General features: G+C 39.5%; 2 protein-coding genes across 4 annotated transcripts; one reads left to right on the top strand and one right to left on the bottom strand.

Annotated features, from left to right (window-relative positions):
* Positions 1–33364: 33364 nt before the first annotated feature.
* CISD1 (CDGSH iron sulfur domain 1) lies at positions 33365–54777 on the bottom strand. The gene is made up of 3 exons (XM_036336788.1): positions 54560–54777; positions 46174–46379; positions 33365–33767 (listed from the first exon to the last, which is right to left on the bottom strand). The coding sequence occupies exons 1-3, from the start codon at positions 54582–54584 to the stop codon at positions 33678–33680; spliced, it is 321 nt and encodes a 106-aa protein (XP_036192681.1). The 5' UTR covers positions 54585–54777; the 3' UTR covers positions 33365–33677.
* Positions 54778–56077: 1300 nt separating this feature from the next.
* IPMK (inositol polyphosphate multikinase) lies at positions 56078–84603 on the top strand. 3 transcript variants are annotated; one of them, XM_036336785.1, is made up of 6 exons: positions 56078–56599; positions 69167–69261; positions 74632–74728; positions 77095–77267; positions 81721–81802; positions 83756–84603. In XM_036336785.1, exons 1-6 carry the CDS (start codon positions 56410–56412, stop codon positions 84376–84378), a joined length of 1260 nt encoding a protein of 419 aa, XP_036192678.1. In that variant the 5' UTR covers positions 56078–56409; the 3' UTR covers positions 84379–84603. The 3 variants fall into 3 exon arrangements, with proteins under 3 accessions (XP_036192678.1, XP_036192679.1, XP_036192680.1); XM_036336786.1 differs by having other exon boundaries at positions 56080–56599; positions 69167–69252; XM_036336787.1 differs by lacking the exon at positions 69167–69261 and having other exon boundaries at positions 56327–56599.
* The last annotated feature ends 30819 nt before the right edge of the window (positions 84604–115422 follow it).

The following is a 115422-nucleotide window of genomic DNA, read 5'->3' as shown; positions in this document are numbered from 1 at the left end:
CCAATGTCACGCTTGAGCTTTCCTGATTACCAAACCCAATCCGCTCCTTATCCTCCGTGAGGTTTTTAGAGCCCTTTGATTGTGGGCCTTGTGCTTTTCACGAACACGCGCCGCCTCTGGCTTCCATGGCCCCCTGGTAGTTGGGTCTTCCCCATCACCAGCTTCTCTTCTCAAGAGTTGGAGTGCCCCAGAATTCCAAGCCTGGGTCCCTCATCGCCAGTGTCTTCCTGCAGATAATAGAAATTGAATGGAGGGAAGCATTCCCATTAGAACAGGAATAGAAGAATTTTCTAACTGAAGGAAATGGAAATCAGCATGAAATCTTCCACAGGAGGCTAAGTTTCCTATTGGAAACTAACAAGGAATACAGCTAGTATTGGGATCAAATAAAGACATTGACTGCTAGGTCTAGAAATATGAAGTTAGGCCTAAATGCAATTAGAGGAGGTTTTCATCATGAAAGTAGTAGCGTGACAATGATATATTGATTAACAAATTAGTCTAATAGAGGGACATAGGATGGTAGATGAAGAGAAAATAGAGAAAGGGAAACAAGTTTTTAGGGCCAAGATTACAAGGGCCTGTACAAGGATGACAGGACTAGAAACACAAAGAAAAATCTTTTGAAAAAAGAAGCAAGGGAACTCAACTACAATTAGATAAAGAAATTGAAAAAAGAGGAGTAAGTTTGAACTGAAATTTATGAGAGAGAGTGACTGGGATAAAGGCTAATATTGATGATCTTTTGGAGAGGAGATGATGAGTTGAGGACATATACAGTTTGAGGTTATCAAACATATAAGGTTTCAAAATTAACTCAAAATGGATTAAAGACCTACTGGTAGAGACATGGGCATCGAAATACAGATTTGAGAGCAAGTATATGAGAAGATGAACTTGAAACTATAAAATACAAATAACTCCCCAAAGGACTAGGGGGAAAACAGAAATGAAACACACTAGAAATTGAATTCTGGGAAATAGCTATAGTAAATGAGTAAGAGGAAAAAGAAGGGTTAGTGGTGGAAAAGTAGGTAGAAAACCAAGAAAGTATTGTGTGGTGGGAGCCAAGGGAAGCAAACAAGAAGTCAGGTGACTGCTTCAGAAAGGCTCAGGAAATGAAGCTCTGGTTCCTCGGAAGAAGACAGTGGGAACTGAGAAGAAGAAGATAAAAGTGTGTATAAAAGCCCGTATAAAAAGGGTCTATATAACCCTGGCCAGTGTAGCCCTGCCCGGTGTTGCTCAGTGATTAGAGCATTAGCTCACACCAAAGGGTCACAGGTTCGATTCCTGGTCAAGGGCATGTACCTGGGTTGCAGGTTCATTCCCCAGCCCTGGTTGGGGCAAGTGTAGGAGGCAATCAATTGATGTGTCTCTCACATGCATATCTCTAAAGAAGATATACTGATGGTCAACAAACATGAAAAGATTATTAACATCACTAATCACCAGGGAAATGCAAATCAAAACCAAATGAGATATTGCCTCATCTATGAGGATGGTCTCTATAAACAAACAAACAAACAAACAAACAGAAAATAACAAGTGTTGGTAAGCATGTGCAGAAAAGGGAACCCTTTGCACTGTTGGTGGGAATGTAAATTGGCATGGCCACTATAGAAAACAGAATGGAAATTCTTCAAAAAACGGAGGAAAAAAGAACTACCATATTATCAAGCAAACTCACTTCTGGTTACATAGCCAAAGGAAATGAAAACAGGATATTGAATACATATCTTCACTCCCATGTCCATTGCAGCACTATTTACAATAGCCAATATATGGAAACAATCTAAGTAGTCATCAATGAATAAATGTATAAAGAAGATATGGTTATATATCATATATGGAATATTACAATGAAATTTATATATTACAATGGAATATTATTTGGCCATGAGAAAGAAGAAAATCCTGCCATTTGTGACAACATGGATGGAATTTGAGGCATTTTGCTAAGTGAAATAAGCCAGACAGAAAAAGGCAAAAACTGTATAATCTCACTTATATGTGGAATCTAAAAAAATAGAAACAAAGAGTAGAAAGGTGGTTGCTAGGGGCTATGGGTGGGGGAAATAGGGAGAGGTTGTTAACAGGGTACAAACTTTCAAGTATAATTTGAATAACTTCAAAGGATCTAAATCAGGGGTGGGCAAACGTTTTGATTCGAGGGCCACAATGGGTTCTTAAACTGGACCGGAGGGCCGGAACAAAAGCATGGATGGAGTGTTTGTGTGAACTAATATAAATTCAAAGTAAACATCATTACATAAAAGTGTACAGTCTTTTTTCTTTTTTTTTTTTTTTAGTTTTATTCATTTCAAAAGGGCCGGATCCGGCCCACGGGCCGTAGTTTGCCCACGGCTGATCTAAATGAACAGCACAGTGACTATTGTTGATAATTCTGTGTTGTATAACTGAAATTTGCTAAGAGAGTAGACTTAAATATTCTCACATAAATCTATATATATAAAAGGCTAATACACAAAGTGTGCCCACGGGAGTTCAACTGGGAGACGGGGAGTCCGATCACTCATTATGACATGTGCTGACCACCAGGGGGCGGCAAGGAACAAAGGGAGGCCCTGGCTGGCAGCCAGAAGGCCCCGATCGCCAGCCAGGCCTAGGGACCCTACCCATGCACGAATTTCATGCACCGGGCCTCTAGTAAATAAATATAAATAAATAAAAGGGAGATAGTGGATTAACTAGATGGGAGAATCCTATCACAGTGTATACATACATCAAATCATCACAATGTATACTTTAAATATTTTAGAATTTTATTTGTCAATTATACCTCAATAAAGCTGGGGGGAGGAAAGGCATAAATCAAATGGAGTTAACCATTTTGGAAAAGTTTGCTAGTGAGAGAGAAAGGGGCATGAAATAGGAACCAGAAGAAGCCTGGTGTTTTTTCCAAACAAGATCTCTTTATGTTTGAAGGTAGACATGAAAAAAATTAGGTCTCTTGTTTATTGCAAAAAAATAATAATTTAAAATAATACTACTAATAATAATTTAACACAGCTGCTTAGGTCAGCAATCATTTATTATCTTGTAGTTTCTGTGCGTCAGGAATTTGGGAGCCTCTTAGCTGAGTGGTTCTAACGTAAGGTCTCTCATAAGATTGTTGTCAAAATGTCAGCTAGGGTTTCAGTCATCTGAAGGCTCTACTAGAGGTAGAGGATGGTTCATCCATAATGGCTCACTCACATGGAATGCAGCATTATCTTTGTTTTTTTGGCCTAAGAAAGGGTTTGGTGAAAAGATTCAGGCATTCCTGGCTGAGTGTGATATGGTAGAGCACAGCGTACGTCAGGAGTCCTGCGTTTGCAGTCCATGAACTTGGCCCTGGCCCAGTGAAGGCAGCTGAAGGTGGCTGCCCTGCCGGAACACCACCAGCTCTGCTCTCTCTGGAATGGATGTTACCTAATTTCTTAGGTACTGCTGGGGACAGGCTGCTGATTGCCATTTCGCTTCTCTTCCACCTATTCTCCACATGAATACGTTTGTCTTTGCAAATGTAAGAAGAGATGCTTTTGTTTTTTTCTTTGTGCATTTATGTGTCTGTGCTCTCCACAGTCCTTGTCTGCCCCTCAATAGTCCTTGTCTGCATAGGGCCTCCCTACCCAAGAACGCCCAGGTCTTTTGAACTGTGAGTGCTTTTTTGGGGGGGACGGATGAGAACTCTCACGTGTCCTGGGAAAATTCTGGGCATGGTGGCCATACAATCTTCAGATACAACAGGCTGCTTCCAACCCCTGTGACTATATTGCCCCATAACTATAAACCCAGAATGGCCAAGAGATGGAGCTCAGTCAAGAGTGTTGGGATGGCACAGAACAGGTATTTGGCACACATATGTAGTTCAAGATTTCTTCATTGTGTAGTATTTCCAGAATAGCTGTCTGGGCTGTTGGCTTGTAGATTGTCCTTATCCCCACCCCTACTAACCTTGTCCAGCTACAGGCCATAAGACTTCAGGAGGGCCATTCCCCGGCCGGGGCCTGTGGTTAATGCAGGAACTTCCTTATCCCCAAGTAAATATCCATAGGGGTAGGACCCAGTGTTGAGTGAGTTTTTGCTTGAAACTGGGCTAGCCCCATGGTTTGAGAAGGGCACACTGGAGAGAGCCTCAATGGTTGTGAAGGCAACCATAAACTTTTCAGAAGCAACAGACAGGTGCTTCCTTCAAGGGTGTTTCTATTATGTGTAACCTTCTATGACATACATTTCCTTCCAGGCTGTTTCTGTTCATATAATAGCCTATTTGTTGTCATTGTTAATAAAAACCAGTTTTGAGCATTGAACAGCTAGCAGAAGAATGCTTAAACAGTTTTTGTTTGTTTATTTGACAAGTTATGTGAAGAAAAAGCCTTCTGTGGTTCTACTCATAATCTATTTGAATAAAGTTCTGAGTAGCCCTGGTGTGTATTAGTGAGGGTTCTCCAGAGAAACAGACCAACAGGATATACACAGATATGTAAAAGGAGATTTATTATGGGAATTGCCTCATGTGATTATGGTCAAGGGCACATACTTGGATTGTAGGATTGCTCCCTGCCCCTGCTCAGGGTGCATGTGGGAGGCAACCAATCAATGTCTCTCCTCTCTCTCTCTCTCTCTCCTTCCTTCCCTCCCTCCCGTTCACTCTCCCTCTGAAAAGCAATGGGAAAAATATCCTTGGGTGAGGATTAACAACAACAAAAGAGATAAAAATGTTCTGGAGATTGGTTGCACAATGTGAATGTACTTAATGCTAGTGAACTGTACACTTAGAAATGAATAAGATGGTAAGTTTTCCATGGTTTTTTTTACATCACAATTTTTAAAAATAAATGTCTTATTAAGGACAAACAAGTGCAGGAGAGGATGTGGACAAACCAGAAGTCTTATACACTGCTGGTGAGAATATAAAATAGTATAGCCACTTTGGAAAAATATTTTGGTGGTTTCTTAACAAAAACATAAACTTTACCATATGACCCAGCAATTTCATACGTATAAATCTACCCAGGAAAAACAAAACATATGTTTGCAAAAAGGTATGTACATATATGTTCAGCGCAGCATTATTCATAATGGCCAAAAATTGGACACAACCTAAACGTCCATCAACTGGTGATAAACTGAGTGTGGTATGTCCATACAATAAAATATTAAAGCAATAAAAAGGAACAAAGTATTGGCACATGCTACAACATGGTTGAACATCAAAAACATTAGGTTAATGAAAAAAGCTAGATTCAAAAGACCTGCATATCATATGATTCCATTTATATAAAATGTCAAGCAAAGCTAAATTTATAAAGACCAAAATAAAGCAGATCAGCGGTTGCTTAGGCTTGGGAATGCAATTAAAGATTAACTGTAAGCAAGCACAAATGAACTTTTTGGGGGTGATGAAAATGTTCTAAAACTTTATGGTGGTGATGATTGTACTCTATAAATTCACTAAAAACCTTTGATATGTACATTTTAAGTTGGTGAATTTTATAGTGTGTAAGTTTTACCTCAGTAAAATAAATATTGCCCAGCTGGTGTAGCTCAGTGGTTGAGCATCGGCCTATGAACCAGGAGACCACAGTTTGATTCTCGGTCAGGACACATGCCCAGGTTGCAGACTTGATCCCCCGTGGGCAACGTGCAGGAGGCAGCCCATCACTGATTCTCTCTCATCACTGATGTTTCTGTCTCTCTCTCGCTCTCTCCTCTCTGAAATCATTAAAAAATATTTTTTAAAAAAATAATAAATAAATAAATATTAAAAACAATGCCATGCCCCACATATGGGAGACATCTAGGAAGCAGATCCCCCAGCCCTATTCAAGCTGCTATCTTAGCTGAGCTCTGCCCAACACGAAGATTTTTGAGTAAAATAAAACCACACATATAAAAATAAAACCACGCATATACACAAACCCACATCCCCAAAAAGTAGCAATAAAATCTCATGTTGCCACAGATTCTAACATGCCTCCTCTGCCTTCTTGAAGAGACAGTGTCTATCATGAAAGAATTCCCGCCAGTGAAGTGCACTTTACACACACAATCACCTTTCATCCCCATGGCAACCCTAGGAGGTACGTACCAGTGTACATGTAATATAAAACAGCACAAATGGTCAGCTATCCCAACTTCATAAACACTGAAATACAAAAACATCAGCCTTTCATTAAGGAAACACAGTTGACCCTTGAACAACACGGGTTTGAACAGTGCAGGTCCACGTCTACGCAGATTTTATTTTTTCAATAAATACACATAATATTGTAAATGTACTTCCCCTTCCTTGTGATTTTCTTAATAACATTTTCTTTTCTCTAGCTTACTTTATTGTAAGAATACAGTACATAATACTTATAATATACAAAATATGTGTTCATCGACTTATTGGCAAGGCCCATAGGTTATTAGTAATTAAGTTTCTGGAGAATCAAAGTTATATGGGATTGATTTTCAACTGCCCGGCAGGTGGTACCCCTAACCCCCATGTTGTTTAAGGGTCAACTCTACTTATTATCCCCATTTTACATATATAGAAACTGAGATTTAAAGAGAAAAAAACAATTCCACGAGGTCATATGGCCTGTATATGACCGAGTTAATAGCCATGCTATTAGCTATGGTACTTTACCGGCTTCTACCACACTATCATATGCTTTTCCTAAATATATATATATATACATATACATACAGATATAGATATATAGATATGTAGATATGTAGATATATAGATATATATACACACTCCCCCAACAAATAACCCCCTCTCTTAAGAATACTCGATCTCTAAGAGGGTAGGATTTGACAATCGCTCTGCCAACCCTGATGGGCCCTGGACTGTCAGGCCAAAAACGCTTGCTTAGCCCTTCTATTACAGAGAGTGCAGATGGGTGACTCTCAACTCTGAGCCAGTCCCTTTGAACACCTGTCTCTCTGGCTTTTACTTGTCAAAGAACTCCATTCATTGCTGTCCTGGGGGAAAGGGACACACTTTTAGATGATCAGGAAATAGAAGGGATGAGAAGAGATGGAAAATGAGGGGGACAATCCACTTGTAAAACTTGAAAGTGAAAAGAGTACAGCTGCCTGGGAATCGTGAAGAGAAAGTACATTTGACAGGGAGAAAAAGCAGGAGACTTTGGGCATAAGCCCTTTGCAAGGGGCTAACTGTGCTGTTTTGATGCTTGCCTGTTGGGAAATGGAGAGAGGGCAAGTGAATAGAAAAGGTAAAGAAAGTCACAGTTTCTAAGTTTTGACAAAAACATCCCATAAACGGTGCACTTACATAAGTGACTGCCATGTTGTTAATTTCTTAAGTCTCTCCAGCCCACCACCCTGGTGGGGAAGGGAAACAACTGAGTCACACCTTAACATTAACATCCCACCCACCTTAAAACAAAGCCAACCTGGGTGTCTGGACTGAAGTTTCTCTTGCCTTTGCAGGAAAAGACGGTAGAATTAGTGTGAATGTAGATGTTATAGCTACACAGTTGCTGTAGACTTCATACCTTAAAAAAGAAAAATCACCTTATTCTGTTGGTGTTAAAAAGTCTCAGGCAACTGACAAGTTTAAGAACATAAAGCTTCTTGGAATAATTTGCAGATATTTCTAACACAGAATGTTGGGAAGGGGAAAGGGAGAGAGGGAGAAAGAGCGAGAGAGAACAGACAGAGGAAATGCAACAAAGACAATTCAGTATCAGAGGCAGGGGAACTGTGAAGTCATCTCTGAGTAGATCATTTAATGCTGGATTCCACCGACCTCTGGATGACTGTGTGGTTTAGCATCTAGGCACCATAACATAGCTGCCCCTGCGTTTAGAGCAGGGGTGGGCAAACTTTTTGACGCGAGGGCCACAATGGGTTCTTAAACTGGACCGGAGGGCCGGAACAAAAGCATGGATGGAGTGTTTGTGTGAACTAATATAAATTCAAAGTAAACATCATTACATAAAAGGGTACGGTCTTTTTTTCAATAGTTTTATTCATTTCAAACTGGCCGGATCCGGCCCGCGGGCCGTAGTTTGCCTATGGCTGGTTTAGAGCCTGAACGAATAAAATGTAATAACAATAGAATTATAGACACACAGATGGAGCCAGTGGTGAGCTAAGGGTGCTGTTTGCCCTGGGTACAAACTATATGGGGATCATTGGAGAGAACTGAAGAATGATATAAAACCGCCAGTAATTCTAAACAATGTTTGTGATAAAACACTCCTACCCCCAAATCTTTCATTGACTTAAGTTCTAAACCATTCCTGCAGTTCCTCTTAAGTTTTTTTTTACACCTTTATTGTGATATAATTCACCTACCATAAAATTCACCTATTTAAAGTATATGATTCTTTGGCTTTTAGTATATTCACAGAATTGCACAGCCAACACCACAACCTAAATTTAGAACATTTCCATCACCTGTCGGGTTTTAGTATACACATATAAACTTCTAATTAGCACATTTTCATTACTAATCCTTTAATAGCTTTGCATGCTACATGGAAGTTAATTTGGAGAATTTCCACTTATACTGTTGGCCTCTGACCCAACAGAATTAAACTACATGCCATTTGTTTTGAAAATAAGTTCATAATGATCTAGAATTATTTTAGGACATTGGGAAGTTTTTGCCTCCAAGCGCTGTAATTTACATATTTCTATCTTTAACCAATAGATTCAAAATAAACAATGATAGATGTAAGCACCTTTCTTTTTAGTTACCTTTTTTTCCATGTATGAAATTTTTATATGAGGTTAATTAAATACAAAAATATTTACAAAGAGCTAGAATCAGACTTGACTAATGTCTGGTGGAACACCAAACTTTAAAATTGTTCCCTGAAGATCTGTACATAGAAATTGAGGAGAAGGTTATACAACAACAAAAAATGCAAGGAAATGGGACTTTTACATTACAAAGGAACAATAAAAGTTCAAAGAACAATGCCAAGAGAAAAAAATGAAAGGTGCAGACCTTACCTTGCTAGAAGAAATCAAAAGTCAATGTCTGAACTTCAAACAATGGACACCTATTTTATTTATTTAATTTTAATATTTACTTTTAGGGAGAGAGGAAGGGAGAGGGATAGAGAGATAGAAACATCGATGAGAGAGGAACATCATTGATTGGCTGCCTTCTGTAAGGCTCCTACTGGGGATTGAGCCTGCAACCGAGGTACATGCCCTTGACCAGAATCAAACCTGGGACCCTTCAGAATGAACACCTATTTTAAAGCAAGAATCAAAATATGCCAATATTTATTATTGTTCAGTCATCTTCTCAGATTTTTTTAATAAAATGAAAAGCTAAGGAAGTTTTTATTAAATTACAGAAAAAGTTATTTCTGTTAAAATTAACATCTTTTTAAAAAAATATATTTTATTGATTTTTTACAGAGAAGAAGGGAGAGGGATAGAGAGTTAGAAACATCAATGAGAGAGATCGATCAGCTGCCTCCTATACGCCCCCCAGTGGGGATGTGCCCGCAACCAAGGTACATGCCCTTGACCGGAATCGAACCTGGGACCCTTCAGTCCGCAGGCCGACGCTCTATCCACTGAGCCAAACTGCTTCGGCTAAAATTAACATCTTAATGGAATTTTTTTTTATTGTGAAGACATTTGAAAGTCTAAAGTCAATCATGACGATAGACATGAAAAGTATTGCAATTTCTGGAATTCTTGTTAAATCCAATTTTTATCACTGCCAAATTTATCTTCATGTTTAAGACTTTCCATAACTCTTTATTGTCTATTGCTTTTGTGTGAAAGGAACCTTTCCAAGTTAAAATTATTAAAACATGTTGCTTGCTCTGAAGATATAGTGATAAATCTGGCTACACAATCTATCGAATATGAAGATATGAACAAGGTCAAATTTGATTGTCATTGACAAATTTTTCAAAATAACACTCAAAAACGGAAAACATAATGTTATTCATTTCTGTCACAAACTAATATGTAGGTATTTTCCCCTTCTTTCAAAAAATACATAAAAAAGCATTGGTGCTTTCATTTATCCTTTATTTTATTGAAATATTTAACTTTTACTTTTATCAGCATGCTTATATATATATAAAGTTAAATAAAAGAAGATTTTCTCCATCTGCATTTTCATACTGGCCATAATTATTATTTATTCACTTTTCTGATATTACTGAAATGAATTTTGTCTTATAGAATGGGGTTAGGGTGGCTTTTAAAAACAACAAAATAATCTGCTCTATGTGTCAGATATGCAAGATATCTGACCACTACATTGGTCATCTTTGAAAATTACTTTTATGTTTGATTTCTTTTTTTCCAATTTTTAAATCATTTTTTATTTTCAATTACAGTTGACATACATTATTAAATTAGTTTCAGGTGTATACCCCAGTGTTTAGAGATTTCATAACTTATTAAGTGATCATCCTGATAAATCTTGCACACATCCCTGACACCATACATAGCTCTTAGAATATTATTAACTATATTCCCTATGCCCTACTTTTATATCCCCATGACTATTCTGTAACAACCAATTTGTGCTTCTTAATCCCTTCACATTTTTAACCCATCCCGCCAACCCCCACCCCATCAAGCAACTGTCAAAACATTCTCTGTATGTATGAGTCTCTGTTCTACTTGTTTATTTATTTTGTTTTTTAGATTCAATTGTTGATAGATATGTATTTATTGCCATTTTGTTGTTCATATTTTAAATCTGTTTTTCTTCTTATTTCACGTAATACTGATTTGGTGGTGATGAACTACTTCTTGTCTGGCAAGCTCTTTACATGTCCTTTGATTCTAAATTATAGCTTTGCTGGGTAGAGTTATCTTGGTTGCCTTGTCATCATTTTGAGTGTTTCTTGCCAATCCCTTCTGTACTGCAAAGTTTCTGTTGACAAATCAGCTGATGTTCTTATGGGAGCTCCCTTGTAGGTAATGAATTGCTTTTCTCTTGCTGCTTTTAAGATTCTTTCTTTGTCTTTAACCTTTTGAATTTTAATTATGATGTAACTTGGTGTGGACCTCTTTGGGGTCATCTTGTTTAGGACTATCTGCACGTTCTGGATTTGTATGTCTATTTCCTACACCATCCATGTTAAGAAAATTTTCCATCACTTAAAAAAAATATTTTTTTTAATGATTTCAGGGAGGAAGGGAGAGGGAAAGAGAGATAGAAACATCAATAATAAGACAGAATCATTGATCAGCTGTCTCCTGCACACCCACTATGGGGATTGAGCCCTGACTGGGAATCAAACCATGACCTCCTGGCTCATAGGTACATACTCAACCACTGTGCCACACTAGCCAGGCCGTCAGTTTTTTACACAGGTTTTCAATTCCTTGCTCTCCTCTTCTTCTTCTGGCACCCCCATGATGCAAATGTTTGTATGCTTTAAAATGTCCCAGAAGCTCCTTACACTACCCTTATTTTGGGGGGTTCTTTTTCTTTTTGCTGCTTTGATTGGGTGTTTTTTGCTTCCTTATACTCCAAACTAGAGGCCTGGTGCACATTTGTGCACTTGCGGGGGGGGGGGGGGGGGGCGTCCTTCAGCCTGGCCAGCACCTTCTCGTAGTCGGGAAGCCCTTGGGGGATGTCCAACTGAGAGCTTAGGCCCGCTCCCTGGCCTAAGACCCCCTTAGTGCTGCTGCAAAGGTGGGAGAGCCTCCCGCCACTGCCACTGCACTCGCCAGCCGTGAGCCCGGCTTCTGGCTGAGTAGCGCTCCCTCCTGCTCCCTGGTGGTCAGTGCACATCATAGCGACTGGTTGTTCCGCTGTTCAGTTGATTTGCATATTAGCCTTTTATTAGGATTACTGATTTGAATTTTGGTTTCATCTAGTCTACTGTTGATTCCCTGTTAACTATTCTTCATTTCATTTAGTGTAGCCTTTATTTCTGCCTGATCCTTTTTGTATGGCTTCCATGTCCTTTTTTTTATGCTGTTGGAGTTCTCACTATGTTCATTGAACATCCTTATAATCAGTGTTTTGAATTCTGCTTCTAGTAGATTGCTTGTTTCCATTTAGTTCTTTTCCTGGAATTTTGTTCTGTTCTTTCATGTGGTACATGTTTGTTTGTCTCCTCATTTTGGCAGCCTTTCTGTGTTTGTTTCAATGTATAGAGTAGAGCTGCTACTTCTCCCAGGTTTGGTAGAGTGGCCTAATGTAGTAGATGCTCTGTAGGGTCCAGTGGCACAGCCTCCCTGGTTACTCAGGCTGGGTGCTCGAGGTGTGCCTCCCATGTGGGCATTTTACAGATGAGGTTTAGCAAAGTGTCAGGGCTAGGGAAACTTTCTCCTTACCCTTTTAGTTCTTCTGGTTTGTCGAACAAGTCAAATGACATACAGCGGATTAACAGCAAACCAAATTCTAACATGTGCACATGGGGAAATCACCTAAGCATGGAAATTCCAAAAACAGAGAGGCAAACCAAGGTATATATGTCATTTTGGACTAAGGAGAGGGAGATAGGCAATTCACAGATAGATGAGAAAGAGCAAACATTTGGTAAACAAAATCTTGCAGGCCCACCCAGAAACAATGGGATACAAAGAGAAATCTAGTGAACAGATTTTTTACTTGGATTCTTTCTGTCTGCCAGTTAATTCATGTATACTAGGAAGCAGGTTTTTCTATCTAAATCTCTTTGGTCAGGAAAAAGGGGAGGAAAAAAACCACACACCTCTTCCTTTGTTTTCAACTCGAAATAATCTGCATGCTAGGGTAGCACATTCTGGAGAGACTCTCCTGACCCCCCACAGTTCCCTCCTCTGAAAGTTCCCTGGAAGTTTCCCATATCAAAATCTGAGCTGGTGGCTGTGGAGAGAAGAAATGAGTTGGTAGCTGAGTGGTAAGAGATTGTAAAGAGAGAGAAGAACATAGGTTAGCATGAGGATAGACAAACCTAAAAGAACCAATCAGAGCATATCCCCACATTCCATTTAAACCAGTTTCCCATTCTTGGGAATAAGTCAGTCTGATAAAATGCCTTTCCTTCATTTATCAGATGGAAAATAGTAGTCCTTGCTTTTAACAGAATTAAGTTAGATACTACTTATCCTGTTTGGTTTATATAGAGACAACACTTCACCAATGATTGCGCAAGTTTCTCCTTGTTGGGCAGTCTGTGTTGCTAGGACACAATGATTCTGGAGAACCACAGAGGCTAAGCTGTTAACTTCTGAATAGAGTATCTTCAAAGTTTACATAGTGGTATTGAACTCTTGTTCCTTTACCATAGAGACATTTAAGATTGCTTTTTCCAATTTGTAGTCTTCAAAGCTTGGGACTAAGATCCCTAATGCTGAAAAACACACAAAACACAACCCTTGGATTTGTGATACACAGCGGATTCTTTTTTAAAAATATATATTTTTATTGAAATTTAGAGAAGAAGGGAGAGGGAGAGAGAGAGATAGAAACATCAATAATGAGAGAGAATCATTGATTGGCTGCCTCCTGCACATCCCCTACTGGGGATCGAGCCTGCAACCCAGGCATGTGCCCTTGATTGGAATCGAACCTGGAACCCTTCAGTCCACAAGCCGAGGCTCTATATACCCTAAGCCAAACCAGCTAGGGCCACAAGCGGGTTCTTTACAGTTTCTCGCCTGGAACATTTATGTGGCACAACTTGATGAACAAAGAAGTTTGTTATTGGCTGCCATTTAGGATGGAGTGTTTGGTGACAGGAGTGAGGTATCCAAATCCACATCGTCCTGACTATTTAGGTGAGAACCTTTGTACACCATGTCTCCACATAAGATGAAAAGGCCAGTGTGGTTTACCCACAGGGTGAAAGTAGAATCTGCAATTCCTAGGCTCTGAAGTATTCCCTGGCCTTTGCCACTGGTACTGTTAGCATTCACACACCTCTGTTTTCCATGTGCTCCTGTCAATCTGTGAGTGCAAAACAGATTGTGAAATAGCTGGTACAGGAGGCCTGTAGTCTGGTTTTGGCAGTTGTAAAGCTTGGTTCTGTCACTTAGCCAAGTAAGTCCAGGTTTTTGGTCCACCCATATATAGTTTGTGGTATTGGACAACTTAACCAGGGGACAGCTGCAATACCCTAAGTTGTACAAGGGTGGCTTGTGAGCCATCCAGGACATTTTTTTGGCAGGTATTTGTGCCAAAAAAAGTAGTGCTGGAGTCACTTATAATTTCCTTGAGAGGTTTAAAAATACCTTCTGTGGAGTCTCACTGCAGAGTTTGATTGCAATATTGCCCTGATATGTCACCCACGAAGGTCCAATGTCGTGTCTGTTTTCAATTTAAAGGACTATCGCTTGTCTTTATGAGCTTTTTTTTAAAATATATTTTTATTGATTTCTGAGAGGAAGGGAGAAGGAGTGAGAGATAGAAATCATTGACGATGAGAGAGAATCGTTAATCAGCTGCCTCCTGTATGCCCCCTTCTAGGAATTGAGCCCACAATCTTGGCATGTGCCTGACCAGGAATTGAGCTGTGACCTCTTGGTTCATAGGTTGATGCTCAACCACTGAGCCACACCGCTGGAGCTTCGATAGATTTTTTCTGGGGCCCAGATGACTCACCAGAAGAAGTGGACTGACGTTTGTCTTCTCATGGATACATGGATACCATACTCTTTTGTTCATTCATCTTCCATACTCTGTTCACTAGGTGTTCACATTGACCCGAATAAAGACTACTTCAGGCTCTTTTGCACTATCTAGATGTTGTCATAACCAATAGTTAGATTGATCAGTTAACATAACCAGGGTTTGGTAAACTGGCATAAGGGGGTGTTTGGTCTGTGCCATACCTATTGAAAAAGAGAGAATTAGTAAGAGCAAGATACAGGTTGACATGGAATCCATAGTGGAAGCCGAGAGACAGTGAGAGAGAGAGAGAGAGAGAGAGAGAGAGAGAGAGAGAGAGAGAAGATAGAGACGACCACTGTCCAGTCAGCTTTCTAAAAAATTGTTCCTTAATAAGAGGAGGTGTGTGGGTGTTTTTTTTAATGTCTGTATTTAGGGAGTTTTAAAAGCAGGGGCTGGGTTGGGGAGAGGTAAGTGATCATGATCTTGGAAAAAAGCTGTCTACTTTGCAGTGCTGTCTGCTTCTGGGGCCTGAGAATTAACTCTGGAAATCCTTAGTTTAAGGTCACCTATAGGGACTACCTTCCAGTTGTCTTGAGAGCTATGATATGGGTCTACTCTGACATAGCTTGCATGGATCCAAGAGGATTTTTTAAAAATTTTTTGATGGCAAGGTAGGTGGTTAGCAGTGCCTCATAAGGTCCTTCCCATCAAGGGGACAGCACATGTTCTCTTCTGAAGACCTTAATGTATACTTGGTCTCCTGGTCAAAAGGGACGACAAGACTTGGCAGTTGATGGAGGCCATGCCTTTTTTACCTGTTGGTGATATGTTTCAAACATACTAGTTAGTTCCTGTATATAGCCAGTCATAGTATCAAGTTGTTTATTGAAATTGTCATAATGCTTGCTTAATCCAGTAATGGAAGGTTTAGAGAAGCTAGGAGGCATTGGGTGTTCAAAAACTATTTCAAAAGGAGTTAACCCAATGCCTCCTATCTGGAGTATTCTGGATCTTTATAAGGGCCAAGGACAAAGCTTCTGGTATTTAAAGTCCAGTTCTTGACATCTTTTCTAAAGTCCTTCTTATGTCTAGATTTTTACATTCCACCTTTCCTAATGATTGAGTATGATATGGGGTATGAAATTTTAAGGAGTACCCCAGAATTTTTGAAAGCAGGTTATCTATCTCTGTTATAAAATGATGGCCTCAGTCTGATTCAATCCATAAAGGAATGGCAAAATGAGGAGTATCTCAATCATTGGTTTCTTTATACCATAGCTGTGGCATCATGATGTCTAACTGGATGGCATTACCCCACCCATTAAACATGCAGACAATACCAGTGAGAATAGCCTAGCTGGAGGTAACTGTGTAAAATCCATTTGGGGTGATAGGACAGTATTGGCTTAGGAGAATTTCCTGAGCTACATTTATTTCTTCCAGAAAGTGCCATTCTCCTTTCCCCATGTTCAGTTACCCCAATTCCTGACTATCTGTAGAAGTTTATTTTTTGTTTTAATATTTATATTGAGATTTTAAAACAATTTTTATTAATATAGAAAAGTTAACAAATAACATCATCTATGTCTGTAATACTTGCAAATATACTCCCATCCCCAGGTTCTTGTTAGTCTTTTGATATTATTTATTGGTATTGGTCATGCAGAGTTTTTTGATTTTTTAAAAAGAAGTCAAAAGTGGCTTCTGTTTTTTGAGTTATAAAAGTCTTTCTTACTTCAAGAGTTAAAAGATATTGTCCTGCCCAGCTGGTGTGACTCAGTGGATTGAGTGTCATCCCATGCTCCAAGAGGTCATGGGTTTAATTCCCAGTCAGAGCACATGCCCGAGTTACAGGCTCCATCCCCAATAGGGGGTGTACAGGAGGCAGCCAATCAACATTTCTCTCTCATCGATGTTTCTATCTTTCCCTTCCTCTTTCTTTAAAAAATCAGTAAAAAAAATAAAATTAAAAAAATATATCCTATCTAATAATAGACAAACAGGGTAATTGACCGTACCTTTGCTACGCCTCCCATTGGTTAATCAGCACAACATGCAAATTAACCACCAACAAAGATGGCAGTTAATTTGCATATGTAGGCTCCAAGCCGCCAAGCGAAGACTGAAGGTGAGCCAGAGCCGCGAAGACAGAAGACGGCTCCGGCCAGAGCAAAGGCCTGGGTCCTGGGTGCCGGAGAAAAACTGGTGCCGGCAGCCAGGAGAAGGGAAGGCCTATTGCACGAATCTCTTCATGCAACAGGCCTCTAGTATATATATATATATAAATCTCCTATCTAATAAAAGAGAAACATGGTAATTAGCATACGACCGCTACCCTTCCCATTGGCTAATCAACGAGATATGCAAATTAACTGCCAGCCAAGATGGCGGCCGGCAGCCAGGCAGCTTGAAACTAACATGAGGCTTGCTTGCTTCAGTGACGGAGGACCTCAATGTTCCCCGCCTGCCTTGCCAGCCTCTGAGCTTGCAGTTTAAGAAACATTGTAACGAATATAGAAGCTAAACAAAACCCCAGAAACCAGCTTTCAGTGAGCTGGGATCTCAGAGCTGGAGTTATACATTGTTTTGATTATAGAACCGAAACAAACCAGATACCTGCTTTCAGGAGCGGAGGCCTAAGAGCTGGAGCCTGAGAGCTAAAGCTGGCCCAGAATAAAAAAGAAAAAAGAAAAAAAGGAGCGGTTGGAAGCTTCCATCACCCGCCAGCCTGAAAACAGCCCTCAGCCCCTCACCCAGACTGGCCAGGCACCCCAGTGGGGACCCCCACCCTGAAGGGTGTGTGACCAGCTGCAAACAGTCATCATCCCCTCACCTAGGCTGGCCAGGCACCCCAGTGGGGACCCCCACTCTGATCCAGGACACCTTCAGGGCAAACCAGCCAGCCCCACCCATGCACCAGGCCTCTATCCTATATAGTAAAAGGGTAATATGCCTCCCAGCACTGGGATCAGTGGAGCCGAGAGGCCTCCCAGAACCAGGATCAGCATGACAGGGGGGAGCTCCCCAACCCCCTGATCGGCCCTGCTCTGTGTGTGACAGGGTAGAGCCATAACCTCCCCATCGGCCCTGCCCTGAGTGTGAGAGTGGTGGCGTCCCAACCCCCTGATCAGCCCTGCTCTGTGGGTGATAGAGGGTGGCGCCCCAAGCCCCACCCCCCCATGGGCCCTGCTCTGTGTGTGATGGGGTAGAGCCATAACCTCCCCATTGGCCCTGCCCTGAGTGTGAGAGTGGTGGCGCCCCAACCCCCTGATCAGCCCTGCTCTGTGGGTGATAGAGGGCGGCGCCCCAAGCCCCACCCCCCCATGGGCCCTGCTCTGTGTGTGATGGGGTAGAGCCATAACCTCCCCATCTGTGGGGAGCCATAACCTCCTCATCTGTGGGTGATAGAGGGCGGCGCCCCAACCCCCGATGGGCTCTGCTCTGTGCGTGACAGGGGTGAGCTCCCCAACCCCCTGATGGGCCCTGCTCTGTGCATGACAGGGGGCAACGCCCCAACCCCCTGATTGGCCCTGCTCTGTGCGTGACGGGGTGGCGCCGCAACCTCCCCATCGGCCCTGCCTTGAGTGTGACAGGGGGCGGTGCCCCAACCCCCCAATCGGCCCTACCCTGAGCGTGACTGAGGGTGGCATCACAACCTCCCAATCCGCCCTGCTCTGTGCATGACAGGGGCGGCGCCCCAACTCCCCAATCAGCTCTGCTCTGAGCCCGACCAGGGGCTGCACCTAGGGATTGGGCCTACCCTCTGCCACCCGGGAGCAGGCCTAAGCCAGCAGGGCGTTATCTCCCGAGGGGTCCCAGACTGCGAGAGGGCACAGGCCGGGCTGAGGGACCCCCCTTCCCCCCGAGTGCACAAATGTTTGTGCACCGGGCCTCTAGTATATATATATACATATATATATATATACACTAGATTTGTGTCCTTGACCAGAATGAAACCTGGGACTCTTTGGTCTGCCGGCCGATTCTCTATCCACTGAGCCAAACTGGATAGTGCAAAAGATATTTTTTAAAAAATATATTGTCCTGCCTTTTCTTCCAGAAATTTAGTCTCTCACTGTCTTTATACTTTTGGGGAGGATTACCAATTATCCGGTAGTAATAGGTATTTGACGTTGTTCTTTCTTTCCAGTTGGCTAGTTGTTTCAGCACAATACTTTGAATTATTTATCCTTTTTTAAAAAATATATATATTTTATTGATTTCTTACAGAGAGGAAGGCAGAGGGATAGAGAGTTAGAAACATCGATGAGAGAGAAACATCGATCAGCTGCCTCCTACACACTCCCTACTGGGGATGTGCCTGCAACCAAGGTACATGCCCTTGACCAGAATCGAACCTGGGACCCTTGAGTCCACAGGCCAATGCTCTATCCACTGAGCCAAACCGGTTAGGGCTATTTATCCTTTTTTATGATTAGAAATGCCACTTTTATTTTTCATTCTTATTTGTTTTAAGGCCCTTTCTAAGCTTCAATTCTTTTTCAAGGTTTTTTTTTGTGTGTGCAAATTCATGCTCCATTATCACATCATTTCAATTATTGTAGTTTAATAATAGGTTTAACTCTCTGAGGCTGCTAATTTGGGGTTTAATAACAGGTTTTGCTATCCTCCTACAGCAATCTGGAGAACATCTCAGTAAATGCTCAGGTCAAAAGCCTTGCAGTAATTCTCTTTATCTCACATACTACATCCAATCCATCAGCAAATGCTACCCCTTCTACTTTCAAAACATATTCTGGCCCTGGCCAGGTGGCTCAGTTGGTTGGAACATGGTCCCACACACCAAAATGTGGTGGGTTGGATTCCCATCAGGGCACATACCCAGGTTGCAAGTTCCATCCCCATTCAGGGCACGTACAGGTGGCAACCAACTGATGTTTCTCTCTCACACTGATCTCTCTCTCTCTTCCTCCTTCTCCTCGTCCTCCTCTTCTCCTTCCTCCTTCTCCTCTCTAAAAATCAATAAACATATCCTCAGGTGAGGATTTAAAAAATTTTAAACAAAACAAAAATACCCATATTCTGAATCTGAACAATTTCTCTCACTCCATCCTAGATAAAGCTGCCATCATTATGCATTATTGCAATAGCCTCCCATGGTTTTCTTGCTTCTGTGCTTGGTGTCCCTACGTTTAGTCTTTGTACAGAAGCCTATGTTATGTGTAAGTTAGATGCCAGCCTCCTGTTCAAAGACCCTCCAGTAGCACTAGATCTTAAAGTAAAAAGCAACCTCTAGCCAGTTTTGCTCAGTGGATAGAGCATGAGCCTGTGGTTTAATTCCAGTCAAGAGCATATACCTGGGTTGCAGGCTCCTCGCCAGCCCAGGCCCTGGTCAGGGCTTGTGCAGGAGGCAACCAATTGATGTGTTACTTTGACATGGATGTTTCTGTCTGTCTTTCTCTCTCTCTCTCTAAAAATCAATGGAAAAATATCCTCAAGTGAAGATTAAAAAAAAAAAAGCTAATACACAGCCCCAATGACTTCTCTGACCTTCACCTTCCACTTCCTCCTCCAGCCCCAGGGGCTTCCTTGCTAATATATTAATTGATTTCCGAGAGAAAGGAAGAGGGATCTAGAAACATCAATGATGAGAGAGAATCATTGATCAACTGCCTCCTGCATGCCATCCCTGGGGATCGAGCCCACAGCCCAGGCATGTGCCCTGACAGGGAATCAAACTGTTGATTCCTGGTTAACAGGTTGATACTCAACCACTGAGCCGCGTCGGCCAGGCCTCTTTGCTTTTCTTGAAACAAACACATAAACAACAACAACAACTTACCATAATTTACCCCACGTCTTACAGTTGCTGTTCTGCCACCTATCACTTGCTTCCCTCTGATAACTATTTAGGTTGGTGGCAGAAAGGGCAGAAAGGAAGAAAGAAGTGCAAATACACTGTTATAATTTCTGAATAGATGTAATTAGACACTATCTAAACAAATAGAAAATAGAGCATATTTCATAATAAAGATAAAACAAAAACAAAAATGCAGCCCTAGCTGGTTTGGCTCAGCAGACAGAGCATTAGCCTGAGGACTGAAGGGTCCTGGGTTCAATTCCGGTCAAGGGCACATGCCTGGGTTAAAAAAAAAAAAAAAAAAAAAGCAAGCTTCCCAAATTGTCAGCAGAAACACATATACTGACACAAAACAAGCATAAAAGGCATAGTGAAAATTTATTTTTAAAAATCTAAAAATAAGAAATCATTTAAAATTAATAGAATCAAAACATCTAACTATGATATCCACAAATGTAAATATACTAAAACCTACAAATGTAAATATACTAAAACCTATCTATTAAAAAAAGGATTCTGCACAGAGAAAAGACAGATGGTTGCCAGAGGGGAGGATGGTTGGGGGATGGAAGAAGAGATTAACAAGCACAAATTGGTAGTTACAGAATAGTCATAGGGATATAAAGTTCAGCATAGGGAATATAGTCAATAATCCTTTTAATAAAGAGCTAATATGCTAATCAGACCAAACAGCAGAATGACCATCCGGATGACCATCCAGACGATCTTCCGGACGAAGCCAGGGCTGCGAGGGGCTGCAAGGGGCTGCGAGGGCCGAGTCCCTTGCATGGATTTCATGCATCGGGCCTGTAGTATTGTAATAACTATGTACAGTGCCAGGTGGGTACTGGAAATATTGGGAGGCTATTGGAGTCAAACCACTATGCTGTACACCTGAAACTAATACAAAATAATATTTAATGGGAGCTATAATTAAAAAATAAAAATTTAAAAAGAAATAAACAAGAGCCCTAACCGATTTGGCTCAGTGGATAGAGCGTCGGCCTGCGGACTGAAAGGTTCCAGGTTCGATTCCAGTCAAGGGCATGTAGCTTGGTTGCAGGCACATCCCCAGTAGGGAGTGTGTAGGAGGCAGCTGACCGATGTTTCTCTCTCATCGATGTTTCTAACTCTCTATCCCTCTCCTTTCCTCTCTGTAAAAAAAATCAATAAAATATATTTTTTTAAAAAGAAAGAAACAAGAAATAAATACATAAAGGATTCTGGTTGAATTATAAAACAAAGAACATTCTACACTGTATATTGCATACATTAAAAAGAGCACTAAATTGAAATTACTTAATTTTTGAAAATAGAAGGATAAATAAATATATTCTGGGAAAACACAAATAAAAGAAAGTAGAGGTTGTGATATTAATATCAGATGAGATTAAATTCTGGAAAATAATTACCAAGATAATATTTTATAAAGGATACAGTATCACATGAAAGTCTTACAGATATGCCTAACTTATATGTACAATTTGATCAGAACTGTTGGAAGTCACAGCTGAGGATGGAGGTGGGCAGTGGTAGAGAATCTGGAGGTCCTTGTGTTGTTTTCTGTGGCCTTGAACCATCATTAAGTACCACCTTCAGTTTTTAGGCCATATCCAAGTACTGCCTGTGCAGTTATTTACCTGATGTTTTCCTTTAAAGTGATTTATTTTTTAACTGAAATATGTTTATTTAATATAAAACTTGGTAAATGCAAAAAAAGTTAATGCCTTAAAAGACAGCTGTTCCTCAGTTCTGAGAATGCAATTCTTTTTTTAAAATATATTTGTATTGATTTTAGAGAGGAAGGGAGGGGGAGAGAGAGAAACATCAATGATGAGAGAGAATCTCTGATCAGCTGCCTCCTGCATGCCTCCCCACTGGGGATCCAGCCGGCCATGTGTCCTCACTGGGAATTGAACCCTGACCTCCTGGTTCATAGATCGATGCTCAACTATTGAGCCATATCAGCTGGGCAGAATGCAATTCTATGTTACCAAATTACTCAAATGAAGCCAGAAATCCATCTTATTATATAAAATCTTCTGATTTTTCAATGTTAGCTGAAAAGGACAAACAAACCTGCCTGTGGCTTTTTTGGCCATGATCTACTAATTTTCAGTCTTTGTGTCAGTAGGTGCTGAGGACACATAAAAGGAATCTGGTTCCTTGTCAACTCCCTCCAGTCCAGACAATGGCTCCTACAACTCAATGTCCTCTTCTTCTCCCTCTGTTATCAGGATATACCACTTATGTCTGAGCTGGAATGTAAACTCCTTAAGAGCAAAGATTATGTTTTACTATGCCCCTCCTCCCCCGTAGCCTATCAAAGGTTCTGGTACCTAATATTCATTAATTCACTCAACAAATGTTAGATAGCAGGGAAACAGAAAAGACTTCATAGCTTAAGTGAAAAGACTTAAAATAAGGGTAATAAAGACTCAGACAAAAATAAGCAGAGTTCTGTGGGCTGCAAAGAAGGGTCACCTAATTCTAACTAAGGGAGTAAGAACAGCTCCCTGTAGGAGGAATTATTGAATTGATTCAGTGATTCTTGAAGAATTTGAATTTATTCACATACACAGACACACAAAGTTTGGGGAAGCATTTTAACACGAGAGAGTGGCTTGGTATGGATCTAAGTTAGGTTGGAGTAGCTGATTTCTAGACTATAGGTTGGGAATGATGAATGATGGTGACTGTGGGAAGTCAGGCTTGGTCATGAAGAATTGCATCGAATAACTTCATGCAACACTAGCAGGCAACCTAATGCCTCTTCACTTTTTTTTTCTCAGTGGGGTTCTCCCCTCCCACCCACCTCCCCAGTCTATACTTTTTTTCTTATTATTTTTTGATTAAGAAAATCTCATTCATCCTTATGTACCAGTTCAAAGCCACCTTCTCTGGAAAGATGGTCTCCCTAGAACCTCCAAGAACAGATTTTGAATTGATGGAACCACTGTACTTTGTACGTACTTTTACTTTAGCTCTAATAGTTTGTTTTATAGTTATCACTAGAGGCCCAATGCATGAAATTCATCTAGCTATGGCAGGGAAACAAATAGCCCCACCCCCGATGGCTGTCTTGGCCCTCGCAGCCCCGGCTTCATCCAGAAGGTCTTTTGGAAGGACATCCGGAAGGTTGTTCAGCTGTCTGGTCTAATTAGCATATTATGCTTTTATTATTATAGATTATTAGTTTTCCAGCTAAGCTGGATTGTTTTAGAGTCAAGGAGTGTTTTAAAGTTCATCTTTATATCAAGAGCATCTGTAAGATATCTCATACTTGTTCCTTGAATGAAGAAAAATATCTGCATATTAGTGCTTTGGGAATGCAAAAGGAACAAGAAATGTCACTGACTTCTCAGAGGAAATAGCATTTGAGATGGATGTTGAGAATTACAAAGCAGGGACAATGCGCGTGAGGGAGAGTATATCATGCAAACAAAATAGGAGGAGCAGAGATACCATTTCTTATGAAATCATTGGGTTAAAATGATTGCCCAAGTGTTAGTGGGGATAAAGGAAATTTGATGGCATTGGCATGGGAGGAAGGTCGTCAAGAAATCCCACTTTACACTGGGCTCTTTTTCCACTGCTGTGACCTGTGTTCAAACCTGTTTGAGGGGGTGGGGCTATTTGTTTCCCTGCCATAGCTAGTGCAGTTGAACAGGCAACTGTGACAAGTCTGTCTTTCCCTACTGTGTGTATTTTAAGACCCAGGCCATAAAGTCTTTCCCAACTATTAAAACCCAAAGGTCTCCTTCCTTTTTTCTGAATCCCTCTGGATTTTTTTTTTGCTAATACATCTTCCAATACAAATTATAATCTCCAAGGACGTGTTTACTCCTTTTGTAATTGAATTCTTTATACTTTGATTTGTTTGTAAAGTGACTACTTGGCTTGCTGTTGTTATGTATATATCTTCATTTTATCCTCCCAAAGAAATAGAAATAGAAGGGATTCTTATTACCAAGAAAATTAAAACCAACCTCATTACTCTTCAGAAAAGTAGATTAAGACTAGAGAAATGTGCTTCACTCAGGAGGTGTATTATTTTAAATATTTCTTATCATTTAAGATGTAATATTTGAAGGCAATGAGAGATCAAAAATTTTATTTAAATTGAGTTTCTTAGAGTTCTTACCCTGCAACTGTGCATTTTTCTGTGTGTACTGATAAAAGAACAGTCTGAGGTTCGCTTGCTTTGAACTGTTTCCTGCGTGGAGTTTGATGCTGCCCTTAGGGTTTACATTCTCTTCTCTCTACCTCCCACCCCCGCCCCCTCCAACACAAATAAAAACAGCTGGTTAAAACTGCTTCTTTGAAGTCAAGTGGTACACTCCCATCAGTCAACAGTACTGCAGTTTTTCTAATCTGAAATGTTAATGAAAAACTACAAAAAAAGGGACTTTACCTATTACCTTGCCATAGAAAGGCGTGGCCAGGGCTCCCCCTAGTGGGCATGGTAACAAGTACTTGGGAATCTCCAGAACTTTGTTTTTCTCACTAGGCTTTCATCCTAAGGAGCAGATATTAATAGAAGAAGCCAAAGGAAAAAAGGGGAGAAGAAAAATGTAGGAAAGGCTGGGTTACTTCTCTCAGTTTAAACGTCCAATCTCACCACTTTGTGTGGTGTATTTATTGCTTCTGTTCTTTACCAGTTTCTTCTTCTGGGTCTTTAGACAATGTTGATAAATAAAGTATATAACAATCAAAGCAACCTTACACTCAAACCAACTACAATTGATTGATTATAGTTCTGATCCAACTATAGTTTCTGATCAAGAAAAGGGTTTCTTTGAATTGCGATGGTCAGGGCTAGGCAGCAGTGAGGGTTCCTGTAGCATTCCAGTATGCTGTTTAACAGCTGAACAATGACAGACAAGAATGACTAACTGAGCATACTTCCCAGGTGTCGGCACAGTGTAAAGTGCTTCATATGCATTTCTTCTTCCACGAAGTCCTGTGAGACAGCCAGTCCTATCATCCCTGTTTTATAGGGATCACATAGGTTAAGTGATCTGACCGAGGTCACACTGTGGAAAAGGCAGAGTCCTTAGCTCGTGTTTGTTGGGCATCCTCCAGGGTGCTCACTGATGATCAGTGAATACTGAGAATGGTTTTTGTATGGATACTCACTTAACCCCTTTCAAAATTACGTTATAGGTTAGCTTAAATGAAAACATGACTACGTGCTCTGGCCAGTGTGGCTAAGTTGGTTGACCATCGTCCCATACACTGAGAGGTTGCTGGTTCGATTCCTGGTCAGAGCACATGCCCAGGTTGCCAGCTGGATCTCCAGTAGGGGGCGTGCAGGAGGCAGCAGATCAATGTTTTTCTTTCCTCCCTTCCTCTCTCTCTAAAAATCAATTAAAACATATTAAAAAGCAAAAAACATCACTACTTGAACTGAGATCATAAGACATTTCCATCCAGATCCGGTATTTCTTCATTAGGCAATGACAATACATGACACCATCGATTTAACTTCTTAGCCTCTCTGGTGACTTGATGAAGGCTGAATACAAGATCTTTTAAGTTTTGGCTGAAGCAGTAAGGTCAATCCTCTTCTTCTGGGGTTCAATCCTGACTTCTTCTTGCTTTCACCTGATAGGTAACAGATGATGACTGAATTTCATCTTGCACATTAAAAATCAGGGGAAAGCCCTGGCCAGGGTGGTTCAGTGGCTAGAGCATCGGCCCATGTACCAAAGGGTCTCAGGTTCGATTTTGGCCCCTGTCGAGGCACACGAGGGAAGCAACCCATCAATGTGTCTCTCTCACAATAATGTTTCTCTTTCTCCTCTCTCTCTCTTTCACTCCCTCCCCCCCTCCTTTCTACTCTCTAAAAATCAATGGAAAAAATATCCTTAAGTGAGGATTAAAAAAAAAAAAGTTGGGAAAAATGCTATTAATGAGACCATTCCACAGGAAGGAGCACTGCAGACCTAAGTGGAAAGACCAATCAGGGCCATTTCAGAGGAGGGGCAAGGTGGGCTGAATTCGTCTCTCAGTTCAGAAACTTGGAACTTGCTTGTCCTCCTTCCCCTTCAAACATTTACTCACACTGCAGCTCTTACTGCTCTGACCTCTGGCTCTGGATTTGGGTCCCTTGTGTTCTTCTGCTTATGTATTTATCTCCCTCACCTGATATGTCTAAGCATATTAATAATAGCCTTACTTGTGCCTAACACTAACCTCCCGCACCCCCCTACGAAATTCCCTAAGGGCAGGGTTGTTTCAGTCTCGCCTGGCAAACAGTAAGTGCTCAATAATTTTTTTTAGAAATTGCTGTAGAAAGACCCTGTGATTTTAAAAACTGGTTCTTCCCCTCCCCCCGCACGTCCCCCTCTCCCCCCGCCATGCAGAAAAATAAGAGCTATTTCAAGAAAATTGTCTTGGGAATGTTAACAAAATTAATTTGCTAATGTCTGATAATTTGTCTATTATTATTTATGTACAAAACAACTCTGAATCTCTTTCTGTACTGCTTTTAGCAGGGGACATAATATTAGGGTCAGGAACCCAAGATAGTTTGTTCTCCCAAAGCCATGTCCACAGATTTTAAACATCCCAAATGCCACAGTTCCCCTCCCACCCCAGGTATAACACATCATGTGCATACTGCCCTAAAACAAGCTGGTCTGGATAGTATTACTATTAGTTTGCTGGCTTTTACACTGTAAGTTTAGGCACAGAAGCATCAGACTAAATTACAGCCACTCTTATCAAGATAAGATAGCTATTGAGTAAATTTTCCTAATAGGCATGTTCAAAATCTATAATACTGGATGCAGAGGAACAAACTTGAGAAAAAATGATAATCAGGGTTTGGTGTAGAACAAGACAGAAATACTTTTTGGGAATTACTTTTGTATTCTCTAAAACTTACATTCAAATCTCGTATGAATTAAAATGAGTACTTATTGAGCATCTGCTGTGTACTTGTAACTGTTCTGGGTACTGAGTATATTGTAATGATCAAAACTGGCAACATTTTCTTCCTTAGGGTTTAAAAAGAAGTGAGTCCTGTGGCATTGCAATGACTTGGCAAACCAGACGCTAAAGGCATGAGGGAGTCACAGAAACTGTAAGCTGTGAGCTGCTGTAAGTGACCAGACTGCTGGGGGTACAAAGGTACTTCAGGATCAGGGCCTTAACTTGAGTGCATACTAGTAACTGTAATTTAGAACTTAATACTTTCATTATCAGAGACTGTACACTAGGTGGCGCCCAGGGTCAGGATGGAAGTAGTAACCAGCCAATGTTATTTTAGCTTTGTGCTAGAAGCCGCTTCCTGGGGGATCCTAAGAGAGAAAGGATGCAGCTGCTTGAAGTGATGACCAAAATGCTCTTTGTTGGAATGAATGTGGAGGTGAAGAGATAAGAAAAAGGTCCAACTTACAGGGCAGACTGCAAGTTGGAAAGATGAAGGCTAAGAAATTGTAAGTAAAAAATCTTAAATGGGCCCTAGCTGGTTTTGCTCAGTGGATAAAGCGCCAGCCTGCGGACTGAAGGGTCCCAGGTTCGATTCCGGCCAAGGGCACATGCCTGGGTTGCGGGCTCGATCCCCAGTGCGGAGTGTGCAGGAGGCAGCCGATCAAGGATTCTCTCTCATCATTGATGTTTCTCTCTCTCTATCCTTCTCCCTTCCTCTCTAAAATCAATAAAAGTATATTTAAAAAAATCATAATGGCATTGAGGTGAACATAACCTCATTGTGTGGAATGATGGGGTGTAGGGGGAGAGGGTAGTGGAAGAAGCCTGTGTCATGAAAGTCTGTGGTAAAGAGGATTGCTCTGTGGATGGAGGACATAAGTTGAAACTACCTTTCATAGTTGGGAGATTTGAAATAAGTTTAACAGATTTAACTAAGTTTAATGGATGACAGAGCCATAAGAGACATCATCTCTCATATCTATCCTGTAAATGGAGTTAGATGAGCCACTGCTTAAGCCAACAATGAAAGTGTTGGTGGTAGTATTACTAGAAAAAACAAACAAACAATTTACCTTGCCATAATGAGCATGCGGGCAATGTTCAAAATTATTTTAAACATAAAATAAAGCTGGGAATCTAGAAAACTCTGTATACTTACAAATGAAAACAACTTCTGAAATAACACTTGAGGATCCAGATCTTGACAGAAACTGACTTCTGCTTATCTGTGACAGGTTGGAAGAACTAGAAAGAAATAGACTATCCTGAGATATACAGGTCGTTACTGAAAGTGAAGAACATCTAGTTTGCACAATGCCCACTTGACAACATTCTCAGCTTGGCACTTCTGTTCCACGTTTGTGATTGAACTGTTCCCCCCCCTTCCGCCCCCTTTTTTTTCATTCACAGACCTAAGGAGTGACACCCTATCAATACTCCTAATTTATTTATTTATTAAAAAAATTTTTTTGGTTAATCCTCAACAGAGGATATTTTTTCCACTTATTTTTAGAGAGAGTGGAAAGGAAGGGCGAGGAGGTAAGAGAAACATTGAAGTGAGAGAGACATCAACTGGTTGCCTCCCACCTGAGCCCCTACTGGGGCAGGGGAATCAAACCTGCAACCCAGGTACATACCCTTGACAGGGAATCAAACTGGAGACCCCTTGGTGTGTGGGCCTATGCTCTAACCACTGAACCACTGACCAGGGCTTAATACTCCTAATTTATAATCTTAATCATATTCTCTCATTTACTGATTACAATCTTATTGCCAGTCTTTACTCTTTGGCAGGATTTCTGGAAACTTCAGTTAACACATGCAATTTTTAAATGAAATACTTCTTTAAAATACAGAAAAAATACACTTTTTTTTTTATAGAGAGAGGAAGGGAGAGGGACAGAAAGCCAGAAACATCGATGAGAGAGAAACACCGGTCAGCTGCCTCCTGCACACTCCCTACTGGGGATGTGCCTGTAATCAAGGTACATACCCTTGACCGGAATCAAACCTGGAACCCTTCAGTCCGCAGGCCGACACTCCATCCAGTGAGCCAAACCGGTTAGGGCGAAAATCAGACTTTTCATAGGAAAGGCAGATGTGCAGCTAACAATCATCCTTTGCAAATTTCTATGTTAAAGTTATAGGTTGTGAAAGGATTAGGACAGATTGGCACTATATTAGTGTGGATCCATGATTGGAAAGTGAATTAAAAACCATTTTTTAACATTAATAATTTTGCATGAAGTCTCAATCCATTGTGCTAATAATCTATATAAAAGCTTCTATATATAAAAATGAAGTATCAAAATCAAACTATGTTGTTTTAATATCTTAAAAAATAAGTCTGAAAACTTGGCTTACTTGTTCCCACACTTAATAATCTTATAAAAATCAAATTTTAGTTGATAACCTTCTATGAGGTGTGTGTGTGTGTGTGTGTGTGTGTGTGTGTGTGTGTGCGCGCGCGCGCTGAAATTTAGTTTTGGCCTAGAATTTGGAAACAATTGCTTAAAATGCCATTTAGTCCAACTACTTCAATTTCAAGGCTGAGGGGTGAGTGGCTTTGCCTGCAATCAGTGTTAAAATCAGGGAAAGCAGCTCCTGACAACTAGTAGGGCAATATGCCCTCACAGATAACCAAGCACTAAACATGTTGCTAATTAGGAACCTTGATTGATGTTTATTTTAAAAAATCAAATGCATAATCAAATAAATCCATCTACTTTGTAGTAGACTTTGTAGACATGACTGTAGCTGTTACTTGTCAAGGAAAATAACATCAAATTATAAATTATATAACCCATAACCCAGGTCATAAATGATGTAATCTAAACTGTGAGCTTTTAATTCTCCAAATGTTGAATTCTCAATTACAGTCTATAGTTATATGCTTAATACATGTCTGTTGCATAAACAGACAAATGTCATTCTAAATCACGGCAGAATTAAGTTTTCTCATAACATTAGAAACTTCTCAACTTAGCCCAAAATCTTATTTTGGAAATCACTGGAACATCAATGGTACAGAGGATGAAAAGATGGTGGTGGTGTGGTGAAGTTCTACTTCTCTGATTTCCCAATCAATGAAAATTTAGAAGCTTTAGGGTGCTTAAATGAGAACAGTAATTGCACACGACTTTTGTGTGAAAACATCTCACATTACCTTAGCCACACCTACTTGACCTTTTAGGTTAAGTAACACGAAAAGGTTTTAATATCCAAAGAAATCCTAGTTTAAGAGTATGGACTAGCCCAGCCAGCTCAGTGGTTGAGCATTGACCTATGAACTAGGAGGTCAAGGTTCGATTCCAGGTTGGGGACTCACTCAATCCTGTGCAGGAAGTGGGGTGTGCAGGAGGTAGTTGATTTCACAGGAAGGTGATTATTTCCAATTTCACCATAAACACATACACCCACATTTTTCCTATGCCTTTGAAAAATAATTTTGAGAACTGGTGCTACTTTTTCCTCTCCACTAACTATGAAAATGTGTAATATAATTTCAAATTCAAGATTAAGAAAAGTTTGGTCTATTAAGAGAATGTCCCTTTATCAGACTTTATTAATTCATGGATTTTTCTTCTTTGAAATAACCTTTTAAAAGCAAGATGTGCCCAACCGCTGTAGCTCAGTGGTTGAGCGTCCACACATGAACCAGGAGCTCAGTTTGATTCTCGGTCAGGGAACATGCCCAGGTTGTGGGCTTGATTCCCCATTGGGGGGTGTGTAGGAGGCAGATCAATGATTCTCTCTCATCATTGATGTTTCTCTCTCTCTCTCTCCCTCCCTCTGAAATCAATAAAACTATATTAAAAAAATAAAAGAATGATGCTTTTTGCTGACTCATTCATACTTATTTTAAAAGGGGGGAGGGGCAAAGAAAAAATTATCCTAAGAAACTGATAGGTAGAATCTGGGTTTGTGATATTTTAGATTTTGTGAGGATGTGCTTTAAAAACATGTCCAAGTAAGTCAAATGGGTTACTTAAAACCAGCACTCACAATCTGGGGATCAACTTTGTCTATCATAATATGCAAAACTGTATATTTAAAACATATCAGTGATCATACATAAGAACGCTGATGTCTGGTTTCATTGATTCTTGTGACTTCCAAGGTGATTCTGCATTTTAGCAAGTAGGAGCTTGTGATTGACCACTACTGAGAATCCAGTGACACTAAGAATGTTTAACTGTTACTTTTGTCAATTTCACATTACTCTACATTACATATACATCTTGTCATTTTTTCCCTTCTAACCCATAAAACCAGAATTCTCTTTAAAAAATGTTAACTATGCCTTTCTTCTTTTATTGCTCCTAATTACTTTTCACATTTTCTTTTTTTCTGAATAAGTAATGAATGTAATGCCCTGGACTGTCTTTGAAAAGTATGACATACAGAATGGCTACCATCAACAAATTAACACATGACAAGTGCTGGCGAGAATGTGGAGAAAAGGGAACCCTACTACACTGCTGGTGGGAATGCAGACTGATGCAGCCACTGTGGAAAACAGTATGGGTTTTCCTTAAAAAATTAAGTATGGAACTGCCATTTGACCTAGTGATCCCACTTCTAAGAATATATCCTAAGAAACCCAAAACACCAATCAGAAAAAAAATGTATGCACCCACATGTTCACAGTAGCATCCCTATGTTTATAGCTAAGACCTGGAAATAGCCCAAGTGCCCATCAGTAGATGAGTGGATAAAAAAGCTGTGGTACATTTACACCATGGAATACTATGCAGCTGTAAAAAAGAAGAATCTCTAACCCTTTCAGACAGCATGGAGGGACCTGGAGAATATTATGCTAAGTGAAATGAGCCAGACAGAGAAAGGTAAGTATCACATAATCTCACTCATATGTGGAATCTAAAGAACAAAATAAACTGATGAACAAAATACCAGAGACACGGAAGCATGGAACAGACTATGGAATCTCAGAGGGAAGTTGGGGGGTGGGTGGGAAGAGATTAACCAAGGAACTTAAATGCAAATATGCATGGCCCATGGACACAGACAATAGTGTGGCGAGGGCCTGGGATGGGGGACGGGGGCAAGCTAGAAAGAGTCAATGGGGAAAAAGAGGGGACATCTGTAGTACTTTCAGCAATAAACATGCACTTTTAAAAAAGTGCGACAAAAATATTTGTCTTCAAATTTTGGCTTTTAAGAAAAAGATCATACAATTTAAAAGAGGATGTAATTCTTATTTTTCTCCCCAAAATAGTTTTACTAGAACCAGTCATATGCCTAATTATCAACATGGGAAATAAAAATGTTTTCACACCTTTGATCTGGCCCTGTGATTACTATTTGTCATGGATGTGTGGCTTTGTGTTCGAGAGATTTGATATTATATGCTCCAATTAAATGTCCCCATATCAAGTGCTTGCCACTGCTTGGGCTAGAATCCTGGAACATTTAAGACATTCTTCATGACAACTTATGTCCATTTTCTCTGTGATCTAAATAGCCACTATTGGCCCTAACCGGTTTGGCTCAGTGGATAGAGCGTCAGCCTATGGACTGAAGGTTCCTGGGTTCGATTCCAGTCAAGGGCATGTACCTTGGTTGCAGGCATATCCCCAGTGGGGGGTGTGCAGGAGGCAGCTGATTGATGTTTCTCTCTCATCGATGTTTCTAACTCTCTATCGTCCTCTCTGTAAAAATATCAATAAAATATATATTTTTAAAAATAGCCACTATTGGTTACCTTAATGGATCAATTAAATATCCATGCAGATGAGTACAAAGAAGTTACCACCCCTTTATTATTGGCCTGGCCCATTTCTAAATAAGCAGAATAACATTCAAAGTTCATTTTGATTAAAAACTGGGAAAACACAGCAGCCATATTTTCTCAGTGTCACTATCAGTGTCAAGAAGAAAACCAAGGTCATAACAGGTTATTCCTAGATTGCATTAAGTCTTAAGAGACTAATGTAGCTTAACCACACCCAATTTACTTTCTAAGTTAACTAATAAAAGGTGATAATTTTTCTTGAAAATTGTAAGTAAATCTGCACATACACGATTTTGAGAATAATTTAATGTTAACTTGAACATACAACTACATTCTAATGTGATTATATTAAATGCAAAGAAACGGATCCTTACAAAACCAAAATAACCCACAGGCCATGAGGTCAGTTTCACTTTTTCCTTTGTTTAAACAAACGTGCACCACGATGGTTCAACAAGTAAGGCAAATGACATGAATATGAAAGCTGCGGTTTGTAATATACCACATCTAGAACCCAGAGAAGGTGAATTAGACTAAAGTGGCAGTCATTCTAATTAAACAATCAGGATGACTTGGTTTGCAGCATGGAAACTGTCGATCTAGGTTTCTTTTCTCTTAATGATCAGAGGTCCCACATTATCTCCAGTCTCTTCGTTGTGTTTTGTGTGAGCTCCATCGCAGAACGGGAACTGGAAGAGAAAAAGAGAATGTAAAATGTCTAATCACAAAGTCAGTATTATGTTTGGCAGAGTGGGGGTGACGTTCAAGTCACATATATATCAAGATGACTGAATATAAAATAGCATTCCTATTTGTGATATTTGAGTATGGATTTTGAAAACCCTTCCATGTTTATATACTAGTTATAATTCCTTTTTAGTGAACTGGCTATATCCATTGCCTATTTATTTAAGAGCCTAAGTTCACTTATTTAAGATCAATTTGTATATGATCCCTCTGTTGATCAACTTAATACAATTTTTTCACCTAAACCTTTTTATTTTGCTTAGTTTTTCATGCCTTAATTTTCCCATTTTTATACAAATAGGCCTATTTAACATCATACATTTTCTTTCATACATTTCTCTCTTTTTAACATCTTTCATGGAGACTTTTTTCTGGAAATATGGTAGATTCACATTCCGTTTCATGATTTCACATTTTTCATTTTTAAGTAGATTTTTATTGATTTCACGAAAGAAGGAAGAGGGAGAGAGTGATAGAAACATCAAAGATGAGACAGAATCATCAATTGGCTGCCTCCTTCATGCTCCACTGGGGATTGAGCTTTCAACCTGGGCATATGCCTTGATCAGGAATTGAACCGTGACCTCCTGGTTCGCAATGCTCAACCACTGAGCCAAGCTGGCCGGGCTCATGATTTCACATTTTAGATATAGCTGATCTTTTGGTGTCCAGTGGGAGGGAAAGGACAAAAAACTGTTTGTTTCCCAGAATATGCTCCAAAGAAGTTAGTGCTGCAATATATTCTAATATGGTTTTATTTTGTGTTTAAAAAACACACAAACGACCCACATACAAAGCTATTTTGATTCACAATATACATTATTATTTTACAAAGGTCCTGCTATAAAAAAAACTCTATTTTACCCCAAACTCTTCCAAACTGACTAGATTATGGGCATTTTTAACTTATCCACGATCACAACGTTCTATAGAGTACGGTACACTTTGCAAAATGCTTTTCTAGATCTTGTTGCTTCAATATTTTTAGAGGTTGCATTCTAGACTGTTATACCTTTCTTCATAATTTTATCAAAATAAAATATACAATGCCTAGATATAGGTTTGACATTATTATATTCATCAACCTATTCCACTAGGAAAATAACTGATTAAAATAAACTTAAAATTGGGCTAGTTTTCCTCTATATTATTACTTTAAAAAAAATACCTTTTTAATGATTTCAGTGAGGAAGGGGGAGCTAGAAACATGTATGATGAGAAAGAATCATTGATTGGCTGCCTCCTGCATGCCCCCTGACCAGGAATTGAACCATGACCTTCTGGTTCATAGGTCAATGCTCAACCACTGAGCCATGCTGACCGAGCCATATTATTATTCTTTATTAAACCTTTCCTATTTATCCTTTACCTAACTTTATTTAAATTCTACCTATTTATTCTTCCTCATAAACATGAGAATTTTGTTTTTGCCAAATCCTATTTTATTTCTCTTGCAGTTTTCATTCTCAAGTCTCATGTATTTCTGACAAGATTATTTATCTTATATGGTCATTGGTTATTATAATTAGGTATATTTTTATACATGACCTCTGTGTGTGTGTGTGTATGTGTATCATTGGTTTTTGCAAATATATCCGTCCTACTGTTAAATAATAAAAATAAGGATTTAACAGTGTTTTAGTTGTCTCCTCAGGATTTTACACTTAGAAGGCTCAATTATCACTAGATTATTTTGTTTCTCTCTTTCTATATTTATAGCTTCACTTCTACTTCATATCACACAATGATAGCTAGCACCTGTTCCATTTAATCTAGAGTTTCATGTTTAGTATAAGGTACACTATTGCATGGAAGGAGCCTGTTTAGAAGAGTATAGTAACAAGAGCCTTGGCCTTACGAGTAAAATCGCCTGATTACTCACTGGGAAGGGGAATATAATTTCAGATACCTGAAACTAGACAATGATAATATATAATCTTAAACTTTGATATTAGCAGTGTCTATTCAAAAAATTAAAATATTTGATGTTAATGAAATTCAATTTTAATTTTACTATCTGTATATAATTCTGAGAGGCAGTAAATTAGTTAAAAATTACAGAAAAACTCAAGGTTTTCAGAATACCTTCTATATCCAGGTATAAGTTCCATCTTGGGGCAATATAATGTAATACATATGAAGCCTGCATTATTTCTTTTTTTAGGTCAATAAGATATGGTACAGTTTATTCATATTAAAAACAAGTCCTTGCAGCAAAAACATGAACCCAAGCTTTCAGGTTTTTTGGCATAGATGAGGAAAGAGGCCATAAAAAAAAAAAAAATCAAACTAAAAGGTATTCTACAGCAAAGAACAGCATTTCAAAGTGGCATATGTTTGATAAACACATGATTTTACAGTGAGAATGGAAGTTTACATTGTAAAAGACTCCATTTTTATAAATAGCTCACATAAAACATGTCACTGTAAAGTTTCACACACACAGATTATAAAACACTAGTGACCCGGTCCACAGATTCAGATTTGTGCACATTGAAAGGAAATTAATTAGAAGGTGGCCGGCAGGGCGGGACTGGGCCAGATGGGCTGGACACACCCTGGAGCCAACCTCCCACAGGTTCTCCTCAGCCAGCTGCACATGGGGTGGCCCCACGGCTCAAAAGTCATCTGCGGAGTGAGCAGGTCCCTCTGGCAGGTGGGGTCCCTTGGCCTGGCCTGTGGGGATCGGGCCGAAACTGTCTCTCCACATCCCCTGAGGGGTCCCAGAGTGCAAGAGGACACTCTGCAAAGTTGCTGTCATACAGGGTGTGGAACGCAAATTCAAGTGTGCAGTAAACCAGATTCGGGGCCAACAGTGCCCCAGCAACAACATAACCCACAGCCAAAGGTGGAATTGTGCGGTCCCACAAGGAATCGGGCTCCCTCCTCTGGTTTTGGAGTGCATCACCCAAGAACTGCTGCTGTCAAGTCACTGCAGCTCAGCAGCTCCTGCATTAAGTGTCTGCCCCCTGGTGGTCAGTGCATGTAATAGGGACCAGAGGACGGAGGGAGGGACACTTAGCATATTAGCCTTTTATAAATATAGATATTTCTGGAAAACAAATATCAGTAAGTAAAAAAGCCTCAAATAACTTACTGCTGTAGCATGCTTCACTCTTATTTTTTTTAATGTCACTGTTAAAAATACTAGAAAGTTAATTCATTTTCTCAAATTATTTTTCTCCATATATAGAATCGAGAACAGGAGAGAAATCTATAGAGAATAAAGAAAATCTTATAAAGGTTAAGAAAGCCATACATCAGGATGAGACTATAGTCTGGCTGGAACGGTTCAGTTGGTTGAGTGTTGGCTGGCCTGTGCACTGAAAGGTTGTCGGTTTGATTTTGGTCAGGGCACGTATATGCCTGGGTTGCGGTTTGATCCCTGGTTGGGGTTCCTATGGAAGGCAACCAACCCATGTTTTTCTCTCTCCGTTTCTCACTCTAAGCATGTCCTCGGGTAAAGATTTAAAAAAGAGAGAGAGAATATACTTTTTACAATAATCTGTTTCTGCCTAAAAACTGAAATTTACATGTTTCACATGTTCTTAAAAGTAAACAAGTAAAAAATAAATATTTGTTTAAAAATTAGTGAGTAGTAGGACCTGTCTATTTGTTAATAAACTTTCATGCTTTTAAAGTGTATAAAAAATGCTTTTATGCCTTTAAAATGTAAACTAGGTATTAAAAACCATTTTGTTCAGAGGCACTGATATCTTTTAATACTACTTTCTATTAACACTTAACCACAGGGATTATTGACTTAGGTCAGAATCATCTCCCAAACTTCATGTGAAGGTTAAGTATTCCCATCATATTTATGCATTAGGGATTTCTTATTTTAAGTTATGAACAACTGAACATTTTCTTTTCAACCAAAGTCAAAATGAGCTCTTTCAAAATAAGATTAGCAATTTCTTAGGGCTGCTTTGTACATTTCAATAGAATTTATTTATTGAAATTACTTCATGATCCTTAATATAGTATAAATGAATGAATGGTAATTACTGGGCATTAAAATTCAAAAAGTAAATTACATAACAATGTTTTTCAGAAAGTGTCTTATTTTATTTTTAACTTTTTTATCTAAGAGAAAGAAAATAAGTGATAGGTAAGTGCTTTCAAACATAATCTAGGAATAGTTTTAAAAAATATATATTTTTATTGGTTTCAGAGAGGAAAGGGGAGGGAGAGAGAGAGAGGTAGAAACATCAATGATGAGAATCATTGATCCGCTGCCTCCTGCATGCCCCCTACTGGGGATCGAGCCCACAACCTGGGCATGTGCCCTTGACTGGAATCCAACGTGGGACCCTTCAGTCCACAGGCTGACGCTCTATCCACTGAGCCAACCAGTCAGAACAGGTATAGTTTTTGCATTAAATATTAATGTAATGAAAACATGAAAATTTTATTAAGCCTCTTTCATTTAAAATGTTGAAATTTGTTAAACTTGTCAAGCAAAGAGCTAAAGTTATAAAAACACAAATGGTATATTTAATTCAGTTCATATAGTATCAATACTTAAAGTTAAAACTAAAAAAGATACAATATTTGATGAAAAAAAGGTTAGGTCATAGTTGATTCTAAAGTTTGTTCTAAGATACTAGTCTTTGTTCATTAATATATCCTGGAGAAAAGCTTGTGAATTAAATTGGCTGATTTTCCTGTATGTCCAGAAAATATCCTAGTATGCTTGTTAAACCAATTAAAAATCCATTCATCTCAGGTATCTTTAAAACAGGGTTGGAGAAAGTATGGAGAAGAGATTGAAAGAAATATCTATAAGAAAAAGAAAAACACTTGGAAAGCTAACATTACCACGGTCTTCATAAAAAACCTAAGATATGTTTATTTTTAAGGGCCCCATATCTCAAGTTATGATGTTTCTGTTTTTAGGGTGATTCAAAATGGAAATAAATACATCTCCTCTTTGAATTCTCTCTTCTATCTGCAACTGAAGAAAATTTTATCTTCCTTCTCCAAACTTTGTATTTTTAAGGACAGTTTGGATTATATTCCCCAAGGAAGTTGCCTGGCTCATTACCATAAATCACTCAGAGAAACAGGTTTCCTTTGGTTGAGAAAGTAAACAAAAGCAGTGAGATCTTTGAAACTTCCTGAAAGAATATGACATTTTACACCATTTTTATGTACATCCTTTGGTAAACATAAGATAGTAGATGTAATAGGAAAACATATAAACGCAGATTAAGATTTTACAACACTGTCCTTATGTGGATTAACCAACATTCAGAAAATATCCTATTCTGTTTGTTAAATATTCTTTCTATGAAAAAATGGACTCAGTGCAACCCACTTCCAAACCATTCATAGATTGAGACTTTCTTTAACACACACACCTCCAAAAACAAAAATAAGCCCACCACTCACCAAAAACCCCAGCTCAAACCCTGAAGCTGTAAATAAAAGAAAATGGTCCTACATAGGTCCAAAATGGTCCTCGCATTTCATTTCAATTTCAGTTGGCTTGAAGGACACTTTCTCTTCCTTCTTTTGTATCTGGAGTTAAGTTCAGGCTGACTTTGAGCTTTTTGAAATCCTGGAGGTGGAGCTAGGGTTAAGGGTTGAGAGACCCTAGGCCAGTGGTTCTCAACCTTCCTAATGCCGCGACCCTTTAATACAGTTCCTCATGTTGTGGTGACCCCCAATCATAAAATTATTTTCATTGCTACTTCATAACTGTAATTTTGCTACTGTTATGAATCGTAATGTAAATATCTGATATGCAGGATGTATTTTCATTGTTACAAATTGAACATAATTAAAGCATAGTGATTAATCACAAAAACAATAAGTAATTATATATGTGTTTTCCGATGGTCTTAGGCGACCCCTGTGAAAGGGTCGTTCGACCCCCAAAGGGGTCGCGACCCACAGGTTGAGAACCGCTGCTCTAGGCTATAGATAAGGGTCAAGATAACTAAAGACAGGGAAAAAAAAGGATGGCTCCTTTTTAACTTTGACTTTTCAATTGGAATTGCTTTCTGAGGTTCTGAACAGGACCATTTTCTGGATAAATGAGAACCTAGCTCATCTGCTTGGGACACCCGGCACTCTCTAATATTCCTAGAAAAGGCTGGCAGGGCCCGAGGTGCTGTCTGGTCTGGCTGGCCAAGACATAGGTCACCAGGAATCTTTGGTACCAACTTCTGTAAGAGCCTCAGGAATGACTTAACAGGGACTCTCCCCCCTTCCCTTTGAGAGGGGTGGCTGCTCTCTCTCCCAGGCCTCTTAAAGGATCAAGGCTTTGGGAACATGAAAAGCAGGGCTACAGGTCACTAGCCCAACAATTGGAACCTCAAGGAGATCATTGGGGACCTCAATTTGAGGAGTTTACCCAAGTTTATAGGTATTGCAGGAAAACCTGATGGCAACTAGGTGGCTCAGCTTCTTTGCTCTGGGAGACTAATTAAAGCTCAATCATGAAATTCCAGCAAAGCAGATTTTAAAGAGCATATATAGCCCTGCAGGTATGGCTCAGTGGTTGAGCTTTGACCCATGAATCAGGAGGTCAGGGTTTGATTCCCAGTCAGGGCACATGCCTGGGTTGTGGGCTCAATCCCTAGTAGGGGGTGTATAGAATATAGAAGGCTGCCCATCAATGATTCTCTATCATCATTTAGGATTCTATCTTTCCCTCTTCCTTCCTCCCAGAAATCAATAATAATAATAATAATAATAATAAAACAATTTTTTTAAAAAAGAGCCTAGCCCTAGCTGGCTTGTCTCAGTGGATAGAGCGTCAGCCGGTGGACCGAAGGGTCCTGGGTTTGATTCCAGTCAAGGGCGCATACCTGGCTTGCAGGCTTGATCCCTGGTAGGGGGCGTGCAGGAGGCAGCCAATCAATGATTCTCTCTCATCATTGATGTTTCTATCTCTCCCTTCCTCTCTGAAATCAATATATATTTTAAAAATAAATAAAAATTTAAAAAAGAGCCTATATAATCAATTGCTATTCTTATTGTGTTTATACAAATAACCAGGGCAAATGGAAACTAAACTTAATGTAGTAAATAAATTGGTCTTAATTTGGCTCATTAATAAAAATGAGGGTGATTTTAGGGGGAAAATTTGTTTCAGCAGACTCTGTAATATACAGTTGTTAATATTGGTTTCCAATTCAATTAATTGTCTTTAAAGTTTCATTTTTCACTTATGAATTGAACTAAATCCTAAATTTACCTATTTTCTTAAATATTTAGCTACAACTCTCTAAATTAATGCTTCATTTTCTCCCATCCTTTGACTTGGAATCAGTGAGTACTAAAACACGTTGCTCTCTGCCTACAGTACAACTCAGCAAATGATGTAACTAACCTACCTGAGGTTAGTGGGGGTGGGGTGGAGTGGGAATCTAGTAAGACTATGTTGCATACTCTTCTCTCTTACATCAAGGTTCCCTCATCTTGTTTCGAAAGTAAGACTATCTTCCTTTTTAAGGCTGAGTCTTACATCTGGGCTTAGTCTCATTTCCTTCCACTCTCTTTCAAGGCATCACTGTCTGAAATAGCATCTTCCCCTGTAGTCACTTCAATCATTTCCTCTCTATTGGCTCCTTTCCTTCTCATTGTACATATGGAGAGCCCTTCGGTGAAATATTATGAAATATTATTCAGGCCAGTTTCTGAAACAGCAGAGGGCATACCAATTCTGGGGGGAAGAGGGAGAATGAAGTGTGTTAAAAAATGAATTTCTAGCCGAAACCGGTTTGGCTCAGTGGATAGAGCGTCGGCCTGCGGACTGAAAGGTCCCAGGTTCGATTCCGGTCAAGGGCATGTACCTTGGTTGCGGGCACATCCCCAGTGAGGGGGAGTGTGCAGAAGGCAGCTGATCGATGTTTCTAACTCTATCTCTCTCCTTTCCTCTCTGTAAAAACTCAATAAAATATATTTTAAAAAAAAAATGAATTTCTAGCCCTAATCGGTTTGGCTCAGTGGATAGAGCGTCGGTCTGAGGACTCAAGGGTCCCAGGTTCGATTCCGGTCAAGGGCATGTACCTTGATTGGGGGTGTGCAAGAGGCAGCTGATTGATGTTTCTCATCAATGTTTCTAACTCTCTATCCTTCTCCCTTCTTCTCTGTAAAAAATCAATAAAATATATTTTTAAAAAAATGAATTTCTACACGTTACTAACAGATCTGATTCATTAGCTCTGGGAAAACCACTCGTTACATACATACAACAAACCAGCGATTGTACCTTAAGAATAAATTAGGATTATATTCAAGTTTATATTACATATAACTTTTTTGGAAATAGGTAAAAAAGGCATTTACATTTTATGATAAAATAATTGGGTTGTATAAGTAAAAAAATTACTGAATGTAAAAAATTACTGAATGTAACATCTATCTAATCAAAGGTATTATTTACAAGTCTGTGCATTGACATGTAAATGTGTGACTTGGCACCTGTGTGTTATGACAACCTTAGGAACCTCAAGAATGCGGGGAGCTTCCAAAAATGCCTGAAGAAGACCATCCATTAACTTGAGTAATATTCACTTTGGGAATAAAAAGTATCCAAGATTCAGAGAAAATTCCAAAGTGATAAATCCTAGATGCAAAGAGGATCATTAATGGCATAAAAGGTAAACACACAAAAAAGACTGAGAAAGTTGAAAATAAAATGATTGATCTGGCATTCCTTAAAGTCCAGCTATGGGAAATGGTAATCCCTTGTTTATCCATCTGAAAATTCTCAATTGTATGATGCAAGAATAATCCTGGAATGTTATGTTGAACTATAAAGTCTAATAAACATTCAAATCACCACCTCTGTCTATTTATGATTCTTCCTGAAATACTTGAGATCTTAGTCCATGAAAGAATATATTTGCTTTATTGACGCTTTACCTTCTGGGAAAACCCAACCAAAGTAAACACACTTTACTTGACCTCAAAGCTAAGCTTTAGAGTCCACTAAAGCTGTCATCTCATTTCTTTTTCTTCATTCATTCATATTTACTGAAGATTTCACTAATAGCATTTTTTTTTTATTAAAAATTCATACTTTAAACCACTTGGACACAGCTTCTAATTATTCTGTTGAAATGACACCAAAAGGTCAATTGACTAAGTCTATTCACCTGGTTGACTTTTCACACATGCCAACAACCAAATCTTTGAAACTTTCCCCCTTTGCACTGTGAAACCGTAATATTCTTAGTTTTCTTCTTAACTCTGGCCCATTTAACCTCCTTTGTTGGCTCTTATTCCTCTTCCCAAAATGCAGAAAATCCCCTAAGAGTTCATACTAAGCCCTTGTTTTTTTTGTTTTTTTTTTTTAACAGAGAGGAAGGGAGAGGGACAGAGAGTTAGAAACATTGATGAGAGAGAAACATCAATCAGCTGGCTTCTGCACACCCCCAACTGGGGATGTGCCCGCAACCAAGGTACATGCCCCTGACCGGAATCGAACCTGGGACCTTTCAGATCGCAGGCCGACTCTCTATCCACGGAGCCAAACCGCGTAGGGCAAGCCCTTGATTTTTTTAAAAAAATATATTTTATTGATTTCTTACAGAGAGGAAGGGAGAGGGATAGAGAGTTAGAAACATCCATGAGAGAGAAACATTGATCAACTGCCTCCTGCACACCCCTACTGGGGATGTGCCCGCAACCAAGGTACATGCCCTTGACTGGAATTGAACCTGGGACCCTGCAGTCCACAGGCCGACACTCTATCCACTGAGCCAAACCGGTTAGGGCTAAGCCCTTGATTTTTATCTGTATCCAGGATTGGTTGGTTGCATTCCTATGCCTGACTCATCAATTTTGCTGATCTCTATCTCTAACCCTGATGTCTCAACTTCAGTCCCACATTTTCAGATTGACTGCTGTACATTTCCATTCAAACATCACCGTAAGTTCACTCTTTAAAATAAAACTCCTTATTACTGTCCTAGGAAACCAGCTGTTCACCCTGAATTCCTTATTTCTGTTAATGGCACCATCTCTACAAACTCAAAGGCTTAGATACTTCAGTGAGCGTCAGCTGAACTCCCCCAATCTTTGACAAAAATCATCGTTGCATTTGGCTGATCCTTCCCTCCAAATGTTTCATGTATCTATCTGTTCATTGTTTTCCAGTCCCATAGCTAGCACCCTGGTATAAGTCTTTTAACTTTATGTCTGAAATCGCTGACAAGAGCTCCCCCAAGTCTGGAGGCACAAACTCCTCACATTGGTACACTCAAGACTCTCTTCAATTTGGACTTATTTCTGGGGGCAGACAGTGCAAGGACAAGACTAGATTCTTCATTGATCCCACCTTTGCTCATATGAGTTCTTTCCAGAAGATTTTGATAAAGTTTCTGATACTTGCTAGTCTATTCAAATGCCACCAACATTTCTGGGCAATTTAACTTCCATATATATATATCACTATACCTTCCCAGAAAATTCTAGCCCACAGTGTAACTCTTCTTTTTATTTAAAGCCCTTGTACTGTATCCTCTATACACATCTATGATACCTGCTCTTTTACTACTTTTGCCATGTGTGTATATAGAGTAGACATTAAATGAACTATTTAAAATCATCACTGACTAAAGAACTACTACAACTCTGATTTAGAAATGCCCTCATTTCTACAGGTATTACTTTCTATATTTTGATGAGCAATAAAAGCAATGAAACCTATTATAGGCATAATTTTTAAAAACAAACCAGATCTAGTCTATAGAATATTATTGAGGATTATTTCCTAGCAACCCCACTGGTACTTCTGAACAATCCCACATTCCAAATGAATAGTGCTCTTAAGATACAACTTGCAATAGCACTATTAATTTTTGGTTCATATTCCACATGTTCATTAAGCATTTTTAGACACTATGACATAATCTAAGCACTGTATCACTGGATTATGCAACATCAATTGTCTTGGGAGAAGGGAGTTAGTGGAATATGCTTTCCAGTGCCTACTATGTGATATGTTGATTTGTGATAATGGCTCTCCAGTACAGGAATAGGTCCCTCATGTAACGTGCCTTCAGAAAGTCAGTCAGTGTATGAAGCTTTACAAGGTGACCTTAGAAGAGTAATTTGCCATCTTTAGATCAGTAGCTGTCATCACTGTCTAAAAACTGCAGTTATCACAGATGACACTTCCAAACGGAACCTGATGAAATGCAAATCTCACAAAAGAAAGTAAGATTTTAAAAAATACAATGTTAGACATTTAACTATAGAAGCTGCAGCTTAAAGAAAGCTTAGGATACAAGGTCAATATGTTAACCAGATAAAAAATTTCAAGGCAAATTTTCCCAAACTTTCTCTTGAAATTTCTAAAACTTTTCCTAGAATCCAGGAGTTTGAAAACTCAAGAAAACATTTACCTCTTCCCTTTCTTTCTTCCTTTCTTCCTTTCTTCCTTTCTTCCTTCCTTCCTTCCTTCCTTCCTTCCTTCCTTCCTTCCTTCCTTCCTTCCTTCCTTCCTTCCTTCTTTCTTTCTTTTTATTTTTTTTACCTCTTCTGTTTCTGTGTTTAGGCTGCATACATCCTTTCGTGTGTGCAGGCTAAGATCCACTTGAGGAGGAAATCTTTACGGCTAAATAAAGAGATTTCTTTCTCTTCTTTGGCTAAGAATATGGTTATATTCACCTGAACTCAAGGAGAATATGATGCAATTTTACTTTATAGTGGTTATACATGTTATTTTAAACCATTCGTGCCCTAACTGGTTTGGCTCAGTGAATAGAGCGTCGGCCTGCGGACTGAAAGGTCCCAGGTTCCATTCCGGTCAAGGGCATGTACCTTGGTTGCAGGCAAATCCCCAGTTGGGGGTGTGCGGAAGGCAGCTGATCGATGTTTCTCTCTCATCGATGTTTCTAACTCTCTATCCCTCTCCCTCTCTGTAAGAAATCAATAAAATATATTTTTAAAAAATAAATAAATAAACCATTCCTGTGTGCGTGTGTGTGTGTTTACTGATTTCAGAGAGAGTAAGGGAGAGGGAGAAAGGAATAGAAACATCAATGATGAGAGAGAATCATTGATGGGCTGCCTCCTGCACACCCCCTACTGGGGATCAAGCCCGCAACCCAGGCATATGCCCTGTCTGGGAATTGAACCGTGACCTCATGGTTCTTGGGTTGATGCTCAACTATTGAGCCAAACCAGCAGGGCAGTGGTTATACATTTTAGTAACTATATTCCTGAAGAGTATAAGGAAAAAAGAGAAGAACAGGATCCATTAAAAAATTTTTAAAAAGGGCTGGCTATCTTAACATTATCTGGTGATACCTGTTTGATAGAATAATTTAAAAAAAGAAGTATTTCATTAAAAATGGTATTAATATAAAGGACTTATTTCCTCACCTTTTTGGACCTCCAACAACGGCAGTACACAGCTTTATCTCCCAAGTCCTCCATGTCAAAAGCATGTACGACCTTGGGGTCATCTTTCTGAATATGTAGGTTAACCATATTTTTGTTGCGATGATCTTTAACATAAAATTTTTTGTAAGCTAGATAACCAATTGCGGCTGTTCCAGCAGCAATGGTAACTGCTGCGATCCATTCAACTAGAGCAGAGAAGAAAAACAGGAATAATTATCAAAATTATTGATAAATATGTATAAAATATACACTAATAATCTAATATAATGTTCAGGAAATCCAATTGTTGAGCATTTAGCATCTCAATAATCAAAGTTGGTTTTTAATATTAACTTTATGGTCAGAACACACTGATGTAAAACTTTGTTAACACTTTCCCCAGCCCATAGCAATGATAGCTAAATTACAATAGAAGAGGGAAACTTAAAAATCACTTTATAGATAGAGAAAAACAAGGCTTAATAATATTTTTAAAGAGTTCATAAAAAGATTTAAAATAACATGTGAGTCTATAGATACCAATTGCTCTAAAAAATACATACAAAACCACCCTTAATAGTAAACATTCAAAGGGATAAATCCGACATTATTCTGGGCTCCAAAGTCATTAAAAAGTTGTTTCTTTAAATTTCAAAGTGCCGTCTCATTAAAATAAAAATCAGAATGGACTAGTTTCATATTAAACATGAGTAATATAATTACAGTTATATTCTCATTTAATAAATTCCGATTTTTCATTATCCATCAGTGGATGATTATCTAAATTTCCTACAAACTTCATTTTAAATTTAATGACATTTTGGGGGTTGAGGAGCTGGGTGAAAAAGGCGAAGGGATTAAAAAGTACAAGTTGGTAGTTACAAAATAGTCACAGGGATATAAAGCACAGGATAGGGGATATAGTCAATAATACTGTCATAACTATGTATGGTGCCAGGTGAGAACTAGAGTTATCATGGGATCACTTTGTAAGTTATATAATGTCTAACCACTAAGCTATACACCGGAAACGAATATAAAATAATATGGAATGTCAACTGTACTTGAAAAATAAAAAAAATAAGTTTAATGACATTTTTCTACTCAATTATTTGCTTGACCAACAGGCCATCTATTTATTTTTTCTCCATAGCTTTCTTTTTCAAGGAGCCCTCAGAAACCCAAGCACTTAACAGCTACCCCATATCCAGAGACTGCTGGAGAGGAGAAAGTTCTGCATAGTCTGGTTAGCCTCAGCCTCAGAGGACAGCTGTCTAGTCCCAGCACGGAGTGGACTGCAGGAAAAAGGTGAACAGGGGTCAGGATAAACACACTGGACTGTTTCCCAGCACTTCCTGAGTTAGATCTTCATAGTGTTTGAAATAAGTTCCCAGACTATCAAATAAAGCCCTAGAGAGATAAGTATAAAAAACACATTCCAAGGCCAAATAAAAACATATAATGAGTAACTAACTGCATGGCTTAATTTGCACTATTCGGTCAAATGTCTTATTAACCATCGTGCCCACCAGTGCCTTACATAAAATTGGAACTAATTCTTACAGAACTCTATGGGAAAAGAATAACTATTCTCACACTTAGTTTCTTTTCTCTTGGTCTTCTCTTAGCTTATTTAATAATCTAGTGTTTACCAATGCTTCTAATTAACATGTTCCTTGTATTCCATTTTCAACTACAGTATTTTTCTCTACAAAGTAATTTAGTTTATTTTCCTTCCCCCAACATTTCCATTCCTCCTCGTTATAATCCCATAAAATAAACATTAATGCTATGTTCTTCCCAGGTGCTGCATGACTGAGAAAACAAGTTAATAAGTCATTTGACAGCTTCAAACCTTTGGCCTCACTGAAGGATGTGTTTTAACTGAACATTTTGTGTAGGTTTGTCTTGAATTTTAGTGCTGCTTCACAGTATTTCCCCATGGCAATTCCAAGCAGGGCTGAAACTTTGCTCTAATTTCTAGCTTGATTCATGATTTTTTTTAATTTTAAAAAATATTTTTATTGATTTCAGAGAGGAAGGATGAGGGAGAGATAGAAACATCAATGATGAGAGAGAATCATTGATTGGCTGCCTCCTGCACGCCCACACTGGGGATTGAGCCCACAACCGGGCATGTGCCCTGACTGGGAATCACATTGTGACCTCCTGGTTCACAAGTTGACACTTAACCACTTAGCCACACTGTCCAGGTAATAAGCTTTCTTTTTAATGCATTATTTACCTTGGAACCTCCTTAAGAAAATATTCTAAGTCAGGAGCTATGGCAATCCACTTCTTTGCTAATAGAAAGCCACTCTGAATATTAATGTACTTATCACAAAATGGGCTAAAATATTGCTTTATATAGTATATGTTCAGTTATGTTTGCTGAATATTATCTTTAGAAGAAATTTAAAAGGGGGAATATCCTGAAAGACTAACACAATTCCTTAAATGCTGTTGATCTTAATTGCACTCTACTTTTTAGGTGAATCATGAAGCAATCTCTGATTTATTTTAATGGCGCCTACATATTACAAAAAGCCTGAGACCCAAAGAACCCCAATTGACTAGTATTAATTTGTCTCACAATATAACAAGAGAATCCGATAGGATTTTCTACCTGAAACTTATAATAGGCCAAAAGAATATTTTTTACTCATTAAAACATTCTTCTATTCTCTTATCTTATACTAGAGGCCCAGTGCACGAATTCGTGCACAGGTGGGGGGGGAGGGTCCCTTGGCTGGCCAGTGATTGGGGACGACTGGGGGGGGCTGGCCGGCTGGGGGGAGGGACTGTGGGAGGTTGGCCAGCCAGGGGGAGGGACTGCAGCTGGCTGGGAGGGAGAGACCGTGGGAGGTTGGCCAGCTGGCCACGCAAGGTTGGCTGTGGGAGTGCACTGACCACGGGGGGACATCTCCTGCCTTGAGCATCTGCCCCCGGTGGTCAGTGCACGTCATAGCAACTGGTCGACCGATCATTCGGTCATTCGGTCGCTTAGGCTTTTATATATATAGATTACCAACTTAATCCATATGGTAACCTTTTTTTTTTTTAAACATTTTTAAAAAAACATTTAGTTCCCCTGGATTTTTTTGATGGAAAAGAAATAATAGAATAACTGACAAGGAACAGAGGCAATAGTAAATGAAAGAAATGGGAACTGACTCTAGGTATCACCTAAGAGTGGTTGTTCCATGAGGAATCAAAACAGGCACTCTGTGACCCTATGTAAATGCCACACACACACAAACACACGCCTGCTAGGAAAACGGCTTTGTATTTGCTCCAGTGAGTTTTTCTTAGAATTACAGAACTAGAGAAGGTATTAAGAAAAGAATTTCCATTTCTTCTTGTCTTCCTCTCCAAATTCTAATTCTCTAATCTCTTTAGAGACAAATGTAAAATTTCTCAGAATAAGAAAAATGCTGTTTATGATTTTATTACTGCAGCCTCAAACAGCCTTTTCTGGCAAAAAGCTGTGGATGTCACTGGCAATGAGGGAAAAGAAGGAAAAGGAAACTATATCAAGATATATAAGAATGATGATGGATTCAAAAGCTATCAATTAGAATAGAGAAAGAATTGAAAACCAAAGTAACTTTTAGTCTTTGTTAGTATATATTAAGAATAAATACAACCTTAGAGGCAACAGGGACTTTACCAAGACCCAATTAAATTTTTTATTGATTGATTGATTGATTTTAGAGAGAAAGGAAGGGAAAGAGAGAAACATCGATTTGCTGTTCCACTTATTTATGCATTCATTGGTTGATTCTTGTATGCGCCCACTACCTTGGCGTACCGGGAGGATGCTCTAACCAACTGAACTACCCAGCCAGGGCTAAGATCTAATTCTTAAAGACATTTCAGTTGACAACTTCCTGACACTATTTCTGTTTCTTCTGGTTTATTTTTATTTTTAAATATATTTTTATTGATTTCAGAGAGCAAGCGAGAAACATCAATGATGAGAGCGAATCATTAACCGGCTGCCTCGTGCACATCCCAAGTCCACAATCCGGGCATGTACCTTGACCAGGAATTGAAACATGACCTCCTGGTCCATAAGTCAATGCTTAACGACTGCGCTTCACCGGCCCGGCTGTCTTTTCTGGTTTATGTTCACTTCCATTTTTCTATAGGCATCTCTCAAGGTACAGTATTCCTTATAGTTAGATCAAATCCCAGCTTATCCAACCTTCCTTAACAATGCTTTCTAGCTACACAAATACCGTAAGCCAATATAAAGAACAAGCCCTAACCGGTTTGGCTCAGTGGATAGAGTGTCAGCCTGTGGACTCAAGGGTCCCAGGTTCGAGTCTGGTCAAGGGCATGTACCTTGGTTGCGGGCACATCCTCAGTAGGGAGGTGTGCAGGAGGCAGCTGATAGATGTTTCTCTCTCATCGATGTTTCTAACTCTCTATCCCTCTCCCTTCCTCTCTGTAAAAAAAATCAATAAAATATATTTAAAAAATAAAAAATAATAATAAAAAAAGAACAAAATACAGATACATTCCTAAATAATTCCTACCTGCCTTACTCTTCCCTTGGCCTGTTACTGTATAATCTCTGGCTTTATCCGTTAGAATTATTTAGAGATAGAGAAAATATGAACGTGTTCCAAAATCCTACACCATTATTTATAACCCATTCCTCTGATTTTCTCTAGTGTGGGAATTATTTTGCTTTAATTTACACAGAAATCTCACCCTGCTTCTTTTCCTTTAGTCCCTTTCTGCCCCAAACTGTTCACTCCAGCCTGTCAACTGCCACAGAATCAAAATGTTCCTTTCGTCTCAGGAGAGGGGGAGGGGAGCTGTGTTTAGATCTTTCCCTCCCTTGGTCTCCCCCAGATTGGTAGGCTGTACCTGGTAATGCTTTCTCTCAAGGCCTGGCATACAGGTGGTATTCAATATAAATTGAGTAAGAAGAAATAATAGATTGCTAACTTGATTTTACGGCTCCATCTGCCTATCAGACCATCACACTGCTCTTACACCAAATAACTTATCTTTGGCCTCACATTAATCTATTGTTTCAAAGTTTGAAATTTAAATAGTTCCTGAGATTAAAAATAAAAACATTTATTATGAAATGTTTCAGACATACACAGAGAATATTCGAACGAACTCTCATTTACTCAGCTCCAAGAAATATCAGCTCACCACAATTTTGTTTCCTCTATCTCACAAACCTCCTAGTTCAGTGATGGCGAACCTTTTGAGCTCGGCGTGTCAGCATTTTGAAAAACCCTAACTTAACTCTGGTGCCGTGTCACATATAGAAATTTTTTGATATTTGCAACCATAGTAAAACAAAGACTTATATTTTTGAAATTTATTTTATATATTTAAATGCCATTTAACAAAGAAAAATCAACCAGCGTGTCACCTCTGACACGCGTGTCATAGGTTTGCCATCACTGTCCTAGTTACTTGTTTATAATGCATAGGAGCTTCTTTTTTATTGTCAGATCTGTACATTCTTTCTCAAAACGCCAAACCATTAAACAGTTACTTTAAATGACTCAAGGAATTTATTAAATCCAAATGAATTAGTTTTAGTAAAATAAACAAGGATATAAAAGTTAGAGAGTAAGAATTTATGAAATTTAGTTTTGGTTACACACATTGTAGCATTCAAGGTTTCGGATGAATAATAAAACACAAGGTAGATAGATGAACACCTATTTTGTAATCTGAGGATAAAGCAAAGTATGAAAAAAAGTGATTTGAGGGGAAAGATTAAGGAAGGCCTTTTAAAATATAGGGTGTCCCAAAAAAATGTATATACACACACTTTGAATAATTATAAAGGCAGTGTTTATTAAAATCCATATCATTTTCAAAATTGAGCTATCAGCTGTTAAAGTGTGTATACATTTAACACCTGTATTTGGTTAAGTTGGCTCTTTTTTCTTTTTAAAGATGAGGGTGAATTATGAGTTGCTTTGGGCTGACGAGAAGAAAACCTCTGAGTGACAGGACTTAGATCACTAGGTATCATTCATTAGTGAGGCAAGAGTTTAAGGAAGCAGGAGAAATGGCAACTGGAGAATGACCTCAGTTAAGGGGAGATGAGAGCAGATTCAGTGAGTTTTGGAGGTTTCAAGGAGCAAAATATTTAGCAAACTTCGTCTATCAAGTATGTGGAGGAGTCCTTAGCGACTCCTTAGTAGTAAAAGCCATTTAATGATAGAAACTATAATAAACTACAATAAAATATCTGATATGAAATTAAAAGTGAGTTTGGTATAAGCATGTCACTTACACCCCAATAAGGAAATACAAGTTTAGTATAATAGACCAAATGGTCAAGAGCCATTTCAATGAGTGGGATCTTTGGATATCAATTTCAGTCACTCATCCTCATTACTTCTCCCAGATTCATGTCCTGGCCTGAGGCCCATCACTTTTACTTATAACCCACTCTTTATTTTCTTCTGAATATAAACAAGAATTTTGTATGCACACACACATACATATACTTATATTGTGGTTACCATTGTCAAATACTATTCTATGCCCTTTATAATTATTAACTAAATTAACTAAGAAGAGGCATGGTCATCTTCCCCAAAATCAAATGATCTAAAATGATTTTCAATCTAGTAAAAACTAATAGGTTTGGCTTAAAACTTGAGAGAACAATTTGAGCTCTTATCATTACAAGGTGGATTCCAGAGACATTCTCTGTCCTTACTTTGCCACACAACTATATTTGAGAAAGAAGGTGCTGGTAGAAAAGATTTACAAAGGCGTTGGGCCTTTTCCCAGAATCCTCATAACAACCATTCTGCTTTTATTTATTTATTTATTTTTATTTCAGAGAGGAAGGGAGAGGGAGAGAGAGATAGAAATATCAATGATGAGAGAGAATCATTGATCGGCTGCCTCCTGCACGCCCCCGACTGGGGATTGAGCCTGCAACCCTGGCATGTGTCCTTGACCAGAACTGGGGACAGTCAGTCCACAGCTACGTCTCATAACAACCGTACTTTAAGTTAATAACCCTCTTCACCAAGCAATTTCCTACCCCTTAGAAAATTGCAAACTAATGGGAAAGTCACTTTTAGATTCCCTTACGGTTAGATCAGTGGCTCAAGTCACACGAGTATCCTATTTTACACAATAGTCTTATTCCTGAGAAAATACGTTTGTTTAAAACACACATACAAAAATCAATCCCTACTTTAAATGCACCGAGGTGCCTCTATTTGAGACTCCAGATGAGTCTCCTTTGACATAATTTTTGCAAATAATCACCTCCTATATATACCTCATTAGTAACTTAAATACGTCATGGGTTGTCACCCTCACTCTAACAGTAATTTTGGCAACAGAAGAGGAATTCTCCAATGTATAGAATCTATTACAAAATTAGGGCTCAAACTAGTAGGAATTTTTTACAGACTCCGGCATTCTAGGTAGTCAATATTTACTGAATAAATCAATTGGGCTCGTTTTAATTAACTTCTGGGCAATCTCTTTACCTTTACTTAACTACTGTTACAGGTAACCAAACCTTGAGGTGTGGCATTTTATACTGGGCAGAGAGAGAGAGATCACATGTATCGCGTAGCTGGTGCACAGTATTATAATAGTTATAACACCACCAAGAATTGTTATGAAATGAAGTGCACATTAACTGACTTCCAGAAAGTCTCTTAATTTTAATTGGTCCTTCTGCGAAGTGACACTTCCAAACGCTAGGTACTAGCACATGGGGAGCAGGGCTGGAAAAAAAAGAAAAGAAAGGCTCCATGAGCTCGGCTTTCAATCTTCTCTCCTGGACTACAGCCAAGAAGCGCCAGATGCCAGAGGCATAATGAAAAACTGGGAAAACTTAAGATCTCGGATTGGCTTTCTTCCCTTTAAAAAAAAAAATGTGCAAAACTAAAATGTGATTAGTCATGCATCCCTTCAGGGTTGCCGGCAATACACGCTCAGACTCCACGGTGATTTAAACGTGAGAAGGGGGAAACAGGTTTTTGTTTTGTTTGTTTTTCCTCTCCTTTTTTTTCTTTCCCCAAGCCCTATTCCTTCAGAACACAGAGGGGGCTCCAGAGAGAAAAGCTAGCGGCGGGATCATCAGGTTTTAGGGTTTGGCTAGTTAGCGGAAACCTGATCCGGACCTGGGTAGAGAGATGCCTGCATGGTCCCCACGCCAAAATATGCCCGGGGATACCGCCAATCCACACCGCTTTCCCCGTTCGGCCCAGGGAGCCCGCAGGTCGGCCAAGAGCTTGCCCTTGGGCATCTCAAGGTGACCAGACCGGCGGCCGCCCGGAGCAGCGGTAACAGCCAGGAGAGGCGCTGACGAGGCTGCACTGGCGCGCAGGCCGCCAGCCTCACCCGCTCCCAGGCCCCACGTCACCTCGTACGTTGGAAGACAGGCTCATGGCGCCGTCGCTTGCAGGACGTGTGCACCGGACACTGAACCCCAACCGGCTAGCGCGGACAGGCCGAGTCAAGGTGCGAAAGGCGTCCTAAGGGCACCGACTCCGGGCAGCGACCGCGGCTACCGCGCAGGCGCCGCGGCAGTCCGTAAGCACGTGCGTATTCTCCACCCCGGCTGCTGCTGAGCATGCGCAGAGCGGCGTCCGGGGCCGCCAGGAAGTCCGCGGTCCGGTTTTGACAGCTGCCGGAGGAGGGAGGGAGGAAGGGAGCTCGAGAGGTCGCCACTGAGTTTGCGCAATCTTGCGGGGCGGGGCCCGGAGCCCGTTGGCAGGGCTTCGGGAATAGGGAGTCCAGGCCGGATTTTACGTCTCTCCCAGTGTGCGGGTTTCCCCAGGCACTGGACAGGTGTTAGGAAGACATTTGCCACAATCAGATATCTAAGATCTTACCTAAAAATTTCTTGTCCAGACCGGTACCTGCGAGGCCGGGTCCACCTTTCTTACAGAATGCCAGTGGCAGACACAGAAATCAAGAGCTGAGCCCCATTCCGGAATCTCTCCTCGCTCCCGGGGCAGTCCCTTTCTTCTGCCTTTGACCCAAGCAGTTGGTCAGCTGTTGAGGACCTTGGAACCTGTGCTAAGGGGTCGAGTGGGAGAGAGAGAGAAAAGGCTAATTAAAAAAAAAAAAATGTGCTTGAATTTTTTTTTCAGTACAACTTGGGGAAAAAAAAGAATTAAGATCATTCTCTCCCATCTACAGTGTGAAATCAGTGTCAGTTCCAAATTTTTTTTATAAGAGCCGTTTAGGGGCACCAAATTGCGGCGAGGGGCGAACAGCGGTTCTCAACCTGTGGGTCCCGACCCCTCTGGCGGTGGAACAACCCTTTCACAGGGGTCGCCTAAGACCATCCTGCATATCAGATATTTACATTACGATTCATAACAGTCGCAACATGACAGTTATGAAGTAGCAACGAAAATAATTTTATGGTTGGGTCACAACGTGAGGAACTGTATTTAAAGGGCCAGAAGGTTGAGAACCACTGGGCTAGGATGAACTTGCAGGGTGTTTTGAAGGCGCGTCTTCTAAGGCGCTGCCTGTCCTATCGTTTCTGTGTGGGGTGGGAGCGGCAGGGAGAGGATGCAGGGAAGGGGTGGCCTCCCCAGCCACCCTGGGCGCGGCAGCGGCCGCCCAACTCTCCCGGGAGCCCGCGGCGCCTGGGGGCCAACCCCGGGGAGCGCTGAAACGCGCCCCGAATGAATGAAAGCGCCACCGCAGCCACGGCCTCCAAACGCCCACCGGGGGGGGGGGGCGAGTGGGGGACAGCGAGTGTGCGCGCCCCGGCCAGGGGGTCCGGCGGCGGCCTCCGGGCATGCTCAGTGGCGGCGGCGGCCGCGGACCGCGCAGTCGGAGGCTCGAGGCGGCGAAGCGGGCGGCGCTGACGCGCGCGCCGCGGCCGCGGGGACTGGAGGACGGCGGAGGGGCGGGGACGCGGGAGGTGGGGCCGCCGTCGCCGTCAGGCCCCAGGGAGCGCGGGGCGCCGCCGCCGCCGCCGCTCCTCCGCTGGGTTCCGTCTCCGGGGCTGGCGTCCGCGGCGGCAGAGCAGCGGGAGCCGGCAGCCGCGCTCCGCCGGCAGTTGGGAGGGCAGCGCCCGCGCCTCCGCGGCGTCATGGGCCCCCTCCCCGGGCCTCAGCGGGCACCCGCCGCGGGAACCCCCGGGCCTCCTCGCGGCCGAGCCTGAGCGACCCCCGGTCCTCCAGCGCCCTCTCCCTCCGCCCGATCTCTCCCCCTCTGCCCTCGCCGCCGCTACCGCTTCGGCTTTCCGTGATGGCAACGGAGCCACCGTCCCCCCTTCGGCTCGAGGCGCCCGGCCCCCCAGATGTGCGGACCCCACCGGCGAGCGAGGCGGACTCCGAGAGCACCCCGAAACCGGCGGGCGGCACGCTCCGCTTCCTCAACGGCTGCGTGCCCCTCTCGCATCAGGTGGCCGGGCACATGTACGGGAAGGACAAAGTGGGTAAGTGGGGGCGGCGCGGGGCTGCGGGAGCCCGGGGCCGGGCTGGACGCCCCCCTGGTCCGCGCGCGGGCCTCTTCCGCCCTCCCCCGGAGCCTCGCGACCCGTGCCGCGCGGGGTCCCGAAAAGTGGGGCGATCCCAGGGCGTGGGGCGCCGGGCTGGCAGCTGGAGGTGGCGGGGGAGAGGGCGGAGTGCCTGGCCTTCTCCCCAGGGAGGGCGCGTGTTGATTGGAGGCGGCGTTGTTGGAGAAAATAAGGAACTTTAATTGGACTGGATGGGGAAGTAAATGCTCCCCCCGAGCACGAGGTCTGTTTATTATGAGCGGGTAGCGATTGCAACAGGGAAGGAATGAGATGCAGATGATGCTAATCTAGTGCTTTTTGCAGTGCATAGCTGGAGGGTAGGGGAAAACATGGGGCAGAGAGAGAGAGAGAGCGAGCTTGTCTTATCCGGGATCCCTCCCTGCCCCTGGGGAGGTTTTTCTGATAATCTGGTAGATTTCTCCGGGAGGCTTGGTTCCTGGAGCAGAAACTCGGATTCCTGTTAGGAACCAACAGCCCGCTGCTGTGCTAGAATGGCCCACGGGTCAGACCTTCAGTTATTCTTGATCATCTTTTCATAAGGCTGTATCATGGCATGTGGAATCCCCCCCCCCCCCCCACACACACACGGTTAAAGCACAATACAGGGCCTGTCTCCGTTTTGCTTTTTTTTTCTCTTGATTTCAAGTTCAGTGTAGGAACTCGAACGCACACCTAGCTTACTCACACTGGTTTCCTGGGCCACAATGAAGTGGGGCGTCTGATGGATGCGTGGGCGAGTTAGGCAGGTCTTAGACCTGGAAGCCACTGGAGACAATTTGGTTTATGCTGGTAAGATGATTTGGGTTTAGGCCGGGTAGGTAATGCTGTCATTTTTAGTCAGAATAACTGAGGCTGGTTAGGTCTGGTTAAGTGACAAGCCTAAAGTCACCCAGCTGCTGTGTGTTAGGAGGCAGAAACCTAGGGTCCTGCCTCAGGACGGCTTTCCCCACCGTGTATTATTGTGCTTGGAGGTAAAGATGGTGGAAAATGGACGGGCACTCGTTTGAATGTAGGTTATTTCTCGCTGAGCGACACTTCCCACTACGTCTATCTTTACCTGCTTTTCCTTTGTTGAAGGTTGGCATTAATGATAGTGTCGTGTAGTTTGTGTGCCTTTCTCCCCACTCAATTGCGAGTTCCGTGAGGTTGGAGACCAGATCTGCGTATCCCCACAGCCTTGTGCATGGGGCTCAGTTAAACTCCGGAGGGGAGTGTAATGTGAAAATTGCCCGGTCCTTTAGTACACCAGAGAAGGAAATAAGTATCATTCTCAAGGTGTGTATATAGATGGAAGGAAACAGCGTTCTCAAGATGCTTAGCCTATAGTCTCCTGTGTCACTTAAGGTAATGAGAATTTGAGAGTACTTAAGGAGTATTGCTAATAGATGTATACCTATTGATTTATATTGATAATTATAATGATAATATTCCTAATACACTATTCTAGAGGCCCGAATAAATCATTGTTTACTAAGGGTACCTAGAGATCGACTTCTGGGTAAAGGAGAAGAGATAAGCAAAAAAACCCTAAGATAAGCACAATCTTCGATGATTGCCACTTAAGACTGTAACCACTGCTTATCAAAGTATGTAATAGCCTATTCAGAGAGTTGTCTCTGACTCATTACAAATGTACCTTGAATGTGACTTACAACTACATTGGGAACAGTGACTGAAGAATTTGTCACCCAAATTACCTAAGTAAGAGGGTAATTTAGATTCTAGAGGAAGGAGTCCATTCAACTTAAAATAAACTGTTTTCATTTTTGTAAGACTAAGGGACTGTCTTTGTATCACCAGTACACAATACCTCAAACATACTATGCTATTTAATAAATATTTGATGAATTTAATTCTCATTTATTTACACAGTCTTGCTTATATTGTTAGTGAAAGGACACTATGACAATCTTCCCTATTCCTAAAATGCATAACAAGATGGTCAGTAATTCGGAGCTCAAGAATTTATGTCTCTCTACTATAACAAAGCACGTAAGAGTTGTCAAGTATATCATGTAGGTCATAGTTTGGTTTGGCTGTCAACTGAAATTCTCAGAATAAACTTTCTTAAAAACCTTGTGTGAATATTTGTCTAAAATGTTTGTTACTATTGGTACGTAACCAGAGTTTTCCGATTTAGGATTGGTATCTTAGTGATTTTCAAAAAGGAGTTGTTGGTGTGAATGAAAAAACTGTTCAGGAAAGTAACCTAACAGTGCAATCTGATCATAAATTCCTAACTGGGCAGGTCATGGTAGGTGTATAACTTTAGTAAAAGATTTATCTTTGCCTTAAGCAAGCCCTGTCCATTGTTTTTTTTTTGCTAAGATTAACACATTTTTTAAATAACCACCCTCTAGTCTAGAGAGCACGTACTCTTGTTAACTGTCCTGTAATTCTCTCCTTGCTTTCTTCCTCCTTTATGTAATCTTCCTTAATTTCAAATACATAAAAGAAACTGAAAATTGCCATTCTTCAGAGTATTTGAAATCTTGCTTCCCAGCAATTGTCATCAGTTTTGGCTTGAATGAACACATAAAAATTCTCTACCGGTTTGGATGTTTTTTACATCGACATTGCCTTTGTTAAATTAAAAATTAAGAACATGGAACCAGTAGCATAACAGTACTTGAACAGAAAAATAGATCTTGGTATAGTTAAGTGATAGTATTTTATAGTTCTGATATCAGTTATATTTTATGTTCTTCACTCACATCCTATTTCATCAAAGTACATTGAATTTTTCTAAGAACAATAGTTGTTGTTTTTTTTTAATTGTAAAAGTAGTACATGATCTTTTAGGGAAAAAATTTCAAGGAGCAAAACAGTATAGTAGTACCCTTCCCCCTATTCTCTCAACTGCAATAGCTGGTAACTATTTCTGGTGTATCCTTTCAAGCCTTTGTTTCTGGGGACATACATAAACACATAACACATTTCAGACTTTTCTTATCAACATATATAAGCAAATTTTTGTTTCTAGTCTGTATTTCATCATGTAAGTATATCCATATTTTTGTACCTAGGATATACTTCATTCTTTTAAAAAATTGTGTTGTATTCTATAGTGTAGATATATCACAATTTATTCCTCTTGTGTTGGATTTTTATATTTTTATCATTTTGTTATTATGTATTGAACATTCTTGTATACATTGCATATTGTATAACTCTTTCTGTAGGAAAGTTTCACAAATGTGTAATTGTTAGCAATTTAAATTCCCAAACTTCACCCAAGTTAGCATAAAGTCCTTTTTGTTTTAATATATAACATGTACCATTAATTTCTTTCAAAAGTCCTTAAAGATTTAAACAAATAGTTGATATCTCATATTTTTGCCCTGGTCCACTTTAGGATATAGAATAAGGTAGTCTACAGGGAAAAGGGATTCAAACTGATACTGTTTTTGGGGGAAAACCCACAACTTTTGTAGTTTACTGGTTTATTTTATTAAATATCCTCTGAAACTAATTGACTTAAAATAATTTCAAACTTACAGAAAAGTTGTAAGAATAATACAGAGAACTTAACATTTTTCTGAATTTTTGACTATGCATTTATTTTTTTCCTGAACTATTTACTTAAGTGTATATATCTGTAACTACAGCACATTTATAAAATACTAGAGGCCCAGTCTATGAAATTTGTGCACAGGTAGGGTCCCTAGAAACTGCTGCCGCTGCCGCTAGTGGGGCCAGAGGGTGGAAGGGGAGGAGTGGGGGGAGGGGCCAGCTGGCCCTGCCCCTGGTCGAACTTCTGGGTCCAGGGGACAGTTTGCATATTAGGCTTTTATTATATATGATAGGCAATTTAACAGTGATACAATGCGCTTATCTAATCTGTAGTCCATATTCCAATTTTTCAGCTGTTCCAATAATGTCTTTCATTGTATTTGTTTTTGTCTTCACAGGATCTAGTTCAGGATCATTTATTGCATTTAGTTGTCATGTCTCTTAGATTCCTCTAATTTGTATTAGTTCCCCAGCCTTTGTTTTTTATAACATTGTCATTTTTTAAGAATATAGGCTAGTTATTTATGAGATATTCTTTAATTTGGATTTCTGATGGGTTCTCATGATGAAATTCAGGTAATGCATTTCTGGTTGGAATATTATACAAGTGTATCCTATTTATTTTTAAAACATTTTTTATTGATGTTTAGAGAGAGGAAGGGAGAGGGAGAAAGAGAAACATGATGTGAGAGCGAGGCATCCATCTGCTGTCTCCTGCATGTCCCCTACGTGGGATTGTGCCCGTAATCAGGGCATGTGTCATTGTGGAGAATCAAGCCAGCAACCTTTCTGTGCACAGATCGAGGTCCAACCAACTAAGCCACACCTGCCAGGGCCTAGTGTATCCTCTTTAAGGTATCACATCTGGAGGCTCACAATGTCCATCTGCCCATTATTAATTTTGATCATCTGGCCCAAGTTTGGTCTGGCTTCTCCAGTATATTGTTAATATTTTCCCCCTTTCAACTAATAAGCATCTGTGGGGAAATGTTTTAATTTTAAGATCATGCAGATATCCGGATCCTCATCATACTTTACCCCTAGATTTGGCATCTATTACTGATTCTTGCCTAATAATTTTTCTAGTGGAAAAATTAGTATTTTCTTCTGGTTCTACCACTCCCTCTATGTTAATAATCAGCATTTCATATTGATACTTTCCCTTATACCGAGGGTATGTGGTTGGAAACTCTTAAAAAGTTATTTGGATTAGGGCTTTTGGGGGTTTATTTTTAGCTCCCCCTTCTCTATGGTCATGTTCTTTTGAAGTACAGTTGGATTCATTTGTTTCTGTTTAAACTTAGTTCTTCATGTTTCTGTTTAAACTTAGTTCTTAGTTTATTTAGCTAGATATTTTTGAAAGCCTGTTAAAAAAGCCAAACTTTACATAAAGGTATATCAGAAGTGTCACGCCATTCCCTATCACTGTACCCCATTCCTTAGCATCCCTTGTAGGTAACCAGTTTATTGTGTTTTGATTTTTCATTTCTGTTTTTTGTTACAGAAAGAAGCAGATCTATATAGGTCTTCTCATTTCTCTTTTCAAAACAAAAAACAGTGTGCTATATATATTGTTTTGTATTTTGCTTTTTAAACTTAACAGTATATCCTGGAAGTCACTAATATCAGTTCATGGACAGCTTCCTCATAACTCAGTTGTATTCCATTGTGCACATATACCCCATTCTTTTCAGTCAGTTATCTGGATTTGCTTTTGGACTTTCATGTATTTACTTTCACTGATTTGTTGATCCTAGAAATAATACCTCACTGTCTTGATTCAAGTTGCTTTAGAATAAGTCTTGATGTACTGAAGAGTAGGCATTCCACTTTGTTTTCAAGGTTATCTTGACTTTTTCTGGACCTTTGCATTTCCTTATAGATTTTAAATCAACATATCATTTTTCACAAGAAACGTAGTAAGATTTTGTATCTCCTTTGAATCTACATATTGCTTTTGTATCTGTTTTGAATCTACATATCGTTTTCTGTGGTGTATGATAATGATTTTGCAGAACCATTTAAGACTAACTTCTAAGCATCATGATTCCTTCCCTCTAAATAACTAAGTGTATGTCTCTTTTAAGAAAAGAATGTTTTCTTAATCATGAGACAATTATCAAGTTCAGAATATTCAACATTTGGCTTTTACCATTATCCTATAATATCCGTTTATAGCAATTTACCCCCATCCAGGATCACACATTGCACTTAGTTGTTATGACTCCATAGGCATTTGGAGCAGTTTTTTATCTTTTCTTTATTTTTCATAACCATGAAATAGTTGAACAGTATAGGCATATGGGTTTTTATTTTATTTTTTTAAAATATATTTTATTGATTATTTTGCAGAGAGGAAGGTAGAGGGATAGAGAGTTAGAAACATCGATAAGAGAGAAACATCAATCAGCTGCCTCCTGCACACCCCCCACTGGGGATGTACCCGAAACCAAGGTACATGCCCTTGACCAGAATTGAACCCGGGACCCTTGAGAGTTCACAGGCTGACGCTCTATCCACTGAGCCAAACCGGTTAGGGCGCATATGGGTTTTTAGAATATCCTATAAGTTAAGTTTGTCAGGCTGTTGTCTCATGATTGGATTCAGATAAATGCATTTTTGATAAAATATATATTAGTTATGTTGTATGTATTCTTGGACCATCATAAGACACAGAATGTCAGTTGCATTACTGGATGTAACTTTGATTTCCTGCGTAAGTGTTGTCTGCCATATTTTCCACTGTAAAGTTTTCATTTTTCCTATTGTAATGGAGTAATTATTTAGAGGAATATTTTGAGACTGTTAAATATCCTGTTCCTAATCAAAGTTTTCACCCAGTGTTAAAAGCATCCATTGACAATATCTGACCAACTTACTTATTGCTATGATAGTTGCAAAATGGTAATATTCAGTCATTCCTGTTACATTTGTTAGTTGGTATTTTCCTTTAGTTTCCCTTGTCTCCTCTTTCTTTTTTCTACTTCCTTCTTTCCTTCCTTCCTTCCTGCCTTCCTTCCTTCCTCCCCTCCCCCCCTCTTTTTCATTCATTCATTCATTCATTCATTCATTCATTCATTATTAGGTTTGACTAATAGTCTTTTCAAACTTCCATGGATAGATCTTAGTCCAGCCGTGGGCAAACTACGGCCTGCAGGCCAGATCCGGGCCGTTTGAAATGAATAAAACTAAAAAAAAAAAAAAAGACCGTACCCTTTTATGTAATGATGTTTACTTTGAATTTATATTAGGTCCCACAAACACTCCATCCATGCTTTTGTTCCGGCCCTCCGGTCCAGTTTAAGAACCCATTGTGGCCCTCGAGTCAAAAAGTTTGCCCACCCCTGTTTTAGTCATTATTGTTGCTGCTCATTTTGATGCTCATGTTGTCCCAGATTTGGGCAGTGGGAGCTTTCTCAAGCTGGCTCCTGTGTCTTTTAAACATTTCCCCTTTTTTTTTTCTTTGAAAGCATTTTCTCACTTTCTGCCATAATAAGATGTTTGATGTTCATCTTATACTTTCCCTGTCCCAGCCCTGGAATGAGCCAATTTTTCTTCAAGAAATCTGGTTCCTTTAGGGGTAAATGGTGTTTAAAACTAAGATCGAGCACTGGGTATATCATTGCTCCTTGTGTGTAGTTGCTGTTTGTCTTCTCAGCAGATTGGACTAAGAAGTATATAATTTTGTATTCTTAAAAATTTGAGTTTATATTTACCTATAATTTAAAGCTAATACTGCAGGGTTCTTCTTTGCTTCTTCTGTATTTGTGTCTCCTTTTTTTCTCATTGAGACTCCTGTCTCCTCAAAACATCAACATACTTACTAATTTTGAAATATTTAAATGAACCTTGCATTCCTGGAATAAAGTCCACATGGTCATGATAAATTACCCTGTATATATTGCTGGATTAGGTTTACTAATGTTTTATTAAAGATTTCTGTGACTATGTTCATTTGAGAGAATGGTCTGTAATTTTTTTTAAGCCTTTGTTGGGGTTTTAAAAAATCAAGAATATGTTGGCTTCACAAAATATGTGGGGAATTGTTTACTATTTTTCTGTTTTTCTGAACAAATTTGGTAAGATTGGTATTATTTTTTTTCTAAATGTTTGATAGAATTTATTAGTGAAGTATTTCAGCCTATGATTGCCTCCGGATATTTAAAATTTTGAATTCAGTGTTTTTTGTAGACATGGGTCAACTCAGATTTTCCATTTCTTCTTGTGTCAATTTTAATAATTAGTCTCTAAAGGAAAGTATTCATTTCGCCTAAGTTGTTGGGTTTATTGGTGTGAAGTTCATAATTCTCTTATGCTTTTAATGGTTGTAGGATTTGTACTGTTATCTTTTATTTATTCCTGGTAATGGGAATTTATGTTTGCTTTTTCTTTTCTTGATCTGTCTAGGTAGAGGTTTATCAGAGAACCTTTTAGTTTCATTGGCATTTCTCCATTGTCCTTATTTATTTATTTATTTATTTTGGCTCCCGTCTTTCCAGTTATTTGGGGTCAATATGTTCTTTTTCCAGCATTTTAGGTTGGAACCATTAAAAAACTTTTTTTTGTAAAAAATATATTTTTATTGATTTCAGAGAGAGGAAGGGAGAGGGAGAGAGAGGTAGAAACATCAATGATGAGAGAGAATCATTGATTGGCTGTTTCCTGAATGCCGAGCCCGAACCCCAGGCAAGTGCCCCGACCGGGAATTGGGAATCGAACCACAACCGCCTGGTTCCTAGGTCAAGGCTCAGCCACTGAGTCATGCCGTCCAGGCTGGAACCTTCTTTTTACTTTTCTAATACAAGCATTTAAAATGACACATTTTCCACTAAGCACTAAGCAGTATTTTTTAGCTGCATTACACAAATTTTGATATGTTTAGTTTTCATTATCATTTAGCAAAAAATATTTTCTAATATTTATCCCTTCTGAATTTTGATTCATGGATTAAATAGAAGTGTATTTACCTTTATTCTATTTGGTATTTTCCCAAATATGTTATTGTTATTTCCATTATGGTCAGAGAATAATCTCTATGTGATTTTAATTCCTTTCGATTTTATCGTCCAGCATGTGGTAAGTCTTGGTAGATGTTCCATTTGTCCAGGAAAAAACATATAATCTGTTCTATGTAGCATTCTTTGTCAGTATGGCCAAGTTGTCTGATACTGCTGTTCATGTTTTAGGGAAGAGGGGGTGGAATTCTAATGATAGTTTTCTCAGACTGATATTCCACAGATTTTGTGGGTACTTTCTCCTGATTGTTTTCTACTTTCTTTCTTTTTTTTCCTTCTTGTGTTTCAATTTGAGTAGTTTCTGTTAACCTGTCATTAAATTCACTGATTCCTTCCTCTGCTACTTTGTGTCTACTGATGAGCCCATAGAAAGCATTTTTGCCTCTGTTATATGTCTTTTATTACTAATACTCTATTTACTCAAAATTCCTCTCTACTGAAATTCCTTATCTTTTCATGCATCTGTCTACTACCTTTTCTGTTATAACCTTTAACATATTAGTTATGGTTATTTTAAGCTTCTTTGATAATTACAACATCAGTGTCACCTCAAACTGTTCTATTTGTTGCATTATCTTTTGACAGTGATTTTTTACCCTTGCTTTTTCATTTGTCTTATCATTTTTTTATTAAATTCTAGACATTATGTGTAGGATTTAAACAACTTATGCAAACAGTATTTTTGCCTGAAATTAAAATATCTGTTCTGCTAGACTATTAATGTTGGTGATTGAACCAGTTTAGTCAGTAGAAACAAGTTTGAATTTTGTAGTTGTTATGGTTACATTCTGTTATGGACTGAATGTTGTGTTCCCTAAAATTCATATGATAAAAAAACAACAACCCCCAATACGATTGTATTTGGAGATAGGGCTTTAACGGAGGTAATTAAGATTAATGAGGTCACAAGGGTGGAGGCATGATCGAGTGGGATTCTTATTCTTATAAAAAGAGACATGAGAGAGTGTTTTCTCTCTCACTCTCACCCTCTTCCCTGCCCCCCTCCCACTCCTCCTCTCCCTCATTCCCTTCTCCCCTACAATGTGAGAACAAAGTGAGAAGGCTACAATCCAGGAATACAGCTCTTACCAGGAGCCAAATTGGTTGGCACCTTGAACTGGAACTTTTAGCCTCTAGAACTGTGAGAAAATAAATATTTGCTGTTTAAACCGTATGTCCATGGTATTTTGTTATGGAAGCCTGAGCAGACTAATACACTTTCAGTGCTCTGTGGGCTTGAAATTCCTCTGTTATCCTATACCAATTTGTGCACCACTGGGGTCCCTTGGCCTGGCCTGTAGGATCGGGCTGAAACCGGCTCTCTGACATCCCCCAAGAGGTCCCAGATTGTGAGGGGGCACAGGCCAGGTGCACGATCGGGGTCGGGGAGGGACCACAGGAGGGCTCCAGGGCATGTCTGGCCTGCCTCGCTCAGTCCTTACCCCAACAGCAAGCTAACCTTTACCGGTTGGAGCATCTGCCCCCTGGTGGTCAGTGCACATGATAGCAAGCGATTGAATGGCCTTAGTATATCATTAGCATATTACGCTTTGATTGGTTGAACGGACGACCGGACACTTAGCATATTAGGCTTTTATTATTTAGGATAGTAAAAGGCTAATATGCAAATTGACCAAACAGCATATTACGCTTTGATTGGTTGAATGGAACGACCAGTCACTATGACACGCACTGACCACCAGGGGGCAGATGCTCAATGTAGGGAGCTGCCTCCTGGTAGTCAGTGCACTCCCACAGGGGGAGCGCTGCTCAGCCAGAAGCCCTGAGGCAGGCTCACAGCCTCTCCCACCTCCACGGCAGTGCTAAGGATGTCCAACTGATAGCTTAGGCAGAGAGCGGGCCTAAGCCATCAGTCGGACATCCCCTGAGGGCTCCTGGACTGTGGACTGTGAGAGGGTGCAGGCTGGGCTGAGGGACCCCCCCCCCAAAGTGCATGAATTTTGTGCACCGGGCCTCTAGTAATCTTATGTTTAGAGAGGCTGATTTGCCAAAGGATTTTTTTCCCCCCCAGTATTCCTGTTTAACTCTTTGCTTTAGATCTTTTTTACAATTTCTGTTTCTCTCCTGAACACAATTAGTGTTTCCCAATCGATGAAATACCTCATCTATTCAGCATTTATAGTCATTTTTTCCTATAACTTTTTTACATGTTTATAATCATTTTAACATCTTTGCTGATTAAAATTACTTGGTCATCTGTCAACTTCTGTGTTTGTCAGTTGACTTTGTTTTCTCTTGATTATGCATCACGTTTTATTGATTTTTTTTTATTGGATTTTTTCACATTTTATTTAAAGAACAGCAGGGAATTTTTTTTTCCCACATAGAGTATAAGTCCTTTCCTCTGTTAAGGTAAGAGGCTGATAAGCCATATTCTTCCTAGAATTTAGTTAAGCTGATGCTGGGCTACAGTCTTAGATTTAGTATTTCTGTTATTGGCTCAGTCTCTCCTCTCCCCTCCACCCCCACCCCTTTTAAAATCTTGATACTTTTTCAGGTGGGAGGGATTTGTCTGCAGTTTAAAATACTGTTGGTTTATTTTTGGATTCTGGAATTCATTCAAGGGCGAATGCCTGGGATTACCATATTCTCTTACATGGCTACTTTTTCTGAAAAATTAGATGGGGTGTGTTGCAGAATGAGTAGTGTGGGAGAGTTGCTGGACCAAGCAATCTGTTAGAACTATTGTCTCTAATCCAGCCTGCTACCACACATTGTTGTGTATAGTCAAGCTGATTTTTGCTTGCCTGTCAAAATGTGTTCAATGGCAGGTGCACCTGTATGTAGACTAGGTGCCTGTCCCAAGGAAGAGAAGCTGCCATGGTTCTCTCATTTCTGAATGCTCCATGTTTGCCACCTTCTGGAAATTGAGTTCATCAAGGTTTCTTTTTATCTTTCACTCTTCATTGGCTCATAGAAAATGTCTCTCAATCATGGGAGTGAAGGTCTTTCTTGTTCTACATATCCTAACCTTCAGAATTAGACTTTCTCTTCACTAATTTTCAGTTATATTAGACTATTTCTTAAAATCTCCAGGTCCTTTGACTGCTTACCAAACAATCTTATCCACATGGGTTTATATTTACCTATTCTATATCCAGGTATTAAAACAACTTAATTACTGCAATCTTAAATTGAAACTCTCTGCTTCTGTTGATTAATTTTTGCATTTTTATTATGATTAAAAATTCCTGACACTTGGCAACAGCAATAGAAATTAAGTGGCATATTTTATCAAAGTTTTAAATAGATTTATTTGGACTTGGTATTATATTCTAACTAACATGATTTCATGAAAACTCAATATATGAACATTTAAGATTTTAACATACTTTTGGGAATGAGTCTTCATGGTATAGGGACAGGGCCAGTGCTAGGACATGACTTTAGAAAAAGGCTCCTTATTTGAGTGGGCTGATTATAAAAAGGTGCCCCTTCCTGCTTCTGACTTGGTGCCCCACTTTCCCGTTGGCTAGATGCCCTCATTCTATCTTTGCAACTATACACAGTACATCTGAATCAAGAAAAAAAAATGTGCTTTCTTATAACAGATGAGAGAAACTTATAAGAAATTACAAAGTAGACGATTGATATTGGTCCACCGTTAACATTTTTTTCTCTATAAAAGTGAGATTGATTTTTGCTACTGCTTTTAACTTGCTTCTTGCTTAACTATAAATTAACATCTCCTGGAAAGTCTGAAGGAGCTATAAGGGAATAGTTGTGGAGACAATAAAACCAAGCTATTTAAAATTTGTGTTCTGGTGCTTTGCATAGAACAAGCACTGAAACATGTTGGTTGAATGTTAAAATTTCCTTTAAATTTATGAAAGTCGTTTACCTCTAACTTCAGGAACAAATCTAAATCTATTCTAGGATGCAAGATACACTATTACGAAAGCATTAAGAAATACAGCATCTAATTTTTGTTCTATAGGTATCTTGCAACATCCAGATGGCACAGTTTTGAAACAGCTACAGCCACCTCCAAGGGGCCCAAGAGAGTTAGAATTCTATAATATGGTAAGTGAGGTAAGATTTGTTTGTTGTATTCATAGTGGTTTTCAGTTTTCTGGTGGTGACTTAGTAAGAAATATATTTGATAGCATGTCTTAGTATAATGTGTGTGTGACTGAAACAAAAGCTTAATGAAATATAACACTTACCTTTACTGATCCAGCTTAGTATTTTCTATTCCGATCCACTAAATTGATTTTTATTAATGGGTTGTGACCTACATTTTGAAAAACACCTGAGAGACTGTTTATATTTCTCAGAAATGCTGAGTTTAAATGTTTTCACGATAGGATTTCTTAGCCTAGTGCTGATGTGCACTGTAAATCTCCAAAGCAGGGTGGTAAGGGACAGACTTAACATCTAATGAACCATATGACTAGGAGCACCACCTCTGTCTAGTTACAAAACATTTTCATCACCCAGAGAAAACCCTATAACTCTGAAGGCATGATGCTTTGTTCCTCCCTCCTCCCAATCCCTGGCAACCACCAGTCTGTTTATACAATAGGTGACCTTTTGTGTCTGGTTTCTTTATGGTCTCATATTTTTAAGGTGCACCTGTATTATAGTGTGCATTAGTACTGTGTTCCTGTTTATGGCTGAGTAATATTCCGTTACACTTACCACATTTTGTGCTTTTGGTGTCACTTATCCATTGATGTACCTTTGGGCTGTTTCTACGTTTTGGCCTTTGTAAGTAGAGCTTCTATGAACATTCATGTACAAATATTTGTTTGAGTACCTGTTTCCAGGTTTTTTTTGGTATATATCTAAGACTGGAATTGCTGGGTCATATGATAATTCTACATTTAGCTTTTTGAGGAACTGTCCAATGTTTAACAAAGTGGCTGCACCATTTGACATTTCCATAGCAATGTATGAGGGTTCTAATTTCTCTACATCCTCACCAGCACTTCTTAGTTTTCTTTCTTAAGGGCCATCCAAGTGAGTGTGAAGTGTTGTTACCTCATTGTGGTATATTTTAATTGCATTTCCTTAATGGCTAATGATGTTGGTCATCTTTTCATGTGCTTACTGACCATGTCTAAATCCTCTCTGGAGTAATGTCTGTTTAGATCCTTTGTTCATTTCTTCATTGGGATGTCTTTTATTTAGTCACTAGAGGCCTGATGTGCAAAATTCGTGCAAGGGGCTTGGCCCTTGCAGCCCCTGCTTCGACCAGGTCGTTTGGCTGTCCGGTCTAATTAGCATATTATGCTTTTATTATTGTAAATAGAAGTTCTTTACATATTCTAGATACAAGTCCCTTGTCAGATATATGATTTACAAATATATTCTCCCATTCTTTGGGTTGTCTTTTCACTTTTTTCATAGTATTCTTCAAAGCTTAAAATTTTTAAGTATTGAAATTCAGTGTATCTTTTTTCGTTTTTTTTTTTGTCTTGTGCTTTTGGTGTCATATCTAAAGTTATATTTTCTTCTAAATGCTATGATGTTAGCTCTTAAGTTTAGGTACAAGTAAAAAGATACAAGCTAAAGTTAAAAAACAAGTACTGTTATACATGCTTTACCATTATTAACTCATTTAACCCTCACAACTACCTATGAGATAGGTACTCTTAGCTTCATTTTATACATGTGTACATTAAGGCATGATTAGTTTAAATAATTTGATCATGATCATGCTAAAGTAAATGGTGGTCCCAGGATTTGAATGTAGGCAGTCTAAGTTCTAGGATATATGTTTTTAGCTGTTACATAATGTCTATTTTTTGAAGAAAGTATTTTATATTTACTCGGTAAAAGTCTTGTATGTAATTTGTTGGATTTATTCTAGGTACCTTATTTTTTGTTTCAGTTGTAAATGGTAGTTCTTGAATTAAGTGGTCCAATGATTACTAATATATAAGAATAAAATAGATATTTATCTAGTGTTCTTTGTCTAGTAATCTTGGTGAATTCTTTTTAACTCATATTTATCTGAGATTCCCTAACAATTTCAATTGTTTTCTCTATAGATAATTATATATTTTGTGATTGGAAGTTTTGTTTGTCCTTTTTGAATCCGTATACTTCTGTCAAGGACTTCCATTTCAAGGCTCAATAGAAGCAATGATGGGGGTATCTTCCTCTCATATAACAAAAGTGCTTTTAACATTTCCCTGTTAAAATATGTCTTCTTTCTAAAGTTTTGGTAGATACTTCTTCCTAGGTTAAGGAAATTGCCTTTTGTGTGAGTCAAGGTTCTGACAAGAGATAAATTATGTATTCTGTCAGTTTAATAAAGGGATTGTTTACCTAGGCGTGGTCAGAGTTAAGATAATGCTATAGCATCCCTGGGCCTCTAAGGGCAAGGAGAGGGAGTGGTTACCGGAACCCAGGGAAGGTAACTTTATGAGAAGGTTTGAACTGATGAGGGAACTAGAGAAGTAAATAATCCAACCTCAACTGTCTCCCACTAGTAAGAGAATGACCAGAGGGCAAGGGATCCCACTGATGCAGTTGATTCAGGTCAGCTCCTTGGGAAGAAAATTGTGGAGGTGGAAAGGGAAAATATATAGCATCCTTTCCATTTTTATTTCAGGAAACAATTTAAAGTATGATATGAATAGATATTGAATATTTTTGAACTACCTTTTCTGTATCTATTGAAATTAGCATGATTTTCCTCCTTTAGTCTACTAATGTCATAAATGCCGTTATAGCTATCTAATACTATATCACCTTTCATTTTTTGAAATGAAACCTACTATAATGTCTTTTTTATTTTTAATAATATGAATTACCGAATATTGTTTGCTAGTGTTTTATTTCAGATTTTTCCCAGCCATGCTCATAAATGAGATTGAATTATTATTTTCTTTAAATTTTGTCTTTGGTTGATTCCAAATTCTTTTAGCTGGATAAAATGAGTTGAGGAGCATTTCTTATTGTATTTTGAGGAAGAATTTTTCACATAAAAGATTTTGTTTCTTAAAGGCTTGATAGAACTTACCTATAAATTTATCAGAGCCTTTTGCCTATCTCTGTTTCGTGTGTGTGTGTGTGTGTGTGTGTGTGTGTGTGTGTGTGTGTGTGTATCAGAGAAAAAGGGAGAGGGAGAGAAACATTAATGATGAGAGAGAGTCATCCATTGGCTACTGCCTGTATACCCCCTCCCGGGGATCGAGCCTGAAGCCCAGGCAAGTGCCCTGATTGGGAATCATGAGAATCGAACTGTGACCTCCTGGTTCATAGGTCGATGCTCAACCGCTGAGCCACGCATGCTGGGAATGCCTGTCTCTGTTTCTCTTTCTTCCTTTCCTCCTTTCCATCCTTCTTCTTTTTTCAATCCTCATCTGAGGATATCTTTTCCCGTTGATCTTTAGAGAGAGAGGAAGGTGGGGGGGAGAGCGAGAGAGAGAGATGTGAGAGACACATGTGCCTGTACGGGAATGGGGGATTGAACCTGCAACCCCAGTATGTGCCCTTGACCAGGAATCGAACCAGCGTCGTCTTGGTGCATGGTTTGACAGTCAACCACTGAGCCACACTGGCCAGGCATTTTCCATCCTTCTTTTTCCCTTTTATTCTTTTCTTTGTTCCTGGAAAGGGGCATTTTTTTTTTAATGTATTTTATTGATTTTTTACAGAGAGGAAGGGAGAGGGATAGAGAGTTAGAAACATCAATGAGAGAGAAACATCAAACAGCTGCCTCCTGCACACCCCCTAGTGGGGATGTGCCCGAAACCAAGGTACATGCCCCTGACCTTAATCGAACCTGGGACCCTTCAGTCTGCAGGCCGACGCTCTATCCACTGAGCCAAACCAGTTAGGGCAAGGGGCATATTTTTAACCATAGTGGAGTCTTTCTCTGAGCTCTGTTTGGCTCTCAGTAAAGCAGACCCATATCTCTTTCCCTCCTCTATGGAGAGGACAATGTGGATTAAGCTGAAAAATTACCTACTAAAAGTGAGAAAGGGATTAAACCAGGGGTGGGCAAACTTTTTGACTCGAGGGCCACAATGGGTTCTTAAACTGGACCAGAGGGCCGGAACAAAAGCATGGATGGAGTGTTTGTGTGAACTAATACATGTTAACACTGCTGCTGGTGAAGGAGCGGAGGGGAGAGCAAGAGAACCCTCTGCTCTTTCGGCTCCGCGGGCCGGATAGAACAGCCGAACGGGCCGGATCCAGCCCGCGGGCCGTAGTTTGCCCACGGCTGGATTAGACTACTGCTTGAGAACTGTGGAATTATTTTGAGTGTTTTACAAATGGTTGCCTCATCAACAACAAAAAAAGTACTTACAAAGTGTGTATACCACAACATACTTGTAAAAACACTTTGCATTGTGCTCACATTCCCTTAAATGTTCCCAAAGATGCTCAGCTACTAAGGAGAGGCAGAGACAGCTTGGCGAAAAAGATAAGGGTGAGGGGCGTGGGAGGCTGTGGAAGGAGAAAGCAGCCTTCCAGTTAAACATCAGCCCTCAGTTTAAAGGTCAGTTGTGCACATGCAGACCCCTGGATGTTTATTGGAATTATGCTTAATCCCTGGATGCCCTGGCCTAGAGTACCATGTAAACATGTGTCCTCCCAAGATTACTCGCCCTACTGATTGTATCTAAAGATAAAAATTCCAATAAAGGCCTAACGAGGCGGGCAATAGAGGCGGCCTGGCTTTTCAGCTGGGGGTCTGCATAAGCGCAGGCTTGTTTGGGAAGGTCAAGGAATAATTAGGGGCACTGCCTTCGACACTCCCTTGTCTCCCCTAAGTCAGAATTCCACACACTTCCCTTTTATCAGCGTGTCCTCCTTACAAACTTTCCAACCAAGTCTCATGCTTCCCAACATCTAGACATGTCTAATATTTTCTAGAATTATTACTGCTTATATATCAACAAATTAAGTGAGCAATGATTAGAATTACGTTGAGGTGAAGGATATTTTTTTTAAAAAGGTAAAACCACAATTTCCTTACAGATATCAAATATGTACGTGTTAAAGATTTTGTTAAACTTATTATTTAATGAGGGAACTAGGCAGATGTTAAAACTGGTTCAAAAAAAAGTCAAAGAAGCACACATTTATATGAAATAAAGGGAAGTTGAAATGAATTTAGGAATGTTCACTAAACTCCCACCTTCCATGAAAGTTCTGAGAACCTTCCCTGGCCAGAATTTATTTGTAAGAATTATTTTGCATCTGCTAAGGGTTATCTACAGCTTATTTTGTTGTAAAATAGTTCAAGGACAGTGAAAGGCTAGAATTAGATAACCTAAACAATACATAATTTTTCACTGGAAACACAGTGTACTCTTTTTTTTGCTTATTCAAAATTTTAGATATATTATGATAAACAGTATTATTTTATTTGAGAAAAGTGTAGGGCACTTGTAAAACAGTATAAGAAACTAATATGCAAGTTCTCTTTCTCTCTTTCAGGTTTATGCTGCTGATTGTACCGATGGTGTTCTTTTAGAGCTACGAAAATATTTGCCAAAATATTACGGCATCTGGTCACCTCCCACTGCACCAAATGGTAAGTTTTTAGATAAAAACTTTTATTCTTAATTCAGGAGAGTGGTTTTATAAAAGGTTTATATAAAAGTGAGCCTAGTGTTATAAACACTGAATACATGTGTGATTTTTTTTCTAATAATTCTCTACTTCATTAAAAAAACTTATTAATACTTTTGCTCTTCACAACCAGTTTCTTAAATGGTATATACAAATTAATGATCAGTCTGTTATAATTGAATGAAAATATATATGCTAGTACTTAATACTGTATTAATTTACAGATGTTCGCTTTTTTGTAATTTCTGGGCAATTTTTTTTTTTTTTTTCATTTTGAATAGGAGAAAACATCAGGAAATATATTTTCCTGTCTCATATCCCACTTCTTCGTCCCACACTTCAGGGCTTTAAATTGCAATATTTAAAAAAATACCAGTAAGTTTTATAGAGGACAAACTGATCTATGTAAGGGCACAACATTTCTCTCAATATTAGTTAATACTTGAAGCAGTATTTGCCACTTCTGGGCCTTTGAGCAGACAGAATTTAATTAAACAAGCAGCTTGACTGTGTAACTATTGAAGAAGGTTGGTGAATGGGGTAAGAGTTTGAAACTTGACTGAGTTTAAGAATAACCCATGGGCTTATTAAAATGCATATTAATAGGCTAAACGCCCAGACATTTTGATTAAGAAGGTTTATGTTGGAGTTCAGTGATGTGCTTGTTAAAAGCGACAAGCTTGCCCTGGCTGGGAGTGTTGGCCTGTGGACTGAAGGGTCCCAGGTTCGATTCCAGTCAAGGGCACATGCCCTGGTTGCGGGCTTGATCCCCAATGGGGGTCGTGCAGGAGGCAGCAGATCAATGATTCTCTCTCATCATTGATGTCTCTCTCTCTCTTTCCCTCTCCCTCTCCCTCTCCCTCTCCCTCTCCCTTCCTCTCTGAAACCAATAAAAAATATATATATATATTTTTTAAAAGCGACAAGCTTTTTTAGTGTAGATAGTACTTGGACTACATTTTGAGAACAGGAAAGAAGGGGGCTCCAGCTAGAGCTTATTCTTTTCCTTAGTTCTTTCTCTTCCTTTGACTTATGGACTGTGTATCAAGTTTCATCAGTAGGGAATCATAGTATTCTCCTGTGAGTATCCTTAGTTAGGTAATACTAAATCAGTGGTTCCCCTGGGTATTTAGGATTTGCCTATATTTCAGTTGTATGGGAGTGGGGAAAAGTAGCCTAGGCTCTTTCTCCTCCCCCCCCTTTTTGTCCCCCCCTTCCTTCCTTCTTGTCTATTAGTCCCAAATGTATATGTTTCTGATTCAGATCAGCATGTTGCTTAAATTATTATTTCACAAGTCATTGTGATTATAGAGATTTCCATTGTAATGTAAGATACCTAGATTTCAATGAATTTTGCTACTGATTAATGTTTAACTTAGAACATTATTTAATCACTAGTGGCCTGGTGCACAAAATTCGTGCACATTAAAAGGGAATTAATTAGAGGAAATATTTTAATATTGCTCTTTGCCCTTTCTCTATAATAGAAGTGTCAGAGATGAAAGAAAATTAGTAACATGTATATGAAAATCTCCCTCCTGTCAGAGTCTGGGGCGTGCCGCGAGACCCAGAGTCAAGTCCCCATCCACCGGCGCGTGTCTCAAAATCACGTGAGACCCAGACCTGGCCGACCCCACGCCCATCAAGCCCGGGGGGGGGGGGGGGGGGGGCACGGCCTCAGGTCCCCTGGCTGGAGGGTGTGATGACCATTTGCATATTAGCTCTTTATTATATAGGATTATTCCTCAAGAATGTGACTTCTAAAGATTAACAAAGGTTGTTGAGGATGGTGTTAAATTGGATATCTAGATACTGTAATTGAGTACTCAGTTTTGAAAGATTGTTTAGAAGGGGTTTTATTGTCTCCACAACTATTTCCTTTATAGTCCTCAGACTTTCTAATAAGTACGTGTAAATGTTTATAGAAATTCTTCGGTAATCCATGAGTGCAGTAATCCATGAGAGAGAAACATCTGTTGGCTGCCTCCTGCACGCCCCCTACTGGGGATTGAGCACAAAATCTGGGCATGTGCCCTGAAGGGACAACACTCAACTAACCAATTGAGCCACACTGGCCAGGGCTCTCATTGTGCCTTTTTAATGTCCTTGGAAACCTTACATCTACTTCATACCTTTTGCTAATGGTTGAATATTATTTAATCACCCTCCTGCAAGTGTTTCTCTGTGATATTTATACTAATTGTTGACTCTGGAGTTGTTTTAACTTTTTTTCTCAGTTTTAAGTTGTCCTCATTTTGTTTCTCCTGGAAGTTATTTGAGTGGTAATATGTTTGTTTATCACTAATTAAAGTTTTTCTTTCATAACAGATTTATACCTAAAACTGGAAGATGTGACCCATAAATTTAATAAGCCCTGTATAATGGATGTAAAGATAGGGCGAAAAAGCTATGATCCTTTTGCCTCATCTGAGAAGATTCAGCAACAGGTCAGCAAGTACCCATTAATGGAAGAGATTGGGTTCTTGGTGCTTGGCATGAGGGTAAGAGTGATTATTAGTATAATACACATATTTTTCTTTATATGTTCTTTTCTTGAAAATTATAGATGTAATTATAATACTAATATATAAGATGATATATTTTGAAATTTGGTTGTCTGCAACTCCCCAATGTGAGCAGATATTTTTATTTTTTGTTCACTGATATATGGTCAGTGTCTGGAATGATTGTGACATATAGTATGTGATTAATAAATAAATAGATGAACCTCAAGAGTCCAACTCTGGTAATTTTGTTTTAAAGAGGTTTTAAAGTGGGAGCTACAAGGGCTCTGGAAATAGAGGTTAGAAGTGTGAAGTTTAAGTTTGATAAATGATTGCTACCTATATAAACATAATGGCGTAGTTTTGAAATTCATCATAAAAGATGATATATGGATCTTTTGAGTTTTAAATAGGAGAGTTAATAAATAGGAAGCATTATAGATGGAAGTTTAGCTGTAATATAAATGACGTGGTAAGTTAATGTTATATTGTTTATGATTTTGCCATGAGGAAAGTACTATGTTTATATATTCAGTAATTTTTCTATATTTTTTAAATGGAAAAGGGAAACTATAATTAGGTCACTGTGGTTTAAAACAGTTGTTTTATTTGCTCATGATTCTGTGGGTTGGCAATTTGAGCTGGCCTCAAGTAGACAGTTCTGCTGATCTCACCCAGGATCCCATGTGTGGCTGCACTCATCTGATGGTTCTGCTGGGGCTAGGTGGTCTACAGTGACCTCACTTATGTGGTGGAGCTTTTCTAACTTTCGGATGGGCCTTTTTCCATGTGGTTTCTCATCCTCCAGGAGGCTAGTTGGAGCTTCTTCATGTGCCACATTCCTAAAAGGCAAGAGTGGGAGCTACAAGGGCTCTGGAAATAGAGGTTAGAAGTGTGAAGTTTAAGTTTGATAAATGATTGCTACCTATATAAACATAATGGCGTAGTTTTGAAATTCATCATAAAAGATGATATATGGATCTTTTGAGTTTTAAATAGGAGAGTTAATAAATAGGAAGCATTATGGATGGATTGTTAATGTGATAATTATAACAGCACAGTTGAATTTGGTATTCTGATCAAAGGAATTGTTGATGCAGTTGTTTCATTTAGAAAATGATAATTAAATGTGGGTATACACGAAAAGGAAAAAGGATTAATGGCATAATGTTAAAACAAACAAGAAATAAACATCCCACAGGAGCAACTATTTAAACATCCGCTGTTTTCAAATCATACCCTCCCACTTTCCTTTTCACTTTTTTCAGAGGACCTTGCCTTCTGCTTCAGAAAAAATGAAAGCCATTAGATAGGATTTCCTTTTCTTTCCTGCCAACAGATGTGCATACCTAACCTACAAGTGCTTTCATTTCCCCTTTATTCCTTTCTCTTACATTGATGAATTTTCTGTCCTAAGGACAGCCCTTTCCTATGCCCTCTGGATCTCATTCCCTTCCACCTTTTTAGGAACCTAATACTATTGATTCTTTCTTGTCTTATATCTTCAACTTCTGTCTCTTTCCTGACACTCTTCCTTTTGTTTTATATATGTTCAGACCACTCTCGATTTTTAAAAAACGACATCATCAAAACCTACCTTTACCTTGCTCTGCTGTCCACCACTGGGTTTAACTTGCCTCCCCTTCACAATCAAAATAGTTATTTCCATTGCCTTACTTCCCACTTAGTATTTTTCAGCCTCCAATCTGGCATTTGCTCTACTATGCCACCAGATCAGCTTTCACTAAGGTCCCTAATGACATCTTCATGTTACTAAATCTAAATGCCATTTTCATTACTAACCTTACTGCACTTTGAAAAGCAGCCTTGAAGGCTGACTACGTTTTCCTGGAGATATTCCTTTTTGTGTCCTTGATATTACACCCTGTCCTGGTGTTTCCAAAGGCTACTTTGCAGTTTTCTTTGCCAGCTAATTTTTCCCCCGTTTATTCTTTAGGTGTTGAGGTATTCCACTCTGTTCCATTTTACTGTCTTTATTTTCTCTTTCTTCCTAAGCAGTGTCCTTTGTTCTTATTGGATCAGTTTCACTTACACTGATACTCCCAAAGGCATATCTGTAGCCTCAGCTTTTTCTTTGATCTCCTAATCTGGATAGCTAGAACCCTACCAGACATTTTACTAGGATGACTTAAAAACATCTAGAACTAATATATAAAAAAGCGATACACTCATCTCGCAACCAACCGCAACAAATCTCAACAAATACTGAGATTATTCCTTATCTCATAAATGGCAGCGCTAGTTTTACACACTGGAAACCTTGTAGTCACCATTACCTCTCAGAGCCATTCTATTGATCTTAATTCCCCAGCATCTCAAATCCCATTATCACCATTATCCTTTTACAGAACCTAGTCTCTTAACTGATCTCTCAAGTTCAGTTTTTCTTTCTTTCAATCTGTTCTCCAGACATTGTAAAACAATCATGGCATTCTCCTATTAAAAACTCTTCAGTGGGATTCCATTGCTTTAGGGTACATATACAAGATAAGTAAAAAAGGCATTGCATGATTTGGCCCTCCTGGGATATGTCATTTTCTATATGAACTTCAGATTGGCTTATATGGTTATAAAAATTACTGGTGTTTTATTATTATTTTATTTTAGTTGTGGATTAATTTAAGTAGAATTGATATCTTTAAATTTTTTATTTTTTTATTGGATTTATTGGGGTAACATCTATATATATAAAAGCCTAAGCGACCGATATGACTGAGTGACTGGAACAACCGGTTGCTATGATGTGCACTGACCACAAGGGGGCAGATGCTCAACGCAGGAGCTGTCCCCTGGTGGTCAGTGTGCTCCCACAGCAAACCTCCCTAGCCGGCCAACCTCTCACAGTCCCTTACCTGGGGCCCCGGGCTGGAACGGGGAACCGGGGTGGGTGGTGGTGGGGCTGGTGGTCAACCTTTCTCGGCCCGCAGGCCCCAGTGACGGTGCAGCAGTGAGAGAAGGAGAAGGGGGAGAGGCGGGGAACCACATGGTGGCAGGGCGCCAAAAGCAGTGTTGACATCTGGCGTCCATTCCTTCCACTCCTGGCCCGGCGACTGTCACCTCCTCTCCCAACCCCACCAGGGCCTTCAGGCCCCAATCGGCCTGGCCCTGATCACTAGCCAGGCCTAGGGACCCCACCCGTGCACGAATTTCGTGCACCGGGCCTCTAGTTGGTTAACAAAATTATAGGTTTTGGATGTACAGTTCTATAATATATCATCTGTATATTGTATTGTGTGTTCCCCAAGTCAAGTCTCCTTCCATTACTATTTATACCTCTCCCACCTTCCCTCACTCTCCTTTCCTCTGATTATTACCATGCTGTTGTCTGTGTCTGAGGGTTTTGGTTTTTTTTTTGCTTTATCCTTTAACCTTTTTCACTCAGCCCCACAACCCACCTCCCCTCTGATAGCTGTTCTGTTCTCTATGAGTCTGTTTTTATTTTGTTGTTTATTTTGTTCATTAGATTCCACATATGAGTGAAATCATATGGTATTTGTCTTTCTCTGGCTTCACTTAGCATAATATGTGAATTCATGATGTCACAAGGATAAGATTTCCTTCCTTTTTTATGGCTGAGTAGTATTTTATCGTGTAAATGTACCACAGCTTTTTTATTCACTCATCCACTGATGGCCACTTGGCCTGCTTCCAAATCTTAGCTATTATAAATAATGCTACAGTGAACATAAGGGTACAAGAATTGATATCTTTTATATTGAGTCTCCCTCTCTGAGACCATGGGTGTGTGTTTGTGTGTCTGTCTTAGGAATTTGTTAAAAATGTCTTTATATAGATTGTACCTTTATTTAGTTTATTTCTCTTTTGTTGCATTTGTAAATGGAGTTTTCCATTATGTTTCTAACCAGTTATTTGTGTATATCAAAGCTCATTTTCTGCTTACTAATTTGTACTCAGTCACCATTTCAAGTTTTTATTAGTTTTTCAGTATATGTCCATTACCTATAAAGAGTAATATTTTATCTCTTCCTTCCCAAATTATTATTCCTCTAAGTTCTTTCTCTTGTCTTATTTGCATTTGCTAGAGGCTATAGAACATTAGACAGTAGTGATGCTAAAAGACATTGTAGTAGAACACATTTTTTAAAAGCTTCTTATATTTTAGGACAGATGCTTTTTTTTTTTATTTCCACTTTAAACTTAAGTTGACGCTGACCTTTGGTGGATTGAGGTAGATAATTTTTCTTATTGGAAATATTCATCTATCCGTTTAAAGAGTTTTCATCGATAGTGGATGTAAATTTATTAAATGCCTTTTTAGAATCTATTGATATAATGACATGATTTTTCCCCCCTTCATTTCATTAGGATGACTCATATGAATAGATCTTTCCACCTTTAACCACTGCTGTGATAAATTCCACACAGTCAAGAAGTATTCATCTTTAATATTCACTGCTTTTTCTGACAGGTTTATCATGTTCATTCTGATAGCTATGAGACACAAAACCAGCACTATGGAAGAAGCTTAACAAAAGAAACTCTAAAGGAAGGTAAGGATTGAATAACCAGATTTCAATGCTTTTATTACTGCATAAATACCAAAATAATTCTAAAATTATTTCAATTTTCTCTTGGAATAATGATTCAATTCACAATAAACTTTTTAAAAAATGAAATTTACATTCACACATAATCTCTGGTTCATCATACACCAAAACCTTAGGTGTATCTTACCTTTTTGTTTGTTTGTTTGTTTGTTTGTTTATTACTTATACTTACTTACTATTCTTAAATAAAAATGAACATCTGTGAACCAACCACCTAGTCCAAGTACTGGAACTAGAGGTTGTCTTTAAATTCATAGTATATAGTCCTGGCTGGTGTGACTCAGCATCAGTTGGTTAAGCATCATCCCATGTACTAAAAGGTTGATGGTTCGATTCCCAGTAAGGGCACATATCCAGGTTTGGTCTCTGGTTGATTAGGGTGTGTGAGGGAGGCAACCAATCGATGTTTCTCTCTCACATCAATGTTTCTCTCCTTCTCCCCTTCTCCCTTCCTCTCTCTGAAATCAATAAAAACACATTTAAAAATCATAGTATATAGGTCTTAGTATGTTAACACTGCTTGTTACCTAAGAGACTTTAAAGTGTGTGTTGTAGCTTGTCATTTTCTATTTAAATTTCTCTTTTATAGTTGAGCTGTGTATATTCTAGAACTACATTATGAATGAACTAGTGGCATGAAGAGTAGTTTAAAGTCTGTTAATATATATACTTGTAAAATATTTATGGACAAAATAAAAACAATGATATCCTAAATTTCTGGAAGTAATAGTCTATTGGAAGTTTATTCTTAGCTCTGCCTAAGGTGGGAAACAGGTTATGTGTAATGTAAAGAGTTTGAAGAAAAATTTTTATTTTATGTGTAAAAAACAGGCATCCATCATGTGATCGTAACAATTAGTATTTGCCTCAGCCAATAGCAAGATAATATGCAGATTGGCTCTTTTTAAAAATAATTAAATATATTTTTATTGATTTCAGAAAGGAAGGGAGAGGGAGAGAGAGATAGAAATATCAATGATGAGAGAGAATCATTGATTGGCTGCCTCCTGCACGCCCTCCACTGGGGATCGAGCCTGCAACCCAGGCTTGTGCCAGGAATCAAACCGTGACCTCCTGGTTCATAGGTCGACACTCAGCCACTTGTGCCCCTGCGGCTGGGCATGCAGATTGGTTCTTTATTAAAATATTTCCCAAGCTAATGTGAATATATTTTTTTTAGCAATTTCTGTCTCAGAGTAGGGGAACAGCTGTTTAAAGGCAAAAATAAAATTGTACATACCCATAAATTTCCAAATATGATAAAATAGGCATGAATAATTTTAAGAGGCATAGATAATCTGATAGGTCAAAGCATTTAAAAGTCTTAATGTGGATAATGTACACAAACTGGAATAGTGCTAATCTCTAATGTTTATCTTGTGGAAAGACTGATTTAATCAATATTACTGAGAACAAAAAATATAGTGCTTGTTATGACTTGGTATTTTGGTAATGGGCTGTTGACACCATTAAAAATGGTTATGATTTGACTCTAGGTTTTAGATGAGCTCTTACATGTGGTTCTGATAAACAAGTAATCTTTCTATAAAATCCCTCAAAATAGCAAATGAAATAAATTTTGGAATACATTCCTTAAGAGAATATATGTAGAGAGAACTAAACTACCAGTCTATCTGTAAGAAATAGTTTTGTTTAAAGGATATTTCACTTTACATAAGTGTAACTTAAATGTTTACCAGCATCTTCACCAGAAATTAAGTTTGAAGTTCAGGTTTCTATGTCAGACTAGAATTCCTCCTAGTTCAGTTTATTGCAAGGGATGATGGGGAAAAAATGATATCTAAGATGAATTTACTTCCCAAGTGGTAGCTGTTTTATGATTACATTATAATTGTAATAATATAGCACAGTGATACTGTATTTTCCTTTCTATAGGAGTTTCCAGGTTTTTTCATAATGGATTCTGCTTAAGAAAAGATGCTGTTGCTGCCAGTATTCAGAAGATTGAGAGAATTCTGCAGTGGTTTGAAAGCCAGAAGCAGCTTAACTTTTATGCAAGTTCATTACTGTTTGTTTATGAAGGTTCATCTCATCCAACTACTACAAAATCAAATGACAGAACTTTGGCAGAAAAGTTTTTGTCCAAAGGACAACTCTCGGACACAGATGTACTGGAGTATAATAATAACTTTCGAGTGTTAAGTTCCACAACAAATGGAAAAATAGAGGCTTCAGTAGGCAAAAGCTTGTCCAAGATGTATGCACGTCACAGAAAAATGTATTCAAGAAAGCATCACAGTCAGACTTCATTGAAAGTTGAAAATATAGAGCAAGACAATGGGTGGAAAAGCTTGTCACAGGAGCATTTAAATGGAAATGTACTTTCCCAACTGGAAAAAGTTTTCTACCATCTTCCCACTGGTTGCCAAGAGATTGCGGAAGTAGAAGTGCGAATGATAGATTTTGCTCATGTTTTCCCTAGCAACACAATAGATGAGGGATATGTTTATGGACTGAAGAATTTAATTACTGTACTTCAGAGTATTTTGGACAATTGAATCCTTTGCTGCAGTCTTTTTAAGGGGTGGGGCAATCATTGTGAAAAGCAGCAGTCAGTATCTCTGCACTTGTAATGCTATGTAAACAATTTGTATTGTGAGTCGGCATTTTATTTGTCTTTACACTTTTGGTAGAAGGGTTAACTTTTTTATAATCTTACTCAGGAAAACTAATTATTTGTTCATTAGAAAACTATGAAGAATAAAGAAACTTTGGAATGTTAAGCAGGGAATGTGGTGGTACATGATTTAAACATCTATTTGGCTCAAGCAAAATGCAAAACATTCAGTCATTAAGAGATTAGTTTTCTGTAGCCAATTTATCATGAAATCTCTGTCCACCCAACTGTGACAATGAGCCATATCTAAACTCTTTACATTATGAGAATATTTTCAAAAATCTAGAAAGCACAGGTTGATGTCCTTAGTATTACTTTTTGAAGTTATTAAAACTGGAGAAAATTCTACTTCAGAAATAAGTACTGTTTAGGTTTTATATTAAAATTTAGACCAGCATATCTAAAGGTGCTTCTTAGTGAAATGATTTTGAATTATTTTATTCCAAAAGCAGATTTTCCCTTTAATTTTTATTTATTACTCATATTTCAACATGTTTATACTTCATGAAAAAGGTAATTGAAACAGACAACAACAACAAAAATCTTGAAATTAAGGGCACTAATAATTATTCTTGCCAGGGCAAGAAGATACAGGTTACTTGGAAGAAACATGTTTTTCTTTTAAAATCTTTCATTTATGGGCAAATTGGAATATATATTTACTATATTGTGAAAAGTGTTATAAACTCTATGCCTTCTTCTCTAACTGCAGCTTCAAAAAGGTGGGTGATTGAAACTTGGTCTTATTTCTCCTTAAAATAACTTGAATTTTTAAAAATTTTATATATTTTTATGTGTCCATTTAGTTAAACAGTAGAGTAAATCTATGTTGCTAAAAATGATGTTTCTCAAAATTCTAATATGCAGTGAAGGACAACATCCAATATTGTGTTATTAAACATACTGTGTAAATTAGTACATCATAGAGAGTGGTGCATATCTAAACCCATGCTTCTGTTTCATTGTTACTCAAAATAGTTTTATATTATGTTCAAGAGAGAAATTATGATTTAATTTTATAGATGGGGGATAATGCTATTTTTCCTGGATAAATTAGAGTCTGTATTATCTGTTTCATATTTACGTTTTTAAAAATAACCAGTTATTATTGAAAACTTTAAAGTTAATTTGCAAATATGTTAGATGTTTATGCTCCCATTGCTTGCATTTTGATTCACTAATAACACATCTAAGTCAGTGATGGCGAACCTATGACACGTGTGTCAGAGGTGACAGGTGAACTCATTTTTTTGGTTGATTTTTCTTTGTTAAATGGTTTTTAAATATATAAAATAAATATCAAAAATATAAATCTTTGTTTTACTATGGTTGCAAATATCAAAAAATTTCTGTATGTGACACGACACCAGAGTTAAGTTAGGGTTTTTCAAAATGCTGACATGCCTAGCTCAAAAGGTTCGCCATCACTGATCTAAGTAGTTAATAGTCTTGCCACATTCTTTGGAAGATGTTTTAGAGCTGTTAGTGTGTCCCAACCCCACACCCCAACCCCCCCCCAATTTCTCCTAAGAATTATAAATTAAATTTTTAAATCCAATAATTTTTTTTAGTATGGAGGAAAGTATCACAATTTTATGTTTATGTCACCTTCCCAAGCCCCTCTGAGGGCACTTTGCAAAATATCTGAGCACAAACAGAAGTACCAAATGCTCTGTGAATTCTAAGTTTAATAAATCTATTAAACACGAATGACTTTGAAATTCATATGCATTTTGTTATAGCAAAATTTGATTGTTTTTAATTTTTTTATTTGTAAGTTTTATATAGGCACTTCATATTTTTCTCTGCTGCCTAAATGGGTATTAGCTTTTTGTTGTTGTTGTTTTTTTTTTTGTGGGGATGAATTTCAAGTAATAATTAATAGAAATGTTTTAGTTTTACTTGATTTTTCCTACAATATAGACTTTTTGTTGTTATTTGGATAGTGGCTCATTAAATCTTAAGTTCAGATAATTAGACACTATTTTGAATCTGAACAAAACAAGAAGTTTTTTTTTTTTGTAGGGAATGGTATCAGCCTATGTAAAATGAATTTAATACATTTAAGTATTAATCAGATTTTTTTGCACATTTTATCTCAATAAAGTGTGTCAACTATTCCAGATTTTCTTTACCTATATTTGGAAATATAGTTTTGTAAAATCAGTGTCTTACCTTTTTTATAAAATAGATAATATTTTGTTTATTTTAATAAAACAAGAAGCCCTTTTATCTTTTGTTTTTCAGGGAAGGGATTAACATTTGTTTGTTTACATTTTTTATCACTGTTATCTAATGCTTGTTTTATGTTGCTTTATAAGTAAGCTTACATATAACAGAATAAGTATCTGTTTATGTAATCTACATGTGATTATTTTACTGTCTAGTCCAGTCATTTAGCATTATGCTGAAATTTACCACTGCGGGAATAGAATGATCACTATTCACCAAGCATATTTAAACATGTAAATGTTTAAGAAGTAATCATAATAAGGATATAGTTTGAATTAATAGATTTATCACTTTTTTCCACTAGAAAACACAAACAGTGGTTTTAGTGTATTTCTTACAGAATGCACTAATAAAAAGAACTTTAAGAAGTTATGGGAAGTGAATATTACATTTCTCTAATAAAAATTGAAATTGTATAATAGTTTTATAAGAAAGTATTTACACTAATTGATATTTTAATATGGATGGAAGTTGCATAGGTTCAAATAAAAAAATTGATAAATGCTAAATATTTTATCTAAATAGTTTTTCAAGAAACAGTTGTGAAATGTGTATATTACATACCTCTAACATGGAGCTTGTGGTATTTTCAATTCAGTATTCATTATTCTTTATGTGTATGGAAAGATTGTACTTACTATGCCTCTTACACTACATTTTGCTATTGTGGGGCTTTAGACTTTCAACTGAGTAAGAACTTTTTAAATTTTATTTTGACAGTATAATTTTCTGTTTTATGATTTTCAAGATGATGTTCTTCATATCTCTATAATGTCTATCAAATTTAAAACATAACTGAAGAAAAAAATTAATTTTCAAAGATAACTCAGTTGCATTTTTCTTGTTTCATGCAACTGAAAACATTTGTTTCTAGGATTTGGAATATAGAACACACATAGGATGAAAGAAAATGGTAAAACAATGAAAGAATTTTATGTGTGAAATTATAGAAATTTTGTCAACTATTTTAAAGCATTATTTTAGTACCATTTTCTCATAGCAGTTCAACATTTGATACTTTAAAACTTGATTTGCTTTAAAAATTATTTACCATGCTTTGTAATAATCTTTCTGATCCAGTGCCTTTAACCTTGATTTGATATATGTGTAGCTTCAGTTGTCTTTCCGTTACATTCTCTGTTATCACAGCGTAGATATCGGTTTCTTTTAAAAAACTGTTTGGTTGTGCAAAGAGGTAAATTGCCTATTAATGCTTTGGGAAAACAGGTAGAGTTGCCCATGGAGGTCAGGCTTCTTATTAGTTCACTAGAGGCCCGGTGCACGGAATGCGTGCACTGGAGGGGGTGTGTCCCTCAGCCAGGCCTGCGCCCTCTCGCAGTCCGCGATATCCCTCTCGCAGTCCGGGACCCCTTGCTCCTTACCGCCTTCCTGCTCGCTGCTCCTTACTGCTCGGCTTGCTCCTCCTACTGCTCCGCTCAGTGCCCCTTAGCGGTGCCGTGGAGGTGGGAGAGGGTCCCGCCACCGTCGCTGCGCTCGCCAGCCATGAGCCCAGCTTCTGGCTGAGCAGTGTTACCCCTGTGAGAGTGCACTGACCATCACGGGGAAGCTCCTGTGTTGAGCATCTGCCCCCTGGTGGGCAGTGCTCATCATAGCGACCGGTGGTTCTGGTCATTCCGCCATAACCGTCACTTAGGCTTTATTATATAGATTCAAAAATACTGGATATTTGCCATATGCTAACCATTTTTAGCCCCTGAATATACAGTTGTGAACTAATCAGACAAAGCCCTATTGCCAGCATTCTGTCTAGATGGCGTGGGGTTGGGGACTGAATTAAAATAGAGATACAGAGAAATATTTATTTCAAGATATAAAGTTAACTAGCATTTGAGTTTGTGTAAAGATAAGGTAATAATTATTGAGTTGAGATGAAGCAACTAACAATGTTAGAGAGGTTGAAAATAGTACTTTGCAGTATTGTAACCTCTATTTGGCTTTGAGTTCAGATAGTAATATATAGCATATAAAGGCCTTAATTTTTCAGTTTTCTTGCTTGTTGGTAAAGGTACGTTTACGTAGACTGTCCATTTAGAGTAGTGCTTTAACATTACTGTGAGAAATATCCCATTATATTTTCACAAGCAATTTACTGCACATTTTTTACATTGTATTTTATAATTTAGTACTAATGTTTTAGGCCTCAGTCTTCAAATCACTGGTATTTTAAATTTGGCAATGAATGTGAAATTTACTGTTTGACTTACAGGATAATTTTATTGTTACTTAAAATGCTTGTTAATATTTTAGGAAGGTTGGAGTTTCCATTTTTGAGGAGTTAATGTTTAAATTATTTTGATAGCATCTAGTAAGAGGAAATAGTATTCATGCTATTAAACAAATTAAAATATACTCTCAAGAATTTTTTTAATTGTTAAACTTTGTCATCATTGGGGCTAAATTTTAACCTGGTGTTCTCTTACAATATATATTAACAAGTTTAATTATGAAGTGAAATAGTCTTAAGGATGATGTATGATGCACCTAAATATAAATGAAAATGGCGTGCACAAAGACACTTTACTATGGGAGCTGTACTGGAAGATTTGTGAAAGCATGTGAAATTGCACCTAAACTTGTGTTGTTAGTGACTATGCTAAGTTTATTGTACTTGATGAATGAATGTATTTAGTCTAGTCAGAGTTACTTTTTGGTTTAAATGTCTCTTAATGTATTTGTAATTTGTACTATTGATGGGGGTATTCTTGGACTGCAGGGGTTATTGTCAATGTGTGATTTTATTTTATAGAATCATCTAATGTGATATACCAATTTTTATAAGTGATATTTAGATAATTCTAATAACTGTATATTTGACAACCTATTAAAATGTTTTGCATTGGAGCTTTTTTTCTTTAGTTATATACTAACAAATGTAGTTTAAAAATAACTTATTCATTCAAATATTGGCATATTAGGTATATTTAAGAATCAGATTCAAAGATGATTAAGATGTTAATAGGATCATTTGCATTGGAAATGAAAGAGTATGTTAACCTTTACATAAATATTTGTTCATTTTTCTTTTTAAAAAGAGTATTTTATATTTTTATTTATTTTGGAAAGGAAGGGAGAGGGAGAGAGAGAAACATCAAATGATGAGAGAGAGTCATTGAGTAGCTGCCTCTTGCACACCTCTTGCGAGGGATTGAGCCCACATCCTGGGCATGTGCTCTGACTGGGAATGGAACCATGACCTTCTGGTTCGTAGGTCGATCGATGCTCAACCACTGATCCTCGCCAGCTGGGCATTAGCTTCCATTTTACCTACCTACCTATCTATTTGTTTATTTATTTAGAGAGAAGGCGAGGGAGAGAGAGCAAGAAATATTGAAGTGAGAAACATCAGTTGTCTCCTGTATGAGCCCCAACTGAACCTGCAACTTCGATATGTACCCTGCCTGGAAAATGAGCACACCACCTTTTGGTGTAGAGGGTGACCCAACCAACAGAGCTACACCGGTCAGGGTGCTTCCATTTTCCACTTCCTATTAGAGTTGAACCTAACTCATCTAGGTTATGCCAGAGGCAGAGAGGACAATGTAAGTAAGGCTTGCTGACCACTCAGCCAGCAATTAATGCTGCATAATACCTCAAAATGTTCCTGGCTTAAACAACCGTTCTTTATAATGTGTGTGGATCTGCAAGTCAGTTGGGTTCTGCTGATCTTGGCTGGACTTACTCATGTTTCTACAATTATCTGGCAGGTCTGCTGTGTGGGGAGGGGGTTGTGAGCTAGTCTAGGGCGGCTGGGGTGATGTAACATATCTTCTCAGCAGGCTGGACCAGACATTTTCCCTAGTGGTAGTAGAGTTCCAAGAGAAGACTCTTGAACATGCAAACAGGTTTCAACCTTGTTTGAGTCAACTTTGCTACTACTATTGCCCAATGCAGAGTCAGTGTGGGAGGACACTGAAGAAGGGCATGATGCAAGGAGGCCACAATGCAGTCAACAACATGTCCAATCTCAGACCAATTTGCATAAGGCACCAGGAAACTGAGTCTTGGCTTGTCATGGTCATGATTTAATCAGGCAGCAATGTCAGATCAGGGGACACAATGTGGGTATTTAATTCGGCTGATCAAAACAGGCAGCAGGACAGCAGCATATGCAAATTTAAAAAATCTCTTATTCTTTATCTTTAAAAAAAAATTCATCCATGTTTCCACCCCTTCCCTTCTCTAGGTAGACTCACTGGGTAGTTTCACAGTATTGCCATCTTCAGTTATATTACTATGTTATAATCGGGAGTGGTTGTTAACTTGGATGTTATTTGATGTTTTTTCCAAGTGTGTACAAACATGTTTCCATGACAAAAATTATGCAAAGCCATATACTTTCTATTATGTGTTATAGATAGATACCACTTAAATTGATATTAAAACACCTTTTCACTGAACTAGTAGTTTTGGCTCAATTTTTAGGTACAAAGACTAATTTTAAAATACGATTTGAACTTGCATGTACTGTTTTATTGTCAGTTTAGTTGGATTTAAGTTTCCCATATCAGAGTTTCACATTAACTCATTAATTGTAATTTTCTTCCTACTATATGTTTCTATTATTGGTATATAATATACTAGTGAGGGTGAAAATTCTTAGGAAGATTGTTTACTTAATAATTTCCCTTTCCTATTCATTGCCCTTCCATTTTCTCCAGAGGGGATACTATTGTTTTATATTTCTTGGGAAATATAAAATTAGTAAGTCTTCTTTTAAGAATGAGAACATCTAGCCCTAGCTGGTTTGGCTCAGTGGATAGAGCCTCAGCCTGCGGACCGAAGGATCCTGGGTTTGATTCCGGTCAAGGGCATGGACCTAGGTTGCAGGCTCCTCTCCAGCTGGGCCCTTGCAGGGGCTCGTGCAGGAGACAACCAGTTGATGTGTTTCTCTCACATCGATGTTTCTCTTTGTCTTTCCCTCTCTCTTCCACATTCCCTAAAAATCAATGGAAAAATATCCTTGGGTGAGGATTAACAAAAAAAATTAAGAGTATATATATATATATAAGTCTAGCATGCTGGACTTATCCAAAGCAGATAGTGGGTTTATCTCTAATTTCTAGTTTCCAGGCCTGGTAATTCTGTGTACCATCAAGTAGGATGATTAATCAGACATGTGCTCCGTAAATTCACAAATATATGCGATGTAGCTTTTCCTGGTTGTTTAATGTTTATTATTCTTTACAGCTTTTGTAGAGACCTTGCTTTTACAAAAGGACTCACGTATTTGACTGAGTATGATATTTATATACTTTTGAATTAAGCCATACATAGCAGATAACATATTAGGAACCTCCACATAACAAAATCTATAAATAACTTCAAGTATCACAGTGTTTTCAAACTGTTTATAGTTGTCTTTCCAAATGGCATTGCACAATTCCCTATATTTTCAGGAGAGGATATTGAAGGTAAGTGGTGATTGTTTTCCCCCATACCTAAATCTCTTTAGGCCAAGAGGTGATGGGTGTTCTGCAGCTACTTCCAGAAACATTGTTATTCCTGCCTCCCTCCCTAAACCAAACAAAGCAAAAGCAAACTCCTGTCAATTACCTGCTCTCCTTCCTTATTATAGTCATCTATTCACAGCGCCTTGTGATGTAAATAAAGCACCTGCTTACTAGTACAGTCAGGAGTTTTTGAAGTTATTGGTGATTACTCAGTCCCTGACTACTCCATTTCCTATGATTTTGTTTTCACCCCCACTTGGCCACCACTCATTGTTATGATCATTCCCTAGGCATGACTAATTGCTGCCTCCTGTACTTTGTTTCCGCTCTCTACTACTTGTAGGTCAACTGTTGTTTTTCCTTCCTCCACTAGGAACTGGGGTGCATTGATCCTAACTTTGCCTTGTCTATCATCTTCACGTTCTCATTTCATCCTTACACAACTTGGATTCCAGACCCTTCATTATGGTCACTCCCAAACACACAGCTACACACTCCCAGTTTCCTCCCATCATATTCACCCGGCAAATTCCCAACACCGATGGCCTTCAGTGTTTCCACCAGCTCAATATCTGTACATTAGAGTTAAAAATGGTTAGAGAAAAATACAGTGCAGCCATCCAACTGGTCCCATTTGAAATTGTGACTTCATACTCCAAGCGATCTCTCAATACTGTCAAGGCAATCCTACATCAATTCTCCATTCTTCAGACAGCCCATCACCACGCTGCCTCCCTCAGCTCTTAGTTCATGATTTTACTTTTTCCTTAAGACAGTGGTAGCAGTTAAAGTAAATTTTATATCAATCACTTCCCCCTCACGTGTATCAACCAATCTACCTCCTACCTAGACCCATACATTCTTTTCTTCTCTACTGTTAGAATGGGTGAACGTTGCCAGATTCTCTTTGAGGTCAGCTTCTCTATTGCTGCCCTCAGATCTGACACACACTCACATATTTAAAAAAATCACTGATGCAATTGTGTCTCCTCCTGAAACTTGAATTTGTTCCTCCTACTGTACTATTTTCATCAATATACAGGTGAGATATTCCATATTGTAATAGCCCTACTTAAACATCTTTTAAACTGACTTCCTCTGAAACAGGAACTTTTAGGGGTGAAAAAGACAGGTTTTAGTAAATTTTAGAAATTTTAAAAATTAAGGGGACCATGGAAGAAACACAGGTGTACAGAGCAGCAGAAGGTGTATTTTCATAGAATAGGGGAGCTGAAAAGCTGCAACAGATACATTTCCATAGACTAAAGAAGCTGGGAACAGCAAAAGGTTTATATTTAAAAAATAGAGGGAAGGAAGCCCTTCCTCCAGAAGAAGAGAGTAAAGCTCCCCCAAAACAGGAAAACAATAAGGAAGGGGGGTAGGGGGGAGGACCTCACATGTCCCATGTGAGGTTCAACCTTTAAGCCCAGGAGTTACTATAGTAACCAGTCCAAGGGAATAGTGACCAATCAGAGGGGATAGCAAGGTACAAGAATCTGTGGCCTTTATAAGCCATAGGGCAAAGAAACTCTATGGGACTCTTCCCCTCCCCACATGGTAGTCTGCGCTGTGGACTCTTTCCCCCTCCCCACTTGGGAGTCTATACTTGTTCTTTAATAAATTTCCACCTTTACTATACCACCTTCTGTCCTTGGGCAAAGAATCAGGGACATCCTGCCCAGTCCAAAAATTCCACTTCACCTCCTTGTCCCTTCATCTACCACCCCATTCTCTTTGTCCCTTTTCAGCAAATTCCTCCATTTATCTCTAGTTCTCCTAGTCTCTGTTAACCCACTCCAATTAGGGTCTGTAAATCTCTCCCTCTCCCCTCTCCCCTCTCCCCTCTCCCCCCTCCCCCCTCCCTTCTCCTCCCTCCCCTCTCCTCTTTCCCCTCTCCTATACATTCTCATACAGACCTTGCCCTATGTGTCTCTTCTTTATAATAGAACTGTAATCATACCGTAGCGCTCTCCAGAGTTCTGTGAGTCATTCTAATGAATTATTGAATCTGAGGGGGTCATTGGAACCCCTGAATTTGTAGCCAGTTGGTCAGAAGTGCGGATGGCCTGGAGCCCCCCAAAACTTGTGGCTGACATCTGAAGAAATGGCAGTGTTGTTGGGGACTGTGCCCTTTAACCTGTGGAGTCTGATACTAATCCTGGGTGGTCTGTGTCAGAATTGAATTGCAGTGTTTCTATTTAAAGACACCCTAGTTAATATATATTGTTGCTTCATTAACAGCACTATCACTAATACCAGTACAAATCTTGTTTAACAGGTATTTTTTGTGTCATGCCTCTGTGCCTTCTTCACTTAGCTACTTTCAACAACAGTTCAGTATTGCACTTGGGGGGCCATTTTAAACAGCAGCATCACCAAAAAAGAAAGCACAAAAATGTGAAACATGTAGCACTAAATAAACTGCAAAAGATGTTTATATTATGAGAGCTAACACAAGAAGGCAGAGCGTTGCCATGGTCAGCCTCAGCTGGAACGCATGTATTGGGTGAGTCAAATTTTTTGCTGCTCTGTGCATGTCTGCAAATGACTGCAAAATGTCATAAGTATTGTTTGGAGCTACAGATAAATTTTAATGATATGTGAATTCACAAGTATAGAACCATGAATAATTAGGCTCAACTGTATACATATTGTGTGTGTGTGTGTGTGTTAGCCACTGTACTAATAATTTACATATTATTCCATCTATAACCCAGTTCTTTTAGTTTGGGATCTAAACAGTGTAATGTGCTTCCCAAGACTTCTGTGAAATCATAAGAAGTTCAATGTGCTTCTCAAGGCTTGTGTTCAGTAAGAGCTAGCCCCGAGATGGTCTTCCTCCTAAGACTCTGATCTTGTTTGTCTCTGCAGCTGCTCTTTCTGCTCCACACAAAGCCACGATTTTCCTTGATTTTCTCTGAAACTACTCTTTGCCTTGATTTTCTCTGAAACTACTCACACAGGGCTTTTGTTTGTATAGCGGATTTTAGGGGAGGCTTGGGAATGAAAAACTTGGTTACGATAAATAACAAACAGATAAGAATAGAATATGAAACATCCTTGTCTTAAACTCAAGTGCTTTAGTCCCTCCACCCCAACCCCTGGAATTTGTAATAGTTGTTATATCTGTGTCTTTATTTAAAATAAGAGGCTATTTGCCTACTTCAGATTGTAAACTTAACATCACTGGCCAAGGCATTAGGACTTTGTTTGTTTCCTCTTTCCCAATAGTATCTGTAAATAGAGCACAGAGATTTAGTTTTACTAAAGAGAATTATGATAACACTCTTTGAGAAGCGTAATTGCCATGTAGTTTCAGTAACATTCCCCCCCCCACCACCACTTCTCATGTTATTGATGTCAAACCCAGTAAATCCCCATAAAATCTCTATGAGAAAGTTTTATTCCTAATTTACAGATTAGGTAAAGAGCCAGAGAGGTTAAGTAACTTGTGCAAGTTCATAGAGCTTATTACAAGTTCATCCGACCTAGAACTAAAAATCAGGTTGTTGCAATTTCTATAGTAGTATATAATTCAGGAAAAGCGACACTAAATATGTATTATGCTGATTAATTAGTTACATGTAGCATTATGGTGATTTTCTGATGTTGTCATGCAACTTTGAAAAGATGCAGATTAAAGGAATAAAAGTACAGTGGTTGAAGCATTTCAGATTAAATGAATTTAAAATTTTAACTTGTAGCTAAGTGGAGAGCTTTTGTTCTGAATACGTAAAGTAGTATAAGAATGCTCTCAAAATATACCATGAATAGAAAAGTTTATTTTAGCAATTTTTTCTTTTTATACTTTTATTCGCTGTGATTCAAGGCTTTTTAGTAAGTTTGTGATTTAAATTTGCGAGTCATCAGCACAATCCAATTTTAGAACTTTTCTATCACCCCCCTAAATTTCCCCCAAGCCTATTTCCAGTTTTTCGCTGTTCTTAATAGCCTCGAGGGAGGAAAACACTCACAGTCACACACAATGATTTTACTACAGGAAGAGAAAAGAAAAATCACCTGCTACCACCTAGTGTTGTTTAAGTAGATAGCAAGTTGATACTAGAATTGCTGAAATTCCCATATGTGAGATTCTTCCTAGGGGCTCAATAGATCAGCTGCAAATACTTATGGTTTACAATTGAAGTTCAACTTAAAAATATCCACAAGTTCAGCTAAAATCCTTACCTGATAAAAATTTAAAGCTTTAATTTAAAAAACTAATGATACATTTTCTTCAAATGAGAGTCTACTTGAAGCCCCAATATGTTTAGCTAATCAATGCTTAACTTAAAAAAAAAATGTTTTTATTGATTTTTAGAGAGAGGGGAAGGGAGACAGAAACATCAATCAGCTGCCTCTTGCACGCCCCCTACTGGGGATCAAGTCCACAACCTGGGCATGTGCTGTGACCAGGAACTGAACAGGCAACCTTTCTTCCTTCTTCTTTTAAAAAAATCTTTATTGTTGAAAGTATTACGTATGTCCCCATTTTCTCCCTATTGACCCCTTCAAGTCCCTTCCACCCCCGCACCCCAGACCTTCACCGCCCTATTGTCCGTGTCCAGGGATTATGCATATATGCATACAAGTTCTTTGGTTGATCACTTCCCACCCACCCACCTTTCCCCACCTTCCCTCTAAGATTCTGCATTCAGAACAGGCAACCTTTAGGTGCAGGGAAGACACTCAACCAATTGAGCCACACCGGCCAGGGCAATGCTTAATTAACAACTTTGTTCGAAGCAGTGATAGGGGAAGGGGTCAGGACCTTGACCTACTTGTTCCCACACTTATTGCAATTAACTTTATAGAAAAGACTATGGTTGAATAAACACAAATAGAGTGGTTATCTTTGGGTATTGAAAAAATGAATTTTTCCTTTTGGCTTTTTTCCCCTCTTGAATATGTATTTATAATGGAAAATACTTTGTTTTTAAAAGTAAATATTAAATTTCAAAACATTGCAAAAATGCCTAGCAAAGTCTCCGAAAGATAGTAATTTTCCTTGACTTTCATTCCCCTCTTGGATTCCTCCCTACTGGTGGCAGTAACTCACAGGGTAAGATTGAAGGCAGTGATTAAGTGGGGGATCCTGCCTCAGTCTTTTTATTTTTTTTATAAATATATTTTTATTGATTTCAGAGAGGAAGGGAGAGGAAGAGAGAGCTAGAAACATCAATAATGAGAGGGAATCATTGATTGACTGCCTTGTGCACGTTGCACCCAGCCTGCCCTTGATCCAGGCATGTGCCCTTGATCGGAATTGAACCTGGGACCCTTTGGTCCGCAGGCTGAAGCTCTATCCACTGAGTCAAACTGGCTAGGGCCTGCCTCAGTCTTAAAGTATGACTCCTTGCTTGGGACTCCACCTATTACCTGGCTTCATGGGAGCTCAATATCTCAAGATTAATTATATTTTAACTAACGGTCTCATATGGTAAAGTGCACATAATTCTGATAGTGTTACTAGAAAACAGTGCTTTATTACAGAAAAATTATGCAGAGAATAATTTTGGCAAGCAATTATGTAATTAGAGATGTCAAATTCAATAAAAATAATAGATGCCTAATTTAGATTTTAATTCTGGCTCTAATATGTACTACCCATGTGACCTTAGACAAGCCACTTGACCTCCTTCTGAATTTGTTTCTCAACTATAAGCTGGGAAACTTACAGGGTTGTTATGAGAATTAAAAAAAACAATACATGTATTGCTTCTATTATTTTATATTACTAGCATTATTTTCTTAGAGTGATTTGTGAGAGATCTGACTTAACCTGTGACTTGGGGGAAATTTGATCACACAACTCCTGTAGGTGTAGATAGAAACAAAGGGAGAGGTGGGGCACGGGCGCTGTCCTTGGTCCTGAAACTACCATTACTCAGCAGTGCAAGCCTGTTTTGAAACCTCAGGATACTGGTGAAGGACACTAATCCTGTCGTGCAGATACCACCCCCATGACATCTTCTAACCCTAATTGCCTCCCGAAGGCTCAGGGCTTCGACATACAAATTTTGGGGGAAGTGTGAGAATTAAAAATTTCACTTAAGCATGTCATATGTGACAGAGCATGTTGGCTATCCATTCAGTACCTATTCTCTTTTCTTTTTACAGTAATAGGAACCTCAGTTTTCACCTGGTAAATGGGAGCCTTGTAACAAAGTATACATTTCCCAGACACTTGGAAAGCTGTGAGGTGTGGTCATGTGACCAACTTCTGGTCCACAGAATGTGAGCTGTGGTTAGGTATGTATCTTTCAGGCCATGCCCCTTTAAAAGGAAGGGTTTCCTTTTCTTCTCCACTTCCTTCTTTTTCTGATGGCAGGTTTGCAAACACTATAGTAACAACTAACTTGGGCTATTCGGATGCATGTAGCAAACCAACCTCTATCTCATTGTTTTCATTTACTTATCTCTGAATACTAGCAAAGTTGAGCATCTTTTTTCATATACTTAATAGTCATTCAAGCACAGCATTGAACTAAATGAGTTGAAAAAGAAAAACAAAGCACATCCAAAGAGATAAGGAGGAAAGAAATAACAAAGATGTCTATTTTTAACCTTTATTAATTTCTAATGAGTACATGTAAAACAGTAATTTTTTCCTAAGTCTCTCTTAGCTATGTCAAACATATTTTTACATGAACAGTGTTTCATTTTATTCAGTTCTAGTAGATCTTAATTTCCTTTAGGGTTTATTTTTAACCCTATGGCTTGCTTGGTCCTATGTTATTTGGTTCTCAAACATATGAAACATATTAATAGCTATATCTGTGGCATTAATTTCTAATTTTATTGCAATATGGTTGGAGTAAATAGTCTGAATTATATATAGATTTTTTTTTTAATTTATTGGGATTATTTCCAGGGCCTAAACTGATTTATTTGTATAAATGTTGCATGTGTATCCAAAAAGCACATACTCCTCATTGTAGTATGTTTAATAGATCCAATTTGATATTGATTTGTCATGTCTTTGATAAGAAGGTTTTTGAAGAATAATAGCCTTAATCTTGTCTGCTTGTTATATCAGTTTCTGAGAGGATTATGTTATAAATCTACAACATAATTTTAGAATTATAGGTGTTCTTTTCACATTTATCTTGACAAGCATCTGATACTTAATTTTGTTTTTTCAAACAATTACAGAAATTGATTGCATTTATAGGTTGTCTTGATTAGTTTCTTTTTCAGTTATTGTGGCAAAAAGACTAATAAAACAATTTTGGAGGGACACAAAATTTTTTCATATGACTACTATATCCCCTATTTATTTAGATTGTTACGAATGTTTCATATGTGTCGTTTTACTTTAATTCTCAAAACATATCTATCAAATAGGTGGGCAAACAAAGACTGAATCTTGTTCATTTTCATACTTCTCACCGGGCAGAGCACTGTTTCTTCAAAAGAGCAGATGCTTACATGAACAATGGCATAATCGACAATTGTCACACATCTAATTTTATTTCAACTGGCTAGCACTCATAGAATGCCTGTTATTATTTTCAGAGTATTTACCTTGGGCTCTTTAAACATCTTTCAATAAATATTACTGCTACTGAGTAGTATACCTGGAGAAATAGTCTTATGAATTACCTTCCACATATGAGGCATTTTTTTTCTTTGCAATTCAAGTGATAAATCTTCATCCTATGAAAATGACTTGACTTCTATACATAGCTAAACTTCTGTTGAAATTAAGTCTGCTAAGTCTGGAAAGAAAGAGGCTGAAGGGTAGAAGTGAAACAAGAGGAAGGAGAAAGGAAATGAACTTTTATTAGGTTTTGTTAAAAAACCTAATAGGCATTATTATCTCTGGATTACCTATGGATGTTGTATGAATGGTCTGAGGATACAGAGTCCATGTTGCCAGGACTCAATCCCAGATCTGTCTCACTCCAAAGCCTGGGCGTTTCCTTTCTATCCTTCTGACTCCTTACAGTTGACTTTATTTGGAATAGAAACTACTATAAAGGGAGGAGACTTATTCCTCTTGAGTTTTGTCAGATAAGTGTCATGCCATCGGTCTGGAGCAAACACAAGGGGTAAGGTTTGTGACAAAGTGAGGATTATTGGGGAAGATTTAGCAAAGGTCAGCTCGTGAGTGTCGGGTGCTTAGTTTAGGCACAGCCGGATGCACCTTGAGGATGTGCTCCACGAGAAGAATCCTGCCTTGTGCCACTTCACATATCTAGAGAGAAATCTGTGGTCTGAATGTTTCTGGCCCTCCAAAATTCATATGTTAGAAAGCTAATACCCAAGGTGATAGTACGGTAAGTCTGTGCTTAACATCACTGGTAGGTTCTTGGAAATGGAGACTTTAAGCGGAAGGACATATAACAAAGCCAGTTTTACTACAGGCTAATTGATATAAGCATGAGTTAATTTCCTAGGGCATATTTATAGTCACAAAAGCATCACCAAACTTCCAAATAAAGATCCAAAGCCCTCCTAATGGTCAACATTAAAATAAATGTGAGCTGTACATACACTTAGGAAAGATGAATGAATCATTATTCTCCAACCCACTTATTCCAGTTCAGGGTCACGGGTGGCTGGAGCCTGCCCTGATAGCTCAGGGAGCCGCAAGGTGGGGGTCCACTCTGGACAGAACGCCCTCCACCATAGGGCCACTCACACCCACCCACACTCACTCAGATTGGACAAGGTAGACACTAGTTCACCTCACGTGCACAGTTTTGGGATGTGAGAGGACACCAGAGTCCTCAGACAAAAACCATGCCCCCATGGGGAGAATGTGCAAACGCCACACAGATGGTGACCCCGGAGGGAAGTTGTTTTTTTTTTTCTTCTTTTCAATGTTATAAGGAAACAACACTGAATACAACAACGTTATTTGAGGAAGTGCTGTATTTAGGAGGTGGGTTTTTGGGATTAGCCACAAATCTGGCACAGCCCTCCTGAATGGGATTAGAGCCAGAATAAAAGAGGCTCTACAGAGCTAGCCCACACAGCGAAAAGTAAAAATGTTGGCCATCTGTAGCCCCAAAACAGGCCCTCACCAGACCCTGACCGTGCTGGCCTTGACCTTGGACTTCCAGCCTCCAGAACTGTGAGAAACATTTCTGTTGTTTATAAGCAACCCAGCCTGTCCTATTTTATTTTAGCAGCTTGAATGGACTGAGACGGTTCTTCTGGTCACAGAGTGGCCTTGCTGAAAGAAGGGAGTGTCTGGAGCCCAGAGGTCAATAGTTTGGGGAGTTCACTAGCCACACCTGAGTGAGCTGGTTACTTTAGTGTCGTCAGTGTCAGCCAGGCCTGCTGAGCCAGCTCCTTGCTAGACTGTCCAGAGGGCAGGCATGTGAGGGGCACAGAGGGCTCCAGTGCAGGTGGAGCCACCACAGCCACCCAGCAGACACACGGTCTGTCTCTTTTCAGCAAGTGTGTAGTTTCCTGACATGACTATTTTATTTGAATCAACATGTTTGTCTTTTTTGGGGGGATCTCATTCATTTTCATCTTATCTTTTTCTATGACTTGCTCGACATTGCATATTTCTAGGGTGTGCCTCTAGTAATAGATTCAGTTCTCTCTTGAAAATGAGCTTCTGGAAAGTGCCTCAGGCACATACTGTGCTGGACTCACCATTTGCTATCTATTTGAAAGTCTCCCAGGAGATCCAACAGAGAAAAGGAGTGAGTATCTCATTCCTACCTTGAGCATCAATGGAGATAATCAGTAGCCAGCACACCTCAGGGTAACAAAGACTCAGGGTTCTCTGATAGCATCGTAGTCTATTTACTTCTCTGACTAATCCAGAGACTGCAATAGAGGCAATGAGTCAGGTGTCCTGATGGGTGCACATGCTGTTCTCTGCAAATAGAGGTGGATGTTGTTGTTTAAAAGGACAGCTAGCACTCTGGGCAGGAGGCTTTCATTTTACCCGCTTCTTCGCTACCACTCCATGAAATAAATTTCCCAGTGGTGACTGTCCCGTGGAGCACTGTCACATTCTGTAACACTGTGTGTCTGCCTGCTTAAGAAGTGGCTGAACTTGTCTGTGATCGAGGCACATAAAAGACAGCTCCTCTGTGGTGCCGTAAAGATAAGGATGGGCCAGGCTGCTGCTGGGTTTTAATGCAGACCACCCGAAACAAGACCAGGGCCACAGTGAGGGCAAGGGTCTAGGCCAGGGGTGGGCAAACTTTTTGACTCGAGGGCCACAATGGGTCCTTAAACTGGACCGGAGGGCCGGAACAAAAGCAATGGATGGAGTGTTTGTGTGAACTAATATAAATTCAAAGTAAACATCATTACATAAAAGGGTATGGTCTTTTTTTTTTTTTAGTTTTATTCATTTCAAATGGGCCGGATCCGGCCCGCGGGCTGTAGTTTGCCCACGGCTGGTCTAGACGCAGGTAGTCGGGAGGTGAAGGGAGGGCAGCTGTAATGTGCTAACAGGCATCTCTGTGTTTGCTTCCATCATTTCCTGGCTGTAGGATCCAGCACAAGTTACAGAACCTCTCTCCACTGAACCTACTGCAAACAGAGATGCAGGAAATTTTTGGAAGAGCTCAGGCTGCAGACTGTGGGCAGAACTGGAGGTGTTTACTTCAGGGAAAGCTTTTAGGGCTGAGCAAGTCAAGAGGCATCACATGCCAGGCACACACGCCTGCAGGTAAGACCAACCCTTCACCAATGAGGAAGCAAGTCTTTTTTTTTTTTTTTTTTAAATATATTTTATTCATTTTCTACAGAGAGGAAGGAAGAGGGATAGAGAACTAGAAACATCGATGAGAGAGAAACATCGATCAGCTGCCTCCTGCACACCCCACTGGGGATATGCCCGCAACCAAGGCACATGCCCTTGACCGGAATCGAACCTGGGACCCTTGAGTCCGCAGGCCAACGCTCTATCCACTGAATCAAACCAGCTAGGGCAAAGCAAGTCTTTTAAAGATCTCACAGCTTCTCTTCTGAGTCATCATAGAAGCATTCAGTAGCCTGTCCTGCTTGTCCCTCAGGCCCAAATTAAAGTTTGTTGGTTTGTTATTTCAAACCCCATGACATAGATCAGACTTGGAGATCTCACATTTTAATTTTTAAAAAAATATGTTTTTTTAAAATTGATTTCAAAGAGGAAGTGAGAGATATAGAAACATCAATGATGAGAGAGAATCATCGATCAGCAGCCTCCTGCACACCCCACACTGGGGACCGAGCCCACAACGGGTGCCCTAACCGGGAATTGAACCGTGACCTCCTGGTTCATAGATGGATGCTCAACCACTGAGCCACGCCAGGCAGGTGAGAACTCATGTTTTTATAACGCTTTCACAGAACAGCACTGCCCAAAATTCACCTAATTTTCATTTGCTCGTGTCTTTCCTCCCTTCCTACAATACCATTAATTCTTTCTGAAAGGAACTTCAAATTTTATTTTTCAATTGCAGTTTACAATTAATTTCATGTTGTATTAGTTTCAGGTGTATAACATCACTTTAAAAAAATCCCACATCTTTCTGTTCTCCACCAATTCAATTTACCTACTCACTTTGCTCTTATTTTGTACTCTTTGAAACTATGCTCATCTCTGAAGTGCTGCCGTTTGGTAAGTTTCTAAAACTTCCTTTTAGCTGGTAAGCTAGATGGTAGAGCTCTGTTGTATCACTCCTGTCTCGCGCCTCTTACAACCCCTCGAGATTTGAATATGGCTCCTTGCAACCAGAGGCTACTGCCTGAGGCTCTGGCTGCTTCAGGCTCCATCCAAAAACTGAGCAGAGCCCTGGCTGGTTGGCTCAGTTGGCTGGAGCATCATCCCATACACCAGAAGACTGAGGTTTGATTCCCTGTTAGGGCACATTCCTAGGTTGTGGGTTTGATCCCTGGTCGGGGCACATATGTGAGACAACCAATCGATGCTTCTCTCTCGCACTGATGTTTCTCATTCTTTGTCTCTGCCTCCTTCCTTCCTCTTGCTCTAAAAATCAATAAAAACATATCCTCGGGTGGGAATTAGACAAAAACCACGACTGAGGGGATCAATATGGCAGCCTACCCATGGCCCAGGTGTAGCTCACTTCTGCCTCTGCACAGGGATCGGGAGTCTGGGTTTATGGAATTCCGGGGCAGCAGGGCTTCTGAGGGCAGACTCTCTTCTTCCTATGAGCCTGCCTTGAGGCAGGATTCAGCTCGGGGCAATCCTCAGATATACTAGTATCCACATTTCTCCTGCGTTCATGAGAATTGAACGGTCTACTGAGGATACGTGGGTGAGGATTTACATGGCACAGCAGAATAATCAAATTCTGTGTTTGTTGACTTGTTCTTTACCTTCACAGCTCCATTATGCTCCATCCTTCTTTCATTTCTTTTAACCCATAGTCTCTCTGTGATCCTGAACAAGTCATTTCTCTCCCAACTCATTACTCCGCTCAGCAACACAGAACCCCTGCATGTAACTAAACAGTGACCAGGCACCTTGGGGGACATGGTTCAGTCCACAGCATCCGCAAAGGGAGTTTTTTTGTTTACTCCTGTTCTTTTTTGTTGTTGTTATTAATTCTCACCCAAGGATTTTTTCCCCATTGATATTTAGAGAGAGTGGAAGGGAGGGAGAGGAGGAGGTAGATAGAAAGAGAAACATCAATGTGAAAGAGACACCCTGATTGGATGCCTCCTGCACGCATACGCCAACCAGGGCTGGGGATTGAACCTGCAACCAAAGTACATGCCCTTGAACGGGAATCGAACCCGTGACCCTTTGGTGTGCAGGCGGATGCTCTAACCACTGAGCAACTGGCCAGGGCTGTTTACTCCTGTCTGGCCGCTAGGCTTCTTAGTTTGACTGGCTATGACTCCAACTCTGGCAGGGTGTATTCTTCTGGGTCCAATCAAGAGACAGAAACCATAAAATGATTTAACCAGGGGAAGTATAATACAACGAATTATTAAATTATGATGAAAGAGACACTATAAGACAGCGGTTCCCAACCTGTGGGTCGCGACCCCTTTGGGGGTTGAATGACCCTTTCACAGGGGTCACCTAAGACCATCGGAAATCACATATATAATTACATATTGTTTTTGTGATTAATCACTATGCTTTAATTATGTTCAATTTGTAACAATGAAATTGGGGGTCACCACAATATGAGGAACTGTATTAAAAGGTCGCGGCATTAGGAAGGTTGAGAACCACTGCTATAAATATAAGAAAACCTTATAGGGTACCCTGGGTTGAGAGAAAGTGCCCAAGGAACGCAAACTTGGAAGGGGGCTCACCCTGAAGGGTGGGTGTCAGGTTTTGTTGGAGAAGGTGTAGCAGCGGCGGCCCACTGTATGGAAGAGAATTGTGCTGGTTTGCATGGGCCAGAGCTAGTCTGCAGAGCTGGGCAAGCAGGAAGCAACTCTCCAGGAACTGCAGCGAGTGGCTGGGCCTGCGCTGTGCAGAGGGAGGTGGGGCAGCAGTGCTGGGTGCTGTCCCTGTGGAGAGGGCTCTGGGGGGTGAGTACTAGGCCAGGCCGGGGCTGCAAGGTCTTTGAGGGGCTGTGCATCTAGGCACATGGCTGAGGCCAAGCATTTCCTCCTGCCCTCCCACCAACACCACTGACTGACCCTGCAGTTACAGGAATCAGAAGGCCCCCTTCCTTCTACTGAAAAAGCTTAACATTGTGCTCATTGTCAAAGAGAAATGCAGAAGAAAATCCATCCCTTATTGCAGAGCATGTATTGGGGGGCAGGGGGCAGATTTAAAACTGAGAAGCAAGTACATTGATAACCAGGGCTTCCTTGTCTCTGCACATAGTAAATGTTCAATAAGTGTTAGCTTGATCCTTTGTCCCAAGTTTGCTGATGAGCTAGTAGGTATTTGACTTAGAAAGATCCCTGGTTTGAGAGCCAGAAGACATGGAGTTCTAGTCCTTTTGTTGCATTAATTTCGTAAACTTGAATAAGTCACTTTACTTCCCTAGGCCTTAGTTTCCTCCTTTGTAAAACAAAAATGGTGGACTAGCTAGGTGGTGTCAACGTCCATCTTTAAGATATAAATATAGTAAAATGCATTGTAATTTAAATAGCACAGTTTCTTTAGTGCTGCTGTGATATGATGTTATATCAGTTGTCTAGTTGAACATCATCTTGCAATGGATGAGATGCTGATTTATTTCCTCCCACATTGAACATGCCAAGGAGTCCTCTTCACACAGAACACTACTGGGGTGGTTGTAATTGTGCTTCTTGCGACCATGGAATAAGAATTTTACTCTTTCCTTTTTATCCTTTTTCAATGATACATGCAGAAGAAGCATAAGGATACAATGCATTTTTTTCTTGGCACCATCACTCATCAATTGGTTACTCTCTAAGAGGAGAGATTTATTAAACAGCAAAAATTATTTAGAAGGGTTTCTTTCTCAACACTTTTATAAGAAAAGAGCAAGTTAGGCCCTAGCTGGTTTGGCTCAGTGGATAGAGCGTTGGCCTGCGGACTAAAGGGTCCCAGGTTTGATTCCAGCCAACAGCCCATGCTGGGGTTGTGGGCTCAATACTCCCCCCACCCCCAACCCAGGGGTGTACAGGAGGCAGCCAATCAATGATTCTCTCTCATCATTGATGTTTCTATTTCTCTATCCCTCTCCCTTCCTCTCTGAAATCAATAAACAATATTAAAAAAAGAAAATAGCAAGTTAAATTTCCCTCCCTCTAGATGTGACTAAATATTCTTTATGGATTGCAGTCCACTTTTTTGAATAAAAGTATATGAAAGCGGTAATCAGATTTCCTGCTTGTCTTATAAAGGCATCGGGCAATATAGTATTTATGCTGAAGTGGGAAGTTTATATGGAAGAATACACTTTTGATGCAAGAGAGGAATAAATTTGAAATTTGGTGGAAGAATTTAACTTCCAAATTTTTGAAATTATAGTGCAAAATAGAATCTAAAGGTCCAAATGAGATATTTCTGTGAATCAGTGATCTTCATATGAGCAGGTCAATATTCCCGTAGGTGAAAATACATTTTCTTTTCCAGTTAATGTGTTTTCTTCACCTTGCTTTTATGAAAAATTGGGTGATTTCCAAATTTTCCATTAAATCATATCTTGCTTGGGATGTCATTTCTCCACATAGCTTACGAATATCAATGCTTTTGCAGTGAGGCATATTTAAAAATGGCAGGATCAAATCTTTAGTGACCCTTGGTAAATATAATATATATAATGTATTGAGGCCACTTATTTCTATTAGCTACAAGGTAGACAATACATACATAATTGCTCTTAGTTAAGGAAAGTGCAAAAGAGCCCTGTCAGGAATTTAGATGAACTGGGCGAAAACATCTATGTAAATTGAATAAATTTGAAAAACAATTGTGACTGAATTGCAGTTGAATCTTTTCAAGTGCTAGCTTGTATTCAAAGCTTCCCAGAAGGCTTACTTTAAGAAAGAGATAAATTTGTGAAATCATAAGCCTAAATGCATTATGGTTACATTGTTTATACGTATTATAAATAATTATAAAACTATGTATAGAGTGTTTCCCAAAATGTATATACACACTTTGAATAATTATAAAGGCAATGTTTACTAAAATACATTTCATTTTTAAAATTGAGGTATCAGCTGTTAAAGTGTGTATACATTTTTGGAACAGTGAAGTTTGTTAGAGCTATGTTTCAGTTTTGACCAGAACAGTATGCCAACCTATCAGGGCACAGTCCTCACCAGCCCAAGACCATCTCCCTGTTGGTCAGTTAATTTCCTGTGTTGGGGTCCTTGTTCCTTACAGATGAGTCCTGCTGGTCAGTAGGAGACCCATGGGAGGAAATGAGAATGAGTCATAGTTCATTCACTACAGTGGGAGAAACTCCTTTCATGGCATATCTGTACTTTTCTTCTCTCCTACTGCTAAAGAACAGCGTATAGATGTTTGTATGTAATGACGCTATGGTGTTCGCTTCATTACTTTTTGCAGAAGAATTCTGTAAAGTTTTTGAACACTCTTTGTTTTTCCAGTTAAGAAGCACTCTCCCATATATGCTATCAATACCATTGATTTTCTTCATAAACCCTTTCTCCCCATAGACAAGCAAATTTAAAAACCAACCACCATGTAAATTACAATCAATATCAAGTTGGCCAAGTCAAGTTTGAGGCATGTTGATTGTGTGTCTGGTAGCTAAACGTGGATGGAAGATGGTTTGTAATATCATGAGGCTGTTGGTTCTGTCCTTTGACATCAGAGTTGCTTCCTGGTGTAATGATTCTAGCTTTTTAAAAAATATATATTTTATTGATTTTTTACAGAGAGGAAGGGAGAGGGATAGAGAGTTAGAAACATCGATGAGAGAGAAACATAGATCAGCTGCCTCCCACACCCCCCACTGGGGATGTGCCCGCAACCAAGGCACATGCCCTTGACTGGAATCGAACCTGGACCCTTCAGTCCGCAGGCCGACGCTCCATCCACTGAGCCAAACCAGCGAGGGCTCTAGCTTTTTCTCTTCTTGCTACTTCGCCAGTACACTCTGAAGCTCTTCATAAAAACATCCCTGACACAATTTGGGTGGAAGAATTTTGAAAGATGTGTTGACTTCTCTACATAAACCCTTTCTAGTTCTATAAAGAGTATTTATCTTTAAACTGAAAAAACTTGGACACATTTTTTAATGTGATATAAAAACTCTGTTTCTACCTGCAGTATAATGGTGTTTGTATAAAGCTGATATAAAATAGGAGTTTAAAGTATTCTTATAGCAATCATTTTAGAAAAGCTGCTGTTGATGTTTTGTGCAATAATTACATATAAAATTCACACTGAAACACATTCAGCAAAATTATGTGCCCAATGCACCTATCTTTGCTGGGTCAGGTGATCTAGTCATAGGCATAACCTTAAAAATTAGTGTGTGTGTCCAGATGCTGGCAAATCTGGCTCCACTTTAGAAAAATAAATGGGAGAGAGTCTTTTTTGTTTTGCTCCCCACAATTCCTTTATTTTTATATTTCTAACCACTGGATCCTCCCTTGCTGTATCCCCTAGTCAGGATCTCCTAATGCCATCAGTGAGGTTTGGCAGCGGCAGTCCAGAAGGGCACCCTCCACAAAATACTTGCCTGCTTCCATTCTGCATGTGCCCTGACAGGGAATCAAACCGTGACCTCCTGGTTCATGGATCGGTGCTCAACCACTGAGCAACACTGGCCTGACTGTATCCACTTCTTGATTAATGGTGAACTGTAGCATGGGCATGAAGCCTATATTTTTAAAAATTTAAGCAGGAAGTGCCAACGCTTAGTCAGGCCTCGAACAACTGACTTAAATTTGGGAGCTCCGCCTTCCTACAGCTTTGCAAGATCACGTCACATGGCATTTTGTTTGTTTGCGAATTCAAACCATAGCACATGTTAGTCATTGATTTAGGTTGTCTGTAAAATGTTTGTCTTAAATGGCTGGAAAAACTGTAAATATTTGAAAATGTGTAAATCAACATGTGGATGCATTATTGTCTGACTGAGTAGAAAAGAAATTAAATTATTGTACAATGGCTGTGGCCTGTAACCAGAAGGAGAGCTGGGAGAACAGAGAGGTGACAGCCGACCGGGGTGCTGATGTCAGGGGTGGTCTCCTAGAAGTGGTTTAGTGATTTCGTTCTTCATCATGGCACTGAGCCATGCTTTCAGGAGCCAGCTGTCAGGAAAAGTTATGCCACTGGGAGAGAATTGGACATTTCTATGATTTTCCTCTTCCTTTTTTTTATTTTTAGGAAACGGGAACTTGTTTAGTTTCTGATTTACATTTAAGTAGTATCACATGGAGATATTTCCTTTTTGTTTCTATTGGGCTGAGAATAAGCTGTCAAGGGAGAATGTAAATGCTTTGTCACAGAGGACAGTGTGATGGAGTGTTTAAGGGCCCAGAATCTTAAGTGGACTGCAGACTGCCTGCGCTCAGTCCTGGCTCAGCCACCGATTGATGTTCTATTGACCTACTGCCCCAATAATGAAAGGTTCCATTACATTCCCAGATTTGCCTGATTGAAATTTCATGACATTGCTCAGCTCCTTCCCACACCCTCATGTTTTCCATAAACTGGTAGTTAGATCTAGAAGTTTAGTTTTTAGGAAAGAATTCTTTATATGACTACGTTCTTAAAATTCAAAAGGAGGAATTCTCCTACAAGATGGCCTTTATTTGGAAGCTCCAGTTGTCCCTCAAAGAAAAAATTTTCTTTCATGAGATCTCTTGCCAAGAAATGTTTACCTGTGAAAAGACAAGGCAGCATAGTAGGGAAAAAATGGAGACAGGAACAGCTAGCTTTGATCCAAACTTAACCACATTTTAGGTAACCTTTGGTAAATTTTTAAAGTCTTAGAATATTGGTTTTTCGTGTACAAAAATGGAAAAATACTTTCTTTCTGGGGTGATTTTTAGAAGAAATAAAATAAAAATTTAGGACAAATAAAATACTATATTTAAAACATCATCACAGAGATATGCCTGCATATCTTAGTTTCCTTTCTTCGACAAATATTTCTTGAATACTTACTTTACACTCAGCTGTCTGTCAGGTGTTATGTTGGGGGTTATAAGAGGTATAAAGCCCTAGCCGGTTTCGCTCAGTGGATAGAGCGTAAGCCTGTGGACTGAAGGGTACTGAGTTCGATTCCTAGTCAGGGCATGTGTGGGAGGGGAGGCAACCAATTGATATGTCTCTTTCACATATATATTTCTCTCTCTCTGTCTCTCTCCCTCCCTTCCACTCTCTCTAAAAATCATGGAAAAATATCCTGGGTGAGGATTAACAACAACAACAAAAAAGGTATAAGATAGTATGGAACATAGTGCCTGGCACAAAACAGATGATCAATAAATGTTTTTTAAATTTGAATTGGAAACATGATCTTTGCCCCAAGATGCTTCAGTACAATGGGAACACACGTACACACACACACACACACACACACACACACACACACACACACTTTACTAGTGATGCCAACAATAAGGGCTGGAGGAGTTCTGTGGTGAGTCAGCACTGGGAGCTGACACAGTGGGGAAGTTCTCATGAGGGAGGTGAGACTAGAAAAATATGGGAGCATCAGCACAAGCAGGGGGGTCGGCAAGTTCATTTAGGGCCGAGGAACATAGCAGGTAGGGAGCAGCGGAATGTGAGCAAGGACACTTTCTCACACGTAGATATAGGTGCTGATTCAAAGGAAAGTTCATAAAGCAGAGCGGCAGGAAGGACTGAGCTTCTAGACTGTGGCAAGAGCGAGGAAAACCTCAAGTGCCACATTGAGCCGTTTCCATGTTATTCTAGGCCACAGGAGAAACCTGAAAGCTCGAAAGTGTTTGATGAAGTAGAGAGGTAGAAACATTAATTTAGAGCATAATGAACTGGGGGAAAACCCTAATGGGCTGAGAAATGTCAGTTAGGAGACTATTGTTCAAATCCTGGCATGTGGTGAAAGGCTCTTGGGTGAGTTTTTGTTCATAAGGGTTTATATCATGAGAGTGTTGGTACCAGACTATATAAACATGATTAAGTAAGTAATATTGGAGGCATATTGGTTTGGAGTTCTCATAAACTCTTTTCCCCTAGTGCCTACAGCCAAGGTGACTTATGGTCCTGAGGATGAACAGATGCTGGAATTCCCTGGATGGTGGGAGGCCCTCTAAATCCCTCCAGTATGATGGGCGCAGGGTATTGGGAGGAGAAGGGGCTTTGGTGTCAGACTGTTAGTGCTACCTCACTGGTAAGATGGGAGTAGTAATGTGGGTAAACATGGCACCTCGTACATTGTAAGTGCTTGGTTGATGCCTCTTAGTTCCCTTTGTAGTCAAATGCAGTAACGAGAGGAAGGGCCAGGTTTAGACTCCTTTCACAGTGGTGGCTGGATAAATTCCCTGGATGGCCCTTAGTGCCCTATTTGTTCCCAGTGGACAAGTAGCTAGTTTATTTTTAACTTGGGTGAATGCAGAGAGAACAGACTGTATTGTAGAGGTGGAGCCATGAGGAGGAAAAGGCTGGTTTATCCTCACATGCTTCTCTCTCTGAATCCATTAGCTGGTCCATCCCTAGTTGCAGTAGCTATCGTAAGGTTCCTACTGTGGCTGGGGAAAGGGCAGGACACCAGTGACTTTATAGTCTTCAGTGACTGAATGCATGAGTATGGGGTGCAAGTGTTTATGTTTTTTTTAAAAAAATAGGTTTCACTCGGAAATCATACCTCTCCCTACTACCCCAAACATCCCAGACCTGACCTTAGTTGAAGAAGGTAACACTGATGTTGGCCTGAGAGACAGAAGCTGCTTTTCCGTGATGCTGACAAGGTATGTCAGGTACATCTTTGTTTCTACAAGAACTTTTACTCTTGCATATGACAGCTGTTCCTGAACACCTCATTGTGAGCAGGTTCAGGCTTATTTTCCAGCTGAGATTGGGAGGATGTGTCATGTATCATTGTCACCTGGTAGACAGGACAGTTCAGCCCATTGACCCATGAGCCCAAGCATTTTGTAGGGACAGAACATTGTGAGGTGAATTGTATTGTGTGAAATGTGAACTTCAGCACCAAGTATGGCAGCCTTCATCAAGGTTAATTTCTTGTCATGTAAATTACTGTAATGGGACATTCCACCTTAAGTCAATGAGGAGCAACACTTCTCAAGGTTATAGATACGCACAGAAACCACAGATCACTCACTAGGCAAGAGTCTGGCTCTGCAAACAGCAAGATCTGGTTGCCAATGTTGTGAAGGCAATTTAATGATAATGAGGGTCAGGCATATGGACTGTGACTCTTTTTTTTTTTTTTAGCTTTCTTTTTAAAAAAATATATTTTATTGATTTTTTACAGAGAGGAAGGGAGAGGGATAGAGAGTTAGAAACATTAATGAGAGAGAAACATCGATCAGCTGTCTCCTGCACACACCCTACTGGGGATCGAGCCCGCAACCAAGGTACATGCCCTTGACCGGAATCGAACCTGGGACCCTTCAGTCCACAGGCCGATGCTCTATCCACTGAGCCAAACCGGTTAGGGTGGATTGTGACTCTTTTGATTAATTTTTATAGTCTTCAGTGACTGAATGATGAGTATGGATTGCAAGTGTTTTTTGTTTTTTAATAGGTTTCACTCAGAAATAATACCTCTCCCTCCTACCCCAAACATCCCAGAACTGGCCTTGGTCAAAGAAAGTAAAACACAAGTCAGCCTGAAAGAAAGGAGCTGCTTTGCTGTGATGCTGATAGAATTTAATGCGGGCTTTGAACACTGGGTGGCAGACGTGCTCCTGTTAAGATATGGTGATCACAGGAGAGCGACTTTGTCCTAATGGGGATGATTCGCCCTTCTAGTTAGTCACCCCCTCACACACAAAGGCCACACGGGATGTTCCCATGGAAATAGACATCTATTTCGCAATCCTGGGGAACCTGTTTTTTACATTATTGATGGCTTGGTTGGGGATGCTTTCTTGAGGCCTTTCAATCATGTTAGCAATGGAGTGAAGTCAGTGGGACCTCAACCAAAGGTGAGTATTAGGAGAAGATGAAATCTGATTGAAAACCTGGGTCACCTTGGTACTACTATTTTTTTTTTTTTTTTTTTTGCCTAAGAAGCTCAGGTCCTAGAAGTGGTTAACAGAACAAACTATGGGATGTAATTTTCCCTTAGGAGGGGAAGAGAGAAATGTTTTCACAGAACTTCAGGTTCAGGTTGGTGCCCAGGACTTGTCTAATGACTGGAATCCCTTTGGGAGGGCATCAGCCGGGCTGTGGCTGGAAGTCACCTGCGTGTTTTCAAAAAGTACAGATGCCTGGACACAGAGATGCTGAGGTGAGGAACAGGCACGGGCATCTTCCGCTGGAAAAGCTGCACAGTTGACTGTGGAGTGAAAACTCCTTCCTTGGAGTAACATTAATTTCTTAAGCATTAAGTACGTGCTCTCAGGATCAGCCTTCCCACAGCGGTGGCTTCAGGGGCACAGAAAGGGCCCTGGGGCCCGGGTCCGTTCTCCCCTTCAGCCTCCGGGGGGTTGGAGAGTGTTGTCAGTGGTTCCTCCTTTGTGTCTCCTGGGCTGAGTGTAACCGCAGTGGGGGAGAGGGGTGACATTCGTTGACAGCCTTTAGCTTTGTGGTTCCGAGTTGTTTACCATGCAATCAAGAAAGCACCATGTGGAGGTGAGACAGGTTTAGGGTTAATGTCCTCGGGAAGGGCAGGCCTGACTATGGGAGGCACAGACATGCCCTGGTCACCGGAATGTAACAGGCAGGAAAAGGGTTCCGATGAGCAGGTTTAAGGTTCTCCGAAGCCGACTTTGTACGTTTTCCGATTTCGTGGTGCTGCCCAGACTCACTGTTTAGTGTGGAGGCATCACTTGCAATGGTGTGATTCTTCTCTGGGCAGGACCAGAGGAGCTGGGTCTGGCGGTGTCAAAGACAAGCCCTGATCTCTGAGCTGGGATGGAGATGAGGTCAGGGCCCCCGGTCACGAGCACAGGGCTTCTCTTTGTGGAGATTCTGGTGTTTGATAGAGTTGTGCGGAGGTTGTGTCTCAGATACTGCACTAGTAGATTAAAAAGTGAGCATTTTGTCTATCAGCCAAATGCATGAGGACACAGTCTACTTGATCATTATTTTTCCTCTGGGGTGATTGGTTATAAAAGTGTTATATAAACACTCCTAGAGTAACTAGTCAATTTGAGTTAGTTGTGTCTGAAACTAGTCAGTAATGTGAAAAAAACCCCACACAAAACCACCCACAAAACCAGTTGAACCTTTTATTTGGCATGCATGTAGCATAGTGTAGAGTACTAAAGAATTCTGATTGATTCTAGTTTTTACTTTTAGCATTGGAATGGCATGGTAGGCAGTCTAGGCTGTAAAATACCTAAAAAATGACCCTGTATTATTCACTTTAAAATGATTTATTTTATGTTATACTAGAGGCCCGATGCATGAAATTCATGCACTGGAGGGGGGGGGGTGACCCTCAACCCAGCCTGCACCCTCTCCAATCTGGGACCCCTCAGGGGATGTCCGACTGCCGGTTTAGTCCCAATCGGGATCGGGCCTAAACCGGCAGTCGGACATCCCTCTCATAATCTGGGACTGCTGGTTCCCAACTACTCGCCTGCCTGCCTGCCTGATTGCCCCTAACCACTTCTGCCTGCCAGCCTGATCACCCCCTAACCACTCCCCTGCCAGCCTGATCGATGCCTTAACTGCTCCCCTGCCAGCCCAATTG

The sequence above is a fragment of the Myotis myotis genome, unplaced genomic scaffold (genome assembly GCF_014108235.1).
Source record: "Myotis myotis isolate mMyoMyo1 unplaced genomic scaffold, mMyoMyo1.p scaffold_m19_p_15, whole genome shotgun sequence".
In the NCBI taxonomy this organism is placed as follows: domain Eukaryota; kingdom Metazoa; phylum Chordata; class Mammalia; order Chiroptera; family Vespertilionidae; genus Myotis; species Myotis myotis.
Note: the sequence above shows the minus strand (reverse complement) of the source record. Positions and strands in the feature narration are given on the sequence as shown.

Bases quoted from the DNA above. Each gene is read 5' to 3' on its own strand.
- CISD1 (XM_036336788.1), bottom strand. From the start codon at position 54,584: ATGAGCCTGTCTTCCAACGTACGAG. The intron at 46,380-54,559 runs GTGACGTGGGGC...TCTCTGCTCTAG, and splicing joins CCTGTCTTCCAACGTACGAG to TTGAATGGATCGCAGCAGTT. The intron at 33,768-46,173 runs GTGAGGAAATAA...TTTCTCTTCCAG, and splicing joins GTTGTTGGAGGTCCAAAAAG to TTCCCGTTCTGCGATGGAGC.
- IPMK (XM_036336785.1), top strand. From the start codon at position 56,410: ATGGCAACGGAGCCACCGTCCCCCCTTCGGCTCGAGGCGCCCGGCCCC. The intron at 69,262-74,631 runs GTAAGATTTGTT...TCTCTCTTTCAG, and splicing joins TCTATAATATGGTAAGTGAG to GTTTATGCTGCTGATTGTAC. The intron at 74,729-77,094 runs GTAAGTTTTTAG...CTTTCATAACAG, and splicing joins ACCTCCCACTGCACCAAATG to ATTTATACCTAAAACTGGAA.